Source organism: Manihot esculenta, chromosome 15 (assembly GCF_001659605.2).
Source record: "Manihot esculenta cultivar AM560-2 chromosome 15, M.esculenta_v8, whole genome shotgun sequence".
Taxonomy (NCBI): Eukaryota; Viridiplantae; Streptophyta; class Magnoliopsida; order Malpighiales; family Euphorbiaceae; genus Manihot; species Manihot esculenta.
Genome location: NC_035175.2, coordinates 15402823 through 15547001, shown reverse-complemented (window position 1 = coordinate 15547001; position 144179 = coordinate 15402823). Strand labels below are relative to the sequence as shown.

The window sequence follows — 144179 nt, the reverse complement described above, 5'->3', positions numbered from 1 at the left end:
TTTATCTCGTTTTCAGTTTTATCTCATTTCAGTTTTATCTTATTTCAGTTTTATCTCGTTTCAGTTTTATCTCGTTTCAGTTTATCTCGTTTTCAGTTTTCTTCTTTTGCAGTCTATTTTTATTTCAGTTTATTTTATTGGTCTTGATAAAGAAAATAGGTAAGTCTTCAATTCCCTGTGGATTCGATCCTTTCACCACTATCTGCAGTTGTAAATTGTTGATAACCAGAAAGGTTATTTTTGACCGGTTTCGACAACCGCGAGTCAGATGGATTATAACTAAATTATAAGTATTTTAATAAAAATTAATTCATAGTTCAATAATATAAAAATTGTATTTAATTTATAATTTTAAATGTTATAAATAAAATTTAATAAATATGTATAATTTAAAAAAGATTAATTGATATAAAATAAAAATATTATTATAACTTGTTTTGAACTAAATTAGAAAATTAAAATGTTAAGAACAGTTTACATTATATAAAGAAAAAAAGATGAGAGAGAAAAGAGGCGAGTCAGAAGAGGACGTTTTTCACCAGAAAAATATGTTAGCCTCAACATTCTCATTTGGCCGTGGTAGGTTTTTTTTAGCTATTCTTTTGCAAGTCCAATGTTTGTTTTATGAGGTGAAAATTTTAGATATTTTTTCTTGCATTCATTTGTTTTGATTTATTCCCACCATCAGCAATTTCTTTCGCTTCAACATTGTTGCTGTTTGTGGTTTTATATTTTTATTTGGTGTATATTTTTTATTTTTTTTATACAGCTCTATCAATCGATAGATTTCTAATTAAAGGAAGTTAATTTTGATCAATTTAGTTGTTGCACTTGAGTATACGAAAAAATTAATAATCGATTATATTTCGGAGGCTCTTGCATGTTATTGACAAATGTATCTCTAAGATTGAATCTCTTGCACCAATAATTCATTTCTTCTGACAGTGAGCTCCCCTCGTCTTCTTTCGATAGTAATCTGTGCATTTTGAATATATTTTTTTATTTACTGTTTGGTTAGATTTGATGACGCATCTCCAAATATTTATTGGTGGTGGCCTGATTTCAAAGGCGGCTATGATTATTGGCGTTTTCATGTCTAATATTTTTAGTTTAGAGTTGATTGGATTTATAATTTAATTTAATGATTATTTTTTTAAATTTAATTTAATTAATTTAATTTATATGATTTAATTAATTTTTAAGATTGATCCGAATAAATAGTATAAAATGAAGGAATAATACAGTTTTAAATTTACGTATTCAAATAAAATTGAAAAATTAAAAGAATAAACTCTTATCTTTATGCCTTATCCAAATGAGTATCACACAACTTGATAATATATAATTAAAAAGTGTCTTGTAATTGACATAAAAAAAAATCTTTATCTTAATCTTAAATAATAAGGAAATATACGTGAATATTACTAAAAAATAAATGATTGAAGAACTTAAAGCAACCATTTTGGAATTCAATTAAATCATGACATGTTGGCCCATTTGTCTATACTTGACATGGACATTGCATGATTGCAAAAAATTGACTAGACATTCTAAAACCTATCACATGGAATTCATCTCTCCCTTCCCACTAAAAAATTCTCTTTTTTTTAAAAAAAATTCTTCTCTCAATTCCTCATTTCCTTTCCTCTTAATTTCTTTTGTTTCAATTTTTTTTATCCAATATTCTTACATCCATTAAAATGAATTTTGGATATATGTACTTAGATTTATTTTTATTGATAGAAATTTGAGTTATTTAACCCCGTTTTAGTAATGATTTACTTTGTTAATTTTCTCTTTTTTTATAGGACTTATTCTGCAATTTTTTTAAAATATAAATTTATTTTATTAATAAAAATTAAAAAATAATTAACCGAATTAGGTTTAATTAATTCCGGTGAGCAGATATCCCATGGCATCAAATTAAAAATTTATTTTGTACCATTTTATGTTGCATGTAGGTTTATTATTTTATTATTCGGATATGATTGAGATATAATATATAAATCCTTTATTTAATAGGAGATTAAAGATTTGACTCGTATGATAAATCTGATTTTCCTCTTACTCCATGATAAATCTGGTTTTGTTCTCGCTCCATCATATGAATGTCTCGATACTGGATTTGATGAAAGGACCTGCAAAATAAGAAAAGATGGTCAGGGGTCTACTGGGGATGCCCCGGTGGAGACCCTCCGACGTTCAAGTCAGGTTCATGAACTAGTATAGTATGGATAGACAAGAGTTGTAGAGAAAAATAAAAAATATGGAGCTGAGGAAGAAGCAGACCCCCCCTCCAAAAGAAAATTCCCTCTCCTTTTTACCTGCTTGTGACATCTCCTGGCCTCCCTGCTATTGTGCTACCTGTCTATGTCACTCAGACCCGTATGTACGGACGTGTCAGACCCCCTCTCCATGCCAAACGGCTATTTAATTCCCCCGACGCGTGTGCGGGCAGGACTGCTAAGTGACTGGACCAGCTCCTCTCCCTCACGTCACATCACCGGGTTGGACTTCTTCTTGCTAGATCCGGACTCGCGGGTGATCCATCCGGCCCGGCGTGTCTGGATCGAGGCCTGAGATGCTGAGTTGGTTAGCCTAAGGGGTTTTGTGGGTTTTGGACCAGCTAATTCACTTGGGCCTGGCCTCACCCAGGGTGGATGAGGCCCAGCGGTCATCAATTGCCCGTTTACCTCCTCAGCAGCTATTCCATGAGTGAAGAGGGGGTAAATCTCTATTATGACCGCGCTGCCCTAGAACGGCTCTTGTTAAAACGTCCTTTCCTTGCCTTTTTATTTCCTTGCCTCTTTACTTTGATATTTGAATGTATGGCGATTTAGAAATGTGTATTCGATGATGAATGATATTTCACCTCGGCCTGTGCCTTATTATTATTATTTTTTACTCAGACTGCCTTTTGGCTTTGCCGATCTGCTCAAACCTTTTAAGACTTAATCCATTTTCTTCATCTGACTTGTGAATTTCTTCTAACCTAACTTGACTTAATCATAAAAGCCTTAAGCTAGATGCCCACTTAGCAAATTTCAACTCACTTAGCTTTACTTAATTGATGGACCAAGCTGTTTCTACTGAGACTTTGTCAATCGAACTGATCCAGGCTAAAAGCTTGCATCTGGCTGAACTTCTAACTTGCGAGTTTTTTTGTTTTCATAAGGATATTTCTATCTTTAGTTTATGACATCGTCAGTGCTGCGAGCTCGGATATATAATACTTAGAGAAATATCTTGTTTGCATGAGTGCCCCGCATTAGACGATTTTAAATCTTATTCTTATTATGAGCTCGGACACCTTGTCCTTCTTGATGTAAGCCTCTGACAGTTAGTACGATTTGAGCTGTGTGCTTCACTAGGATAGGGAGCTCGGCCTTTTGTCATTTTCCTCTTTCTGGGTCATCTTTGTTAAGTGTTTGTTTACTGTGAGTTAATCCGAACTGTGAGCACGGTCCTTCGCTTTCGTTTATCCTTTTGTGCATTCCGCATTTGCGGACCTTTTCATATAGGGAGCTCGGCTCTCTATTGTTTCTTCTACGCTTAGGTTTATTCAGCTTGATTGTTTACTTTGTAACGTCCTCTAGGCCCACACCAATGAATATTATCCGCTTCGGGCCAAGGGATTAGCACCCTTTCTTCCCTCACGATTTTATTTCCGGGTCAAGGGATTTGATACCCTTTTTTTCCAAAACGCGTCCACTGGGGTTTCCAGGGTATGCCCTTATAAGGCCTTGCCCCTACTAACCTCTTTCCGATATGGGATACCTTTGATCCACCTACATAGGGTTCCTTCCCCCTATACAGGCCTGAGCGTCCTCGCTCAACACACCGTACTCATGAGGCTCAGACTCTGATACCAATTGTAACGTTCTCTGGGCCCACACCAATGAATATTGTCCGCTTCGGGTTAAGGGATTGGCACCCTTTCTTTCCTCACGGATTTATTTTTGGGTCAAGGGACTGGTTACCCTTTCTTCCCAAAATGCGTCCACTGGGGTGTCCAGGGCATGCCCTTATAAGGCCTTGCCCCTACTAACCTCTTTCCGGTGTGGGATACCTTTGATCCACCTATATAGGATTCCTTCCTCCCATACAGGCCTGAGCGTCCTCGCTCAGCACGCCGTACTTATGAGGCCCAAGCTCTGATACCAATTATAACATCCTCTGGGCCCACACCAGTGAATATTGTCCGCTTCGGGTCAATGGATTGGCACCCTTTCTTCCCTCATGGTTTTGTTTCTGGATCAAGGGATTTGATACCCTTTCTTCCCAAAACGCGTCCACTGGGGTTCCAGGGCATGCCCTTATAAGGCCTTGCCCCTACTAACCTCTTTCCGATGTGGGATACGCTCAGGCCTGTATGGGGGGAAGGAACCCTATGTAGGTGGATCAAAGGTATCCCACATCGGAAAGAGATTAGTAGGGGCAAGGCCTTATAAGGGCATGCCCTGGACACCACAATGGACACGTTTTGGGAAGAAAGGGTATCCAATCCCTTGACCCGGAAACAAATCCTTGAGGGAAGAAAGGGTGCCAATCCCTTAACCCAAAGCGGACAATATTCACTGGTGTGGGCCTAGAGGATGTCACAATTGGTATCAGAGTCTGGGCCTTATGAGTACGGTGTGCTGAACGAGGACGCTCAAGCCTGTATGGGGGGAAGGAACCCTATGTAGGTGGATCAAAGGTATACCACATCGGAAAGAGGTTAATAGGGGCAAGGCCTTATAAGGGCATGCCCTGGACACCCCAGTGGACGCATTTTGGGAAGAAAGGGTATCAAATCTCTTGACCTAGAAACAAATCTATGAGGGAAGAAAGGGTGCCAATCCCTTGATCCGAAGCAGACAATATTCACTAGTATGGGCCCAGAGGATGTTACAATTGGTATCAGAGCCTGGGCCTCATGAGTACGGTATGCTGAGCGAGGACACTCAGGCCTGTATGGGGGGAAGGAACCCTATGTAGGTGGATCAAAAGTATCCCACATCGAAAAGAGGTTAGTAGGGGCAAGGCTTTATAAGGGCATGACCTGGACACCCCAGTGGACGCATTTTGAGAAGAAAGGGTATCAAATCCCTTGACTCGAAAATAAACCGTGAGGGAAGAAAGGGTGTCAATCCCTTGACCCAAAGGGGACAATATTCACTGGTGTGAGCCCAGATGATGTTACAATTGGTATCAGAGCCTGGGCCTCATGAGTACAGTGTGCTGAGCGAGGACGCTCAGGCCTGTATGGGGGGAATGAACCCTATGTAGGTGGATCAAAGGTATCCCACATTGGAAAGAGGTTAGTAGGGACAAGGCCTTATAGGGCATGCCCTGGACACCCCAGTGGACGCGTTTTGGGAAGAAAGGGTAACCAATCCCTTAACCCAGAAAAAAATCTGTGAGGGAAGATAGGGTGCCAATCCCTTGACCCAAAGCAGACAATATTCACTGGTGTGGGTCCAGAGGACGTTACATACTTGTTGTGATTCCGTCTGTACTACAAGCTCGGGAGCTCAGATTTTTGTTCTTTGCTTAGGCTTTTATGCTATAGCCCGTGATGCTGCTTGTGTTACGAGCTCGAGAGTTTGGAATTTCGCTTTCTTTACTTTAGTGCCCCGAGCTCTTTTGTGAAGTCGGACTTAATTTCTTGCTTTCTTGTCTAGCCTTATGTAATACCCGGCTAGAATCCGGCACTGGAGTTCCTGTTATCTGGTGGAATCCGGGGTGCTGGGATTCTATAACAGGGTAGGATTTTTGTTCTAAGTGTTATGATGTGTTTATAGGTTTTTAAGTTATATAGTTTTGAGTTTTGCAGAGAAAATAGTTCATGGAGACTTCAGCCAAGTTCGGCCGCCGAAGGTAAAGTTCGGCCGCCGAAAGTGCCCAATGTTCGGCTTCCGAAGCTTAAGTTCGGCCCCCGAATGTTGCATGGTCTTGCATGTGATTGGGCAGCCGAAGCTGAGTTGGCTAGTGAGTTGAGTCATGTTTGTTGACAAGTGTTGGCCTCAGATTCTTGCCATGGAATGGCCACGTCTCTTATGACTCATCTGTACATGTTTTTGGTTGTTCTTACAGCAGTTTGAGGTGCTTGCAAAGGTGTTGAGAGTTGAGAGAAACAAAAGTTACGCTTTTGAGATTTTGAGAGTTTGAAGAGAGGTTGATATGTTTTTCCTTTGTTCAGTGTGTGTATCTTCCTGTTTCCAGAGGTAAGGGCAGTTTTAGACCCTGTTTATATGTTTTCTGAAGGGTGAAAGGAAGGAGAAGCATGCTTAGGTTATTCATAGTGGTTTTTGATGATTTATGTATGTATACATGTTGATGTGTTATGTTTGTTTTGTTGTTTGGGGTTATTAGCTAGTGTTGGACCCCTGTGACCATATACTTGAGTATATGTGTGTTGAATACGTGAAGGATGCATGTTAGAAAGTGTTGAAGGGAAGGAGGAGATGGTTTGCCGTTGAAGCTGAGTTCTGGATGAACTCAGGTTCGGCAGCCGAAGGTTCATTCGGCCGCCGAACCTCCTGCATGGTGGCTTGGCTGCCACAGCTTGCCCCTGAGTGTTTTTGTATGTTCGGCTCTGTTTGGGGGATTCGACCGCCGAAGGTGCCGCCGAAGGTTAGAGACTTTCGTCTCTGGAGTATGTTTTGGCCCCCGAAGCTTGCCCCCGAAAGGGTTCGGCCGCCGAAGATTGAGTTTCGGCCGCCGAAGGTGCTTGAGTTTCGTCTCTGGAGAGGACATTCGGCCGCCGAACCTGCCGCCGAAAATGTTCTGTCCAGCTTTTCTTTTGCATGTTTTGCATGAGTTTTAGACTGAGATTAAGGGGTTTCTTGGGTAGTTTAAGAGAGGTCTTGTTACGGTAGTTTGGTCCCTCATTGAAGTCTTTATGTGTTTATACAGACCAGAGGAACCAGAGAGAGCAGCAGTGAGTACTGCTCCAGAGGTTACTGAACCTGCAGAGTCAGTCCAGAGCCAGAGGTGAGTGGAACTAAACTTAATATTTTTAAGGAGACAATAGAATGTTTTAGCATATCTCATGCATCATGATTATGCAAATAGGTTGACTGCATTACTATTCACGAATATGTTGCATTGCATTGTTAATTGTGGGTGTGAGTAAATGCTGAATGATCCAATAGTCTCTGAGTTAAGACCAGGAGCCTTTGACTACGCCCTGGCAGGTATATAGTAAAGACCAGGAGCCTTTGACTACGCCCTGGCAATGGTAAGTACAGAGGTGTTATACACTTATACATATATGACAGGAAGACCAGGTGCTCGATTCTACGCCCTGGCACGGAAGTTACTGAGGCTATGTGGTGACAGGTTTACTCTTGATGTGGCTTGTCTATGTTATGACGCATTCCATGAGATCATATTTTATGACTGATTTTATTATTCTACTCACTGGGCTATAGAGCTCATCCCACTCCCTTAATCCCAGTCTTGCAGGATCTCAGTGTACAGTGTACAAGGGAAGGTCAGAAGAGTTCAGAGATAAGAGAAGAAACTTGTAATAGCTTAGAGTGGACATGTAATATGAAAGAGATATGATAATTATGTTTACAGTTAGAATTGTGCTTGACATAGTTGTGTTGTAAATCTTTGGTTTTTGTACATGATCTGTTTATGTATAGATTTGCTGAGTATGTGAAAACCCAGGCTTAACAGGTATGAGATAACCCATCTAGAGCCAGCTCTAGTCAGGGGTACAGACAGAGATAGTGCATGCACAGGTTAAGCCTTGATTCAGAAAAGAGTTTTATTTTCACAGAAAATGTATGATCATGTATGAGGTTTACAAGTACACAGAGAGTATAGCAGGCTTGCTACGGGTTCTGGCGGCCTTAAGCCGACCTGAATCCTAGCGCCGGTGACGGTCCATTTTGGGGTCGTTACACCTTACACAGGCTATGTTTCAGTTTGACTGCTTGTTTGTTTAGCCTTAACTTTTCTTTTATAGGTTTATAGTATTGCCAGTACAGACATAAGGCTCAGCAGGGAGGTATGTCTGGCCCCTCTGGGCTTTTGGAAAGATCGACCCCAGGTCGAAGGGATTGGACTATTTGTTTTGGGTTTGACCATACTGGGGTTCGATTCTTTTGTATCCAATGAGTCAAGACTTTCCACTGCCCCGTTCGATCATTCAGAATGGTTCATTTGGCCTTTTACATTGCTCATGCCCCCTTGATTCTTTATCTGAGCATTTGTTTATTGAGTATGTTTCGGTTGTTTGGTTTTTTTTGCCTCCGAGTGCTTTCCGGGCTATCGACCTCAAGCATTTTGCAGGCTCTTTACTGCTTAGACCTTTCTCTAGGTTAGCCGAGCTGATTTAGTGCCAGCGGTCAATTCTCAAGGCCAGTGCCTCTCATGATTGCCCCTGGTCCTTTGTTTGGTTCTCTATCTTGGTATGCATTTTGCTTAGGATTTGCTTCGTCTTAATTTGGTCTACCTATTGGCTTTACCAGTACCGAGCTTATTTTCTTGAGATCGGCACGGCGCTTTGGCGTTTTGGCTCCGTGAGCCTTAAATTGACCTTTAGTAGGCCGTATTGTTATATGATACAGGCGTTGGGGTGCCTTAATTTAATTTCTTTATACGCTAGATTTTTTGCGAGATCGAGGTCTTACTAGCCTATAATCCGAGCTCTTTTGAGAGATCGAATTCAGATTTTTTATTTTTGTTCCAGCACCCTCTTGAGGTTAGCATGGCGCTTTGGCGCTTTTGGCTTGTTGTGTGAGATCGAAGTCTCTTTACCTTATGGCCCAAGCTCCTTTGGGAGGTCGGATTTCAACTTTTCATTTGTGGTCCAGTGCCTTAATTTTTTATGTGAGGGGAGGCTCATGGCCTTTATTTTGTTAGCTAACTTTCCGTTTTCCTTTAGCTTGGACTTTCTTTCATTTGGTTCTTCTTCGAGCTCAGTCTCGTGTAGCCTAGCTCGAGATTCAACCCTTTTTAGGATTGATTTATCATTTCGAGACTCCCTGGCTCTGCGCGGGATTTGGGCTCGTTGGCCTTACTGTCGTTTCGTCATCTCAGCTGGTTTTGTAGTGCCGGAGGTCATTTTCCGAGGCCGGACACCTACCTCCGTGAGGTCTTGCTCAAGATTCAGGCTCTTTGACCTTACTGTTTCTTCCAGGCTCTTTAGCCTTGCATGGATTCAAGCACTTTGGCCTTACTGTCACTTCGTCATCTCAGCCGATTTTGTGGTGCCGGAGCTATTTTTCGAGGCCGGACACCTACCTCATTGAGGTCTTGCGCAAGATTCGGGCTCTTTGCCCTTACTGTCACTTTCAGGCTCTTTAGCCTTGCATGGATTTAGGCACTTTGGCCTTACTGTCACTTCGTCATCTCAACCAGTTTTGTGGTGCCGGAGGTCATTTTCTGAGGCTGGACACCTACCTCACTGAGGTCTTGAACAAGATTCGGGCTCTTTGGCCTTACTGTAGCTTTCAGGCTCTTTAGCCTTGCATGGATTCAGGCACTTTGGCCTTACTGTCGCTTCATCATCTTAGCCGGTTTTGTGGTGCCGGGAGTCATTTTTCGAGGTCGGACACCTACCTCACTGAGGTCTTGTGCAAGATTCAGGCTCTTTGGTCTTACTGTCGCTTCCAGGCTCTTTAGCCTTGCATGGATTCAGGCACTTTGGTCTTACTGTCGCTTTGTCATCTTAGCCGATTTTATAGCGCCGGAGTCATTTTTCGAGGCCGAACACCTACCTCACTGAGGTCTTGCACAAGATTCAGGCTCTTTGGCATGACTCTTTCTTCTGAATTTTTTCTACAAAATAAGAGTTTGCACAGAGCGTATATAATGATAATGCTCATTGTTAATTCAATAATATTCATCAATAAATAATATTTTGCACATGGCACTTAGTTTCATATTTCAAATGAATGTAAATATTAGCTCTAACTAATAATATTAACTCATGCAATTTAGAGATTCAATAAATAATATTTTGCATGTGTAAATTTCTCCAAGATTTTTCAATCTATAAAATACATTATTTTTTTTCTTAGGAATGTCTGTGCTAACATTAATAATAAAATCTTCATGACAATACTTGAATTTTAATATTATATAAGCAATTATCAAGAATTCTAAACTCAGAAAAGTATACTTTAATTAAATTTAGCATTATTATTTACATACAAAGCATATCTTTCAATAATCTATGAAATACTTTTTATTTAATAATAATTAATCAAAAACAATTACCAATAACTAAAGGCTGTCTTGAAATTCTAAAGCAAAATAATAAGCATACACAGCAAGAGGCAATTTTGAACAGTTGGAGTCTTTTCACCTGAGTTCTTCCGCCGATCTATTTTTCATCATTTGTTGTGCAGTCCGACCTCGCCTATTTGTTGTCTAGTCAGAGAGTTGTCCAATCTTCTCAACCTGCTTCATTTTTTCTCGCAGATCCTTCTTTTTTTTATTTTATTTTTTATTTATTAATTTTCTCTATAATTTACTAACTTGGGACCCTATAGCCGACCTGCCCATCTAACCTTTACAACATATATACGGTCAATCTCACAATTTCAACAAATATATACATCACTTGTTCTTTTTTATTTTTATAGAAAATATTAAAATTTTATACTCATAGATAAGTGTAACGATCCGGAAATTGGACCACTACCGGAGCTAGGATCCAGATCGGCTTAAGGCCGACGGGACCCATAGCAAGCCTAACATACATCCTGTATACCTGTTTAATCCCATACATGATCATACATAAACATAAAAACTGTAAACTTTTTCTTTTCTTTTACCAAGCTTAACCTATGTATTCACAAACTCATAAACATAAAACCCCACACTGGAGCCCTCATCAAATGCTCCAATAGGGTAACGTATCATACATTAAGCTTGGTTTACATAAACATCAATAAATCATGTACTCAAAAGGGATTAACCAACATGCTAGGGTCAAGCACAACTCTAAACCTCAATAAACATCATTACATTACATTATTGCACTATACTTTACATTACATCATTTTCATGTCCACATCTAGCTATTACATAAAACATGACTTCTTATTCTTGCTGACCTCCTGATTCTATCCCGTACCTGCAACCTGGGGGATTAAGGGAATGGGGTGAGCTACTAGAGCCCAGTGACCAGAATAATAAAACAATATATTTAAAGTTCATGCTTTCATAAAATGCGTCACATCACAAATAAATCACCTTAAGGATGAACTTGTCACCAATAGTGTAACGACCCGAAAATCGGACCGCTACCGGCGCTAGAATCCAGATCGGCTTAAGGCCGCCGGGACCTGTAGCAAGCCTGACATACAACCTGTAAACCTGTGTAATCCCATACATGATCATACAAATACATAAACATGTAAACTTTTTCTTTCATAAATCAAGCTTAACCTGTGCATGCACACTAACATAACCATAAACCTCACACTGGAGCCCTCATCACATGCTCCAATGGGGTATCAATAACATACATTAAGCTTGATTACTCATCTCATCAATAATAATAGTGATCATGCATTAGAAGGGATACCATACACATAGGGTCAAGCACAACCTCTAATCCTCAATATCATTTTACATATCATGACTACATAAGACATTACATTACAATTACATCATGTCCACAACTTCTAACTATTTCATGAAAACAGACTTTACTCCTGCCGACCTCCTGGTCTACCCTGTACCTGCAAACCTGGGGAATAAGGGGAAAGGGGTGAGCTACAAGAGCCCAGTGAGCAGAATAATAAAACGTTTATATTAAAGGTTCATGCTTTCATGGAATGCATCACATCACAACTAATCATATCAAGGATGAACTTGTCACCATTTAGCCCTCTACATATTCCAATCATGCTAGGGGCGTAGTGTAGGCCACACCTGGTCTTTCTCTTACACATAACATATCATACATGACCAACTGTGCCGGGGGCATAGTGTAGGCCACACCCGGTCTTTCTCTTACATAGTGCCGGGGGCGTAGTGCAGGCCACACCTGGACTTCCATATCATATCATCATGTCATAGCATATGAGGGCTAATGGATCATTCAACATTCATCCACATCAACAACAAATTATGCAATGCAACATATTCGTGAATTCTAATGCAAACACCCTAATATATATATATCTCATGGCATTCATGATGCGTGAGTCATGCTGAACTTTCATTTAATTTCTTAATTTAAAATAATAAGTTTAGTTCCACTCACCTCTGGCTAAAGCTCTACTGACTCTGAAGCGACTGACTCACAGGTGGGGTCGTCGGTTCCTCGGGTTCGAACCTACACAGGTGGACGCAAATGAGGGACCAAACATACTAGAACATGACTCTAAAACATCCCCCAAAAACCCCCTTAAAATACCTCAAAACAATCATGCGAATCATGCAAAGGAAGGCTGAACAGGGCACTTTCGGCGGCAGGTTCGGCGCCCGAAAGTCCCTCCAGAGCCGAAAGTCAGGCAGGTTCGGCGGCCGAAACTCCCAGACAGAGACGAAACTCATACATGTTCGGCGGCACTTTCGGCGGCCGAAACTGCCCTCCAGAGACGAAAGTCCTCTTTCGGGGGCAGGTTTCGGCAGCCGAAGGCTGCTTCCACAAGCGGGTTCGGCGGCCGAAAGTTCCTTCAGCGGCCGAACCTGAGTTTCTCCAAAGTGGCAGAAACTCAGCTCCAACATGCACAAACGCCTCCCAAACCTTTCAAACATGCATAAACCTATTCTACAACACTCCCAATCATACACAATCAAGCATACAAGTTCATAGGGGTCTCAAACTAGCCTAAACCCCAACTACAACACATCAAACATACCCACATTGCTCAAAAACACATATTAAACCCATAAACTCAAAACAATCTAAACATGCATTTCTACTCCATAAACTTGCATAAAACTTATTTAAAACATATGGTGAGCTCAAGATCGGCCCTTACCTCTTGAAGATCGAGAGGAAAACGACCCTAGCTCGGAGATGGGAGACATTGAGCTTCTTGAACCTCAAAGCTTCAAAACTTGCTTTATACTTGAAAATCTTCAAAACAAAGTGAAAACTTGTGAAAATCGTGAAAGATTTGAAAGAAGAAACTCAAGATCGGTGAGGGACGGCGGAGAGCTCACCTTGGCCGAAAATGGGGAGAAAAGCTCGCCCGTTTTCGGCTAAGGGACCCCTTTATAGGTGGTTGGCCAGGCCACATTCGGGAGCTGAATGTGCCTCCGCATGCATGCCATGTTCGGCGGCCGAACATAAGGTTCGGCAGCCGAACATAAGGTTCGGCGGCCGAACCTGGACTTCCCTCACTTATGCTTTCGGGGGCCTAAAGCACTCCCGAAGCGCATGCATGTTCGGCGGCCGAACTTGAGGTTCGGTGGCCGAACCTGCATCTTCCTCCAAGGTTATTGTCATTAAAAACTCAATTTCCTTTTTACTTAAAATCATGAAACACATTAAAACATTTTATAAAAACATGGTTTTTACCCTTCTAGAGGTCTCCGACACCCGAGATTCCATTGGACGGTAGGAATTCCGATACCGGAGTCTAGCCGGGTATTACAAATAGCCCTCTACATTTCCATTAGTTCCAGAACGTAGAATGGGTCCTGGTCTTTCTCTTACATAACATATCATAACATTCCAAGGTGCCAGGGACGTAGAATGGGTCTTCCTGGACTTTCTCTTACATAGTGCCAGGGACGTAGAATGGGTCTTCCTGGACTTCCGTACCGTGTTATCATCATATCATATCATACCATACGAGGGCTAATGGATCATTCAATGCTCATCCACATCAACAACATAATATGCAATGCAACATATTCGTGAATTCTAATGCAAACAACCTAATATATCTCATGGTATTCATGATGCGTGAATCATGCTAAAACTTTCATTATTTGCTTTGAAACATAAAGAGTCATTCTACTCACCTCAGGCTAGCTCTGACAAGACACTGAAGCAGCTGTCTCACTGCTGGGGTCCTCGGTTCCTCGGGTCCGAACCTACACAGGTGGACTCAAATGAGGGACCAAACATACATGAACATGACTCTAAAATACTCCCCAAAAACCCCCTAAAACACCTTAAAACAATCATAGAAAACATGCAAAGGAAGGCTGAACAAGGCACTTTCGGCGGCAGGTTCGGCGGCCGAAAGTCCCTCCAGAGCCGAAAGTCATGCACCTTCGGCGGCACTTTCTGCGGCCGAAGGTTCCTTCCAGATCCGAAACTCATGCATGTTCGGTGGCACCTTCGGCGGCCGAAACTCCCTTCCAGAGCCGAAAGTCCACTTTCAGGGGCAGGTGTAACAGCCCGGACGTGATCCCCGGCACTGTTACCGTTCACGGCCCAGGGCTATCCCTCGCCTGGCCCTCTCGCCACCTCGGGCTTTTCACTGGCGTCGTGAACAGCTCTTAACATCCATTCACCCTCACGGGTTCCTGGCAGGATTTGTCCCCTTGGGTTCTTGCATCGAATGCATCCTTCCCCAAGTGGATTTGGCCCAAATTTCCCTTTGGAAATTAGGTCGCCTCCCCCACTACTCGAACCCTTGACCTCCCACTTTAAGGGAATGGAACAATTGGTACTCACTCTCACCAGCCTATTCCCTTAAAGTGGGAGGTCAAGGGTTCGAGTAGTGGGGGAGGCGACCTAATTTCCAAAGGGAAATTTGGGCCAAATCCACTTGGGGAAGGATGCATTCGATGCAAGAACCCAAGGGGACAAATCCTGCCAGGAACCCATGAGGGTGAATGGATGTTAAGAGCTGTTCACGACGCCAGTGGAAAGCCCGAGGTGGCGAGAGGGCCAGGCGAGGGATAGCCCTGGGCCGTGAACGGTAACAGTGCCGGGGATCACGTCCGGGCTGTTACACCACATCACATATATCACATTCATAGCATATCATTAATGCACGTGCATGAAATCATGGCATTTCACATCAATAATGTAACGCCCCGGAAATCCGGACCGCTACCGGCGCTAGGATTCAGGTCGGCTTAAGGCCGCCGGAACCCGTAGCAAGCCTACATACATCCTGTTTACCTGTTTAATCCCATACATGATCAACAAACATACATAAGAATTAAAAACTTTTCTTTTTCTTCATATACCAAACTCAACCTGTGCATGCACTATATTCATCATATACATAAACATTAATCCCTCTGTGGGATTTCATCAAAGCCTCAATGGGCAATATATATCCTGTGTTGAGTTGGTTCACATATACATCATAAAATAAGATCATGTACGTACCAAGGGATTAACATATACTATGGTCAAGCACAACTCTATCCTCAATAACATAGTTACATAAACATAACTGTTCAGACTTTACATTACATTCTTATCATTGTCATGTCCACATACTCTAGCTATTACATACATATGACTTTTCTCTTCTTTTCTTCTCTATCAAACCCGTACCTGCAAACCTGGGGGTTAGGGGAGAGGGGTGAGCTAGATGCCCAGTGAGTAGAACTATAAAAAGAATATTTAAAACATGCTATAATGGAATGCATCATTGCACAAACATCTCACATCATGGACGGACCGACTCAAAAATTCCCCAGCTCCATGCCCGGCCCTATTATGGGCACCACAGGACTTCGTATTGCCCGGCCCTATTATGGGCACCACAGGACTTCGTAACTCGGAGCTATTGCCCGGCCCTATTATGGACACCACAGGACTTCGTACACAGGGCTAGTGAGTCGTGCAATGTCCATCCTCATCAACCACAATATAATAATGCAATGTAGCATATTCGTGATTCTAATGCAAACATCCTATATTATAGTTATGATGCATGAAACATGATAAAACATTCACTTTCTTAATTTAGAAAAAGGTTAAGTATAGTTCCACTCACCTCTGGCTGACTCTGTCAAACTCTCAGCAGCTGGCTCACTGCTGGGGTCCCTTGTTCCTCGGGTCCGAACCTACACAGGTGGACTCCAATGAGGGACCAACATATATAAACATATCTCTAATATATACCCCAAAAACCCCCTAAAACATCATGAAAACATCACAGAAAATATGCATGAAATGGCTGAACAGGGCACCTTCGGCGGCACCTTCGGCGGCCGAAAGTCCTGGACAGAGACGAAACTCAGCTAGGTTCGGCGGCACCTTCGGCGGCCGAAAGTGCCAGACAGAGACGAAAGTCTCTTTTCGGGGGCAACTTCGGCAGCCGAAAGGCTGCCTTCCCAGCCATGTTCGGCGGCCGAAAGTACCTTCGGCTGCCGAACCTGGTTTCTGCCAAAGGGCAGAAACTTGGCTCCCTTTGCACATTTCGCCTCCAAATCTATAGATCATGCATATTTTTCAACCAAAGCATGCATACAAGTTCCTAGGGGCCTCAAACATGCATATACCCCATCTACAACACTTCATTCATACACAAACAAGCTACATTGTTCATCAAAGCATCAAAACCATAAACTCATCAACAAACCTAAACATGCATCTCTACCCCATAGATCTTGCATAAAACTTGTTTAAAACATAATGTAAGCTAGAGATCGACTCTTACCTCTTGAAGATCGAGAGTGGAGGCGATCTAACTTGGAGTTGGGAGAGATTGAGCTCCTTGGGTCTCCAAGTTCAAAACTTGCTCAAAACTCGTTTCAAAAGCTTAAAAACTTCAAAGCAAGATGAAGACTTGTTAAAACCATGAAAGATCTAAAGGAAACACTCAAGATCGAGGGAGGAGCGGCGGAGACTCACCTTGGCCGACAATGGGAGAGAAAAAGCTCGCCCGTGCGGACCAAGGGGACCCTTTTATAGTGGCTGGCCAGACCACGTTCGGGGGCCGAATGTGCCTCCGCATCCATGCAATGTTCGGCGGCCGAACATAAGGTTCGGCGGCCGAACCTGCACTTCCCTCACTTAGACTTTCGGGGGCCTAACGTGCCTCCCAAAGTCCATGCATGTTCGGCGGCCGAAAGTGAGTTTCGGCGGCCGAACCTGGGTTTTCCCTTAAAGAAAATTTCATGCAAAAACTCATTTAAAATCATACTTAAAACATTAAAAACATGAAAACATTTTATAAAAACATGCTTTTTACCCTTCTAGAGGTTTCCGACACCCAAATTCCACCGGACGGTAGGAATTCCGATACCGGAGTCTAGCCGGGTATTACATTCTCCCCCCCTTAAGAACATTCGTCCCCGAATGTTCCTCAACTAGTACATGCATAGCAAAACAACATAACATACATATAAAACACATAGAGACTAACCTTAAAAGAGATAGGGATATTGCTGGAGCATGGACTCCCGTGTCTCCCAAGTACATTCTTCCATATTGTGGTGGTTCCAAAGGACTTTCACCATCGGAATTTCCTTGTTCCTTAGCTTTTTGATCTGAGTGTCAAGAATCCGCACTGGTTGTTCAACATAAGTGAGATCCTCTTGGATCTCCACATCAGGCTCACTAAGAACCTTGCCCGGATCTGACACGAACTTCCTCAACATAGAAACATGGAAAACCGGATGGATTCTCTCCATAGAAGCAGGCAAGTCCAGCTTGTACGATACATTCCCAACTTTTTGCAAGACCTCAAAGGGCCCGATGTACCGTGGAGCTAACTTACCTTTCTTTCCGAACCGAACCACCCCTTTCATTGGAGACACCTTGAGCAATACTAGATCCCCCTCCTGAAACTCTACCTGTCTCCTGCGGATGTCTGTATAACTCTTCTGCCTGCTTGTGGCAGTCTTTATCCTTTCTCTGATCATGGGCACCACTCTGCTGGTGATCTCTACAAGCTCAGGCCCTGCTAAGGACCTCTCTCCAACCTCTTCCCAGCAAACAGGTGACCTGCACTTCCTTCCATACAAAGCTTCATATGGAGCCATCCCGATGCTAGCATGATAGCTGTTATTGTAGGCGAACTCCACCAAGGGTAGATGTTGCCTCCAAGAACCGCCAAAATCTAGCACACACATCCTGAGCATATCCTCTATTGTCTGGATGGTCCTCTCTGACTGTCCATCAGTCTGGGGGTGGAAGGCAGTACTGAAATCCAACCTGGTACCCATAGCATTCTGCAGACTCCGCCAAAACCTGGAGGTGAACTGGGGCCCTCTATCTGACACTATAGAAACTGGGACCCCATGCAGCCTGACAACTTCATCCACATAAACCTGCGCTAACTTATCCACAGAGTAGTTGCTCCTAACAGGGATGAAGTGAGCAGATTTGGTGAGTCTGTCCACAATCACCCATATGGAGTCTAGTCTGTTGGATGTTGCCGGTAACCCCACTACAAAATCCATAGCTATGTTCTCCCATTTCCACTCTGGAATCGGCAGTGGGTTAAGCATTCCAGCCGGCTTCTGATGTTCCAACTTCACCCTCTGACATATTTCGCAGGCTGACACGAACTGTGCCACTTCCCTCTTCATAGTTGGCCACCAATACACTCTCTTCAGATCCTGGTACATCTTGGTGGCTCCAGGGTGAACACTGTATCTTGCATTATGAGCCTCTCTCATAATGTCTCCTTTTAGCCCGATGTCATCTGGTACACATAGTCTGTTCCCATAGCGGAGGATCCCCTTACTGTCGAACCTGAACTCACTGTTTTTGCCTGACTGAACAGTCCTGGCAACCTTTACTAACTCTGGGTCCTCATGCTGTTTCTGAGCCACCTGCTCCAGAAACACGGGTATTACTTTCATCTGTGCAATCAAAGCACCTGTACCAGACAACTCCATCAGTAGACCCTCATTGATGAGTTTATAAAATTCCTTCACCACCGGTCTCCTCTCTGCCGTGATGTGGGATAGACTGCCAAGTGATTTCCGGCTTAAGGCATCAGCTACTACATTAGCCTTACCCGGATGGTACTGGATCTTGCAATCATAGTCACTCAACAGTTCTACCCATCTCCTCTGCCTCAAGTTCAGCTCTCTCTGGTTCAAGATGTGCTGCAGGCTCTTATGATCTGTGAAGATCTCACATTTTACCCCATAGAGGTAATGCCTCCACATCTTGAGGGCAAAGATAACTGCTGCCATTTCCAGGTCGTGTGTGGGGTAATTCAACTCATGCCTCTTCAGCTGTCTAGAAGCATAAGCGATCACCTTACCATTCTGCATCAACACACAACCCAGGCCTACTCTGGATGCATCACAGAACACTGTGAAATCCTCATTGCTGTTTGGCAGAGCTAACACTGGTGCTGAAGTCAACCTCTTCTTGAGCTCCTCAAAGCTTTCTTCACACTGATCGGTCCACTCGAATCTCTGATTCTTTCTGGTTAATCTGGTTAAAGGAGCTGCAATCTTAGAGAAGTCCTGAACGAACCTCCTGTAGTAGCCAGCCAAACCCAAGAAGCTTCTGATCTCTGTCACTGAGGTGGGTCTTGGCCAGTTAGTCACAGCTTCAACCTTCTTGGGGTCCACTTCTATCCCATTCTCTGACACTATATGCCCCAAGAATGATATGCTCCTTAACCAGAACTCACACTTGGAGAACTTGGCATATAAGCCATGTTCCCTCAAGGTCTGTAATACAATCCTCAGATGCTGGGCATGCTCCTCTGCATTCCTGGAATACACTAGGATATCATCTATAAAGACAATAACGAAGTGATCCAGGTATGGTCTGAATACTCTGTTCATGAGGTCCATGAATGCTGCAGGGGCGTTGGTCAACCCGAACGGCATTACAAGGAACTCATAGTGCCCATATCTGGTCCTGAAAGCTGTCTTCGGTATGTCCTCTTCCCTTATCCTCAGCTGATGGTACCCTGATCTCAGATCTATCTTGGAGAAACAACCCGCTCCTGCTAGCTGGTCGAATAGATCATCGATCCTTGGCAATGGGTACTTGTTCTTGGTAGTGACCTTGTTCAACTGCCTGTAGTCGATACAAAGTCTGAGGGATCCATCCTTCTTTCTCACAAAAAGCACTGGAGCACCCCAAGGTGAGGTACTCGGTCGGATGAAGCCCTTATCTACCAGATCTTGCAACTGTTCTTTCAGTTCCTTCAATTCTGCTGGTGCCATCCTGTAGGGAGGGATAGAGATCGGTCTAGTTCCAGGCATCAATTCAATCTCGAACTCTATCTCCCTAGCAGGTGGTAGTCCTGGAAGCTCTTCTGGAAAGACATCCAGAAATTCTCTGACAACTGGCACTGAGGCTGGCTCCCTGACCTGACTATCTAGCTCTCTCACGTGAGCTACATACCCCTGACATCCTTTCCTAAGCAGTCTACGAGCCTGTAGGGCCGATATCAGACCTCTAGGCGTACCCCTCTTGTCTCCTCTGAAGACAACCTCTGACCCGTTCTGATCTCTGAGCCTGACTACCTTGTCCCTGCAGTCCAAGGTAGCTCCATGGGTAGATAGCCAATCCATCCCTAGAATGACGTCAAAATCTGTCAAGTCTAGAACCACAAGGTCGGCGGAAAGGCATCTTCCCTCAACAAACACTGGACAAAACCGGCAGACTGACTCTGCCACTGTCGGGTCACACTTGGGTCCATTGACCCATAGGGGACACTCTAGTCCAGAGACCATCAACCCTAACCTCTCAACTGCCCTCGGAGCGATGAAAGAATGGGATGCACCCGGATCCATTAATGCATACACATCAAAACACCCAATGATGAGATTACCTGACACCACGGTGTTGGATGTGTTCGCCTCCTGCTGAGTCATTGTGAAGATCGACGAGTTCCTCTCATTCTGTTTCTGAAAAACAGCACATAACTCACAAGCATTAGCATCATATGGTTCATGTGGAGACACATGAACCTACATCACATACATGGCAAACATAGCATATCATTTATGCGCATGCACATAGTCATGGCATATCACATCATCATAGTAAGACAGGACTCTACATCCTATCCTAGTGGACATGACTTTTCCTATTGTGCTTGACCTTCTATAACATCTATGAGCCCGACACTCTAGGTCCGACCATATGAACCTAGGGCTCTGATACCACTCTGTAACGCCCCGGAAATCCGGACCGCTACCGGCGCTAGGATTCAGGTCGGCTTAAGGCCGCCGGAACCCGTAGCAAGCCTACATACATCCTGTTTACCTGTTTAATCCCATACATGATCAACAAACATACATAAGAATTAAAAACTTTTCTTTTTCTTCATATACCAAACTCAACCTGTGCATGCACTATATTCATCATATACATAAACATTAATCCCTCTGTGGGATTTCATCAAAGCCTCAATGGGCAATATATATCCTGTGTTGAGTTGGTTCACATATACATCATAAAATAAGATCATGTACGTACCAAGGGATTAACATATACTATGGTCAAGCACAACTCTATCCTCAATAACATAGTTACATAAACATAACTGTTCAGACTTTACATTACATTCTTATCATTGTCATGTCCACATACTCTAGCTATTACATACATATGACTTTTCTCTTCTTTTCTTCTCTATCAAACCCGTACCTGCAAACCTGGGGGTTAGGGGAGAGGGGTGAGCTAGATGCCCAGTGAGTAGAACTATAAAAAGAATATTTAAAACATGCTATAATGGAATGCATCATTGCACAAACATCTCACATCATGGACGGACCGACTCAAAAATTCCCCAGCTCCATGCCCGGCCCTATTATGGGCACCACAGGACTTCGTATTGCCCGGCCCTATTATGGGCACCACAGGACTTCGTAACTCGGAGCTATTGCCCGGCCCTATTATGGACACCACAGGACTTCGTACACAGGGCTAGTGAGTCGTGCAATGTCCATCCTCATCAACCACAATATAATAATGCAATGTAGCATATTCGTGATTCTAATGCAAACATCCTATATTATAGTTATGATGCATGAAACATGATAAAACATTCACTTTCTTAATTTAGAAAAAGGTTAAGTATAGTTCCACTCACCTCTGGCTGACTCTGTCAAACTCTCAGCAGCTGGCTCACTGCTGGGGTCCCTTGTTCCTCGGGTCCGAACCTACACAGGTGGACTCCAATGAGGGACCAACATATATAAACATATCTCTAATATATACCCCAAAAACCCCCTAAAACATCATGAAAACATCACAGAAAATATGCATGAAATGGCTGAACAGGGCACCTTCGGCGGCACCTTCGGCGGCCGAAAGTCCTGGACAGAGACGAAACTCAGCTAGGTTCGGCGGCACCTTCGGCGGCCGAAAGTGCCAGACAGAGACGAAAGTCTCTTTTCGGGGGCAACTTCGGCAGCCGAAAGGCTGCCTTCCCAGCCATGTTCGGCGGCCGAAAGTACCTTCGGCTGCCGAACCTGGTTTCTGCCAAAGGGCAGAAACTTGGCTCCCTTTGCACATTTCGCCTCCAAATCTATAGATCATGCATATTTTTCAACCAAAGCATGCATACAAGTTCCTAGGGGCCTCAAACATGCATATACCCCATCTACAACACTTCATTCATACACAAACAAGCTACATTGTTCATCAAAGCATCAAAACCATAAACTCATCAACAAACCTAAACATGCATCTCTACCCCATAGATCTTGCATAAAACTTGTTTAAAACATAATGTAAGCTAGAGATCGACTCTTACCTCTTGAAGATCGAGAGTGGAGGCGATCTAACTTGGAGTTGGGAGAGATTGAGCTCCTTGGGTCTCCAAGTTCAAAACTTGCTCAAAACTCGTTTCAAAAGCTTAAAAACTTCAAAGCAAGATGAAGACTTGTTAAAACCATGAAAGATCTAAAGGAAACACTCAAGATCGAGGGAGGAGCGGCGGAGACTCACCTTGGCCGACAATGGGAGAGAAAAAGCTCGCCCGTGCGGACCAAGGGGACCCTTTTATAGTGGCTGGCCAGACCACGTTCGGGGGCCGAATGTGCCTCCGCATCCATGCAATGTTCGGCGGCCGAACATAAGGTTCGGCGGCCGAACCTGCACTTCCCTCACTTAGACTTTCGGGGGCCTAACGTGCCTCCCAAAGTCCATGCATGTTCGGCGGCCGAAAGTGAGTTTCGGCGGCCGAACCTGGGTTTTCCCTTAAAGAAAATTTCATGCAAAAACTCATTTAAAATCATACTTAAAACATTAAAAACATGAAAACATTTTATAAAAACATGCTTTTTACCCTTCTAGAGGTTTCCGACACCCAAATTCCACCGGACGGTAGGAATTCCGATACCGGAGTCTAGCCGGGTATTACAAATAATCAAGATAGGACTCTACATCCTATCCTAGTGGACATGATTTTCCTATTGTGCTTGCCCTTCTATAACACCTATGAGCCCGACACACTATAAGTCCGACCATATGAACCTAGGGCTCTAATACCAATTTGTAAGGACCTGAAAATCGGACCTCTACCGGCGCTAGGATCCAGATCAGCTTAAGGCCGCCGGGACCCGTAGTAAGCCTAACATACATCCTATATACCTGTTTAATCCCATACATGATCATACATAAACATAAAAACTGTAAACTTTTTCTTTTCATTTACTAAGCTTAACCTGTGTATGCACAAACTCATAAACATAAAACCCCACACTGGAGCCCTCATCAAATGCTCCAATGGGGTAACGTATCATACATTAAGCTTGGTTTACATAAACATCAATAAATCATGTACTCAAAAGGGATTAACCAACATGCTAGGGTCAAGCACAACTCTAAACCTCAATAAACATCATTACATTACATTACTGTACTATACTTTACATTACATCATTTTCATGTCCACATCTAGCTATTACATAAAACATGACTTCTTATTCTTGCTGACCTCCTGATTCTATCCCGTACCTGCAACCTGGGGGATTAAGGGAATGGGGTGAGCTACTAGAGGCCACTGAGCAGAATAATAAAATATTATATTTAAAGTTCATGCTTTCATGAAATGCGTCACATCACAAACAAATCACCTTAAGGATGAACTTGTCACCAATAGCCCTCTACATTTCCATTAGTGCCAGAACGTAGAATGGGTCCTGGCCTTTCTCTTACATAACATATCATAACATTCCAAGGTGCCAGGGACGTAGAATGGGTCTTCCTAGACTTCCGTACCATGTCATCATCATATCATATCATACCATACGAGGGCTAATGGATCATTCAATGCTCATCCACATCAACAACATAATATGCAATGCAACATATTCGTGAATTCTAATGTAAACAACCTAATATATCTCATGGTATTCATGATGCGTGAATCATGCTAAAACTTTTATTATTTGCTTTGAAACATAAAGAGTCATTCTACTCACCTCAGGCTAGCTCTGACAAGACACTGAAGCAGCTGTCTCACTGCGAGGTCCTCGATTCCTCGGGTCCGAACCTACACAGGTGGACTCAAATGAGGGACCAAACATACATGAACATGACTCTAAAATACTCCCCAAAAGCCCCCTAAAACACCTTAAAACAATCATAGAAAACATGCAAAGGAAGGCTGAACAGGGCACTTTCGGCGGCAGGTTCGGTGGCCGAAAGTCCCTCCAGAGCCGAAAGTCATGCACCTTCGGCAGCACTTTCTGCGGCCGAAGGTTCCTTCCAGATCCGAAACTCATGCATGTTCGGCAGCACCTTCGGCGGCCGAAACTCCCTTTCAGAGCCGAAAGTCCACTTTCGGAGGCAGGGTTCGGCAGCCAAGGCTTGCCTCCACAGGCAGGTTCGGCGGCCGAAAGTCCCTTCGGCTGCTGAACCTGAGTTCTTCCAAATGGCAGAACTCAGCCTCTTTATGCACATTTTGCCTCCCAAACCATTCAAACATGCATTTAGTTATCTACAATATGCATACACAAGCAAATAAGCATTTAGGGGTCTCAAACTATCTTAAACCCCAACACAAACACATAAAGCAACTCAAACAGCATACATTACCCAAAAACTCAACATTTACCCTAACAACATTCAACTAACTTAAACATACATTTCTACCCCAAAAACTTTCATAAAACTTGTTTAAAACATGAAATGAGCTAAGGATCTACTCTTACCTCTTGAAGATCGAGAGGGGAGGCGATCTAAACTTGGAGATGGGAGAAATCTAGCTCATTGGGTCTCCAAGCTCCAAAACTTGATCTTAGCTCCAAAACTCTTCAAAACCAAGTTAGAACTCGTTAAAACTTGAAAGGTTTGAGGAAAATCATCAAAATCAACCATGGGAGAGCATGAACTCACTGTTGGCCGAAAATAGGGGAGAAAGCTCGCCCGTTTTTTGCCATGGGGCCTTTTATAGGGGCTGGCCAGACCACCTTCGGAAGCCTAAAGTGCCTCCAAAACTCATGCAAGTTCGGCGGCAGAACCTGGGCCACTTTCGGAAGCCTAACTTGCCCCCTAAACTATCCCATGTTCGGCGGCCGAACCGAACCTGGAAATGCCTCCATGGTCTTTTTCATTCAAAACTCAGTTTCTTTCTTACTTAAAACCATATAATACATGAAAATATTTTATAAAAACATGTTTTTACCCTTCTAGAGGTTTTCGACATTCGAGATTCCACCGGACGGTAGAAATTTCGATACCGGAGTCTAGCCGGGTATTACAATAAGTATTTCGATCTGAAGTAGTTTCAAAGAAAAAGTTAGTAGTAATAAAATTCAACATTAAAATAAACTATCTGAAAGACTATCAAAATATTACTGAACATAATGAATCTTTCTTTTCAGCTAGGTTATTGTAAACCTCCAGCTTCATTTTTTTATAAACTTTCATACCTTCATGTGGATCCCAATGGGTGAATTTAGAAACTTTAGAGATAGTAAAATCTCTTTCATTTTCCACAGACGGCGCTGTAATACCCGGCTAGACTCCGGTATCGGAATTCCTACCGTCCAGTGGAATCTTGGATGTTGGAAACCTCTAGAAGGGTAAAATCATGTTTTCATAAAATGTTTTAATATATTTGATGGTTTTAAGTAAGAAAGAATTTGAGTTTTGAATGAAAAAGACTATGGATGCATTTCCAGGTTCGGCCGCCGAACATTGGATAGTTTAGGGGGGCAAGTGAGGCTTCCGAAAGTTGCTCAGGTTTGGCTGCCGAACCCCATGTTCGGCCGCCGAACTTGCATGAGTTTTGAGGCACTTTAGGCTGCCGAAAGGTGGTCTGGCCAGCCCTATAAAAGGGCTCCATGGCCGAAATGGGCAAGCTTTCTCCCCATTTTCGGCCAACGGTGAGTCCATGCTCTCCCATGGTCGTTTTTGATGGTTTTTCCTTCAATCTTTCAAGTTTTAACAAGTGTTTGCTTGGTTTTTGAAGATTTGTGAACTTAGAGCAAGTTTTGGAGCTTGGAAACCAAAGAGTGGATTTCTCCCCATCTCCAAGTTAGGATCGTCTTCCCTCTCGATCTTCAAGAGGTAAGCTTAGATCCTACCTCTCTTGTATGTTTTAAACGAGTTTTATGAAGTTTTATGGGGTAGAAATACATGTTTAGGTTATATTTGTGTTTATGAGCAATGTGGGTTATTTATGTATGTTTGATGTGTGGTAGTTGGGGTTTAGGATAGTTTGAGACCCCTAGATGCTTGTTGGCTTGAGTTTGCTTGTTGTAGAATAGGTAAATGCATGATTGTTGTAGAAATACATGTTTAGGTTATATTTGTGTTTGGGAGGCGTTTGTGCATGAAAAAGGCTGAGTTCTGCCACTTTGGGAGGACCCAAGTTCGGCAGCCGAAGGCTCTTTTGGCCGCCGAACCTGCCTGTGGAGGCCAGCATTTGGTTGCCGAACCCTGCCCCCGAAAGTGGACTTTCGGCTCTGGAAGGGACTTTCAGCCGCCGAAGGTGCCGCCGAAGATGCATGAGTTTCGTCTCTGGAGGGAATCTTCGGTAGCCGAAAGTGCCGCCGAAGGTGCATGACTTTCGGCTCTGGAGGGACTTTCGGCCGCTGAACCTGCCTCCGAAAGTGCCCTGTTCAGCCTTCCTTTGCTTGATTTATGTGATTTTTTAAAGGTGTTTTAGGGGATTTTTGGGGAGTATTTTAGAGTCATGTTCTTGTATGTTTGGTCCCTGATTTGAGTCCACCTGTGTAGGTTCGGACCCGAGGAACCGAGGACCCCAGCAGTGAGTCCAGCTGCTTCAGTGTCTTGTCAGAGCTAGCCAGAGGTGAGTGGAATAACTCTCTATGTTTCAAAGCAAATAATGAAATTTTTAGCATGATTCACGCATCATGAATGCCATGAGATATATTAGGGTGCTTGCATTAGAATTCACGAATATGTTGCATTGCATATTATGTTGTTGATGTGGATGAATGTTGAATGATCTATTAGCCTTCATATGTTATGACATGATGATATGATATGGAAGTCCAGGCGTGCCTGCACTACACCCCTGGCACAATGTAAGAGAAAGACCGGGTGTGGCCTGCACTACGCCCCCGGCATTGTTGGATATGTATGATATGTTATGAGTAAGAGAAAGACCAGGTGTCGCCTGCACTACGCCCCTAGCACGATTGGATTATGTAGAGGGCTAAGTGGTGACAAGTTCATCCTTGATGTCATTTGTCTGTGCTGTGATGCATTCCACGATATCATATGTTTTAAATACCATGTTTTATTATTCTGCTCACTGGGCTCTAGTAGCTCACCCCACTCCCAAATTTTTTCCCCAGGTTTGCAGGTACGGGATAGACCAGGAGGTCAGCTAGAGTAAAAGTCATGTCTATGTAATAGATAGAAGTGGACATGAGAGTGATGTAATGTAAAGTATAGTATTGAACGGTTATGTAGTATAATGATGTTATTGAGGATTAGAGTTGTGCTTGACCCTAGTTTGTATGATAATCCCTTTTGTTACATGATCTTTCAAATGTAATGGTTTAATGATATTTTATGTAGACCAAACTCACTATATGCTATGTTACCCCATTGGAGTATTTGATGAGGACTCCAGTGTGGGGTTGATGTTTATGTTTATGAGTTGTGCATGTACAGGTTGAGTTTGGAGATTGAATGAGAAAGTTCAAAATTTTATGTATATGTTTGATCATGTATGGGATTTAACAGGTATAAAGGAAGTATGTTAGGCTTGCTACGGGTCCCGGCGGCCTTAAGCCGACCTGGATCCTAGCGCCGGTAGTGGTCCAGTTTCCGGGTCGTTACAGGCGCCAATTGATAAATTTGATTTTCCTCTTAGTCTATGATAGATCTGGTTTTGTTGTTGCTCAATCATATGGGTCCCTCAATGCTGGATCTGATGAAAGGACCTACAAAATAAGGAAAGATGGTCAGGGGTCTACCGGGGATGCCCCGGTGGAAACCCACCGACGTTCAAGTCAGGTTCATGAACTAGTGTAGTATGGATAGGCAAGAGTTGTAGAGAAAAATAAAAAATATGGAACCGAGGAAGAAGCAGACCCCCAAAAGAAGATCCCCTCTCCTTTTTACCTGCTCGTGACGTCTTCCGGCCTCCCTACTATTATGCTATCTGTCTATGTCACTCAAGCCTATACGTACGGACATGTCAGACCCTCTCTCTATGCCAGGCGGCCATTTAATTCCCTCGACGCGCGTGCAGGCAAGGCTGCGAAGTGACTGGACCAGCTCCTCTCCCTCACGTCACATCACCGGGTTGGGCTTCTTCTTGCTTGATCCGGGCTCGCGGGTGACCCATCCGGCCCGGCATGTTTGGATCGAGACCTGAGATGCTGAGTTGGTCAGCCTAAGAGGTTTTGTGGATTTTAGACAAGCTAATTCACTTGGGCCTGGTCTTGCCCAGGGTGAATGAGGCCCAGCGGTCATCATCGTAGAAATTAAATCATGTAACATTTATTGAAAATCAAACATCCTTAACCCTACATAAGTCAAAGATTAAATGATCTAAACTTAAACTGACATATATATTGGCAAGTGAAAAATCAACCCTCGGCACACAATTGTCAAAACCCATACCTCTAAATGCTAAACAACAACAATTCAAAACTTTAAGGTGAAGATTTCTATCAAAAACTCAATAATACTCTAATCATGCAACCTAAACTTGAACCTACTAAAAACTATATGCATAGTCATCTTTCAGAACTTCCAAACCCAAGAATCAATGATCAAAGAGAATTTAATTTATCTATTGAAGATCAAGATCAATCAGTAAAGGAAAGTTAAGGAGCTTCAAGTTTGGATGCTCTTAGGATTTTTTTTTTTTTTTTTTTGAAGAAAGTGCTCTTAGGATCTAAGGCTGCCTTTTATTCCTTTTCTGTATTAAAGATAGAAGTAGAGTGTTTTACCTTCTATCTCACCTAAGACTTCCTTTTATATCCTTTATTTTGAAAGCACTTTCAGCAATTTTGAAGGCACTTTTGATATATTTAGTATGTTTTATATTCTCATGTATTTTTTTCAAATAAGGGAAAAATAAAATTTTTCTATATTTTCCTCAAATTATTTTATTTTACTTTTTTTAATTTCCCCACATCCTAACAAAGGGTTCAACAACTAAGTAATGAATAATTAAAGACATTAAACTAATATGAATAGAAAGAGAAATTAAAAATAACAAAATAGAAAAAAAAAAAAGGAAAAGGATGAATATATACAATGAGAAAAGATATAATTGCTCTATAATATATTAATATTCTTTTTTGGATCTAATATCGGTTTGGAATAGGATAATGTGTCTTTTATAAGAGTTTTAGGTACTCCTTCCGCTTAACCTAGGTTTTAGGTACTCCTTCTGCTTGAGTTAATATTTTAGGTGAGTTAGGTTTAATCTAAATTTAATATAAGGGTTTCAAACACTTTTTACCTCTCGAATTAACTTTTAATGTGTAATTTTGAGTGTGATCCGTTTGAAATAAGAGTAATGTGGTCGTTATAATGACCTTAATTTTAGGGTTAGTTAAGCCCAAATTTAACATTCTTATCTTTAAAAAAAAAAATCAATCTTTTTTAAAATGAAATGAATTGTGATAAATTATATAAGTAGTCCTATCTCAATTTTTTTTTTTTTATAAAAAAATCTTCTTCAAAATGAAATTACTTTTTTTTTTAAAAAAAAATCTTCTTGAAAATGAAATTATCAAAAGAACGTTGTTTCAAAAATGTGTGTCAAAGAATTGATTCAATTTCCATCCCTTTCTTATGTTTCCAAATTTCCTTTCTTTCTTATCTCATTCTCCATCTTGAAAATATGTACTCATAAGGAAAACAGCATGAGACCTAGAGAGCAAAGTTTGATGTGTTCTTTTTTTTTTTTTTTTAATTCTTTGTTTGGAAGAAAAGTAAAAAGAGATGCATTTTAATATGTCTGTCTCTGCATTTTAGTAAAATTAATTATTTAGTTTTTATTTTTTAGTAATTTATTTATAAATTTTATATTTTATTAAATTAAATTTATCTATAATTAACTAAAAAAATAAAAAAAATGAAATTAATCAACCAAATTATAAAAAAAGTAATCATTAAAATAAATTATTGATCACTTAAAATATTCACAATAAAATTATGGATTATTTACTGATAAAAAATTATAATTATATTTTTATTTTTTATAATTTTGTTAAATAAAATATTATTTAATTTGTTTTAAATTTGAATATTTATATTATTTAACTTATATAATTTAATTTATGTAATTTTATTATACATGCTATTTATTTTCATCAAATAAATTTACTAACTTTTATTTGATAAAATTATTTAAATAGTTTGATTTTATAAAATATAAAAATATTTTATTTGAATGATAAAAAAAAAAAAAAGGAAAAAAGGAGAGGTAAAATTTGGATAAGGACAAAGTAAAGCCACCAATTGCATGGTCATATGGAAATGTGGAGGATTCAACATGTTGATTGTTGCCCATACAACCAATTCAACCAATCATCTTATTCATTGAATTTCTCTTTTTATATACTTTTATCCATTCAGACATGTACTTACTACCACACATCAGCAATGAGCCAGCGTTGCTTTTTTTATTATTTTTATTTTAAAAAAATTTACCATGAAATTCTTTTTAATGTCTTATGCATAAATGGAGAAAAAAAATTTCTATTTGAATTGAAAATTAAACTAAATTATAATTTTTATTTAATTATTTTCAATTTAATTTCATTTAAAATTTTTAAAATTTATTAGTATATATTAATGTTCATATGAAATTAATTGAAAATGAAGATCCTAATAAAATGAACCAAAACAATTTGATTTTTCATTTGATTCAACCATTAAATTAATTCAATTTGATTATTAATTTGATTCAAAGTTTTCCTAAAAAATATTTAATTAATTTTATTAAATTTCAAATTAAATATTCAAGGTAGAGGCACTAGAGGACGTGTGTGTATATAGAAATTTTGATATTACTATATTTTAAAATTTAGGTTAACAATTAAATTGTTACAAAAAGAGAATTTATTTATTATATAATAAAATATTTTAATAAAGTATTTATTTTAAATTTAATAAGTTTATAAATTTATCATTAATTTTTATTTTTGGCAGAAAAAAAAAAACTAAATCGTTGCTTTATGTGATGAAAACAGAGGCTAATGTAGTAATTTTTGAACCATTAACATTAACTTACAGATATAATTTTAAGGGCATTTAGATGTTACGAAAATTATTTTATGAGTGCTTAGTATTTATAAGTTATTTGAAACTTAGAAAATTTTATAATTTTAATTAATTATGTATTTAATTAAAATATTTATAATTAAGTGGCTAATAAATAGTTGATATATATATTTTATAATAAGTAGTTTATAAACATATTTATTATTAAAATTATTTGAAAAATCAAATAAAATATATGGTGAAATTTTAAAATTAAATAAGATTAATATAGTAATTTACTTAGTTAAATTAATATTTATAAATATCAAAAATGAAAAGTTAGTCTCTCAACTTTTTAAAATTCGTTAAGCTAAACTTATAAGTATAAAAATGATATAAACAAACAGATCAGCTTATTGTTAAAATTTTTAAACTGATTTGATTAGCTATGAACTAATATAAATGTATATGCCCACAATTTTGCAGTTATTGTATTAAATTCATTATATATTGGCTAATTGATTCAAAAAGACCTAATGCTCGTACATATTTTTATTTTAATTTTAATTTTTAAATTTTAATTTAATTGATTCAACGTTTATATTTTGATACAATTTTAGACAATTTATAAATTTCTAAATTTGATATTCTATGTGTCAATTTGATAATTTAACTTATATATCACGTGTATTACATAGTTGTGAAAGGTTCAAAACACTCTAAAATACAAAGGAAATTTAAAAGTTTAGGCGCGCAGGTTCAATAAAAGAAAATATCAAATCACTAAGGCGCAAAAAAATTTTTGAAAATTCAAGTAATATAAAACTAAATACAATAAAGTAAATTTACTAAAACATCAAATCTAAAACTAAATATGCTAAATTCATAAAGTGAAGTACCAAATATAAAATACTAATAGTTAAAACATTAATAAAAAGTTCACAAGTTAAAACTTAAAATTTAAAATAAAGGCAAGTTTTTTCATCACACAAGAAAATCCAATTAATTTTCAATATTCATCAAGATCATCACAAGCATCTTCCTTTCCTTCTTCTGAAACTTCATCCTCTTCAAACTCATCTTCTTCCACATTAAAATCTTCTTCATCTTCCTCATCTCCTATATCCAAATTTTCTTCCTCATCTTCAGATGATGCTTTCCTTTTTTTTTTTTTTTTTTTTTAATTTTGAACATGAACTAAGTGGTCTTAGTACAGATGCAATATTTTTTTCTTTTCTTGATCTGGTGTTATAGGCATCTTCTTCAACTCCCATAGCATCAACAACCACATTCCAAGTCAAACCTTCATCTTGAAAAACAAGTCCATAATTTTATATCTCTTCCTCCATCTCACCCATTAACCATTTATTGCTCTCATCAATATCTTTCAATGAGATGGGATCAATGCGGTCACATGTATCATATCGGTGCCTCAATTCCATATCATACTTATAAAAACCAAGTCATTTAATTTTTTTAGTAAGCCTATTTCTCTTTTTATTATGAATCTGTAAAATATGTTAATTATAATAAGTATGATTTATTAAAAATGTAATTAAAATACATAATTAAGGAATATGTTGTTCCATTTATATGCGCAAACATGTTCTAATTACGCTTTCAACCAGATGGACTGCAAGTGAGGCTAAGTACTTTCATAGTAATTAGTAAAGTTTCTTAAATTTGGTATTGAAGCTCCATAAGCCTTCCACTATGCAGCTATTTATAAAATAACACATTAATAAATATTTTTAAAAAAATTACAAGAAAAGGATGAAATGCTTAATTATTTATAAATAAACCTGGAAATATGAGTTTGCGGTTCATAATCGTCATTTTCATCCCAAATATGCCTTCACTACTCTGATATAAAAGTGATTGATTCTTTACTTTTTGTTGCTCATCACGAGTTAAAAGCAATTTTTGCATAATTTGGTATAGGTGTCTTATAACGTCTAAATCTTTAGAAAGATTTGAATTTGAGTAAAAAAACTTAGATTCAAATAATATCCAACTGTGTGCAAAGGATGATGGAGTTGATTTTCCCATCCCTTATCAATAATTTCAAAAGACTTCCTTATATTTATCATTATTTTCTTCAAATAACTTAATAATGGTTTCTTTGGCCCCATCCATGGCCTCATAAATATACCCCATTGCAAGCATTTTCTAGCCATTAACAAATCTAAGCAATCGTACTAATGAACCAAATAACTTAAGAATATAAACTGATTTAGTCCAAAAGTTAGGCATCAAGACAATACTACTTACTTTCTTAAAAGCTTGCTCCTTTAACCACTTACTTGAAGTTCATTATTCAAAAGTAAACATTTTACTTAAATTTGTCTACTGCTTATGTATGCGTTGGAGGGTGAGAAAAGTAATTGCAAATCTTGTGATAGTAGGCATAACCAATCCTCTATTACATGTGGATCTCTTTAACATATTCACAACACCTGAGCGTACATAGATGTACCAATTCAGAATAACTGCCCTCTTAATTGTGTTTTAAATTTGAGGCATTTTTTCAATATCCTTCAAGATTAAATCTATGTAATGCGTTGCACAAAAGTCTAATATAAATGATGTCGCTTGACTTGTAATAATTTTCCTACAAACATAACAAATTAATTTAAATTAACATTTATTTAGTACATGAACTAAAAAAAAAAGTAAACTTAATTAAAAATACCTTCAAACATACAATTGCTAGTATTATCTGTTACAACTTGTATCACATTCTTTTTACCAACACGTTGCATAATTTTATTAATAAGTTCACACATTTTTTACCAGTCTTTGTGTACTAAGAGGTATCCACATACTAAAAAAAATAGTTTTCTTTTATAAATTTATTAAGAAATTAATCAAATTTCTTTACCGCACTTGCATCTCATGAAATGATGGTGCCCTTCGAACTAATCCCTTATTGGCCAATAGATTCTATCATGACTTGAAAGGTTTGATAATTTACCATATTCAAAGGAATTGCCATACAGTAGATCCACCAAGCTATATCTTTGTAAGCTTTCTTTTGCAATTCTTTTTTACATGCATCATTGATAGTTGTTTGCTCAATTTTGAATTCTTCCTATCACGCACTGCTTTTTTAGTATCTTTGGTAAAATATACATCTAAAGGATCTTTTATCATTTGCTTCTTTATAGAATTTAAAAATTTACTACTTTCTTCTTTTGATTTTGAGCCTTCAATTCCTCCACTAGCACGAACTTCATCTTCATCTTCATCTTCATCATCACCAATCACTTCAACATCTTCAAAATCCGGTAAGTTATCCTGAGAAAAATGCTTTAATTCAACCTTCTTTTTGTATGAAATCTTGTATTTCTTCACATACATGTGCAGGACACTTTTTGCACATCATCGTATTTTGATGTCCCTCGACTATATGTTGTTTTGTTCGGTATATTCCTCCTTTATAATTTTGTTGCAAAAGTTACAAATAAGGTCATTTGTGTTAGGAGACTTTACTAAATTTACATACTTCTATGCCGGGTCTTTTCTAATGGTAGATTTGTCACTTTAAGTACTATTATATTCAACATTGGAGTTATTGATCTTCCTATAAAAATATGAAATTGAAAATTAGTGATTTTTTTCTAATTTTTCACAAACACAATTTATATATCAATTTCACAATCACTTTACAATTATAAATTACAACAATATAATCCACATTGGCACATTCACAATTCACAATATGATTTATAAATTATAATCACAATTCACAATCAAATACTATATTATTATAATTTTTACTTGCTAATGCTAGCTAAATCACAAACTGTCAAATTCATAATTGCACAATCAAATTCATAATACACTATACACATTCACACAATTTAATGATTATAATAAATCATAACAATTCACTACTTTTCTATAATTAACATGAAAAGCGATAACTTTGCTACCTAAATTTTCATAATTAACAATAATTTTGCTACTTTAACAATAAAAATTTATGGATAATTAACATAAAGTAAAAGAGAAAAATAGCGACATGAATTTGTAAATGGAATTATGGAGAGCAGCAATATGAATTTTTTAAAAAAAATGGGGCAGCATTCCAGAAAAAAAGGAGAAAGAGAAGGAAGAACGAGGAAAAAAAAAAAGAAAAGCAAGGAGAATGATAAACTTAATAGAAGAAAAGAAAAATTATTTACCCGGTGTTTATTAATCTTTGATTCTTTAAAATTTTGATCTTTTTTTTTCTCCTATTTCGATTTTTTTTTCTCTGTTCCTTTTCTTTTCAGCCCTTTTTCTTTCTCTTGTGACTATTCTTTCCTTTCCTTAAAGGTTGCTGCTGCTGTGTAATAAAATATTTTAAGTCAGGACAATATATCTTTACCCTAACTTATATACTGTGCTTAGCACATCTGTGCCTCAGGTATGGCACCCGCCTAGCACCACCTCAAGCGCTATGATTGAAGCCTGGTGCACCTCGCACCTTACGTGCGCCTTTCATAAGCATGGTATATTATTATTTTTTAATGTAAACTAATAACCAAATGACGGAAAAAGTTTCAACATTTACATTATTTTGTATTTTAATCCAAATGTTTAAATTTTAATTTAATTGGTCCAATATTTACATTTAATATAATTTTAATTATTTTTCAAATATTAAAATATAATATTTTATTTTTTTTAAATATAAACTATTTTTATATATAAAAATAATATTAACTCATATTTAACTATAGTTAAATTATATATTTAATTTTAAAGATAATAATAATCTAACAGTTAAATATGGGGCAGATAGTTTCAACATTAGATAAATTTTATTTTACATCAACAATTATGAAAATTTTATAATAAATATATTATTTTTAATTATTTTGTATATGTGCTATTTTAGATTAAATAATATATTTATTATAAAATATTCATAATTATTACTGTAAAATAAAATTTATCACTATTGAAAATATGAATTACATATTTAATAATTATATTATTTATTTTTAATTTTAATTTTAATTTTAAAAATTAGCTAAAATTACGGTAAAACACAAACGTTGAGCCAATTTATTTAAAATTTAAATGTTTAGATTTAAATCTAAAATTATACAAACTTTAAACTTTTTTCGATCAATTGACTAATTAAAAAATAATTATAATAACACATGTGGTATATCATTAGATTATCTGAAATAGAACTGTTTAGAATCCAATAATATTTAGTTAAGATGAATTTAAGAAAAGGACATGTTGTAAGCCGAAATTTTTTATTGAATTATCAAAAATTGAAAAGTATCTCAAACGGTCAATGGAAATTTTTCACTTCGAACATTGTGATAGACCTATAGCTCTGGTCATACTTTTAAAAGTCGTGATGTCTCGAAATTTCATTTTCGAAAAGTTACCGTAAATCACCAACGGATGTTGGCAATTAAATCCAGTTCAAATCTATCATAAAATTTAAAACTAATTGTTCCGCATTATTATCAAATTAACAGACTATCAAATTTAAAATTTATAAATTAGTTAAAATTACATCAAAATATAAAAATTAAGTTAATTAAATTAAAATTAAAATATTTAGATTAAAATATAAATATATAAAAATATTCAGCTTTGAATATTAATATTATCTAAAGGGTCTTATTATGTTGAGAAAGTATTTAACTTTGACTAAGCATACTTAATTCAATGGCAACCTAGGAATCAAAATCTGAAGATAATCAAAAGGTCATTAATTAAATGATTAAGTCAACTAATGATGTTTAATCTACATCTTATCTTAGCATTGAGATAGAACTAACTTCATGGATTGGATTTGTGTTGTATTGGAGTTTATATCTTCTAATGAAATCTAAATCTCTTTCTTTTTCTATTTTAAGCAATTAATAAGTTTATGATTTGACATGTGGAGAGATAAGATTGTCTTTATCTACAGAAATAAAATATATTTACACTATTGCATTATTTTATATTAATTTAACAAAAATTTGAATTAAAATTACGACATATAAAATATTTAAATTAATACTTCAGTAATCAGCCAAACACCTCAAGGTGGAGGAGGCTTCAAAAAAACTTGGAAAGAGAGATGATGATGGTGAAGATATGCTCCGAGGCAATCCATTCGCGCCTTCACATGAGCCATTTCCGAACTGATTTTCTCCAAACAATAATTCAGATATAGTGCAAAGCTTATTCAGCCTCAACGAATGAGAAAAACCCACAACTCGAACGAAGCAAATAAAAGTCTTATCTGCCTCAAGAACTTGCAAGGCATGAGTTATCATCAACTGGGCATGTGTAGATTGTGCTCCATCAACCCTAATACTTGAACCATAGGATTTTGATGTTGTCTTACTCTTTGCTGCATGAACTCTTCTCTTTTTCTGTAACAATTAAAATTGTTTTGAATTAAACAACATTTAATACACATGAGATCTTAACTCTTCTTTTTTTCTATAACAATTAAAATTGTTTTGAATTAAATAACATTTAATACATTACTAAATTTCTGTAATATAAAAAAATTCATTAATTAGTCTTTTAATTTTAAAAAATATATTAAAATAAAAAATTTTATTTTCTAAACATATTTCCTAGCATATCTTCTGTTAATCAAATTCTAAGTAGATGATTATTTATTCCTTAAGCTATTATTAACATTTTTTATCCTACTTTAAAAAAAAAAACATTTTTTATCCATTTATTTTTAAAATATATATTAAAATATTCATATACTAGGCCATTTTTTTATATTTTAATTAATTAATTAAATGATAAAAGGGAGAAAAATATTTAATGCCTTAAAATATTTAAATTTTGATTAATAAAATATTTTTTTTAAATGAAAATTAAGAATTGGAGAATTAGAATGTGAAATTTTTTAGATTTATTTAAATATATTTATTATCAAATTAAATTTATGAGTGTGATTAATAAAATATGTTAAAAAACATGAGGAATTAAAGTGGGCAATAAAACTAAAATTCAGGAATGCTTTAATAATTTTTTTTAAATACTGAGGTTAATAGTGATAATTTCTGTGGGTATTTTTATAACCCAGAATTACTATCTGCACTTGAATTTTAGAAAGTTTGTTAATTTATTTTTATTTTAAAATTATTCAATTAAAATCTTTATATATTTTATAAAATTTTAATTATTTAATTATTTTATTAAAAAAATTATTAATAAATTCATTTTAATCTTCAAGAAATTAAATAATATAAATATTTAATCTTCTTTTGTATAACTTTTTTTTTTTGCAGTCTTAAAATGCACGTACAGATGAAAAAAAAAAACTAAAAAATTAAATTTTACGATTAATTGGATTCAACTTTTATAAACTATGCTTTTTTTTTTCTTCGAGACAAAGAAAAGAGTGAGTGGCATAGATGAAAAAGAACAAGAGAAACAAGGGTGTATTGGGGAAAAAAGGAGTGCCATCCAAAAATCCAAGTAGATAGTTTGCTGGCAATGCGTTCCCTCCGTAGCACAAAAACCACAAACAGAACCTCTTTTCTTTCCTTCTTTCACTCTCCTATTCCATTATATTCATCAAGCCCAACACCCAAATCCAAATCCCTCCTCTTTTCCAATCTCACACACCAAATTACAGAAGAATCAAACAGAAGAGCGGTTGCTCAAATGTAAATGCATCAGAAAATTTCAGAAACGCAGATCAGAAAAGAAACTGGAACAAGCAGAAGCAGAAGCAGAAGCAGAGGCAGAGGCAGAGGCATCTCTTCTGGTTCCAGTAATCAACAAATCCAATCTCAATCATACCCACAAAGCCAATCGAAAATCCCACTCCTACCCATTTCACCAAATCCACCACCACCTACGCTGCTAACCCAACACCCACCTCACTTTCACTTTCACCATGACCTTCACCATCCCATCTCCAGTCATCCTTCGACAACACAATCAACACAACCCCTTCTCTCCTCGCCTCACAAAAGACCTACAATTATGAATCTTTCACCTTCTCCTCTCTCTCTTTCTTCTACACTGTCCTCTGTCCGCACTCACCAGCAATCCAATTTTAGTCCAACACCCTCTTTTGCCACTCAATTTTCCATCAAAACTATAGCGTATAAACTATTTTTCCATCTAAGCCGTGCCCGTTTGCTGTGTGTGCATTTGCGGGTCTTAGTTCTTATTTCTTTGCCTTCTCTTTACTTCTTTTTATCCAATCCTAATCGCTTTGTTATCCTAAATTTCGTTTCAATTCTTGCTTTCTCAGTTACCCTTTTGGTATCTCTCAATCTCGCTTTCCCTCGCTTGCCTTCTTTTCGATTACTTCTCTCCCGTTCATTACCTAATAAGCTCAACCCAACAAATTTAGCAACAAAGGCTTCAAAACCTGTATTATGGACTATTGGGTCCAAATCAAAAGTAGAGAAGAGGCTAAATTCGGGGTCTTGGGTTCAAGTTTACAGCAATGGTGATGTTTATGAGGGTGAATTTCACAAGGGAAAGTGTTCAGGAAGTGGGGTTTATTACTATAACATGAGTGGGAGATATGAGGGTGATTGGGTTGATGAGAAGTATGATGGCCATGGAGTTGAAACCTGGGCAAAAGGGAGTCGGTATAGAGGGCAATATAGGCAGGGTTTAAGGCATGGAATTGGAGTTTATAGGTTTTATTCGGGTGATGTTTACGCTGGAGAGTGGTCTAATGGGCAATGTCATGGGTGTGGGATCTATACCTGTGAGGATGGCAGTAGATATGTAGGGGAGTTCAAGTGGGGTGTCAAGCATGGCCTTGGTCGTTACCATTTCAGGTAAACTTTTGGTCTTTGTTTCTTCCCATTTTTTTAATGACAGTTAGTAGTTGAATTTTTTTTTTGCCCGGCTGGGATGATGCTACACTGGAATTTTTCTAATTTAAATTGCAAGTTTTTCATCGCACTTGAGATTGCAATTCAACCCAGCTTAACGAGGCCTTAATTTCAGATTAGTTGATACCAGCTATATGGATCCATTACTTGCATTGAGTTTCTAGGCAAAATGGAAGTTTTTTTAACTGATAAAATAAAGTTTTAGGATTATAATTTAGATGTTAGCGGTAAATGGCTTTTCTCCTGCTCAACCTCACATTTCACTTCACATAGTTAAGTGAAATATCGTTCAGGCTTTTATGCCTTGATCAATAGTAAGCATTTATGCTTGAGCACGCAGCTTATTTCTAATAACAGTTCTGAAATAAGGTTTCACTTCAGCAGACGGAGCTATGATGCACTAGCATTTTTTATAGAATTCTTAAAGAGAGTGTTTATTTAGCTAAAGAAACTCAGTACTAAAGTTCTGGTTGTGTTTCCTATTTAAAGAGAAACTATTTCTCAAAAAATACTAGTTTCTACTTGTTCTAATTGGATAGGCTTATATAATCCTAAGACAACTAGAATAAAGAAAATAACCTTAACATTGGAGCATCCTTACATTATTTATCAAGAACTATTAACAAGCTTATATTTTCTGTTTCTTATTAACTGCTTTGATATGTCATATATGAATATCTAAATGCTGCAACTGCAAGTAATGTGCTCTAAGAGACAATAAACCTTATTACATCAATCAATTTTGTACAATCTAATAAATCTTGGAGTTTATGCTTATACATTTGATTAGAAGTTTTCTATTTTAGAATTAGAACTCACTGAAATACAACATTCTATATGATGGAAATACTCCTCATAAAAGGGGTTTTAACGTTAAATGGGATGTAGGCAGGTGACTGATGTAGCAACTTGATGTTTAAATAAATTCCAGGTTTATTGTGTGAGACGGAATTGCCAAACAATTATTGTATCGTTTAGACATCAAGTTATTACATCAGATAATGATGTAATAATTTCCATTGCTAACTTGTCATCTGACAATGTCCCATTTTAAATTTAAATACATTCCTAATTTGCATCTAAAGTTTAATGACCCTGCTTCTGTACTGTCCATTGTGTAGAAATGGGGACACATATGCCGGGGAATATTTTGCAGACAGGATGCATGGTTTTGGAGTTTATCAATTTGGGAATGGACATCAATATGAAGGAGCTTGGCATGAGGGAATGAGGCAAGGGCTCGGCATGTACACTTTCAGAAATGGTGAAGTACAATCTGGTTATTGGCAAAATGGTTTTCTTGATGTCCCCAACTCAGAAACTAGTCTTAACGGATCTCCTTATGCTGTTAATCATGCCAAAGTTCGCTATGCTGTCCAGGTAACTTTATATTCAGACTTCTGAAGCTGTGTTGTTGGTAGGATTTTATAAATTAAGGAAAAAGTAGAACAAATGAAACCATATGATTTTATACAACACACACACACACAATTATGCTCAACTCCAAAGAATTCTGTGCCAAACTGCCAGTTAAGATAGAGTTATAACTAAGGGCTGCTAGTTTCTTAAGCTTGGAGTTTAGAAACCATATAATAAGACAAGCTTATATGCCAGATCAATTTTTTGGAAAGCTTCAATGGGCTCCTTTTGCAGCTGTTGGGACTGGCTCATAGTGCTTGACTAGCCGTTGTACAGCAGCATTTTTATATATTTTGCATTTTTTTAACGTTTCAACTTTCAAATGTTCCTGCTGTTTACTTGATGAGTAACAAGCTATATTCATATTTGGGTGCAGATGCCCTGTGGCATTGACCTTGTTCTAGCTGATTGTATTCTTAGGTGTTGGAATTTACCTACCAAGTCTGCATGTGTTTATCTTAACTTATAACCTAGTTAAACTAACTTGTAAGCTCTAAACATAAACTGACCTATTTGTTTATAGGGTAATTTACGATTTAGTCCCTGGGTATTGCCATTATTAACAAGTCAGTCCCTGTATTTTTAGAAACCTATTAAAACGTCCTTATGTTTTATTTCCGTCAACGAAATAGTCCTTCCGTCCTATTTTCCATTAAAATTAGATAAAGGAGGAGAGAGAAAATTTTTAAAATCCAATTTTACCCTCAAATAAAATCATTTATTTAGTCCTTGTATATTGTAATTATTAACAAGTTAGTCCTTACATTTTCAAAAATCTATTAAAATATTTTTATCTTTTTTCATATCTATTAAAACGTCCTTATTATTTTTTTCCATCAATGAAATAGTCCCTATCTTTTCTCACATCTATTAAAACATCCTTATCGTTTATTTAAGTCAACGAAATAGTCCCTCCTCATCGTTTCTTTCTGTCAACGAAATCGTCTCTCCCTATATTTTTAGAAATATATTAAAACGTCCTTATTGTTTCTTTTTGTCAACGAAATAGTCCCTATCTTTTCTCAGATCTATTAAAACATCCTTATTGTTTCTTTTTATCAACAAAATAGTCCCTATCTTTTCTTTCCTCCTCCTCCTCCTCCTCCTCCTCCGAAAAAGAAGAAGGAGAAGAAGAAGAAGAAGGAGAGAAAGAAGAAAAAGAAGAAGAAGAAGGAGAAGAATGAGAGGAGAAGAAGCAGAAGAAGAAGGAGAAAAAACAGAAGAAGAAGAAGAAAAAGGAGAAGAAGCAGAAGAAGAAGAAGCAAAAGGAAGAAGAATTGATGAAGAAGAAAAGGAAGGAGGAGGAGGAGAAAAATAATTGGGGGTAATTTAGACTTTTACTATATTTTTAACGGCAAAAATAGACAGAAGGACTATTTCGTTGACGGAGAGAAAACATAAGGACGTTTTAATAGGTTTCTGAAAATACAGGGACTGACTTGTTAATAATGGCAATATCCAGGGACTAAATCGTAAATTACCCTTGTTTATAACATTTTTTAAGTATATAGATTCAGCTTATTAGCTAGAAAAACTAAGCTGAAGGAAACCAGCTTTTCATTTTGATGCTTATAAATTTATAAGTTGGTTGACCAAACAAGTTACTGCATTACCTCGTTTAATTTTAAAATTTCACCACATAACTTATTTGATAATTTTTTTAGTAATCTTAATAATAAATGTACTTATAAACCACTTATTAACAAACATAGTAACTGCTTATCAATCATTTATAAGCATTTTAACTAAACACATAATAGTTTAGAATTTTAAATGCTTATAATAGCGTGATTATAAGCTAATTTTCATAAACTTAGCCAAACGCCCTCTAAAATTGTTCAGTTGTATCATTATGACATGATCTGATTCATCCATTACCAATTTATGAGCAGGAAGCGCAGCACGCTGCTAGGAAAGCTTATGAAGTGGCAAGAATAGACGAAAGGGTGAATAGAACCGTTGCAGCAGCAAACAAGGCAGCCAATGCAGCAAGAGTTGCTGCAGTAAAAGCTGTCCAAAGACAAATGCCTAATAACGACAGTGATGATGCACCTAATCCCTGTGTTTGATCTTGCAATCATCAGGGCTTTTTTTTGGAGATCATATAGTTTTTAGCATTTCAATTCTGCTGTTATAAGGAATGATAGAATCAGTAGGTACATGAGGTACCTACTCGGACCCACATTCAGCCATCAAAAGGGATGACTGATTGAGGAACGAGAATGGCTACGACATTTTTTTTCTTTCGGCTTTCTGTAAATATATTAGTTACTACTTGCAGCTAATATTGCAAGTATTCTTAGAATATGCAAGAAAATTTGAATATGGAGTGTGTAGTTTTACCTTTGTATGTAAACTGCTCATATGCCCATGTGAAATTGAGTGTACTCAGTTTACCTCTGTTCGCCAGTGCCCCTTCTAGCAAATAGCAATTCCCTGTATTTCCATGACTGGAACTGCTTTTCCCAACTGGGAGAGTCTATTTATCTTAAATTTTATAGATTTTATTCGCAGATCAAGTGAACTTATACACAAATGAAACACTAAAAAAATTTATGTCATTAATATATTGAAGTTATTACTTAAATTTTAGTAATTCACAAACAAATTCTAAGTTTGCCGGCCTTAGAGTCTCGATTTTAAATTATATCCTTAATAAAGATGAGCAGCCTTTAGTGGCAGCTGCAAACATAGCATAGAGGTAGCAGTATGTTATTACTTTCCTTCTACAATAACCGTTTGTCACTTTGAAAATTTTAAAATAGTATTAATTGTTATTTTTATTTTTTTTTATTAATTTTTAAATTATTTAGTACTAACTTGTGGAAAAATTTGACTATTTAAAATGTATTTTAAATAAATTATTATAATTTTTAAAAAAATTAAAGTTACTAATTAGTTTTATTAATTTGAATAAATAAATTTTAAATAATAAAAATATTACGAGGACAGAAATAGTATTATGGGTTATTGAAATTGATATTACAAATGATGCCTAAAATGAATTAAAGAAAATAGTATTAAAAAAAAATTATAAATTTTAAATATTGAATTGGACATTGTATTGTATAGCCGATTCTGCTAATTTAGAATATTATTATGAAGAAGAGTGAACTCAAATACATCTCAAAGCTGAGGATTGCCTTTCCAAACAATCGGGAACAATATTCTACAAAGCATTAAGGCTCGTTAAATTTTTATTTTTCATAAAGAACAAAAAAAAAAGGATCATGTATCAATAATAATAAAAAAATACATCCTTCATAGTTTAAAAATTATAATAAAATTTTTTTAAAAAATATTTTACTTTTGTAGATTAATATGAAAAAATATATTATGATTATAGTTGTAAATAAGTCAATGCTTTTCATTTAGACAACAGATTTTTTAGAGTAAAATAGTAAAAAATATAAAGCATGAAAATTTATTCTTCAATTTCTTTTTATATAAAAATCCAAAAAAATTACTTAATATTCTAAAAAATTATTAAAAATTAATTTATATATAAAAATTCGCTCATTAATCTATTAATTTTAAAAAAATTATATTAAAACATTTTAAAAATTTTACTTTAACAAAAAAATTTAAAACATATCCAACACCAAAAAAATCAAATTAATAATCATTTTTATAAAACTAAATAACCAATTCATAAATTTTCTTATACCATAAAAATAAATTCTCTGCTACCATAAAGACTGAATAATAAAACACTTAATATAAGAATTAATTAATAAACTTTTTAATTCCTTAATAAATCTCCCTACACCACAACAGACTAAATAGCAAATTTCCCTTAAAATTTTCAATTCTTTCATAGAATGGTAAAATAGAAAGCTGCTGCCAACTAAAAAGTTGAAATTTTCCCACAGATGGCAGTTTCCATTTAGACACATTGATGTCTCATAAGCAAGAGAGGAGGGATTAATGATGAACTAAATAGCAAATGGTTAAAATGCCATCAAATATGACCAAAATCACAGTACACTAAAATGAATATCACTCATCCAGAATATAGATCAACTTCAGAACATTCCAAGTAGTCTATTGCTAAGACAATGGTGCGGATGTATCCTAAAGACAGAATTTGTAGGCCAGGTGATGGCAGCTTAACTCTCGGTTTGTTCCCTCAGCCTTCTAATTGTGCTCCTCACAGTTACAGCACTGGCAGTGCTGTCACATAAAAAAAAAAGTAGTTAAATCTCATGAATGGGAACGTCTTTTTAAAATATATATTAAAAAATAACAATGGATAGCCAGTGTAGAAGTGGGAAAAAATGAGGGTAACGAAAAGGGTAGTTACTTCAAAGTGTAGGCACCGCCTGCCTTGACTTTTCCACAGTCCTTGCAGCCCCAAATTCCCACAGCCTTCCTCTTCACAGCATACTGCATCAGAAAAACAACACAGGATTTAGGCCAAGTGATGATATTGACATTTACTGGAGCCAGGTATAAACATACAAGATCAAAGGTAACATTCAAATGACTTACCTTCCCACAGAATTCGCAGAAAAATTTGCTGTGCTGACTAACCTCCATCTTCTTAATCTGCTTACGCAGACTAGCACCATACCGGGTGCCTGCATTAAAAAGCAATTAAAGTTAAGAAAATATTCATTGCCAAGAACCATAAATATCAAGAATCATTCAACAAAATTCCATGCTATATTCATTCACTAGCAGCTTCAATTAACTCATCTTAAATAATAATAATATAACAAACAATATCAATAGGATCAATCGACAATACAGATATAGAGTAGCATTCAACTTAAGATTATTAACTTGGTCTCATGCAAGCTCAGGTAAATATAACTAAAGAGGACATAATGTCAGGTTATGAAGTGCACTAAAAATTACTATCTAGAATTCTAAATACATTAGACTATCAGACAATCAGCAACTCAACCAAATAAATTTTGAGAAAATTGCAAGACTACATTAATTAATTTGCACCTACCATACTTCCCAACAATACCAGCCTTCTTTGTCCTCTTGGTCTGCATCAATTCAAACAAGAAAAAAAGTATTATCACATTGAAAACCAACAGTTTCCCAGAGCAAAGCATGAAGTGTATAATGCATAAACAGCACAAACTTGCTATCTTAAAATCCAAAATTTCTGTGGATTTACAAAAAAATTGCAACTGTTACAATTGCTAGAGCAATTGACTACATGCTACGACAAAGGAATCATTGCCTGGAAAAAACTAACCCACTTGTGTGACAAAAATCTTCACCAATTCCATCAGACAAAATGTCCAATGGCATAATGAATATTTGATATCAATATTTGCTCCAGATAACCAAATGGTCACAAAAGAAATCAACTCTTTCAACTCGCCTTCAAAATCAAAACTTCATTTTTCAATCAGGCATAAATCATTTGCAGAATATAACAAGAACAGACCATGCATCCAATATGACCTCAGAGCTCAGCTGAATGTTTAAACAACTTCCAAAGAATGCAAACCATAAAGCAAATATGTAACATGAGATCATGGCTGAATGTTTTCCCAAAGCTGCAAATCATAACCCATGCTACAACACAAGATTTCACTTCCACAACCATTCACCACCCTGCATCAAATATGGTTAGTAATTGATGAACAAATTATATTTGGAAATTACAAAAGACGATTCCTCAACAAGAATATTTTCGAACGAGACAAACAGAAAACCAGCACCGCAAATATAGACGTATCAAGATCAAACATGAACATCACAAAACAATTAGGAGGCTAGAAGAGGAGGAAGAAGAAGTACCATTATTGTTAATTTGAAGGACTTCTGGTTGTGGAAAGGGAAGCAGCTGCAACTAAAGAGTAGGCTGATGAGAAACCCTAGGGTTTCTTATCTACGCTTTTATAGAAACTTCGAAACGGCGACACGGACCAGTGGTTTAAAACGGGTCAATGCAATAGGGTCGGAGCCCAAATGGGCCGCATCCATAACCACCTTTCTTTGGACTCCCCGTCCCCGAATCCTACGTTAACCAGCATTGTAATGTTTTTTTATTTTAGGAAAGCGTTTTATTAGTTTTTTCTTTTATCGATGCTGTAAAATGTAAATTGTATTTAACATGGCCCATAATTAGGATAAAACAGGATACAATGATCAGTTAAAATTCTAAAACTAACTTAAACGGAGTAAATCAACTAAATTAAACTAAAGCATTCAAACCAAATCAAAATAAAACATTTAAATTCAAATTAAACTTCATACGTTCTCTGATAAAAATAAACAAAAATGAATAGTCTAAGAACCAGAGTAAATATAAAATAAATAAAATAAAATAATCGAAAAAACAAAAAAGAAATTAATATGCAAAATCAAATAGAGGCTCTAAGAACAATTAAACAAAAATCCTATCAAAGAATCAACCAATGAGAATCTCAGCAAAGCTTAGCTAAAAATAGCTAACTGAGGCCATCTCCAACGCTGTGCCATTCTTCATTTTGGCGTTGGAGATGGCCCTCCAACGCTGTGCCAATATTCAACGCCATTTTAGCAATCGCTACAGTGTCACGCCATATTTGGCGTGACACTGTAGCAGCGCTATTTCTGTTTGTTTTTTTTTTTTTTTTTTAATTTATAATATAATTTAAAATTTGTTTTTTTTAATTATAATATAATTCAAAATTTATATATATTTTTAATTAAATTTATTTTTTTTCACTCTTATAATTTATTATATTTTTAATTTATTTTATATTTTTATAATTATTAAAATTTAATTTAAATTAATATATTCACAATTATAAATAATATTTATAATAAATTAATTTATTTATAATATATTACATAGAATAATATAAATAAATTAGTAAAGTAACACATATATTATAATTGAACCATATATATTAATTCAAAATATAATTATTCACTGTACATTACATATTTAATTTTATTTTTAATTTGCTAATTAATGTTTAATTAATGTATGTTTATAATTAATGTTTAAGTAATGTTTTTTTATAATTATTATTTAATTAATAATTTTTATAATTAATATGTTTTTTTTATTTATTTATAAAATAATTAAATATTTGAATATTGAATGGAAATATAAAATATATAAATATTTAGAATGAATATATAAAATTATATGAATTTTTTAAGTGATATATATAAATAAAATTAAAGTAAAATAAATAATATAGTATTAAAAAGAGAGAAGAATATAAATAGAATATTTTTTTTGGTGTTAAAATTGGTGCAGAAGGTTGGAGTAAATATTGCACCATTTTAGTGCAAAGCACCAAAATGGTGCAAAAAATAGTGCATAGGGTTGGAGATGGCCTGAAGTGATACCACCAGATGTATCCGTGCAGTCCCAAATTACCAATAAGATGCAATTGAAAGCCCTCCTTCAAGTTGCCAATCAATAGACCAAAGCCCCTCTAAGTCAAGGAACTCTCCCACATATCAGAACATCCAAAGAAAAAACAAAAATAAAATCATTCCTTCGTCGACAAAAGAGAGTTCATGGAAATAAAAGGAGAAACTAACAAAATAAAAGAAATATCCCTCTCCTGCTTGAAAGGAAAAAAATATAAAAAAAATCAACCGCTTAGGAAAAAAAAATAAACAAACAAAAAAGTATTTCCTCTTAACTTCTCTATTTTTCGATGATTTATTCTCCCCTTCTAGCTTCTTCCCTTTCCTAATTCTAACTAAAGAGTATTATTCTCAATCGAATTAAATGTGAACGTATTAGTCAGGTCTAAATTTATGTAAAATTAACTAATATATAAATAAGATTTAGAAAAAATCATACATAATAATTGAATAAATGTTGTTGTAAATATTTATTTTAAATATTATTAAATTATTTTATATAAACTTGAAATTATGGTAGTTATATCCAATCCGTTTTATAGATGACTTCAATTGATAATAATACTTGACTTTTAAGTTACTAGTTCCTATAATAATAGATAAGATAGAAAATGATAGAACAATCAATATGAAATCTGATGAAAGTAAATTGTATTGATATCAGTGGTAGAATATGTTAGTTTGAGTTTAAACTAATAAAATAAAATAAAATAAAATAAATTCAATTCAATTAGTTTGATTTTAAATTTAAATAGTTTGTTTCGATTTATTATTTTAATATTTTTTCTTTTCAAATTTGATTTATTTTTTGAAAACATCAAAATAATTGAACCGAACCAATTTTATACTATTGTTGTTTCTCCTAATAACAACCCCAATCCCTTTCTTGCTCACCCTAATTTTTGTTCTTTCTCACTTTTGTTCCTTCTCATACAAAATCTCTCTACCTCTCACTCTCTAAATTGCCTTCTTTTTTTTTTCTCTCCTCCATCAACCCTCTTTTTCAAATCACATTAGTCATAGTGTTGTCCCCTTACAAGTGGAACCATATTAGTCATAACTCCTTCATAAAATCATCCCCTCAATGTATCTGCATGCGATCAATGTCTAAAGATTGATATTGTTCCAATATTTATTCTATATATGTCTATCAAACACTAAAGGTGATTTGATTTGGTTCTTAACCGCACTAAATGTTATATAGAATTGATTTAATAGAGTTGAGAGGTTTTTCTCAATTGGATCCACTCAATTAATACGCTTTCAACTTGTCGGTATCAATATAGATTATTTAATTTAATTCCTTATTATTAAAATTTTTTCGAGAGATAGAGATAAAAAATTTTTGAGAGATAGAGCTATTAAGAGTTTTTCGCGTTTTGTTTGTTACATGTATCTATCTAGTGGAAATAGAGTCTTAATTATCTTGGAGACATTAACCATCCTTCTAGTTCCCTATGGTCTTTAGCTCTCTTCTTGTCAAGTGAGACCTTGATTGCAATGCATTTGCTTGAATATTCTCTTTGAAATGCATGGACTGGTTGAACGGAGATATTCTATATTTTTTGTGCTCCATGTGTTTTGTTTCCTCTCCTCACTTCCAATTGGTGTATTTTCAGCTCTTTGGCAGCATTTGAGTGATGCCTCAGATGATGGAGAGGCTTCGCCATTTTTTATGGGATAGAAAAGCAGGTCAACTCAATAAGCTAGATTTTTTTTTTTATTACTGGGTTTAAGGCCTTTGTAAATAGACTAGGCTACTTTTAGCTCTTGTTTTAGTCTTTGGTTCTTTTCCAATAATAAAATATTTTCAGAAAAAAAAATCTTTAACTGTTAAAAAATTTAATTTAATTTGTCAATTCCTACCTATCATCTTTGATATTCATTTAATTTAACTTTTATTGATAAGGATATTGAGAATTTTGTTTGATTTTCTAATATTTTCATTTACTAGAATTTCTTGATTTGAGAAAGCCGAATTTAAAATGATAAAATTTAACTTTTTGAGGACTAGGAAAAGGATAAGAGTGAGAAGGAAGAAGAGAGAAGGAAAGCAAAACAAAGAGCAATATTTCAACGTATGGGATTCGAAAAGTCTCTTGTTGGAGTTTTTTTTCTTGTTAGTATTTTATTTTCTTGAGGGTTTGTGGATGACTCTCCTTTGCCTTCAAGCAGGGGAATTTTCTATTTTTGCTTTTTTTTTTGTGCCTCCGCCTTTTAGTTGTTCTCTTGTCGAGATGGATGTGGAGTGATATTTTTTTGTTATTTGTTATTTTCTTTTAGTTTTTTTTTTAAGTTCTGATACTTCTCTAATGAGGGATATTTTATAGTGAATTGGATCTTAGAGGGTGTTTCGGTGGTTGGCTTACAGGGAGGACTATTGATTGATAACATTACATTTCGAGACTACATTGTTATGGCCAATGACTTTCGCTTCTATTGACCGTTGATTGTCGATTGAGTCTGTTATATTTTCTCATTTTTTAATATGTGATTGAAGTTGTTTTTCTATAAGCGTGTGTGTTTTACTTTCATCTTTTTCATAGTAATGAGAATGTTTTGCATTAATAAATTAAGTATAGTGCGAATTGTTTTTAATATATTAATTTTAGCTTAGATCAGATTAAGTGATTTAATTTACTTTATTCTCTAAGTTAGATTTTATTTTGATTTGCGGTAATTGATTTTATTTATTTCTGAGTATATTTATTGTAGTTTGAGCCTTTTAGTTTTTTCTAGTGTCCCTCTTCTTTTTTATAAACCTTATAAATACAAAGTATTTGTATGGTTAAAAAAAATTGAATCTCACAAATTTTTTTGATTGGCCGGAGATGATAAGCTCACTCTTGTCTTAGAGCATATTTCTCCCTTTCATAATGTCAACTTTATGTCTCACTCTCGTTGATTTGTCGCATAACTTTGTTACTGAATTTAAAATTTTCAATTTATTTAATTTTTTTTTAACAATTCTCAATTTTTTTATTTAAAATATTTTTATTCTAAAAATTTAAAATTTTACATAATTTTATAAAATTTAATTTGATTTTTTTTACAAAATAAATTATGCCTTTCGTGTGGGTCCCTTATATGTGGAAAATAAAAAAAAAAACATATATTTTAGATAAAATAATTTATTTTTATTATTTAATTGCAATGTTAAAAGACTAAAGGTATTAAAATATATGTATAAAAAGTTTAGTAAGATTAATAAAATTCTAAAGAACTTATTTTTTAGAAAAATAAAATTTCTTTAATAATAGTTTAACTTTCTATTTAATTAGAAAAATATTTTTTAATAACTAATTCACTACTATTCAAAACATCAGAAGATACAAAAATATATTTTTGTAAAAAATGTTTCCATAAAACAAACCAACTGAACTCTAAATCTTCAGTTTTAAGCTGGTTTTTTTTTATTATTATTTTGAAACTTGATTCTTCTTTGAAATTTCAAGTTGCATGGAAATTATTTCAATTCCTCAATATCCAACTGGTTATATGATTCCATCATCTTGAACTTAGGTAATATTTAAAGAGTGTTTCGCTACTATAAACTCAACCTCATATTATAAATAATTTTAAAAATTATTATATTAAATATTGACTGAATATATAATTTATCTTTTAAATTTTATTTAAAAAGTCAGTTAATATTTAATTTTTTTATTGTTAATTTACTATTTAATATTTATGCGCATATGCCCAATTTTGAGAGTTAAATAATTATATTTTATAAAATTTAAGAATTGAATAGTTATATTTTAAAAAATTTATATGTTAAATAACTATACTTTTGTAAAATTTAAGTGTTAAAATTAACGATAAAAACAATTAAAATGCTAACTGATTTTTGTATAAAAGGTAAGAGTTAAATTATATATTTGACTATTAAAACTTTATGTCTACATTCATACAACCTAAACTTAAAGCTCCATTAGCTAAAAAGACCGAAGACGAATAGAATTTAAGTTTTTAAAATGATTTATTTTCTAAATTGAAAACATTATATACATATCATATTTATTCATGTTCTATAAGGATTTTTAAATATAGAATTTATTATACAAAGAGAAAATATATATAAACAATTTAAATTTAGTACATGCCGTTATTTATCCTTATCGATGGCAATATATCTTCTATTCAAATCTCGACTTTTCATACAACATGACTTTGGATGAATATGGAACATTTAGAGATGAGAAAATTAGGCAAAACATATAGAGATTTTAATAAAATTCTCGATGTGCATAAAAATAAATTTATTTTCGTGAAAAGTTGATTAATTTTTTGAGTACATAAAGATCAGAAAATGTGTATATATACAAACTCCCGGGAATTATAAGCTTCAAAGCATGATCATTTCCATTTTGTATTCTTTGAATGCAATGCCCAGCAAGAGTGCAGTTGCAGGCAATGTTTATGTGGTAAATAATGGTAATGGGTCTGGGTTATTTTCTGAGAGCTCTTTAATAATGGTGAAAATGGAACTTGTATACAAGCATTATTCTTAGATTCGTAAGAAGTACAGGCCTTTCTATAACTTACCAAAGGGAGATTACTACAGAAGTAACAAGCCTCTCAGGATTATTACAGTGGCACACCTGCATTGCCTGCTATTAGAAATGAAAAGGATAGAACTCAAGTTGTCCAAGGCAAAGCCACGAACCCCGGAATGATTACACTGAAGAACGTCAAGTTCATAAGCTATGCAAGTTTCACAAGTTGGTTACAAGAAAATATCATTTGGAATTTCTTCCAATCTCTGCATTTTGCAACAAATTCTTCCAGTCCAGATCTGCATTTTCTCATAGTTACTAATCCATCAAGGTTCATCAACATTAGACAGTCAACTGCTTCCTCACAGCAAGAATTCCACTGTAAAAGGCAAATTTTCTGCAATCAAATGGAATATGACAAGAGGGGAAATGGCCCAAAAGTAGATTGGATTTATGCAAGTATTTCACGTGACTTTTGCTAAGATTATGCAGTGATTTAACGGTCAACAGAGATGTCTATTTTCATTTCCTACACGATTTGGGATACAAGTTGAGGAGTTAAGGGATGAGTGTAAAAAATAAATAAAAAGGGAGAAGATGAAGATAATAGAGCACAAAGCAACAAATAGTTAATAACAGATATCAACAGTTAAATTTATTGAGAAGTTCACTGTTGCACAGGCCAAGAACTCAGCAATTTCATAAATAAGAATTAAGGGAACTTACCATATTGCAGTATATTCATCCTTTACTAATCTGCATTTACATGAATATTGGCCATTCCAGAAGCCACTATACTTTTCTTTTTCAACCAAAAATGAAAATGGTTTCAGCTTCTAAGATGTCCAAATATTGTGACAAAAATTTTTCACCAGAATGTTTGCTACAGATTGACCAAGCCAAAAGAATCAACCAAATTAGAATCCTTCGGTTGGTAAATTATCCTCTTGAACATTTCTGTGAGTTTGTTTCGGTGAATCATTTCTTCCAAAATTGTATCCTTTTCATCTTCTGACACATTGGATGAAATTTTTTCCCGAGTATGAGCTCGTTCTGAAGAATAAAATACCAATTCTGATAACCTCTCCTTCTCAGCTTGCCGACAATATTTCTCTTCTTCCTTTGTTCCTGAAGTAATGAGATGATAGATATACACAACTTTCTCCTGCCCAAGCCTGTATGCACGGCTTATTGCTTGCCTTTCGACTGAAGGATTCCAAACGACATCAAGCAAGACAACCCTTGATGCGCCGACTAGATTTATCCCTTCACAACAAGCCCTTGTTGATGCAAGCATCACTTTTGCTTGACTGTTTCTATTGTTGAAATCCTTGATAAGAGATTGGCGCTGAACTGTATCCACCTGTCCATTCATGCGTAAGATCTCTTTCCCTTGAATCCAGTTGAATCTAGATTCAAGAAGCTTGCATATGAATGTCAATGGATGAAGATATTGACTAAAGATCAACACTTTCTCATCTGTGGCTATACTAAGCCGAATAAGTTCAGTAAGAAATTTTGTTTTGACCCCCATATCTGGATTCAACCTAAGCTTTTCTAACATGGCTCGTCCACCAAAGTCATCCAAATCGAAGGATTGATTCAGCAAAAGAGAAGGATGCACAGAAACCAAAGTCACCAAATATTCCAAATCAAAAGCAGTCCGGTTTGCTGTAAGTTCAACTTTATCAAGGAGGCTCTTCTGAAAATGAGGTGGCTCTAAAATGATCATAGCATCTCTCAAACCCGGAAGACTTTGTTGTAGAATATTACCCCTATGTACATGCACAAAAGGCCTTATCATGGCTCTAACCTCTTCCAACCTTTCAGCTCTCACTCTATCATCAGCAACTCTGCCAAGTGAATTTGTGAGAGAAGCCCAATTCCTTCTTGCCCCATTTACCTTCCGACTACGTTTTGTATCAAAGAAGGCATTGAATTTGCATGAGATCCTATCTGCAAATTTAGGTCTCGCTAAGCATAGTGTATTATAAAGCTCATCAAAGTTATTCTGGAAAGGGGTTCCTGAAAGAATAATGCGCTTTTCTGTTCGGATTTTTGATAGAGCCTTCCATATTTGGCTCTGGTCATTGCGAGGTGTGTGTCCTTCATCAAGGACTAAAAGACCGGGAAGCTCAAGAAGAATTTGCCGCACCATGCCTTCTTCATTCTTCTGTCGAACTGCACTCCTCTTCTTGTCTTCTCCAACAAGCTCTTCAAATAGTTTATAACTGATGCCAAGGATACTCGTATCATTTTTCCAGGAATATAACTTCAACATCCGAACAGAGTTTAGACTATGCTGTCTGGATTTAAATAGCTTCATAGCAGCTACATTTTCCTTGCCAGAGAACTTTGGCTTGTTCAAATTGTGAAAAGGAATGTTAACTTTCCACTTCTTGAATTCTGCTTCCCAGGAAAGCAGCATGCTCGAGGGGGCAATAATCACCGGTCTACATGTAGGGTACAACTTCAAGTGTGTCTGAAGAAAAACTATTGCCAGGCGGGTTTTTCCAGTTCCAGGAGCATGTGATATGATACATCCACCAGTCTCACTATCAGAACTGGTTGGCTTTTTCAACTTGTCAAGGTAAATCCCTCCAGCTATGTTTTTCCACAGAAATTTAAAACCTTCCCGTTGATGTTCATGCAGGTCCTTTTCAATACCAGGAATGATGTTCCACACGGTGCCTCGTGCATGAAAGGAGAAGGGATCACAGCCAGGCTGTGAGTCATGACCACAGTTCTGATCACGAAGCTCCTCAAAGACATTAAGGTGCACAGCATATGATACTCTCCTTTCTGAATACTGTGAGGTACGCCTACCCTGCAACAGATAAAGCCAGTTTTTGAAAAATCAGATCCCTAATGCTTACTTGATGCCTAAAGTTGAGCACTGTAATATTAATATAGATTTATACTCTATATTAATATAGATTTATACTCTATATTAATATAGATTTATACTGGGAGCATCCAATAAGCTTTTAGCTAGACACTAAGGGCCTACTTAATTTAGTTGTTGAATACAACTGAGAGTTATTATTGATGGTTGATTGCTAGTAGCTTATATATCCCAAGTGTTTAAAACTATATCTAAGTATTACCGTTGACATGTTAAATGACTAAAAATATATATTTATATTAATTATTATTAAAATAGACATAAAATTATTAGTTTTTTTTTATACATATACAAGAAGTAAAAATATAATTATTTTTTATGCACATGCATCTTATAATTTTAAATAATTTATTGATATAAAAATTTATTCAATAAAAAATTATAGTTAATAAATTTTAAAAGATAATATACTCTAAATAAAAAATAAAATGAACAACTAGCTTATGAGAAACAACAAAATTATAGAGCTGTTATCAAATGCAGCTAATAGGTATGTCAATTATCAGCTATTTCTTTAGAGGGTTTATCAAGCACCTTGACTCAGCTTTTTGGATGCCTATAAACCAAAATCCTCCTAACTATGTGATTAATAGAAATCCCCACTAAGCAAATTTAATGCATGTCCAAAGCTGAGAAACAGCGAATGCAAATAATTAATTTTCAGTGGGATATCAGATTGCTAATCACATTTCTTATTTGCTTTTGCCATGTAAAAGACCAACCAACATGAAATTGATATAAAATTCCAAATAAACATTTGGCCAAGTTACAAAATCAGTGATTAATATAAAATTCCACAAAACAGATTTACTAAACATCCAAAGTCCTCTCTAGCCAAGACAAGATAAAATTATAATAACAAGAAGCCATAAACTTTCCACTCTCAAATTATGATATTTGACTGTGAAACTAGCTTATGCAATATGATTGAACTTCAAGCATGTCATCAGATTGCTAGCTGATTCCTAATCACATTTCTTATTTGCTTTTGCTAGGTAGCAGAGCGACCAACATGTGATGTGGTTCATATTGCTTTATATTAGGCGATTCTATTGTTATTAGACCTCCTAACGTACTAATTTTAAAGCAACTGATAGCAGAAGGGAAAAAAAAATATTTCTTGGTGCACATGAGTAACAGAAGATTATGAAACTTACAAAAGGTGCTGTACAATATTTGATCTCCACATTTACAAAAGAGCAAAACTTGCATTTGATTCCAATCTCTTCATCAAGAACATATTGATGTTTCCCTTGTTGGCAAAGGGCGTCGGTATCAAGTTCATTCTCAGGAGTAACATCAGCTGCATTTTCAGCCTCCTGTCAACATAGATCGAGATGACTGGATGAAAAGAATATATAATGCCTCTAATATGAGGCTACTTGACTTATCAACACAAACTGTGAAAGCAACAGTGAAAAAATAAAATGAAGATGATGCAAATGAGTAAAAGTGAAAACCATATACAAAAAAAAAAAACACAATTGAGCAGCACAAATAGAAGACTTGATAAAAATGATAATTCTGATATAAATGGAGCGTCAAAAATTATACCACTAGATGATTTGGTAAGATCCAATCGAATGTTGAAAACAACAAACTTATAGAAAAAAAAAAGCATTGAAAACAAAATAACCATAGAGAACACTGATTAAAAGAAATACCATAAAATAAATCTCAACAGCAGTTTTTTTGCACAAAAAAATTTAAACTTTTTGGAATCTCAATATAGGTCAACAAAAAACAGAGGACCAAAGACTTGATTAAATAGAATACCAGAAATGGATTAAACATGCTATTGATATAAAAAATGTTGCAAAATTCAAAATTCCCATGTTTATCCACAGGCTGACAACCATTGGAAATTTAGTTAGTACAGAAAAAATATCTATTCAATTAAAAAATTAATAAATTAAGAAAAGCATACCTCTTTCCCATCAGTAGCATCATCTGCACAAAGAGCCAGGTTCATTTCAGCCCAAAGTTTCTCCAATTCTTTCTCCTCTTCTGATTTCTCCACTGCAACTTGTTCTTCAGTTCCAAATGTGAATTTCAGTGGAAGACTTGGCTCAATGACTGGCTCATCAATTTCTTCACCAGGTATTTCCGTCTTGTCCAATATAGAATTTGCAAGAATTTGTACTACTTCATGATCTTCATAGGCTCGGATTCTTTTTCTACTGGGCTGCCCACCACATAAATCCTGCACATGCTCCTCCTCATCTTCCACTTCCTCAATCCCAAAGTCATTAAGGTCCTCATTATCTACACAAATAGGATGGCTAACTGTTCCAACCCCAACTATCTTCTCGCTAGATTCTGAACTACATCGTGATCTAGTTCGTTTTGAAACACAAATTTTCTTTTGAACTTCATCAACAGCATCATCCTTGCCATTACCACTAATATCATTTTTGCAATCATCAGACAGCTTTTTCCTTTTCAATCTAATCTCAACCTCGTCCCCAATTCCCCTGCTCGCAGTTTCTTTCACCGAAATCGGAGATTCTTCCTCCTTGTTGCTTCGGTCTTCCCCTTTTTCCCTGTTCCCAGATTCTTTCACCGACACCGGAGATTCTTCCTCCTTGTTGCTTCCGTCTTCCCCTTTTCCCCTGTTCCCAGGTTCTTTCACCGAAACTGGAGATTCTTCCTCCTTATTGCTTTCATCTTCCCCTTCACTCTCGCCACTCAATTCCTCGAAACCAGGAGAACCATCAGGTATTTCTGGCACATAACCATCATAATCATCATCAGAATCCTCATCACTCTCACCACTAGAAGAGGTCTCAATTTCATCCTCATCATCACTATCCTCTACACTCTCTTCAGAAGAAATGTCATCTTCCTCAGAATCACTATCGGAAATCGACACCACAACCACATCATCCTCACCATTAGATTTAGACCTACTACAACTTTCTTCCACATCCACACGCCCACTTTCCCTCCAACCCATCTCTTCAGAATCATCATTCTCCGCACACTCAAATCCCAAATTTTCAAAATTAGATGCACCCATATCACACTTATCTACACAATCATATGGACCCAAATCACAGAACTCCACAACATCATCACCAAGCCCCAAATTATCACTGCCATTGTCCATTTGACACGACCCACTAGAGCTCTTCCCCTTTACAACACCATAATCAACAAGCCCTAAATTTTCACTCCCATTATCTTTTTGACACGACCCACTAGAGCTCCTCCCCTTAACATCACTGAAACCACTAAAACTCGTAGACTCAGCAGCATTACGTTTCTTTTCATAGCATTTTCCGTTCAACTCTTCATGCAATTTCCTATACATTAGGGCTTCTCTACTCCGAGTCCTTCTAGCTATTGGTAACGTGTAATCCATCATCTTCTCACACAAAAAGACTCGATCTTCCAAAGCGAGAATCGAGAAAGAACACCGAGAGTTAACACACGAGAACATCACATGCAAGTGATCGTCAAACAATGAGAAGAAATCTTATACATTGATGGAAAATAAACAGAGAAATAGAGAGAGAAAGAGAGAGGTACCTGTAGAGGGATGCACAGAGAGACAAGGAATGCAAAAGGGCGCGAATTGCGTGAGCAGGGAAGAGAAGAGCTTGTCGTTTGGTGTGTTTTGACTTGCTAAGAGTTTCTGTTTACTTTAAACTGTAAGTGTAGCAGGAAGACTGTACTAGGTCTTGTCCCCTTTTAGTATTACTTAGGTGGGGCCATCGTAAAATATTCATATTCCCAATTTTACCCTTCCTTACTTGAACAAATTACGAAAATATTGATGATATATTGTTTTTTAGGAAATTGATGAGATATAGTATTTTTTTATTTAAATATGTTAATAAATAGTAAATATTACAAAATAATTTATTTGGCCATTAAAGTCGGAGGTTACTGTGTACGAAACTCCTTTTAAGATAATCACTAGAAATTTTCAATAAACGATTTGAATTTATTTTTGAAAAAACGTTGATAAAGATAATTTTTTTTTATTTATCATAAATAATATAATTGATAAATATTTTCCTCCTCCTGGTCCATGATAGATCTGGTTTTCTTCTGGATCCTTTCTTGTTGGGCTCCCTGATGGGTCTCTCCATGTTCTACCTGGTGAAATGATCTGTAAAATAAGAAAGAATGGTCAGGGGTCTACCGGGGGTGCCCCGGCAGAGGCCCTCCGACGCTCAAGTCAGATTTTATGGCTCAGAGTAGTATATTTAGGCAAGGGTTACAGAAAGAATAAAAATGGTGTCCAGGAAGGAGAAAGAAGAAGAAGAGAGCCCCCTCTGAGTGACCTCTACCGTGATATATATATCTGTCTCTCTGCCACAATGCTAGTTGTCTTCTGCCGCCTAGCTCCGTATGTACGGATGTGTCAGGCGCCTGCTCCATGCGTAACGGCCATTAATTCTCCTCTGATACGCATGATTCTCCTCTGATACGCATGCGGAAGGACCTACCAGCGGGGCATCTTGGTCATTTTCCCCTTTCCGGGCTGGGTTGAATGGTAGGGCTGAAGTTGAGCCTGGTGAGGGCCTGATTACTGGGCCGAGAGGTTTGCGCCGGCTTGATTGAGGAGTCTAGGCGGAGTCCGGCCCTGTGACTGAGCGGGCTGGACCTGGCTCTCGAGGGGAATATTGAAGCATTCGGATCATGGACCGTTTTCATGGGCCTGGCCTTTAGACCGGGGTGAAGAAATCCAGCGATCATCAATTGCCCCTTTATCTCCTCAGCAGTTATTCCATGACTGGTGAGGGGATAAATCTTTAAACTCTATTCATGACCGTGTGGTCTGAGAACTGCTCCTGTCGAAAGTATCCCTTTCTTGCCTTTTTATTATTTTTGCCTGAGCGTTGGACTCTTGTGTATGTTTTTTGCCCCTGAGTATTTATGGGTTGTCTTCTCTCGAGCGTTTTGCGGGCTCTTTGTTGCCTGGACCTTTCTCTAGGCCAGCTGAGTTGGTTTAGTGTGAGCGGTCAATTCCCGAGGTCGATGCCTCTTATGATTGCCCCTGATTCTCTGTTTGGCTTTGTATTTTGGTATGCAGTTTGCTTAGGAATCGCCTTGCCTCAATTCAGTCTGCCTATTGGGTTTACCAGTACTGCGCTCGTTTTCTTGAGATCGGCATGATGCTTTGGTACTTTTGGCTGTTGTGTGAGATCCAAGTCTCTCTACCTGAAGACTCTAGTTCCTTTGGGAGATCGGAGTTTAACTTTTCATTTATGGTCCCGTGCCCCAATCTTTTATGTGAGATCGGAACTACGTTCTTATGAGTTGTTTTTGCTTGTAGCACCGGATGATCTTGGGGATTCCGGCCATTTTCGCTTCCGGAGATCTTTGAGATCTTCGCCGGTATTCTACCTCAGTGAGGTCTTCTACCTCTCAATGAGGTCTTCTGCATCAGTGAGGTCTTCTGCCTCATTGAGGTCTTCTACCTCTCAGTGAGGTCTTCTGCCTCATTGAGGTCTTCTGCCTCATTGAGGTCTTCTGCCTCATTGAGGTCTTCTGCCTCATTGAGGTCTTCTGCCTCAGTGAAGTCTTCTTTTGCTAGGACCTCAGTGAGGTCTTCTTTTGCTAGGACCTCAGTGAGGTCTTCTTTTGTCAAGACCTTATTGAGGTCTTCCTTTGTCAAGACTTTATTGAGGTCTTCTCTTGTCAAGACCTCATTGAGGTCTTCTCTTGTCAAGACCTTATTGAGGTCTTCCTTTGCTAGGACCTCAGTGAGGTCTTCTTTTGTCAAGACCTTATTGAGGTCTTCCTTTGTCAAGACCTCATTGAGGTCTTCTCTTGTCAAGACCTTATTGAGGTCTTCCTTTGCTAAGACCTCAGTGAGGTCTTCTTTTGTCAAGACCTTATTGAGGTCTTCCTTTGTCAAGACCTCATTGAGGTCTTCTCTTGTCAAGACCTTATTGAGGTCTTCCTTTGCTAGGACCTCAGTGAGGTCTTCTTTTGTCAAGACCTTATTGAGGTCTTCTCTTGTCAAGACCTCATTGAGGTCTTCTCTTGTCAAGACCTTATTGAGGTCTTCCTTTGCTAGGACCTCAGTGAGGTCTTCTTTTATTGAGGTCTTCTTTTGTCAAGACCTCATTGATGTCTTCTCTTGTCAAGACCTTATTGAGGTCTTCCTTTGCTAGGACCTCAGTGAGGTCTTCTTTTGTCAAGACCTTATTGAGGTCTTCTTTTGCTAGGACCTCAGTGAGGTCTTCTTTTGTCAAGACCTTATTGAGGTCTTCTCTTGTCAAGACCTTATTGAGGTCTTCCTTTGCTAGGACCTCAGTGAGGTCTTCTTTTGTCAAGACCTTATTGAGGTCTTCTTTTGCCAGGAGATCTTGGGGACCCTGGTCTTCATGCTCCGGGAGGTCTTTTAAGATCCTCACCGGCCGTTTTTATTTTATTTTCCCGGGAGTTCTAGGGGATCCCGGTCTTCTTTGTTTTCCCGGGAGTTCTAGGGGATCCCGGTCTTCATGCTCCGGGAGGTCTTTTAAGATCCTCACCGGCCGTTCCGGGGTGACCTCGGGGCCCCGCCGGCTGTTTTTTGTTTTGTTTTCCCGGGAGTTCTAAGGGATCCCGGTCTTCTTTGTTTTCCCGGGAGTTCTAGGGGATCCCGGTCTTCATGCTCGGGAGGTCTTTTAAGATCCTCACCGGCCGTTCCGGGGTGACCTCAGGGCCCCGCCGGCTGTTTTTTGTTTTGTTTTCCCGGGAGTTCTAGGGGATCCCGGTCTTCATGCTCCGGGAGGTTTTTAAGATCCTCACCGGCCGTTCCGGGGTGACTTCGGGGCCCCGCCGGCTGTTTTTTGTTTTGTTTTCCCGGGAGTTCTAGGGGATCCCGGTCTTCATGCTCCGGGAGGTCTTTTAAGATCCTCACCGGCTGTTCCGGGGTGACCTCGGGGCCCCGCCGGCTGTTTTTTATTTTGTTTTCCCGGGAGTTCTAGGGGATCCCGGTCTTCATGCTCCGGGAGGTCTTTTAAGATCCTCACCGGCCGTTCCGGGGTGACCTCGGGGCCCCGCCGACTGTTTTTTGTTCCTTCTTGAGGTTTTGCACAAGATTCGAGCTCAGTGGCCTTACTGTCGCTTCGTCATCTCAACTGGCTTTGTGCCTAATTGAGGTCTTGTTTTTTTCAAGGGGTCTTTCTGAAAGATTCAGGATTTTTCTGCAAAATAAGAACTTACACAGAGCACATATAACGAGGATGCTCGTTGTTAATTCAATAATATTCATCAATAAATAATATGCCGCACGTGTCACTTAGTTTCATACTTCAGATGAACAAATGCAAGTATTAACTCTTGCAACGTTAACCCATGCAGTTTTAGAGATGCAATAAACAATATTTTGCCTGTGTAAATTTCTCCAGGATTTTTCAATATATATGAAATATAAGCAATTATCAGGATATCTAAACTCATAGAGGTATGTTAAACTTAGTCTTACTATTTACATGCAAAGCCTGTCTCTTAATAGTCTACGAAATCATTTGTATTCAATAATATTTACTTAAAATAACTGCCAATAACTAAAGGCATTCTTGAAATTCTGAAGCAAGATAATAAATATACACAGCAAAGTACGATTTTAGTAACTGTAGCATAAATTTTTCAACAATAATTATGCTAATGACACGTGACAAGTTATGTGTACCTTATTTCAATAGTCAATTGGCGTGATTATCCCTCATTCTTCAGTGAAGGATGTAATACAAAATTCTGAGAGCCTCCGCTGAACTATGGGCTTACCCATGAACGGAAGAAATTTCATAATGTGCAGTTGACACTGTACATTGTTGATCTGCAACTTGAGATTTTTTCCACCAGCCATCAACTTCTTGAGTACTAAATCTTCCTTTACCACGATGATTAGCTCTACTGTGCAGGCCCTGAGTGGGCCTTCTGGGGGTTGTTGTTCCACTTACTATTGTTGATTCAAGATTCCTATCTCCAACAAAAAAAAGCAGTCTTCCTGTGGGGCAGAGTTGATAATTCCACCAACACAAGTCTTTTCATGAGATGAAGTCTCAGTGCTTGCCTCATTTGTAGAATGACCAGCAAAGTCATTATCAGCTTGCAATTTATTATTTTGTTCCTCCCCACTAGAGACAGGTTTCACTTTTGTGGGCCCCCACTTTAAGGTGACTTCACTTTTGGGGGGACAACTTTTTGATTGTCAACAGCCCCAGAAAAAGCTTCTTCAACAGGTGCGATTCTCCTTCCTCATCTCCTTTTCCTTTCTCTGTTTAGTTCCCGAGAGCATTAAACTGCCTCCCAAATACTTGCTGGTGTTGTTTCTTGCAGTGGTGTTACTCACTACTCACTCTCTTACCCAATACAAGCCACCAATTAACAAGCCTCCTCCTGCAGAGAGATACGCCCCATTTGACCCAACAGACAAACACCACGGACTCCCAAAGAAGTGGCCACCCAGTTCGATTGATGGATCGATAGGAGTTGGTGATCATCAAGAGAAGGCATTCCCTGACAAAGACAAGCCATGAAAACGCAAGGGAGTGACGTCACCATACAAGCCTGGAAATCTGAGGTGAAACAGAGCCACACAGATTCGATTTTGTCAATTCCAATGAAACAATACGCCCTTGGGAGCAACGGACTCCAACCCATGAACAAATTGATCTTGGATTTGAGGAATTCCACGTTGTCGACTTGGCTGACCTGCTCAGTCAGGCCATCGTACTCCGCTAAATTCAAGTTTGAAAATTGCATGTCTTCAAACTGGCCAACATCAACAACATCATTCCCTCCGATCTGAATCGCGAGTCCGAGCTCAAGCATGCTCCGACCTCGAACACAAATCTAACTCCGAGCTCGGGTCCGACCTCGACTTATAATAATACTGTAATTACTTGATTTCTTGAGTTCCTTTCAGTCCTGCTCTTGAGCTTGGACTCAAAGATAACTCCGAGCTCGGGTCTGACCTCCACTTATCTTGAGGACAGTCTGGCCATCCGACTCAAAATGCGAGACCGACTTCTTCTTACGACCTGTTGAATTTGATCTGCTGGAGCCTTCCCACTTAAAAGTTGATCATCTGGTGGTGGTGTCTGCTTTAATTCTTGAAGGTTGTGGTTTCTTCCTTTGCATACGTGGTGTCAGCTCCATCATGCCTTCATATCTGGTCCAGTTCGGTGTCGCGACGACCTCACTTGTTGGAGCTTGACCAGACCAGCGACTTCTTCATCAGGTCGGCGCGCCTTTAGCACCATCATGTCTGTCTATCTGGTCAATTTCCACGTTGCTCCGGCCTCATTTGTCGGGTCTTGACCAGACCAGCAACTTCCTCCTCAGGTCGGTGCGTCTTTGGCAGCTCGAGATCTTTCCACTCCTGCTATTTCTACATATATATATATATATTATTTTTATTTATTTATTTATTTATTATTATTTTTTTTTATTATTATTATTATTTTTTAATAACTTGGAATCTTACAGCCAACCTGCCCATCTAACCCTTACAATATATATACGGCCGATCTCACAATCTCAACAAATATGTATATTATGCATTCTTTCTTCTTTTTACAGAAAAAATTAAAATTTATACTTACAGGCAAGCACTTCGATCTGAAGTTGCACCTCGTCAGATCTCAAAGAAAAAGTTAGTAGTAATAATATTTAATAAATGTTAAAATAAACAACGAGGGTAGGAAAATGAAGATTAAGAGACTGTCAAGATATTCTTACACCAGCTGGGTCTTTCTTTTCAGCTGAGTTACTGTAAATCTCCAGCTTTCTTTTTCGTGTAAGCTTTCTTTTTTGTATTGTCTCCCTGTCGCCCCGATGCTTTCCATCTGTCCTGAAATGCGACTCCAACCTCGACCACGAATCTAGTTTCGAACATGAATCCGACCTCAACGAGCAATCTATCACCGTGGTCGTCGGATTTGCTGAGTTCCTTTCTGTCTTGCTAAACACGGTTCCGACCTCCTTTTTTCTCACGGACTCCTCTTCTCTTTCTCTCACCTTCTTCTTCTCTTTTTTTTTTATTTTTTTTTTATATATACAGCGGACCTCAGACGACGCCATTTGATAAATATTTTCCTCTTCCTGGTCCATGATAGATCTGGTTTTCTTCTGGATCCTTTCTTGTTGGGCTCCCTGATGGGTCTCTCCATGTTCTACCTGGTGAAAGGATCTGTAAAATAAGAAAGAATGGTCAGGGGTCTACCGGGGGTGCCCTGGCAGAGGCCCTCCGACGCTCAAGTCAGATTTTATGGCTCAGAGTAGTATATTTAGGCAAGGGTTACATAAAGAATAAAAATGGTGTCCAGGAAGGAGAAAGAAGAAGAAGAGAGCCCCCTCTAAGTGGCCTCTACCGTGATATATATATCTGTCTCTCTGCCACAATGCTAGCTGTCTTCTGCCGCCTAGCTCTGTATGTACGGATGTGTCAGGCGCCTGCTCCATGCATAACGACCATTAATTCTCCTCTGATACGCATGATTCTCCTCTGATACGCATGCGGAAGGACCTACCAGCGGGGCATCTTGGTCATTTTCCCCTTTCCGGGCTGGGTTGAATGGTAGGGCTAAAGTTGAGCCTGGTGAGGGCCTGATTACTGGGCCGAGAGGTTTGGGCCGGCTTGATTGAGGAGTCTAGGCGGAGTCCGGCCCTGTGACTGAGCGGGCTGGACCTGGCTCTCGAGGGGAATATTGAAGCCTTCGGATCATGGACCGTTTTCATGGGCCTGGCCTTTAGACCGAGGTGAAGAAATCCAGCGATCATCAATAATAAATAAAATTTCACTCATTAATCTCCTAATACTTCTCTAATATTATTTAATATGTATAAAAAATAAAATTTATTAATTGAAAGAACAATTTCATTATTTATTAATATGAGTAGAGGATATATTAAAAATATTGATTGTATTTTATTAATTTCTATAAAAATAATCAAAAATTTATTTTTAGGAAAGGAGAAATTATATTCAAAATTTTTTATAATATCAGTTAAAAATTTTAAAAAATATATATATTAGAAATAAAAATTTAATGAAATTTAATTTTAATTTTAAAACATTAGCACTAAATAGTTTTTTTTAATAATAACAATTTAAAAATAAAATCAATATTAAAATCTCAGAATCTATATATATATATAATTAATTACTTATTAAAGGTATTTTTAATAATTTTTCTAGCTAAGAGAAGTTTTTTAAAACATATATGTATTAAATGCTAATTATAAATGGTTGAGGGGTTATTACCGAATTGATGAATATTTATTAGTATTTAATAATTAATTTAATTTTGAGCCTATCAAATCTTAATGACTATTTGGAGAAGGAAATTCCACCGAGTCGGATGGCGCAAAATAGGATCGTTCAATTAGGAGAATATCATGGCAATAATGTAATTAAAATCAACGATTAATGGTTGAAAAACTTGAAGATTACACAGAAAAAGACTAGCTGATTATTATGCAGTCATAGTTAACCAAGAATTAAGGAATAGGTTCAATGAAATCATTTTTTAAATAATTCATATAAAAAAATATCTAAGTATATATTTTTTTTCACATTTTAATTTTTATGAATGTGTTTTCCTTACTACAGCTTATAAAAATTATTGTTTGGATGATGCATATTTAAAAACTCTATTTCTAATATTTTTTTTAAAAAAAATTATGACACTGTAGATCTAATGGGATCACCAGCATCGAAAAATGAATAAATAGATAGAAAGTATCCAATGGGAAGAGAGAGATAAATAAGAAGGTTAGTCTAACTTTTTTTTTTTTTACTAATGATATTTTTTAATAGAACTGAATTTTTAATTTATGATTATAAAATTTAGGTATTAAACTGTTTAATTTTAAAAATATTGATATAATTTTATTAATTATGTCAAATTTAGGGATTATTTAGTAATTTTTCTTTTAATGATAAACCAATCCACAATGCACACTACCTTCGTTATTTTAGTAGGAGTCTGGCGCTCGTACTGGCAAGGCGGAAAATTAGGGAAGCAGAAATGGAAAAGGCATTCACTCTCATTCAAACAGTTGCCACCGCAGGATTATTCTCTGCTGTTTCTTTCTGGTCAATCAATTACAATTCTCAATGCTTTCTCTGCTCTTTTCTGTCACTTTCTCTAGAATTGGCTTTCTTCTTATTTTTTTTTTTTGCCTTTTTGATTTCTCAGGTATGGTTTTATGTTCGGAAGAGAATCAGCTCGCAAGGAGCTCAGTGACTTGATTGAAGATCTTCGCCGTGGAAATTCCTCTTCAACTTCTCCGCATTCCTAGTTGGTACTTATTCCATCGTATTTTGATAAATCATTTATTTTCCTAGCTCAAGATAAAACGTCTGATAGTTTTAAGTATTGCTTAGATCATGCCAGAGAGATTTTTTTTGGTTTAATGTTGAGGATAACTAAATTTTTATCATTCAGTTGTACGTGGCTGCATTTTGATTTCAATATATTTTTAGAAAAATTATATTTATCGACTGAAGTTTATGATTTTCTGTTGATTATCTAGAATTTCTTTTTCTTTTTTCAGGTTTTTCATTTAATTAAAAACTGCTATGATGAAATGTACATCCTGTAACCTAGAATTACACGTTTTCTTAACCAGGAATTAGGGTTAGGAAAAACCCATTGCTCTACCTGAAACACGTTTCTTAGTTAACTTCCTACATAAAAAGAAAAACCACTGAGTGAACAGAAGACATCTTATGAGTCTAATATTGCACTCACTGTTGTGCTATTATATGGTTCAAGACTTCAAGTATGAATATGACAGGATGTTCTAATTTTTTTAATCCTATAATTAAGGAGTGAAAACACGTAGTGTTTGTCTTTGAGAAGGGAATATAGTTATTATTTTCAGCTTTTTAATCTAAAGCTATTAAGCAATTATAAGCACACTTCTCTTGGGTGTGACCGTGAATGTCAACCTTGATAAGAAGGGAATATAGTTCTTTCTCAATCTTTACCATTTAGCATACCATTTAGCATACTTATTTGAGTTCCCAACATGCTTTTTCTATGGGAATATAAGAAGGGTTGTGACTTAGTAGAGTAGGAGGATGTACTCCCTTTTTGTCAAAAGATCCATTCTCTCTCTTATCCTGCATAGGTTTTCTAGGAAGCTTGCAACTACATTTGATTTTGCCTTTTGTTGTGGATATGCATTATTCTTTTATTCGATAGATTTTGATTAAAGTAGTTCCAACAGATAAGATTAGTATCTTAGCTTGTTATCTTTTGTTTGATTTTTAATTGCTATTATTAGAATTGATGAGATTCCATACTATAATTAAGAGAAAATATTATAGAAAGTTATTCTTATCTAATATAGGATTTGTATTCCTAAATAGATAGAATAATTTATGTCTATATCTTTCTAAATTAGGAAATTTGATATATTCCTATTATAGGTGAAGAATCCCTTAGTTTATGGTACCATACCATATATATTGGATCTTCCATTATAAATAGGGGAATCTTTGTATTATGAGCGATATAATCCAATTGGCAAAATACATAATTTACCCCCTCACCTTCATATGAAAAGTTATTTTACCTCCTCAGTTTTAATTTTGTTCTATTTACTCCTTCAACCTTCAAACGATGGAATAACTTGATCCATACAACTGGCATGTGATATTCACGCATTGTTATATCATAAGGATTAAGTTATTCAATAATTAAAGATTGAAGGGGATGATATGTGTATTCTCTCACTTTGTAGAGATTAAATTATTCAAAATTTAAAAGTTAAGGGGGTAAATAGGATAAAAATAAAGTTTAGTGGTAAAATGACTTTTCATGAAAAAGGTGAGGAGGCAAATTATACATTTGGCCTAATCCAATTCAATGAAGATGTAGGCTTTTGAGGTTGTGTCCGTAAATGTAGGCTCTCGTAGTCAAACCACGCAAATCTTTTTATGTTATTTTCTTCTCTCTTCTAGTATTCTAACTTTAACATGGTATCAAAACTTTTAATTCTTTGGGGTTGGGTATTTTCATGGATTCATGGGCATTATTTATTGGTACTGTTTATGGGCACTGTGCGCGTCTATTTTTTCATTTAATTGGTGTGGTTTGTGCTTCTTATAAGTTATTTTGTGTTAATATTTTCTTACCGCCATTGCCTTTGGAGAAAGATTTTGTGTTGATATTTACTTGCTAACATTTTCTGTAGAGAGGAAAGTGCAATTCTAGAGATTGTTTTTTATTTTGGTACTTTTGCGAGTGCCTTTCTGCAAGTATTTTTGACTATGCTCTTGAGTTGTTGGTTGTAAATTCTTACGAGGAAGTTTTTCGCTTCTACGTAGAATCTTATCAAGAGGAAGTGTTAGAATTGATGAGTTTGCATGCGATAATCAAGGGGAAATGTTATGGAAAGTTATTCCTATTTAATATAGGATTTGTATTTCTAAACAGATAGAATAATTTATGTCTATATATTTCTAAATTAGGAGATTTGATATATTTCTATTATAGACCGTGAATCCTTTAATTTATGGTATCATGTCATATATATCTTGAATCTTCCATTATAAATAAGAAAGTCTTCGTATTATGAGTGATATAATCCAATTCAATAAAGATGTAGCCCTTGGAGGTTTTGCGATGTAAATTTTTTATTTTTGGTTATTTTTTTCTCTTCTATTATTCTAACTTTAACATCTACTTTTAATTTAATTTTTAAATTTTAATAGAAGATAGAAGTATTTCAAATTCAAGTTTTGATGTAATTTGAATGTAGTCTTCACTATAAGAAGGCATTGAGATCATTAAATAAAACATTCATAAAATTGTTCATCGGTTTACGAGATCAACGAATTCTCAATTTATTCACAGTAGGTTTACTCAACGAAAAGCAGAAATTTTAACAAGGAAAAAATCAGTCGAGGTTAAGGATTTTCCCGTTAATCGACTTGTAACAAGATTCTATTCAAGGGCACTTAACGCCTTCCGTTTTTGTTTAATCTAATTAGGAGTGCTGGTAATTGCCTCTAGCAAGATTAAGATTGTTTCACACAATGGCAGCATCGCAGATCAAGATGCATGCTAAGGACCCAGCAATCAATTAACTTGATCTTTGAATGTTTTGATAACGAGTTAATGGCATTTCTTCAGATAAGAAGTCTCCCATTTTTATTCATGTGATAAATTAGTTTTTCAGTCATTTACTTTCATTTCCTTCTTGCAATCATTTAAAAGCAATTAATTTGTTTAGATCTGACAGATCTGCTGCTTAATTATTTTTCTGTCAGCTAAATTAGAGTCTTTTGGATTAATGATGCTTTTATTCAAGGAAACCATGATTTCATAGTCCTTAACCATCTTTCATTTTTCATGGTTTGACTTGGGTTTATTTCTCTCCTGAACAAGGTTTAAAGTGAAGTGAAATTTTATTCATCCAAAAGACACTATATTTTATTTTTCTGACTCAAATATTGTTAATTTTGGTGCAAATTTGAGTTATGGGTTTTAGTCTGGTCAGTTACTGATTCAGTTGTTTGTGTGAAGGTTGAAAGCATCAAGCGAGCAGGAAGAAAGAACTGTAATTCATGTCTGTGACTAGGAATGATTCTCAAGAAGGATCTTGAAATTGTTCAGAGCTTGCTTAAAAAAGGTGCTTGAATGCCATCTGCAGCATTTTATGTTTAACATTTTGTTACATTTCCTTGTCTGAGGAATGTATTTTTGTATGATGACAATGAATGAAGACTGGATTTTAAATGTTATAAGAAGAAACAGACAATAGAATGGAGGAAGAGTTTGATTATTCCCTCAAGACTTTTGGTGTATTTGTACTATTATACATGAACTAAGAATGGTATGTATACATTTACAGTACGCAGCGCTGCAGGCACATTTACAGGCATAAACACAGCATCACTTAATCACAACTAGCAATCCAACAATATTAATATTACCAAGTTATGTAGAAATGAGTCTACATATGAATTTTTAATTCTGTAGAGACAAACAAATGGATTGACCGAATAGTGTGAACCTCAAGGGAACAACTCTAATCTCTTGAGGTTCCATGAAGAGGCCCTAAAATAATGGCCAGTTGTCAAATGTCCTTAATTTGGACTAGAAAACATTAGATATAAACACAGTATTTTATTCTTGTTCTAACCATCTCAGAGTATGGCATATCTATCAAGCCAAAAGTATGGTGTTTTGTGTGATATTTCTTTACTTTTTTCTGCTAGTTGTTCCCCTCCTTGGCCTATGCTGTACTGATCTTTTCACCATTATTGATTATACATTAATATGTGCATATGTTTATGCAAGAGCAGCTTCCTTGGTCCTTTTGACATTCTTGTCTTTGATAAAGCCAACATAAAGGTCTGTTCCTCTGGAGTCGCACTCAGCTAGTCTTTTGTTTTGGCCCTGTTCTGACATGCTTTTTACAAACTCCACAAGGTGTCGCCAATTACTCCTTTCGAACAGCTTCTTATTCATTCTTAGATACGTAAATGCTGCCAATTGGTTGCCAGATTCTGATCTACTTGTTGCTAAAACTTGTGCGTATGCACCTGCATCATACCTCTCCAATGCATTTTCTCCAGCCAGTTCAATTCCAGCAGTTCTTGTGACCATCTTCACCTGCCGCACTAATCCTTCTGGTGAGCAGTTTGCGCTTTCAGGTTGTTCTTGATCTCGCATTTCCATGCAGGTGAAATTGAATACAACTCCTTGTTTGCTAAACATTCGTGCTACTGGTAGGTAGCCATCGTGGTGTCTGGTGTTGTAGTAACCTGCTGTGAGTTCAGCTGCATGAGATCTTGTTCTGTAATGCCAATGAATTCCAGCTACTTTTCCAGATAGCTTTGCTCCAGATCCTTGAAATATTCCTTTCGCAGCTGCTAGGATTCTGTCACCATGATCCAGTAGCTTGCCTGAGTACCATTCTAAGAAAAACTGTCCATAATCAGTGTTCCATGTTCCACCTCTTTGGAAAAATCCAGTTTCTTCAGGAAATTGATTGTAATGGCCAGCATCATGGGGTCCACCTCGTCCCCAGTCCCTCTTTCCAATTGCTTCAGCTGCTGCTTCCAGTGAAGCTTTCATGTACTATTCAACATAGAAATTTTTTTAGGATTTTATCCTTTCAAAAGTGAATAAGTACCTCTTTGGTTTTATTTTAATAATGTGATTCCACATGGCTGTTTGTCTAAGATGCATCAATCACGACTCTATATGTGTTATATGCCATTCATTCTGTGGATAGTTCAAACTGGCAGACCACTATACTAAGGATAGGAAGTACTGCACTTTCGGGGTGCAAATTGCAGAATTTACCTTGTCATAGCATTGGAATTCACCAATTCCAGGAAACCTCCATGTTCCATTGCTTTCTGGATAAGCTGGGTATCTTAGCTCTCCGCAGGGTCCCATCCCCACTTGAATTTCCTGCAATAGAGATCAATTCAGTTTCTTAAGCTTTAAGAAGCAGCATATTCACTCATGTTATTTGTGAGGAAGGCAATATGTGGAATTATGCTTTAGGGATTTCTGTTTTTAATATACTTGCTTTCTTAATGATATTTCTTTTCTTACAAAGAAAATGTAGACAGGCTTACCTATTGGTTTTGACATGTGTAGTTTGAATTGAACTGGTGTTGACAGTCGAGAAATTCCCCAACAATATGGAGTACGTTATGCTTAGTTATTTGTTTTCTTTTTTCTTTTTCTTCCATACATCTTAGTTCATCCCTCCTGTGATCTTTGGGGGAAGGAGGAAACAAGGACGAGGGTGTCACATTTATCCAACTCAAAAGGCTGTTGCTGAGTTTTAAAGAAGTAATGACAACTTATACACGCTATAAACAGACTAATTTTTGTCAATATGACCTGTCTGTATGATGTGTTCTAATTGGTAGAATGATTAGAACTAGGAGCATCTTTTCACTTTAAAGTAAAAAAGAAAAATCAATCATGTAATAAAACGACTCTCTGAAATGATTTTTCCCCATATAGATGATGAATTCAATTCTCAACAAAAAGCATTGAATTTGTCATTTGACCTTTTTTTTTCTTCTTCCAGCATGCTGGATTTCTTGTCTTATATATAGGAGTCAGTTTTTTTAATTAATTAATTATTTATTTTTATTTTTCATCTACTTCCGTAAATTGGAACAGCATCTTTTTCTTATTTTTTAGTATGCTATTATTCCCATAGATTTCAAACTATGTTCACACTTGTGATTTATCAGCTGTACTATCAGATGTCAAGGACAATTTGGAGGGTGCAATAGTTGTTTTTCTTTAATTCTATTATGTGCATTCTTTCGTGTAAAAGGCAGCTGTAGAATGTATCTGTGAAACATCCTCTCTTATCTTCCTGTTCTTTTCTTCCCCTTCTTATGTTTATTTGTCTCATAAAGCAGTATCTTTTGTCTCCTTGATGCATTGCACATTTAATTAATTGCACTCTTTTCCCATTAAAATGTCCATAGATTATAAAATAGCTCTATTCTCTGATGCATTTACATGAATAAGACTTCTTCTAACTAAGATTGAAGACACTAGTTTCAGTCTTATTATTCTGTTTCTTCTTGTGAAATGATTTGCTGAATGTGTACTCTAGCCATTTTTACATGAACCCTATCCTCACTTACAAAGTAACATCAAAATATATGATGGATTGGATAGTGTAGTGATGAGGAGAATAAAGGGTGTTGAAAATAAATAGAGGGTCTTTGGGGCTGCAATTGTAATAAAGGAAGAGTATGGAAGTTAATAGAGTCAGCTGGGAATTAGTTAGTAAGTAGCGGGAACAATGATTTCTTTATAGGAATACCTATATGTGGAATAGCTTGTACTAAGGATGATTCATTCAAGAATCAAATGCCAGAATTATCTTCTCTATTTTCTCTCTAAATCTTCTCCTCTTTTTGTTTTTTTTTCTCCAATCCAGTCTATTTCTTTCTATTTTTCTCCCTATTTCTCTGTTTCAAGGGCTATTGCAGGCCTGATACATAACAATTAGTATCAGAACTGGTTCTGAGCAGCATAGCTTTAAATTAGGTTAGTGTTTTCAAAGTTCCAGGCTTGTTGTTGTTTAAATTAGGTTAGTGTTTTCAAAGTCCCAGGCTTGTTGTTGTTCTTCTTCCTTCTTTCCTGAGATCTCTATCCTCTTTCCCGCCATTCTTTTTCTTCCTTCTTTCCTGAAATTTCTTCCCTTTTTATTTCTTCTGTATTAATCTCCTCTTCCTGTGCAGGACATATTCTTCTTCTTACTTTCTTTCTTTCTTTCTTTCTCTAAATCCAGATGTCTTTTTCTCTACATTCTTCCTTCTCCTTTTGCAGAAATGCTGAAATTGGTTTCTTTCTTCAATTCTGGAAATCCCTTTTCCTTCCTCAAATCTGCTTCCTTTCTTGAAATTCTTCCATTATACTTTTGAATTTTCAATTGGTGGGACTGAATAATTTTCAGTCTTGGGGGTCAGAATTATGGCTGGAACAATGATGGTAAGGATAGCAAAACTGGAGGAACAGATAAAGATACTCTCCAAGAAAAGGTGCAGAAGAATGTCCAGGAATTCAGAGAAGACATGGAAAGACAGTCCACCAGAAATCTCAACGCATTCAGAGGGGAATGGCTAATATTTATGAATGTTATGATGGAAGATAAGGACAAGGGAGTTTCCAGCAGTAAAGATGAACTGGCCAGACCCAAGAGCAGAGAACTATTACCCACTTCTGGGATTTCTGTAATTCTTAATCAAGGGATCAAGGTAGTTCCAAACATTTTGTTTGGATACTAAAGGAATAAGCTCAATTTTAGGCCAGATTAAATCTAAAAGGCTAAGCGAGCAACAAGATGCCTTAGGTGAAGTTTTCAATAGGAATGACAAAGCCTTTGGGAGGACGCAAGATTTCACTATTGATATAGTTAGTGCAAGTGAAGATTTTGAGGAGGAAATTGATGAAAAGGGAATTAAGGGGCAATTAGAGTCGGCAATGGGGAAAACAAAAGCTACATATGAAGTGAGAATCCCTTCTTCAATGGAGCAATGGATGATTTTGCTTCAGATGGTAATGGAAGTAAGTGTTGTATTCATAACATATATGGATAATGGATAGACTAAATTCATAACAAATAAATATATTTATCTGTTATCTTATTTCAGGATAGTTTGCATTAGATTTCTACTCTAATTAGAAGTACTGTGTGATTGTAGGAGCCTCCACTATATAAGAGGATTATTTTTATTCAATGAAATAAGAAGAAAAATTACAAATAATTTGAGATCTAAGACTCTCTCATTAACGAGTCTGAGGTGTTAAAGCCCCCTCTAATGAGTTTCTTTCCCATCTATCATCCTGTGACACCATCCACTACTGGAACCGTAACAACTATCCATAACAATAAAGGAGTCAATTCAAGCTAAAGCTCAAGTTCATAAACCTAGAATCTGTTGGAGCAAAGGGAATGAATTGAGCTTAGTACTTAAAGAGTACCATGATTGTAAGTTCTATTCCAGTGTGTCTCAATTTCCAAGGATGATAAATGGGATAAATTCAAGAAGGCTGAAAAGGAAATTAATTTTCAAAGGAGCTGCATTTGTAATTCTTAAAGAAGATGAATGTGAAACATGGAGACGGCAGACAAAGAAAGGAAACTATGGAGAAAGGAAGTCCAGTTTCAGTATATTACTTTTGCACATTGAATTCCGTTGCAGTTCCTAATAGTAGCATGTATTGTGTTTAATAATTGCAACTTTGTTTTGCTGATTTTTTTTTCCTTTCTAGTGTCTTTGAGGCTGAAATAGAGCGGCGGGAACAATTATTTCTTTACAGTAATTCCTATATATGTAGAGCAGCTTGTACTAAGGAAGATTCAGCCAAGAGTTAAATACAAGAATGATATCTTCTTCTCTTTTTTCTCTCAAATTCTTCTCCCCTTTCTGATCCTTTTCTTAACTCAGTCTATTTCTCCTTCTTTTCTTCCTATTTTTGTGTTTCAAAATGCCTGATACATAGCAGATAGAAAAGCTTACCACAATAGTTTCACCTAGGTAATCTTTGAATCTGTTCTGAAAGCTCCTCATGTAATCAGTGTACACCTGTATGGGTGTTCTTCCTCTGAGCACTGGTATTGAGTCACAACCCAAGGATATATACTCGGGATTCCTCCGACCTGATCTGTCTGTGTAGACAAGATCAGGATTCTTACTAATCTCTTCAAGCACCCATGGAGGCAGGGGAATGCTAAAATTGCAGGAGAAAATATGAATTAGTTATTGCCAAACCATTTTTAAGATCTGTGGGAGTGGTTTATGTTATGGTAACATGCCATAGCATGTGAAGAATACAAGTCTTTTTCTAACAGAAGATTCAAAATGAAACCAAGGATAGAAAGAAAATGAGAACTGAAATAGATATCACTTGGAGAAATAAAATAAAAAGAATTATAGCTTCGCTCTTGGGCTGTGCACAATATTCCTAGGTGATGATTTCTTTTTGTAATCTTGAAAAAAGAAAAAAAATGATCGAAATTAAAAACTTTTGCATGTTTATGCCTCAATTTAAATGCATTGTTTAGCTGTAAAACATGGACCCTTTTAGTTACCTGCATGAGTCTCCAACATTCCCTCCACACTGATGGAAGGACATAACAACTTGAAGCTTCAGGCCATGCTTTTGCACCATCTGCACAAGCTCAGCATATCCTTCCCATTTGTACTTGAGAGGTGCATCTTTCTCCACTAGACCCCACCAGGCATCAACCATCACTCCTTCTACACCTGCACTCTTCAAGGCCATCAAGCTAGCATTCATTGCTCGTGGCTTATTCAAATTTCCCCCTAGTGTCATTGTGTCAAGCGGCAGCATCACAAACACAGGCACCTTAGCAACATTGCTACTATGAGGACCTGATATTGCATGTAGCTTCTCCCACTTGTCACTTCTGCTCTTCATCATGAAGTTATTATCATGTGAAAGCTGTACTTCTTGGATTGCATGCTTTGCTCTAAGGCGGCATGATAGCTTGATTTGCGTGAAGCAAACTGTGCCGGAGAAATCATCAGGGGTTTTGATGCTTTTGGTGTCATTCAGATTGATAAAAGAAGTTGATGAATGCAGTGTTAAGGTCATATTACCGTTTGGGTTTTTGGGAATTGAAGAGGGAGAGAAAGATGTGCAGGAATGAATGAAGATTGTAGTAATTTATAAAAGCAAGTCTGGTTCACAGTTTGAAGGAGACAATTTTGGTGGGCTCTAGTTCAAAAGAGAAAAAGTGCAAAATATCAAAATTAGTCAGCTCGCCTTTTCAATGTCCTTTTCAAGAAACGTGGTAATAGCTTCTCCATATTTATTAAAGCTGAAAAATAAAATGCTTCAATATTTAATAGTCATCCATTGTATAGATAAATGTTTGCTTTCTGGAATATTGACTCAGATATCTTTTACATCTTAGAGTTCCAAATTTTTGTGGTTGTGTATTTTTCCCTTTGTTCATGTTAATGGGCAGGTAATGTCTTTTGCGCTGCCATGCTGCCCAATGGATACTGAAAAATCTTGAATGATAAAATTACTTTGATATTTTGAACTGCTGCTGTATTTGCAAGGGTCCTAGTTAAAGGTTTTTATTTGTTTCTTTCATCACTTTGAGCCATGTGGCTATCTGTAGTAGCTATAACTTGCTGAAAGCTACTGAAAAATATAAATGTTTGTTGTGAACTAGTTATATTGGATTAGTTATCTTTCTCTCCATTTCTTTTGTCAATGCTTTCTGTCAAACATTTAGTTGATGGTTTAATATTTTAGTACAGTCACTAAACATATGGCTAATTTGCATTGGAAGTCATTCGCTGCAATTTGTGTAACCTTTGCTTTGTCATGGTAAAATCAGTAAAACCAAATTCTGTTGGTAGGGTAATAAAATTTTTTGATGTGGCTACCATATTTAACTTTTTAGCATATGTTTCTTAAAAAGAGTGAAAATTAAAGAAAGAGAGATAATTGTTCTTTCTTGCTTCCATATTTGCATGCAATGTCACAAGGAGAGACAAAGAGTTTGAGGATAAGGGGGAGAGAAATGTCTTGGATGGTCCATTAAATGTAAAAGTATATGTTAAATTTTCACATTGGTTTGGGAGGTAGGGGTAATGTGCCCTTATAAAATTGAGTGCTCCTCCCACCTTGCACAGAGTGAGTTAGGCTTCACCCATTTTTTAAGATGGTATTAGAGTCTCCATACAACGTTGGACTTCCCATCATAAGTGTTTCATGCTACAGCCTTTAGTCTTGAGCACGAGGGGAGTGTATTAAATTCCTATATGATTTAGGATAGCAATAATGTGCTCCTTATAAGGTCTTGGGTATTCCATCCTCCCTCCTTGAGCTAGCTAGCTTTTGGGAGTGAGATAGGCTTTAAGAATAATTTAAAAGTTAATATGGTTGTAGCGTCATATTTTCTTGCGTGAATTTGATTAAGTTTTGATTCCAATGATTTTATTGTTACAAAAATTTAAATGTTGTGATTTTAAAGTGAGAAAAAAGTGGCCACGTTCACTGATGAAGTGAAATTTACTCTTGATGCATATGCTATTAAGTTACTAAAGTGTCAAATTTGCTTAGGATATAGACTTACTACTGAAGATTGAATCTAGACGAGCAGTATTAGACTGCTATTAGTATTTTATTTTCCTGTAATTTGGCTGTCTTCAAACTTGGAAATCAAGTTCTTGTTATGGTAAGGGTGATTTTCATCACAACGGCAAAGGTAGCTTCTGATCAAGTTTATGTTCTCTCCAATTTTTGTGGCTGGTAACTTATTCAGAAATTCCAAACTTTTTCTTGGTTTGTTTTGCTTTGGATATGAAGGCTGGGGTTCCTTTTTATTGAGAAAACATGTGGCTGCAATAAGGTCTCTGCATTCATTATCCTTGGAATTTTGTTTTTTGTATCTTGTGACCATATGAAGGCTAGCTGATCCACTGATTTACTATTTGGTGTTTGCTAAAATTTGCTGACCGTGCTCCATTGGAATTGTGAATTTGACCAATCCCATGTTGATAAGACCAGAAGTTACAGTGTCGCATTAAGCATGGAATGATCACTAAGGTATTCTACAATCTCATCTTTAGTTGAAATTTAGATGTGTAATAATTATTAGGTAGAGTTGATATTTCACCAATTTACAGATACAAATTTCACTTCAAAGAAGAATAGTTGTTCTATGACCATAAAATAGCTGCTAGATTGTACTCTATGCTATGATCCAAACAGAACTTTTGTTTTTTGTGCATGGTGGAAGATCAGAGCTGGCTTTAACAGGACCGAAAATAGCGATTCCACCATTTTTGTACAAGTATTTTGATAGCAATTATAGATCTTTGTTCTTTAATTTTTGCTACTAAATCTCATTCTGATGCTGTTGGGGCAGGAGGTTTTGATCTTTATGAAATTCTCATGTGTAAGAAAAACTAATTTCCTGCAATTAAAATAATTCTCGTTCTGTTCTTGACGAAGATAAAATTACAGGGATTTCTATATGTGTTTTATGTTGTTGTCTAGGTATGGATGCTATTGCTGTGTAAGAAACGTATGAATGAAGTTGCAGATGGCTGTTTTAATGAATTGAAATTACGTGAGAAAGCTTCTAATATCTTTAGTCCTTTTCTCCCCCTTCCTCTCTTGTCTTCAGTATTTTACCTCTGATTATGGCAATACACATATATGCACAATAAGAACCTCTACATTATTGGTCTTGTAGTGTATACATGATATTAACTTGGAAAGATTGCCTTTGTCTTGGCTCTTTTAAAGTCTGCATGAAGAATTGAGGGGTACCAAATATGTGGTGTTGGTGAATTGCGTTGCTGGCTTACAGAAAGTATACAAGTTTGATTGAGAGTTTAGCAAGTGGGTCCTCATTGATTGAAAGAAAATTACGAATCTCCCACCTCTTGACATGGATGGCTTGGTATTTAGCCTATTTGTTAGCTGCCCAAGTTGTTAACATTTGCTGCAATTTTCATGCATTCTTTCTCGTGGATACGAGACCTTATCCTCTAAATGCACCACACGCATCACACACACGCGCACCGGATAGTGAGAATATCTCGTGCGCGCACGCTCTCTCTCCTTAAGTTTGTTCCTTCACATACTTGCTCACATGCGTGACAAATAGTTGAGAATATCATGTTCATATGCGAAGATATGGATTTTTTTTTTTCGCCAATGATGATTTTTAACAATTCATTCTCATATTACCTATAGCTAACTGGTTGCTGTGTGTTGGCTACTGATAGAGCACTACACTGCTCTAAGAAAAATTAAAAATGCTGGGGTTAATTTTTGCTCCTAGGAGTACAGCCACCATCTGTTTTCCAGCATCTGGGTAAATATTGGACAACTTCATGTGGCGTCAACTGTAAAAGGTAAAGATCTCTATACTCAAGTGTAGTCTTTAAATTTAAACGCAGGTGAAAATAGTTAAGATCAGCTTGCTTCACACTCTTTATATATCAAACATAATTGAATTTGAAAGGGGATATGTGGGGTCAACTTTTATTGGTAGATATTAGTCGTCTCTCTTTTCTTCTCTCCTGGAGAATCTGGTGATATTCCTAGACATTCCATGGGAAAGAAATAACTCATTAATGCAAACTGTTTTATGCTTTTATATATTCAAGCTGTTGTTGTTTTGTTGCATGGCAAGTAGGGGCGCGCAGTATTCAGTTCAAACTGAAAAAATTGGTCGAATCAAATTGATTTGAAAATTTGGTTCGATTTTTTATATATTTCGGTTCGGTTTTTAATTTTAGAAATTTCAGTTATTTCAGTTCGGTTCGATTTTGATTAGAAAAAATCAAAAAAATCAAATCGAACCGAACCGATTAGTGATAATAATATGTTTTTTTAATAATATAGAGAAATTAAATCATATTAAGATTAAAATTTAAAATATTAAAAATAAAGTGTAAAAAATAAAAAAATTATTAAAAATTGAAACCGATCAAACCGAATCGAATCGAACCAAATCAGATCGGTTTGGTTCGATTCGGTTTCTGATCAAAATCTGTTCGGTTCGGTTTTTATAAACACTAAAATTTTGATTTTCGGTTTATTCGGTTCGGTTTTGAACCGAACCGACCGAATGCTCACCCCTAATTTGCAACTGAGGCAAGGGTCCCCCACCAAATTCCAACTTCACTTTTGGGTTTTGCCATTTTCTGTGGTTCTCCATTGCTTGGACATATCCCCTTTACAAATCTGCACACCATCTCTCATTCTTTCCTTCAACTGGCTTCAGGGCAGTGAGATGAAAAGAGATTCACCTCTTAATTGTGATTTTTTTTTTTATTTTATTTTTCTTAGCCTGTCTATGCTCATCAGCGTGGACAAGTATTTCGAAGTAATGAAATTATAACATATATTTTTCTCTTTTTAATATGAATGATTTTTAATATGAATGACTGCGAGAAAAGAATTCAAATAAATTATTATAAAATCATCAAATGTATTATTATAAAATTATATATATAATTTTATTTTTATATATAATAAAAATTTTATAAATAAAAAATATGAATTCATTTATTTCAACTAAGAAAATGATAAGAAAATAAATAAATAAAATTGAATTTTCGTAAATTTTTTTTATTTAAAATGGTGGGATTATATTCAAACTCAAATGGGAATCTATTTCTTATTTTAATAACTTATCTTAAGCAAAAGACTTTTTGTTCATAACTTTTACTTTTATGTTTGTTTGGGTTCATGAATTTGAATTTGAATTAAATTTCTTACTTGGAAATCTTAATAAAGATATGAATTTAGATATCAATCAAATCTGAGATATTTAAACACTTCAAAAACTAAGCATTAGAACGTATGAATAAACACTTCTTCTATTTTTGGAAAAAATTTAAGATTCTTTTTATTAGCCAAACAAGATATTTTAATTTCAATTTCTAAATTTTAAATTTAATATTCGAACTTTTGAATTTAAAATTAAAATTTCAAATCCATATACCCAACACTTGTCACTAAATTTTTATAGAGAGAGAGAGAGAGTAGGAATTTTAGATAGAGATAACAATGCGAGAGGGAGAGAGATGGTTCCGAGATGGAGAAAATAGAGGGCAATTCAGGTATTTAAAATTTTTTTCTCTCATTTGAGTCTTAAGATTAGTGAGACAGGCCTACCACCGCAGCTGTTGTGCGCGTAGACCCGTGCAGCATCTGTGTCCAACATAGGCCAATTTTTTTTGAAAAATGAATTTTTGGTAATTTTTTTATATTTTTGGCAGATTTCAATATGGGAAATTTTTAAAGAATTAACTGTATTAAGTTTAAGGTATTTTTCATGAATTTTTTACCATTGTAATTATGAAAATATTATTGGCTTCATGTGTTGAATAAAGATATTTTTAATTTAAATATAAGTATTTATTGGGAGATTAAATAGTTGAATTTTTAAAATGCGAGGATGGTAATGATAAAAATTCAGAAATTAAATAGTAATTTTTTAAAATTTTATTATATTGATTTTTATTATTTAATTTAAAATTAAATATTTCATAATATGATTGGAATATATTGATTGAAATATATTTTGGATAATGTTATAGTAAAAAAAATAGGTAACTTAATATACTTTCCCCGAAATATATTTATAAGTTCAAATTTGTTGAATGGGTCGGTCGTTTATTAATTATTTATAAATATTTTAATTAAATACATATTATTTAAAATTTCAAATGGTTATGAATTCAAATTTGTAAGTTAAGGTAAATCAAAGAATATTCAGTAAAATAGTGCTCTTATCTTTGGATTTCGAAAATTGATTGTTTATAAAAATTAATACTCAATATCACTATATTTATTGAGTACTCTAATTTTTCTCCTTTTAACTTTTCGGTTTAAATTGACCGAAAAGTTTTAATTCAATTTTAATTTAATTTAAAGATTAAGAAAATTAAGAAATTGAGTTTTCTTTTGGCTAAATTAAGAAATTTAATCTAAAATAAATAAATTAAGTCTATTAGTTTTCTTTTACCTAAATTAATATATCAAGAAATTTAGCTAAATTTAATTTAACTTATAACTTTTAAATTTATTGGGATAAAAAGTGAAAAATTGGGATTTTTTTTTTTTTTTATCAAGTAAAATGGTACTCTCGAACATCCACTAAAATCCAAGGAAATACGCGTTCACGGCAAAGGTGGGATGCGCTTTGAATCGAAATCTATTATCTTTTATATTTTTTTATATTTGAAAAATTTTATTAATTAATTTAATTATTAATTTTATTCGTTAAACATATTATTATATAATTTATATATTTAAAAAAATTTATTAATTAATTTTAATTTTATAAAAAATTTATTAATTAATTTCTTATTTATAATACTTAATAAATAAAATTAACAAATAAATTAAATTTATCCTTTATCCATTAATTTAAAATAAAAAAATTTATAAAAATTTATTTTATTTTATATTTTTCTATTAAACTTTTTATTTTAAAGGATAAAATTTATTTATTTTTTAATTTATAAAACTTTTATTTAAAAAAAAATAAAATCATACATAATTTTATTAAAATTTATTTATTTATTTTACAAAATAGACTATGCGAAACGAATGTTATAATAAATTCTACTGATTTAGTATAATTATTCCCAACAAAACAACGGGATTTGATGCTAAGTGCCTTTTATGGACTTGCATGCAATTTAGATTTGACCCCTAACCAGGTCTTAACGTTGAACTGAAATTTGTTCAAAATTTTATATTTTCAATGTGGAAAATGGATAGAGTATATTCTATAATTTTACATAATCATAATAATAATAATAATAATATTGTTAGATTGAACTGAGGGAAAATTTTCAAGCTTTTTAAAAGAAAAAAACCTACAAGTTGAGTGTACAGATATGACCAATGGACTCTGCTCCCTATCGCTCTGATTTTTTGGTGGGACACAAGTCACAAGTTTTTTTAAGTCTCATATAAATTTAGTAGTTTTACCCACGTGGCACAGATTATTTTTTTAATAATTTAATTTAAATTTTTATACTTTATTTTTTAAAATTCAGACTAAAATATTTTATTAATAATTAAACTTTATTATCATTTATAATAAATCCACGTTTACATGATTTTGCATTTAATTTAATTGTTTAAAATTTTAATTAATTAATTTAATTTATATTTAAATATAATTTTGATTAATTTTTTTAAAAAATATAAAATTAGTCCGGGCAGTATTTTATATATAATATTTTTTTTCTGAAATATAAACATAAGAGAAAAAAAAAATCTAACTCTTACTTAACATTGGTGACTCTCTCCTTTTCTTAATCGATCAAACTCAATTTTTCTTTACATTGCCTGAATGACTATTAGCATCTGTCATAATTAGAAAATAAACTCTCTTCTATAGATTTATATTCCTTAGATTTATTCACGATGGAGAATAGAGTTAATTACGGTTAATCAAGAATTTTTTTTTTTTTAAAAATAATGATTAAGTGAGAATTAGTATTATATTCATGTATAAAATTAAGTTATATTTAAAAATTAATAAAATTAATTTATATTTATAATATCTTGAATTGAACCACTATCAATTTATCCTTAAAGCTAAGAACCGTTACTTGGACATTGATTTGGTTACTAGATTAGCAGTGAAAATATAAGAAACTTAACGATTTCTTTTATGAATTTGATATCGGATAAAATAATAATTAAGTTCAAGCTGTTTTAAGCATGCATGGAACACAGGGTTGGTTGCCAAAATATATGGCTGAGACATTATCATGCAAGATGCGAGGTATAGCATGTAGAGATTGATGAAGCTCTCATAGAAGACATTAAAGCCAATTATACTTCAGATGCTGCAAGGCTAAGGCACGGTACTCATAGTGATGGATTGAGCTATTGTGTTTTGTTTTTATGAAGACTATGAAATAACATTGGATCCCATTGAACTAGGTAAGTATTATAACTCTCCTTATCCGTCTGTAAGATAATTGGGTAAAGAATGCTATATATTATACTATGTCCAATTACATACGTGAATTTATATTATAAAAATTTTAAAAAATACCAACGGAAATTTTCGTTAATAAACATTGATGTTCCGTTAGTGAACAATTTCACTAACGGATTTGTGACGGATTCATTCCGTTGGGAAAAACCTCGTTAGTAAATTATTCACTAACGGAATTTGTATTCGTTAGTATCACTAATGGAATTTATATCCGTTAGTGTCACTAACGGATCACTAACAGATTTATCCCTTGGTGTTACTAATGGATTCCATATCCGTTAGTATGTGAATCGCTTTCTTTACATATGCTTCACTGACGGAATGCAATTCCATTAGTAATACTAACGGAATTTCCGTTAGTAAATACAAAATGGCGTTGTTTTCTTTTGCGATGGACATGGATCCGTTAGTGACACTAATGGAAATTCCGTTGGTAAATCATAAAATTACAAAATCATCCTTATATTTTCAAACATTATCAAATACGCCCTGCACCTGTACCATGTATATTCATATACATCCATCATCATCATCCTGGACATTATTAAACTATATACGTAAAAAATCAAATTAATCATTAAAATATATTTAAAACTTAAAGATTTTGTACAACAATTATAATTTGAAATAAAAATTACCAACTGGTCATAACAAAAGATATATACTAAACTAAACTAGCAAGCTCATCATCTGTATCATCATCACTGTCTGTATGATGATCACCAATGACAGGGGCATCATTATGCCGCTGCTGTGGAGACGGAGCTGGAGGTGCCCTAGTAGCAGATGTCTGAGTGGATGTCCCAATACTCTGTTGTGCTATCATCCTATGCATAAACGCTTGTAACTCCTCCACCACAGTGGTAATTCGGCCATTCTCTGTCTCTAGCCGATCAATTTTATTCTGCATCTTGTTCATTGCTTCAATTGTAGAAAGATCCACTGAGGGTGCAGACATATATGAAGTGGAACAATGAGATGGCTCATGAAAATATGCAGAAACCTGGGACCCTAATCCATAAACTCGACTCTTTTTCTACCCGCCAACCGCTTCGTAGTAAAGCTGAGCCTCATTTATGGGTGTCGGCTCATTGCTTCCCTCCTGCTGCTGTGTTGCTGCCTCCTTTAGTTATACGTATTTATCCTGCATTATAAATTTCAAATAACGTATTAGTAAAACGATTTAAGTACATCAAAATTGTTTATAACTACATTTATTATCAACTTACATGAATAGCTTTTGACCTAGTATCAACAAACTCCTCCGTCCCCTTTCTCTTATGTGTGGTCTCGAAAAACTCATGAGGATGTGGTTCTCTTCCTAATCTTTCTCTCTATTACCAATTATAAGAAGGATAACAATTAGCATCGCAAAAAAATATTTATAACAAAATAAATATTAAAGGGATTACTAATATTATCATCTGGTGGTGGGTATACTGTGAAACTGATCTGCAAGCGTGCCTGAAAATGCCAGATCCTGACCCTCCAGCCTCAATGCGCCTATTGGCAGAAAACTTGTCACACTTCTCTTTATATTCAGAAGTGTTTCAAGTTTCTTGCCACTGGATAATGCACCTGCTGGTGCACTTGGCAAGTGCACCAACAGGTGCAGTGGATAATGCACCTGCAGGTGCACTGGATATGGCAAGACTGGAGAACATGGCAAGAAATCAAAATTTTTACAAAAATCAAAAGTTGGGAGATGAGGAACGTTATGGCCCCAACCCAATCAAAAGTTGTACAAATTATGGCAAGACTGGAGAACATGGCAAGAAAACAAAAATTTTACAAAAATCAAAAGTTGGGAGATGAGGAACGTTCTGGCCCCAACCCAACCAAAAGTTGAACAGATTATGGTAAGACTGGAGAACATGGCAAGAAATCACAAATTTCATAAAAATCAAAAGTTGGGAGATGAGGAACGTTATGGCCCCAACCCAACCAAAAGTTGCACAAATTATGGCAAGAAAACAAAAATTTCACAAAAATCAAAAGTTGAGAGATGAGGAACGTTCTGACCCCAACCCAACCAAAAGTTGCACAGATTATGGTAAGACTAGAGAACATGGCAAGAAATCACAAATTTCATAAAAATCAAAAGTTGGGAGATGAGGAACGTTATGGCCCCAACCCAACCAAAATACTACAAAAAAATTATGAAATTGCGACCAAAATTTTTGGTTGCTATATAGCAACCAATCAGCGACCATTCTGCTACTACATGAATGAAATATTTTTATTTAACAAAAAGCTCAACGACCAAAAATTGGTCGTTATTTGGTCTCTATTTAGCGACCAAATCTTAAATCATCACTAAATTTAGCGGGAATTAGTGGCGCGAGATATTTGCGACGAAATTGCGACTACTTTTTGGGCGGGAATATTTTGCGACCATATTTAGCGACTAATTAGTTTAGTCGCTAAATAGTGACCAATCATCAACCATTTCATTTTTAAAATTTTAATTTAATTTTTAATTAAATTTTATTTTATTTAAAATTTTAAATTTTAAATTAAGTGGTTTCAATTCGGTATACAAAATGACGTCGTTTTGACAATTTAAGGATACTCTAACCTAATCCCTAATCCTAATTCCTAATCTCTAATCCCTAATTAATCCCTAATCCCTAATAAAATTAACTCTAATCCCTAATCTCTAATCTCTAACCCTAATTCCTAATTAATCTCTAATTCCTAACAAAACTAATCCTAATCTCTAATCCCTAATCCTTAATCCCTAATCCCTAATCCTAATCCCTAATCCCTAATTCCTAATCATTAATCCCTAATCCCTAACAAAATTAACCCTAATCCCTAGAGGTGAGCAGAAATCGGTTCAAACCGAAAGAACCGACCGTACCGAATCGATTTGAAAATTTGATTCAGTTTTTTATACATTTCGGTTCGGTTTTTAATTTTAAAATTTTCGATTCGGTGCAGTTTTGATCAGAAAAAACCGAAAAAACCGAACCGAACCGATTAATGATAATAATATGTTTTTTCAATAATATAGAGAAATTAAATCATATTAAGATTAAAATATTTTAATTAAATTTTAAAATACTAAAAATAAAGTTTAAAAAATAAAAAAATTATTAAAAATCGAAACCGATCAAACCGAACCGAATCGAACCGAATCAGACCAGTTCGATTCGATTCAGTTTCTGACCAAAATCGATTCGGTTCGGTTTTCATAAAGGTAAAGAAGATGCACGTAATGCTGATCGTGGTGTTTTAACGGGTACAGGTAGAGGCCGAGGCCGAGGTGATCCAGAAATTGTTCGTGGTCGAGACATTATAGCCACTGCACCTTCTTCAGCTGACTTTAGAGCCCCAGCACTTACTCCAACAACCCCTGTATCATACTTAGCCCTTGCAGCCCCTCCACTTGCTCCAGTTGCCCCCATTGCCCCAACTTCTTCAAGTTCTGTTCCTGGATCGAGTGCTAGTCGATCTGCATCCTCATTCTCATCACATGCTACTAGGACCTACTGTTATGTGCATGCAAGCGGAAAGTAAGTATAATGTATAACATTACTTATCATTGTATTACATATCTTTGTTATTAGTTTTTATTTTGGTTAATTATTTAAAAATAATTATATTGAATATTTATAAATTATGCTCGCATTATTAAACTATTATAGTCTTATGCCTTTTGAGAAGACATTTTTCAAAAGTACAATGTTAAGGAGGGTTCTTCCTGGAAGAATATCCCACAATCCACAAAAACTTTTTATTTCAGAGAGTTTGAGGTACGCAATATATTATGCATTCTAACAAAGATAAAATGTCTTATAATCTATGTTGTATTGTACATGTGTTTTTTAAATTAATTTACAGAAAGAATTTTACTGGGATGAGGGAAGTGCTGCAATAGTGAGGGAAGTGCTGCAATAGTGAGGAAGGCATGGAATAAAAAAGCAGCTACCCGATACAAAGACTTTCTAACAAATGAAAAGAAGAAAAAAAAAAGAGGAGTGTTTATATATCAAATGAAGTTTGGGATAAATGGAATTTAGATTGGAGTACTCCAGAGTATGTAGCAAAGTCAATAAAGTACTCAAAAAACCGCCTAACAGAGAAGGGAGGTGAAGGAGCTGGTCCTTCTAAACATACAGGTGGGTCCATAACACATGAGGAGCATGCTAGACGCATACAAAATGCTAAGACAGACAAAGTTCCTCCAACAGCAGCTGAGTTGTTTCTCCACACCCATACAAAGAAGAGTGATCGCAACAAATTTGTTGATAAACGAGCTAAAATTGTTTATGTAAGTTTCTATATAAACAAGTTGTCTTTCTAAGTAATATCTTGCAAGTATGATTTTGATGTCTATGTGATTGATTTTTAGTTGTGTCATTGATTTTGAGTTGTTGATTGATTTTGAATTGTGTGATTGATTTTCAGTTGCAAGTACAATTCTGATATCTCAGTTGTGTGATTGATTTTGAGTTGTGGGATTGATTTTCAGTTGCAAGTATGATTCTGATATCTAGGTGATTCTCACAAGGAAATTGTTTATGATTCCCAGTTGTGAGATTGATTTTGAGTCGTTGATTGATTTTGAGTTGTGTGATTGATTTTCAGTTGCAAGTATGATTCTGATATCTAGGTGATTCTCACAAGAAAATTGTTTATGATTCCCAGTTGTGTGATTGATTTTGAGTTGTGTGATTGATTTTCAGTTGCAAATATGATTCTGATATCTAGGTGATTCTCACAAGGAAATTGTTTATGATTCTCAGTTGTGTGATTGATTTTGAGTTGTTTGATTGATTTTCAGTTGCAAGTATGATTCTGATATCTAGGTGATTCTCACAAGGAAATTGTTGATGATTCTCAGTTGTGTGATTGATTTTGAGTTGTGTGATTGATTTTCAGTTGCAAGTATGATTCTGATATCTAGGTGATTCTCACAAGGAAATTATTTATGATTCTCAGTTGTGTGATTGATTTTGAGTTGTGTGATTGATTTTCAGTTGCAAGTATGATTCTGATATCTAGGTGATTCTCACAAGGAAATTGTTTATGATTCTCAGTTGTGTGATTGATTTTGAGTTGTTGATTGATTTTGAGTTGTGTGATTGATTTTCAGTTGCAAGTATGATTTTGATATTTAGGTGATTCTCACAAGGAAATTGTTTATGATTATCAGTTGTGTGATTGATTTTTCTATTATGATATCTTGCAAATATTGTAAATGTGATATCTTGCAGGTATTATAATTGTCCTATCTTGTAGGTATTAGCATTTTTCCTTACTTTAGTATTCAAATTGAACTGTTATTCTATAATTTTCTAGGAAAATTATCTGAAGCTAAAAGAACAACATTCAAGCCAGTATGTGGGATCAGATCATGTGGAAGGAGATGGAGGAACTATTAATGAGGATCAATTGTTCATTACTGCAGTAGGAGGATGGCAAGGAAGTCGAGTTTATGGTTTAGGTAGTGCTGCCTCTTCTGCCTTCTCTCAAACAGGAACTGGGGGAACATCAACAAATGTTCCATCATCCCAATCACCAGAATGGAAGAAGGAAATTGAAGCAAAGTTTGAAGAGAAGTATAATAGTTTGCAGAAACTTGTAGAAGACCAAAATCAGATGATAGCTCAAATGCGTGATGAACTACAGGCAACGAAGATGGGACAACAGTCTTCCTCATTGATGCCATCATCATCTGATAGTCCTCCAGCTCATAGATCCCTTGGTGATTCACATATGGATTAGCATGATGTCATTACTCACCGACTTACATAATATATTTTATGATATGAATTTGATACTATTTGGATCCATTATGTATTTTGAGATATTTTAAGTTTCTTAGTGTTGAACTATAGTAATGTTTTGGACTTTTAGATTGCAGAATTATGAAATGAAGTTGATGTGTATATATTGTCTTTGATGTTTTATGTATTGGAATGTATGTGTACATATTGATATTATAGCAGGTTTATGAATTTATTGAAAAAATGATATGAATTAGATTTAAATGTATTTATTAGTGACTAATCAGCCACAAAAACAAATTAAATAATAAATATTTTTTTAATTTTACTATTAATTTGCGACGAAATAGCGACTAAATGCTCTTCCCTGGTGCGATCAAATAACAACGAAACAGCGATCAAATTAGCGACTAAAACAGCGACCATTTCGCGACCAAAATGTAACAACCAATTTACTTCCACACAGCGACTAAATGCTCTTCCCTGAGGCGATCAAGTAACAACGAAACAGCGACCAAATTAGTGACCATAACAGCGACCATTTTGCGACCAAAATGTAACGACCAATTTACTTCCACACAGCGACTAAATGCTCTTCTCTGAGGCGATCAAATAACAACGAAATAGCGACCAAATTAGTGACCAATTCGCAACCAAAATTTAACGACCAATTTATTTCCACCCAGCGACTAAATGCTCTTCCCTGAGGCGATCAAATAACAACAAATAGCGACCAAATTAGCAACTATTTTGCGACTTAAATTTAACGACCAATTTACTTCCACCCAGCGACTAATATTTCTAATACTTAATTTGCCATGACACCAAATTAGCGATCAAAAAATGGTCGCTGATTGGTCGCTAATTTAGCAACTAATTTTCAGATTGTCGCCAAAACTTTAGCGACTGGCCAAACACCGACCATTTCGTTTTGGTCGCTAAATGGTTACGAAATCTTTCTTTTTAGCGACCAAAATTTTGGTCGCTAAATCACTGTTTTTTGTAGTGAAAGTTGCACAGATTATGGCAAGATTGGAGAACATGGCAAAAAAATAAAAATTTCACAAAAATCAAAAGTTGGGAGATGAGGAACATTCTGGCCCCAACCCAACCAAAAGTTGCATAGATTATGGCAAGATTGGAGAACATGGCAAGAAATCACAAATTTCACAAAAATCAAAAGTTGGAATATAAGAAACGTTCTAGCCCCAACCCAACCAAAAGTTGCACAAATTATGGCAAGACTGGAGAACATGGCAAGAAATCACAAATTTCACAAAAATCAAAAATTTCACAAATATCAAACATTTCACAAAAATTTCACAAGACTGGAGTACATGATTAAGGCAGAACACGAATCAGGTAAAACGTGAATAAAAAATGAAGCAGAACGTGAATAAAAAATGAAGCAGAACATGAATCAGGAAGAAAATAGCGCACCTGTAGACACTGTCTGTCGAGAATGGCAAGACTGGAGAGAGAGAAGGGCTCACTCGTGGATCGTGATGCCGAAAAGGGCGCACCTATTGACGGTGGATGGCGGCGGACGGTGGATGGAGGCGGCGGTGAAAGACCCAGAGGTTCGATGCAAATTCGAATTTCATAGAGATTTTGATTTTTCAAGAACACGATCTAGGGAGTTCAGATAGGATATTCTGTATTTCGGTTTATAATTCACTAACGGATGATTGGTCCGTTAGTGAAAAAAATATTAGATAAAAATCTAATAAAATCACCTACGGATTTTTAACAGAAAATATGTCTGTTAGTATTTCACTAATGGACCTGTGACAGATGATTACGAGCGTATTCTTCACTAACGGAAATACTAACGGTTATGTATATCCGTTAGTGGATAATATGTTTTCCATGTTCCGTTAGAAATATCTGTTAGTATCACTAACGGACTTCAATCCGTTAGTGAAATCCGTTACTGATTAATTGAATTCTTGTAGTGTTAAATTAATTTTTTTTATTATTAATTGTTATTTAATTTATTTAAATATATATTAATTCTCAATATAAATTTTATAAAGAAAAACTGCAAGAGCTTTCTTTGTTTATTAGTAATTATCTATGTGGAAAATAATAATAATTTTTCAATGTTTACTCAATTCATATTATTAAATTCATAAACATAATATATTAACAGAAAGTAGTAAATATATTAATTTATAATTTTTACTATTTTCAAATCTCATTTATAGACTCATAATGAACTGCTTATGTATATATCAAACATAAATAATCTCTATATAAAACTTGAAATCAACTGGTTATGATAATATTTTTTGTTGATGCAAAACCAAACTTCTCATTTGTCATTTTGTTTGTCTATTACCTGCATGGAAAGATTCAATGCGCTGAATTTACGTCTAGTGGGTAAATAATAATATATTCATAGAAAGTATAAATAAGAATATACACCACAATTACAACAAAATCAATCCATAAAAACATATAGAAAATTTGTATATATGGGTGAAAAGTGAGTAAATTACGTCGTGCAAATATATACATATAAGGTTCATTCCTATTATAGTAACCACTCTGTATGCATTTTTTTTAAAATATTAACAAGTTATATAATTAAATCTTGACTCTTATAAACTATTAACAGGATCGTCCTGCTAGATAAGGGAAAAACTGTATATGCATGGTATAAAGTGTCAAACTATATGGTTTAGGGGCCGAATATTGTGTCTGTATGACTCAGAAGTGGAGAAATTATATGACATATGATGTGCCAAAAATATCATAACATGTAGCTCATTAGGGCATAGTACTATTAAACTGTATATGGCATATCACACCCTTATTTTGTTTACGATTCTTACCGGGGTGTACTAGGGCTAAGAGTGTATATATATATATGTTAAATGTTCATTTGTACTAAAATTATCTATTTAGATACTTAACATATTCAAACAAGTAAGCATGTTGAATTAGATGTCATAAGTAAGCATGACGATAAAAATGAGTTTTTAAAAGCATACATCTTTATGTAATATACTATATTCAATCATGAGTATATTACTTATTCATTAAGAAAACATGTATGAATTTTAAGTTTATTAAGCTAGCATGTGCGCAATTTTATCGCAAAACTAGCATGTCAATTCCTTTTAAGTCAATTTTCACATTCAAGTTATTTATGCCCGATTTTGTATTCATTTTCAAGTAAATTAGGGACAAAAGTTGATTAAACTTTCTCATGAAAATTGTGAATTTGTTTTTACAAGCTGCCCAATCAGGTATTAATCAATCCAGCATTAGTACTTGTTTTTAGTCTAATAAAATACAACAAATGCATACATTTGCCTATAGATTCAAGTTGAGGTTCCTTCTATAGACTTTTAGGTATGTTTCTCAAGGTTCATTTTACATTGTTCTTAACTCATTTCATTTAGTATAAAATTAATTGTAGTGTAGGTAATACAGGTTGTTTTGGATTCACTATCTCTATGATAAATTTAGATTCACTTATAATTTATATAAACTTAAGTATAGATTCAAAATTTCGTCACCTAATGAAAATTTCGTTTAAGCTTGATTTTAGTATATATTAGACTTAATTTGGATAATTACACAATAAATTATGAAGCTCAAATTACAGACTACCCTGTTAAAATATATTTTCCCAAGTTTGCACAGTTAATTTCCATGTTTTTTTTTTTTTTGCTTTAGACCTTCCAAAAACTATTACAACATTCATAATTACATATTTATAAAATCAAAGCAATATTTTCAGTACTTAAATTCAATACCTAATTTTACATATTCATGAGAAAATTAAAGGAAAACTGAAAATTATACAAATATTAAACTTTTTGCACAATTCCTTGCAAAAGTTTTAGATACACCTTATTTACTCTTTTTCTTGTCTTTTTTCCTTTGACGTAGCTTCCTCCTTTTCAATTTGTTATTTATAATGTACAAGAAAAATAAGATTCTTAATTCATTTAGCAATATAAAATTGATTGAAAGTATGAAAGAACATATTTTTCTAATCTAATTTTCCATTTTCGTCACATGCCGCTTAAACACTTAAATTTTTCTCTTTCTTTTCACCTTTTTTAATGTCTTATTTGCTGGATATTTAACTTAAAAAGAGGTTTGTATAGGTAGAGTTCTTAATTTCATGGAGAAAATAAATGGAAAAAGGGAAGAATAAAGAAAGAAAAATTAGGTTTTTAAGAAGTGAAATTCGGCTGTGACTAAAAGAAGAAGGAGAAAGCATGTTTTTCTTTTCATTTTTGATTTAATATGTCTTATCTCTTTGCCATATGTATAGCTAAGATGAAGGAGTGAAAAAATTGGAGAGTTAGAATCAAATTTGCCTTTTAAACGTTAGTTATTTATGTCTCAACTTACTTAACCTTTTAATATGTTTCAATTTAGTTTTTAAATATCAAATTATTTATAAATTGATCTACTAAAATTATACTTTTATTATTTAGAAGTCTATTTCTTTTAAGTAAGCACGTCAAATTTAACAAATACCTCAAGTTAGTACGTCGGAAAACTTCTAAGACTTAATTTTGACTTACTTATCACACTGCCTATTTTATTTTTCGGTATGTTTATTTTTTTATTTGAGTTTTCTGTGATTCAATTATTAGGACTAAAAAATATTAAAACATTATTACATGTCATTTTTATTTTAATTCTATCTCAATATTTTTAACTCTATATGCAATGCAAAAAATAATTTTTAAACACAATATTTAACGCTCTATTAAGTAAATTATATGTCAAGTAATTAAGGATATTAGCTCAGGATTAAGCAAGCACTCCTCGTCTGAAGCCATTTACTGTAACTCTAGAATAGTACAACTTAAATTTAATAATTTTTATGTTTTTATTCAGAGTTCTGAAATCTAACAAGTGAAGTTATAAACACAGAGCTTACAATAAAATAGTTATTAAGTTACAAAAATCAAATTCCAGCAATTATGGGATTAACATAATAGCAGATATGGATAATACATTTGAGTGAGTTTGTACAAGTAAAAATTTTATAAAGTTGTCAATTATTTTTCCGATAATAATCATCCCGTCAACATCAAGAATATATTGAATACCTTTCTTTCTTTCTTACTTGCAATTGGTTACCTTCCTTCCTTACACTAACTAATTTAGTAGTTACATTGTCCCAACTTCCATTAATTATTAGTTCTCTCACTTTAGGACAACAACACCCATTATGAGAAAATAGAGCTTAACACCAAAAACCAACTGAAAAATTATGTATGATTCCTCAAGTAGATTCAACTACTTTTTAGTTGGAACAAAGTGCCCTTTCAACATCATAAAGCATTGAATTCTTGATGGTTTTAATTAGATGGAGCTTAAATTTGAACATTTTGAGCAATGTATGATGTAGAATTAGAAGTTTCTTATTAAAACCTATTGGTAAGGATCTTTCAACGGCATATATATGCATACATCACTATACTTTTATTTAACATCTATTACAATAATAAACGGTTCGTCTCGCCATAACTTTTTTTAAATTCTCAAAACTTTTATCACTTTATCTCGTAAGAGTATACAATCCATCACTATTTCAGTCGTACTATCGAAAGTATTTTAATTTGAGTACTAAACATAAAGATAAAGATAATCAATGAATTTAACTCAATAATATTGAAATCTTCTCTAAATTGATAGTCATAAAATTTATGTTCTAATAATAGTCTATTATTAATCAAAATAAGGCCAGTTAAGAGAGAAGTCATGTTTCAAATCTAACTAATGTAATCTTCATCTTTTTTCATAATATTTTTTTGAACACGATATTAAAAGAAATAGTAATTATTTATTAATTGAGAATTACTATAATTAAATAAAAAAAATTTATAGGCTATAATAGACAAATTTTAAAAATTTGGTAAAACACTCTGTTTGGTATTGACTTTTTTTTTTAACTATTTGAAAAAGTATTGTATCATCTAATTAACTATAAATATAAATTTACATGTAAAAACAATTTATTATGCAAAACAAAGACGAGAAGTGAGATGTACAACTAAGACAGAGACCTAACATGTCACCAACAATGACATCATAACATCAAAATCGTACTTCATCCTATTTACATTAGAGATGCTCAATTTTGTCCATTTTCAATTTTTTTTATATATTTATAATTTAATGTTTTAAATATTAAATACTTTAATTTTAATAGCGATATAATAAATATTTAATTTTTTTAAAAATATTATTTTTAAATACAATTTTTACTTTTAAATTTATGATTAAATTCATGATTTTAAGTTGTATTTAAAAATAAATTTTAAAATTCATGATTTTAAGACTATGTTTAAGAATATTTTTTTAAATTTAGGCGTATAAAATAATAATTTTTTTAAATTTAAGTGTGTAAAAGTAATATTTTTTTAAAATTTAAATATTTATTATATTACGATTAAAATTAAAATATTTAATAAATAAAAATATTAATATATAAATATGCATTTTGCTATTTTTATTTAATATTAATTTAGCCCAAAAATCAAGTGATGTGTTCCATATTGGTTTTAGGATCTTGAATACTATATGAACAAGTTTGCAAACCTGAAACTTACCATGCCAGCTAGTTTTTAAAATTATAATTTGAGTATAATTGTTGAAAGAAAAATTATAAAAAATAGTAAAATTTGAATTTCTTTTTTTTTTCTTTTTTCTATTTCGCCCTGAAAATTATGTAGAACTGAATTAGCACCAGCATCGAAGTTTAGTTATAAGTCTGATACCTGAAAATCAACTGACCAAAAATTTACTTCAAATTTCGATTTTGATTCTAAACTAGAACCATTTCAGAACCTGACCGTCCCGGCAACTCTCGGAATTTTTTTCTCATCATTTCTTCTTTGACACAATTAACAAAAAAAAAAAAAAAAACCAAAATCGAGAGGCCGCCAGATCATGGGAGCACATCCATCAATCCCCGCACATACTGCTCATTCATATTTTTAACATTTACAGAAACCTATACAGGCCCAAAAGGAGTTGGCAAAAGAGCCAATTCCCGTTCTTTTCTCTGATAATTTCTTTTTCCTCCTTTTTCCGGGAAAATTCACATTATACTTTATATGTATATATGTTTTTGTGTACTTAAGCTGCAGCTACAGCGCCTGTACGAGAAGGGTAGTCTTGGGTTTTAGTAGGAGAGAGAGTTTTCTTCTGATCTTTTTTCCTCAAAGCTTTCATGGAAGAAGAAAGGTCTTTAGCTTCATCTATCTCTATTTGCTCTTGCCTGCACTCTTCGCTGCAGAATGGAGTGTCCCCTCTGTATTAATTAAATCCACAATTCAACAATTACCCATCAAAATCCATCCTTCTCAATATTCAAAAATCAAATTTTCCAATTAAATAAAAATTTACCTATACATGAAGATGTCTTTGTTATTCCCCAGTGGTTTCTTGCAAAGAAAACAAGCTTCCAAGAAATGAGGCTGATAATTTTCAAATCTCGCGTCATAAAATCTAGTAGATCTTGGAGAATCAACAAAGGATGGCAGGTTACTGAAGCACCCTGTTCTTCCATAACAAAGCGACTGAGAAAAGAATGGGTGGTGGTGGTGGCAACGGTGGTTTCCTGAAAACCCAGCTTTCATATCAGAAAGAGAAGCAAAATCACATTCCTCAACGAAACGAGGCCGTCTAGACCAAGAAGATGAGTCCATGATATAAACCCTGCTTTAGGTTTGTGTTTTTTGTTGGATTCTTGAGAGAGGAGAAGAAGAGAAGAGAAAGGACAAAGGAGAGTTTCAGTTGAAAGATGACTTGGTGAAGGAAATGAGCAAAGATTTTATAGGAAAAAAGATTAAAATTTTCTTGGAATTTCTTTCTGTTGAGAGAAAGAAAAAAGAGTGAGAAACAAGGGGCGGCAGGCATCAAGAACAGAGCGAGCGACTGAAATCTGTTGGCTAAGCAATACCTGCATCTCAAGTCCAAACAATTTTAGTTAAAAACTATAATCCATCTGCCCTTACTTTATTTCTAAATTACAAATTATGCCATTGGCAGGACTATGACTCTATGACTTGTCTCTTTAATGGCAATTTTGTTATAAAAAAATTATTATTTAGTTTATGTTGTATAAAGAAATTTATTAATTAATTTTTTAATTTTAAAAATTATATTAAAGTATTTATTAATTAGTTTATTTATTAATTTTAATGTTTTATACTGTAGAAAATTTTAAAATATTATTAAGATGGAAGAATACTTTTATAAAATTGAGAAATTAACAATTAAATTTTTTATATTATAGAAATTAAATAATAAAATATTTAATTAATAAAATAATTAATTTTTAATTTTTAATATTTTAAAAATATTTTAATATATTTTTTAAAATTAAATTATTAATTAATAATTTTTTTAATTCTACGTGGATCAAATAGTAAAATTCTCATTATTATTTCGTTTTGTTTTAATGACAAACGCAGAGATATTCTTGGTTTTCCGCCTAAAGCCGGTTCACTGTTGGAATGAAAATCAAATTTGTCCCTCGGCTTGTTAAATAAGTTTAAATATAGTAAATTTAAATTAATTTTATTAATTGTTTAAATAACGCCTATTCTTTCTGATAAAATATTAAAACATTTAATTTTTTAATGCTTAAATTTATTATTCTTAGAAAAAATAAAATATGAAGGAATAAAAATAATATTATTTTTTAAAATGAGATTTTTTAAGTGTTTAAAATATGAAATTAATAATTATATTACTAAAAGGTGAAAAAAATTAATATTTCAATTTTTTTACTAAAAACTGATTATATGAACATAATTTAAAAGATATAAATTATTCTAAATAAAAATCTCATTTGATTTAAATATATTACTTTAATAAAAATAATTTTTCAAAAAATAACTAAATTAGATTGAAGTAGATAAATTATTTTTTTATTAATGAAAAAATATTAATTTATAAAAAGTTAAAAAAAATCAACAAAACAGAAATAATGTTTAAATTTTTAAATTTTATTATGCCCAATGCCAAAATTTTTAAACTTTTCCCTTCTTCTATCAATAACACCGTTATTATTTATAATAAAATTCATTTATAGTATATATATATCATATATTTTTATAAATAATAAAATCCAGATTTTTAAGCCAATATACTCTTTTCTTTTGCTTACCGGGTCCCGCTAACTATACTAATATATATAGACCTAAGTTATAACGTTAATTCTTGGAATACAGTATCACAATGAATTTAGGTAGGCAATTTTATGGGAAATAACGAGTTAATAAAAATTTAATAAATAAAAAATATACATACAGTAAAAAAAATAATCGTAAAAAATGGTAAAATTTTTTATAAATTTATTATTTGACTTGCACTTCAAATTTTTTAAAAATATTTACTACTTAATTTTTTGATATTATTATTATTAATAAATTAATTTTTATATTATTAAAAATATATTAAAATAATTTTTTTCATCAATAAAATGATTTTTTCATTTTAATTTTCATTAAAAATAAATAAAAAAATTTTAAATTTAATTTTACTCTCAAATAAATCTTTTTATTTAATTAATACATATAACTATTATTAATAAATTAATTTTTATATTTTTAAAAATATATTAAAATATTTTTATCTTTTCTCAAATTTATTAAAATATTTTTATCTTTTTTCTCCTTCCCTCCTCTTTTTTAAATAAAAAAATAGAACTACCATCACCTTTTCCTCCTCTTCCTCTTCTTCTTAAAAAAATAAGGAGAAATAGAGGAAAAAAAAATGGTGTTGACCGTTTTTACTTAAAAAAAAAAGAATAAAAATAAAAAATAAATAATTTTTTCTATATTTTAAATGGTAAATAATTATTTTATTAATAGAAAAAAATAAAAATATTTTAATAAATTTTTAAAATTAAAAAATTAATTTATTAATAATAATAATATTTAAAACCTAAATAATAAATCTTCTATTTTTCTAATTTACATTGTAATTTTTCTAAGTGTAGACCTTGAGGGAGGCCCCATGATCGCATATTGCATGTTGTGCTAAGGTTCAAGCTGCCATAGTCAAGTTGTTTTTTGTCTTTTTAATTTTCTTTAATAATTTTCTAAATTTTATATATTTTTTAAAATTTTCATCTATTAATTAAAATCATGTGGGTTTCAGTAAGAAAAAAAAATTATAAATATTAATATAAAAAAAATGTATCAATCAATCCAGGAGTAAAGAGACTTTAGAAAAGCAAGTTGTCAAAACCACAAAACATCAATTATAATAGTGGTATCTTGCAAAAGAAACCAGTTGAGTCGAGTTTCAATTGTTTTGGATTTTAAATCAGACCAGATTTGAAAACCGTAACCCCATCATATTATTATCCTGTTTGATAAGATTGTTTTTAATATTTTAATTTAATTAAAATATTAATATTTAAAAATTAAAAGAATAAATTATAAAAAAATTATTATTTTAGTTTTCCATTAATACTACTGTGATCATTAATGAATATTTAAAAATTACACGCCATTAAAATAGCCGGTAGTGATAAATATGACGTGTATTCGTTTTTAGGTGCAGACAAACAGAGCTAAATCCATTTTTAAGAAGTTTAAACCTTTTGAATTTGAATTGAATATTAAAAATTTTAAATTTGATTTATCTAATAAAAAAGCTTAAAGAAATTGAGTTTTTATTAAATTTATTATTGAATAATTTATAAATAGTTTAATTTATTTAAATGTATAATAAATTTTAATTTAAATTAAATAATTTTAATTAAATAAATATATTTATAAATTAATTCATAAATTTATGTAAATGAGTTTTTAAATTTTAATAATTTAAATATATATAAATTTTAAGATTGTAGAACTGAATTTTAAAAATTTTAAATTAAAGTATATGTAAAGTTTAAATTTATTTCTCTAATAATAATAATTTTAAGTTTATTTAAGCAGATTATTCACAAATTTATTCACAAATTTGCTCATGAATTTATAAACAAACTGAACTTATGAGTTTTGAAAAGTTAAATATTATAGAGTTTAAATAAATGAGTCTAAAAATTAAGTTTAAACTTAATTTATAACGAGTTGAACTTACGAGTCTTGATAAGCTAAATATTATAAAATTTAAATTTAACTCATTTACTAAATAAGTCTAAAAATTAAATTTAAATTTAATTTATTTAAAAATTAAATTAAATTCAATCAAATTTTTATCAAATTAAATATTAAATAACTCGTAAATAGCTTTTGTCATTTACGCCATATTTTCTATATCTCTCTTTTTACCTTTATTTAAAATAAAAAATTTATAATAATTTAATTTAATTAATTTTTTGAATAAAAGTCTGTAAATATTATTAGAAAAAGTATTATTTAATATTTCTGTCAGAAATATTCAGTTGTTGAATTATCTTTATTTTAGATATAATTATAAATTTTATTTGTATTTTATTTAAAATTTTTAATTTAATTAAATAATTCTATGGGTTCTATTTAAACTAAACTTATTTTAATTAAAAAAACTAAACATATATATATATATATATATATATATATATAAACGTTTAACCAAACTTGTTGAGAACTTATATTAATATTTAATTCTATTAATGAAATTTTATTTTAATTTAAAATAAAATTAAAATAATGAACTGAAATAAAAAAATTATATTTAAAAAATTATAAAAGTAATATTTTTTATATAAGTCTTTTTTTTTTAAATTTATTAATTCCACCAATTCAAATTTACACTCCACGAGATTTGTAATTTATGGTGAAAGAATCTACACTATTTCATTTCTGAAAATTATAAAAGTAATATTTTTGTGATATATATTTAAAATTTTCACTGATAATAAAGTTAACGATAAATTGTCACCAAATAAATTAATTCAGTTATGTTAGTTATATACCTTAAACGTTTAACCATGAAGCATTAAAACATATAAAAAACTAAAAATTAAATAATAAATACAAGAAATAAAAACGATGTATAATGCACGTTAAAAATAATAATATTAATATTACTTATATAAAATTAATAAATTTCATATTATATAAAATAATATCAAGAGTCGGTGTTATATGTTTTAAGAGATTGCAACTTTATTAAGAGTTGCTGGCTTAATTTATTACCTGCTAGTGAAGTCCAAACTTTTTTTTGCTTCGTTGATATCCGGGAATGGTTGTCTTGGTGTCTTAAAAGCTCTTTTTGTATTGGTGAGCTTCCCTGGCCTGTGGTTTTTATGGTTACAGTTTGGTGGGCATGGAAATTTCGCAATGAACGGTTCTTCAATCTTGGAGTCCAAAGATCAGTTCCTCGCCCACTAATCTTGGGCAAGGCTAAGGAAATATATCAAGCATGAAATTGTTATTTTGCTTCTTCTATTCAACGTCAATGTCGAGTGATTAGAGTGGCCTGGACACCAGCAGCTATGGGGTGGATTACAATCAACACAGATGGTAGTGTGCGTCAAAATTCAGGAGCTGCAACCTGTGTGGGTTCTTTCGAGACAGTTTTGGTAAATAGCTACTTGATTTTCGTTGTGTGTTGGGAGTTTGTGGTGTGGTTGAGGCAGAATTATGGGTCCTATATCATGCTTTGAATGTGGCTTGGAGTAGGGGATGTCGAAAAATTGTTATTCAAACTGATTCTCAAGTTGCTGTTCAGCTTCTTCAAGGTCAAGATAGTGATATTTATAGACTGCAGTATTTAGTTATTAATTGCAGAGCTCTTATCCGACGGGAATGAGAGGTTAAGGTCGTGCAAATATATAGGGAAGCTAATATGGTAGCGGATTATCTTGCGAATAGTGCGCATGGTGGAGTTTTTGGTATGAGTCTTATTGATTTACCTTCATCTAGTATTAAACTTTTCTTGGATGCTGACTGTATGAATATTTTTCATGATCGTAAAATAAATTAAAGGGCTCTATCCCTCCTTTTCAAAAAAAAAAAAATTCATAATATCAAATAATTTAATATCATAATATTTTATATATATATATATATATATACACAATATTTAAATATACTAAATTATAAATAATCAATTAAATTAGTTAAATTATAATGGTAAAAAAATTAGTTAAATTATATAATTTGAAATTTTTAATACTTAATTAGAATATATGATTTTTTATCAATAAAATATATGGTTATTAACAATAGTCTATAGTTTTTTTCATATTATTAATAAGTATCACATACACATAAAATAGTAATAATGACAATTGTAAGTATATATATATATATATAATTAATTAATTAACATTGATTTTATTAATTTATATTTTATTAATATAGGTTTTGTTAATGTGAAAATAGTCTACAGATATAATTTAGTTAAATAAAATAAATTACAATTAACTAATGCAATTAGTTAAATTGTATGATTAGAAATATTAAATTATCAACTACTTTATATGAATATATTATATTATTAATAATTATTTTATAAATATAATATAATCTTATTATATAGAAATATATAAAATTCTATTAAAAATATATATTAGAAATATAATATTACTAAAAATCATTAAAGATATTTATACGTAAATGTGATTTTACGCTATTTTTTTTAAGTTGTTGATTTTTCTCTCATCAATCTGTCTTTTTTCAAGTTGCTATTTTAACGCTATCATTTTCTTAATCATGCAAACGTCTCATCAAGTTAACAGGCAATAAGGTAAAACGAAGGATAAAGACAAAACCTAAAAATATATAGTATCCAACCCACTGCTACAATGAACAAAAGCTGGATCCCAAAATTCAACTCAATCCCATCGGAATTCAACACATTTCGAGTAATAACGTATGCATGAAGCCACCGATAATGTCGTCTTTGCAAACCAAGAATACAAACAATAAGCACAGACAATAACCGACTGCAATCACACACAAAATGGCAATCGATAATCATAATCTATAAATCGCAAAAGCTATCACTCAAAAATAAAAAAAGTTATAAGAGCGAGTTATAGAAAAAAAATAACAGAAATAACAAAAAACAACAAGCAAGCACGGCATAAATAAATCTAAAAATGTGACGTTATAAAATGATTCTGAAAGCACCAATCAAAACTCTAAATTCACCGTCGAATATCACTATCAAAGTAAGAATAGTTGATGGTGTTTTTAATTTTTAATAACTATGGAGTTATTTTAAAAAGACAAATCGTATTTTGATGTTGATACGATAAAATAAAACGAGAATCAAAATTCAAAGATAATCAAATATCAAAACTACTCTCAAACAAAATAAATATTTTTAAAATCTTAGAAAGCAAATGAAACTCAAAGAAACAGAATAAAACAGTATGAGATTTTGGCTCTTAAAAGAAGCAGATTCATCGACAAACATGGCTAAGCTCTCTCTTTCACTTTCAAACAAAAACCAAACTAAAGCTCTCTCTATTTTGACGCTATCTGGATGACTAGTGAAGTGGATTATTTTATTTTATTTGCAAGAATATAAGTTAAAATTCATTTATCTAAATGTAATTTTTCTATGTTATAACAATTGATTATTTAAAGTACAAAGTTTATTGTGATTAGTAAACACAACATTCTCAAACTGAAACAGTTTAATTTGAGAACACTATCCATCTTAGCCTTTAGTCAAATTACTCTATGCTAGTGCTAGATAATACTTGTGTGAAGACATGTGAGAAGAAAACATTTGAAGTTTTATTCATTCTTGCAAAAGAATGAAAAGATGTATGTATTTAGTGTGCACTCATATAGTCGTAAGCACACGTGGAAAGACAAATTACCGATATTTATAATAGTCCCTATATTTCTAATATAGTACTATTTGAATAAATTAATTAATATCACATTAAACAATATTCTCTACACTTTTTCTTCAAGTTGAAACTGAGATGAACATCGGATGCAACTTGGAAGAGATGTATTACTGATGCCCAGCAGACAAAAGTTTGGTGAAAATGTTTGCAAGTTGTTCCTTGTTGGGCAGATGGGAGGTGCTTATGAATCCTTGTTATAGTTGTTTTTTAATGATATGGCAGTCAATAGCAATGTGTTTTGTTCGTTCGTGAAAAACAGAATTGGCTACTATATGCAAGGCAGCTTTGTTGTCATAATATAGTGAAATGAACAGTTGAATTGGTACCTGAAAGTCCTGAAGAATGTAAGCAACCTAAAGCAATTCACATATAGTATTGGCTATGGCCTTGTACTCTACCTTAGCTGAGGATTTAGATATAGTAAGTTGTTTCTTTATCTTCCATGAGATTAAGGAGGAGTCCAAAAAAAAATTACATAAACCTATGAGAGACTTCCTAGAGAAGGGACAAAAGGCTCACTCTGAGTCACAATAAGCTGTAAGATGCAAGTTACCAACAACAGGAAAGCATAAAGCCTGATGTAAAGTGTCTTTCAAATACCTCAAAACATGCATAGCTGCCTCCCACTAAGGCTTTCTAGATGAATCTATAAACTGATTAGGTGTTGGACATCATGGCTAATATCTGGCTTAGTTAGATTGACATAGAGTAATATGCCAGTCAACCTTCTATAAGCATAAGGCTCAAAAATAACATCCCCAGTGTCTGGAGACAGATGCAAGTCCTTAGGCAAAGAAAAGAAAGCTGACTTGCAGAACATCATGTCAACATACTTTAGGATATCAAAAATGAATTTAGTTTGGCTATGCATAATAGCAGTAGAGGACTTGGCTACCTCAAGGCCTAAGAAGTATTTGAGAAAGACCAAGTCTTTAATAGTGAACTTGGAATATAAAATATGTTTGACTTCAGCCATAACATCAACTGAGCTACCAGTTAGGATAACATCATCCACATAAATCAAAAGAGTCAGAAAATGAACATCTGTATGTTTCATAAAGAGGCAGTAGTCATGAGTAGATTGATTGAAACCCAAGGACTTGAGGAACCCTGAGAACTCAATTTTCTACTATCTAGAGGTCTATTTAAGACCATAAAGAGATCTTTTTAGCAGGTAGACTTATCTTGGCAAGGTTTTGTCATACCCTTATGGAGGTATCATATAAATCTCCTCATCTAGAAAGCCATGTAAGAATGCATTGTAAATATCAAGCTGGAACACAACCCACAGTTTTCAGGTGGCTGAAGCAATTAGGATTCTAATAATGGACAAATTTGCAACAGGTGAAAACTTGTCCTTATGTATAGTCCTTCTATTTGATTGTAGTCTTTGGCTATTAAACGAGCCTTAAATATATCAACCTCACCATTAGATTTACGTTTGAATTTATAAATCCATTTACAACCTATAGCTTTCTTCCATTTGGATAGATTAATGAGAGCACCTAAGTGTTATTTTGCTCTAAGGCTAATAATAAAAAGGTGCATAGCCTTAATCTAATTGGCATTCTTGGATGCCTGGATATAGGTTGTAGGTTCTTATATCTTGGAGACATTAGAAACAAAGAAATGATAGGATGGTCTGAGGTAAACAGAAGGGGAGCTAAGATGTGTAGCAGTGTTTACATTGTTCACAAAGTCCTAAAGCCATGAAGGTGGCTTGGTGACTCTAGTGGATCTTCTAAGAGCAGAAGGATCATTTGGTTAGCAACTCGAGGAAGGAAGGACAATAGAAAGTAAAAGGGAAGTGGAGTCTAAGTTTGGGATTGGAACAGGTAGAACAACATCTTGCACAACCTGAGATGTTATGGTTCATGGAAGACCACATCTCTACTAACAATGAAAGTGTGATTAACCAAGTCATGGAGCTTATAAGCCTTATGATTGTATGCATATCTAATTAATACAGCTTTAATATATTTAACATCAAAGTTGTCTTTATGACTAATCACTTTGGTGGCAAAGCAGAAGCAGCCAAAATTTCTAAGATGCGAGTAGTAAGGAACTCTACCCAAGAGTCTCTCATAAGGGCTCTGCCACTCAAACTGAGCCATGGGTAGTCTGTTAATCAAATATGTAGCAGTAAGGATACATCAAACTAATTTTTTTTATTGGAACATTTGATTGAATTCTGAGGGCTCTTGCTCTATCTAGAATATGTCTATGCTTTCTCTCCACCACTTCATTTTGCTGGTGTGTGGACTTGACCTTTGATGTAGTATGCCTTTACTTCTAAAGATTTTAGAATAGTCATGACTAAGGAATTCACAACTATTATTTGTTCTTACAATTTTGACATTCACAATAAATTGGTTCTTAACCATGTTCAAGAAATTAGACAAAACATTCACATCTTAACTTTTAAGGTTCACTAAGAAAGTACACGTTGCTCTTGTATAATCATCTACTATAGTGAGGAAATATCGAGCTCCAATGATGCTCTCTTCTCTATAAGGCTCCTATATGTCCATATGGACCAAGTGAAAGGCTTTGTTTAGCAATAGTATTGCTAGTATTAAAGGCAATCTGGCCTATTTGGCCTGAGGGCAGATCTGGCACTGAAAGTCAGTATTGCCAGTGTATTTGATCCCTTCAATGTGTTTCAATTTGCCAATGGATGTATGGCCTAATCTATCATACAGATCAATGATATCAATGGCATGTATACAGGTACTAGCATTTGAATTAAGACTTTTTTATTTATGAATGCTTTAGAAAGCATGATATTTATGAAGCATTGCATAGTAGGTATAACATTTACAACTTCAAGTAAGTATTTGTTAACCTCAGTAGACAAGAAACTCATCTGGTTGAGTTTGTATAGGCCTGCTTCCTCCCTACCCTCAATAACCACTTTCTTAATCAGAGAATCATGGATTATACAATAATTAGGGAAGAAGATAAGACCGATGAAAGACGTTTTGATCGAAAGAAGGTTGTAATTAAAATATTAGAACATACATAATGTTTTCAAGTGGTATATAATCAGAGAGCATAATAGAACCCACATGAGAAACTTTGATAATAGTGCCATTAGGTAAATAAATAGAAACATGCTTGCTAAGCAATTATAAAGATTTAAACAAGGATTTGTTCGAGGATATGTGATCAGTTGCACTAGTATCCAATATCCAATTAATAGGTTCACAAGATTGAGCATAATAAGCATTTCTAGAAATAGGTTTACCAATAAAGGCCATGAGGCTGGAGTCAGAAAACACATCTAGTGTAGTGTTAATTGTAAGAGTTGTTTTCCCTTTCACCAGCATTGTAACTTCATGTTGGAAAGAGCTTAGCATGACACTAAGCTCATCAATTTTAGTAACTGTGTCAGGGATGTCAAGAGGAGTATCCTCTTTAGAAAAGGATCCTTCAACAGCAACCACCATTTTGTTCCTTTATCCTATGGTTCTATGTTGTTTAGAAAACTGTCTACCAATCTTAAGTTTGGTTTTATATCAATCAGGGTATCCTATAAGCTTAAAACATCCCTCTCTAATATGGCCATCCTGTTGCAATAAGAGCAATGCCCCTTTTTAGGATTAGATCTCTTCTTTCTCCCTTGAGACTATTCTTGTGCCTTATTAAGCAACACAAGGGATTCCACATTCTCATTCATGCTCCCTAACACTTCCTTTTGGGACTCAAACTTGAGTACCATAGAATAGACCTTATTAATAGAAGATAGAGGATCTATTCCAACGACTTGATCCCTTATAGACCCATAGACATCATTTAAACCCATAAAAAATTGCATGAGTTTCTTTCTGATATTCATTTCATTAATAACTTTTGATACTCCACAAGTACATGGATGAAGGATTTCTGTTGAACCTAACTCATCCCACAACCTCTTCAGTTTAGTAAAATAGACTGACATAAAGATATTATCCTGAGTAATCAAAGATAATTTCCTATATAATTGATAGATCATTGGCCCATTGCATTCACCGAATCTTTCAGTGATTTCAAGGCAAAAATTCGTAGTTGAGGCTGTGTAGACGAAGCTATCAACTAAACCTTTAGATATTGAGTTTAATATCCAAAATGTGACTATGAATTCACACCTTCTCTATTGTTAGTACAACTTAGAGCCCCTGTTAAGCACATAGATTGTACCTTCTGCAAATCTCAACTTCTACTTAGATTCTAGGCTTATCCTTATAGCTCTATACTAAAATTTAAAGTTAATGTTCATTAAGGGAGCGGAAACTAGAATTATACTCGAATAATATAAGAGGATCTCTGATTGTTTGAATCTAGCCTTTACCAGTTGCTTCCATAATTGTTCCTTCCTTACTGGTATTACCACATTTCGGCATTATCAACAAGACTCCGTCGATATACAACTCAAATCTGAGGAGAAGAAATCAAAGGATTCAGGAGAGAGTTGTAACCCTAACCTGCTCTAATATCATACGAAGACATTGAGAAGAAAACATAAAAGTTTATTAATTTTTACAAGAAAATGAAAAGATATATGTCCAACTTTCAATGTGCACTTATATAGTCCTAAATACACGTGGAAAGACAGATTGCAGATCTATAATAGTCCCTGTATTTCTCATGTAGCACTATTTAAATAAAATAATTAATATCACGTTAAACAATATTCTCTCCAACTTGTCTACATTTGATACATATGAATTTTATTTTATATTTTGTTCTAACTAACATAACTATTACTTGGAATAATAGAAAAAACTTAACCGCTTTTCAAAATAAAAAATTCTACAATAATCTAATTTAATTAATTTTTTTATTTAGAATGAAATAATTTATTTTTTAATTTATAAAATTTTTATTTAAAAAATAAATTATAAAAATTCATTTAATTTTTTAATTCAAATATAAACTTTTAGTTATAAATAATTAATTTTTATATTATTAATATTTTCAAAAAATTTTAACTAAAAAATAATTTTTATATTGTTGAAAATTTCAAGATATCTATTATTAATTAATTATAATAACGTTTTCAATTTTAAAAATAAATTCATTATTTCAAATATAAAATAGATATTTGTAATCTCTCTTTTCTTTAGTGGGTCCCGCTAAATAAAAAAATTTAATCAGTCTATTCGGTATGCAAAAAATTTTTTCCTTTATTTATTTTCTTTACTTTAATTTAAATTAAAATATAAAAAGGATAGTAAATTTGTTTCGTTGTGAAAATATTGAAACAGAGAAAGAAAGAAAGAAATTATAATAAATTTGCATTAAAATAAATTACAGTTAACTTTTTTATCATTGTCTTGTATTATATTTTAAATTTATATAAATTAATCTATATTGTACAGTAAAACGTGATTATGAAAAGCTTGAATTTATATAAAAAAGTAATATTATACATAAAGTATCTATTAAAAAAATAAATTTTAATTTTAATATTTAATTTAATAATTATAAATTATATAAAATTAAATTTATATTTGATAAAGGCTTTATTTTCAATTACGGTCCCTTTTTTTTTTTCAAAAAACTTACGCTCCTTTTCACTTTCTCTTCCGGCGGTCTGCATTTGGCACTCCCATGGGACCCATTCTGGACCCCACCTCCCAAATCGCGTAGACTTTGGACCCCACTCTCCCCCATGCTTTTTCGATCGTGATGATATATTGATATTTTTCCTTTTTCCTTTTTGGGTTCACGACGAAGTGGATTTGATGTACGATGGTGATCTCATGTTTCTCCTTTTTCTTATGAATTTTTCTTAATTTATTTATTTATTATGATTATTATTATTATTTAAAAAAATTAATATTTATTATGATTATGATTTTAAGTGCATGGGCTCAATTAGTTGATAGATTGAAATAGCATTTGGGCACAAATATGAAAGATGCTTAAGCAAAATGACATCAGTAGATTGTCTAACTAATCTTTCAAACATAACTCTAAAGAGCCAAAAACAATATATTTATAATTCATTGTAATAGAGAGGGAAAAAATCAACTCCCTTCATTTGATTTTTTTTTTTTAATAATGATTCAAAATAAATTTTGATAAAAAGATGAATTTTTTGTATATTTTGAAAGCAAAATTAGTGTTTTAACCATTTATGTAATTCTACTCAAAGCTGATTCATATATAAACATGATGAATTGACATTTACTAAAGCATAAATCCACAACTTCGTAATTTCCAATCTGAATTTTTCCAATTCAATCCATTTCATATCTCTACTTGTAATAATAAAAATTAAATAAGGCTAACTGAAATTTAAATCATTATAAATTTTTAATTTCCTTTTTAAAGAAAAATCCTATCAATTTATTGAAACATTATAAGATTTTTATTTTATTTTTTCCACTCTATTTTTCTTTATTTCATAACCACATCAATTTTGCTGCTATATGTAGTAGTAGTAAACAATATAATATAATTAATATTTTTTTTTGATTAATTCGTTATTAATATATGTTAAAATAATTAATATTACTAAATAAAGTATAAATTTTCTAATGAAAATCAAAAGAAAAAATTGATTGTACTGAGTTAATATTTTAATTATTTTCATCTTTTAATATTTTTAATTATTTCAATAATAGAGGCAGAAATTGCAAAAATGATACCCAAGGAGGCATAATTTAACTTGTTGATGAATCCAATTACAAAACTCTTAATTTAGGAACCAAATTACTAAAATATGAGTCAATTTCTTGTTAGAACTTAGCACTACTGCATGTGTCATCTTTATCTTCATTTTTTCCTTTTTCTTTTTTAAATTTATTTATTTATTATTTTAATTTTTTTTTACAGTATACTAGAAATATTATATTTTCTTCAAATTCCATCGAATTAAGAGTACAAGTCTAAACAACAAACGCAAAAAAATAAGACCGCAACCCATTCACTAGTTAGCCCCAAAAACACATACAGATAAAAGAAATTTTAGAGAACTTAATACATCTCCGGCCACCCAATACAGCCGACCGTAAAATCAATGACAAGATCAATATGACAAAACCCCAAAATTAGAAAGTTCAATTTACACAAGTAAAGAAATTTAAGAAAAAAAGTCAATTAATGAGCTAAAAGAAAAATTCACAGAATATTATAAGCTCAAACCTATAAAATCCGGAGATAAGAACAGATGCCAAGGCGGTTTTAGCCTGTCATAGCCATGAAACCACCACAAAGAGATAATTCATCTTCTAGGTGTCAGTATACTATCAACTCACTATATTTCGAGTAAAGAAAAAATTAAACGTTCTGTCACCACTTTATTCACAAAGTAAAATAACTCTTCAAAAATAAATACTAACATTTATAGAGATAACAAAAAACAAAAAATATAAATTCAGCTAAACGAGAGAAGAATACAATCGTCGATGGAATAATAAAATTCCAACCAACCACCAAAACTATTATCTAGTAAGAAAAACTATACATGGACAAAACAGAGACTCTTTCTCTACTCAAGTAAAAGAAAAAAATATTTGGTGTTTTTCGCTTTCTTTCTCCTCTCGTTTTCTCTTAATTATAAAAATTTAAAAAATAAATTATTATTTTAATTCAATTTTCAAATTAGAATAACTCTCGTATTTTAAGAGTTTGTTTTATTTAACGGACTCAAGACAAGCTTTACTCTTGTATAAAATAAACATAAAAATCATTAATATATGTATACACTCCAAAACAGCCACAAAAAATTGAAAAATATGTATTAGTTGTGAGATGGTTCAGAATGAATTTAGGCAGAGTGGTCCATAGAAATGGGTTTAAAGACCTAAGACCTATATCATGGAAACAACGCCCAACTTGCTGCATTATAATTGTATTTTTATTTCTTATAAAGAAGGAGGTACTAAAAAATTAAAAAGTTATGATTTATATGTTATCTTTGGTTGAATAAAAGAAAAAACATGGCAATGAAGATTAGCATTGTTTGCAATTTGTTGAGAAACTTCTCACCTAACATTTTACAAGAAAGAAAAAAAGCCAAAGCCAAATTTATACTGAAAAAGCATGGCTTACTCTCTTTGTCAAACTCCCATCCTTCATGCATTATGTCAAGGGCCCCCTTCCATACTCTCCCTCCCTCTTTAAGTTTTAAAAAAGTAGAAAAATTTTATTATTATTATAACAACAATTTGTCCTTCACTTCAATTGATTGAAAAGCACAAAGGAAGGAAGCAGTGCACAAGGCAAAATGCTTGAATTGTTGGGGTCTTTTGCTACCTCTTCTGGCTATTCTAGTGAGATCAAATAATATGATAGGTGAAACTTACCCATCACTCTCCATCCTTATCTTAATTATCTAATTTTTTCACTATCTTTTTTTTTCATAAGTTTAATTTCTGAGGGTCAAAAATATATCACTCAATTATATACTTTTTCAATTTTCATTTTTAAAAAATCACTTAAATTTTTTTATATCTCATATTTTCACAAATTTACTCCAGTATATAATATTTATCACTCTGTTTTCTTCAATGGTTGAAGATATATGACTCTATTAGATTTAAATTTTATTTCTTTAATTCTTTTTTCACATATCTTATATATCTTTCTTTCCAGCATTGGTAATGGCATCCCTAACCTGGGGATATTGGTGGATTTGTGATGATGGTGTATATTAGGGTTAGGTTGATCATATGTGGTTATGTGCTTCAAAATGATGAGAAACTATAAAAAGAAAAAGCAATTACTCTTACTTGGTTGTCCAAAGAGAAATGAGAGTTGGAAATGGGACAGCTCATATATATAAAGGCTGCAACTTTATGAGACAAAAGTGTTGTAGACATGCCATGGGTACCTCTAATATACATATGATGATGATGATCACTCTTCCCTATCTCTCTTCCCACTTAAATACTAAAGTTGCTAAATAAAAACTTATATATGCTTAGGATCCAATCTCTCTTCCAACCCACTTTATATATCAACTACCCTCTAAAGATTATATGTAACCATTCATATTAAATAAAAAAATATAATTAAAATTATAATTTAATTGAATATAAAACAAACCATTTATAAAAATATATATGTTATTATATACATTACAAAGTTATAACTTTCATGCAATAATCGTAAATTGCTGTAAACTTATTATTTAATAATATTAAGATAATAATTTTATAATGACTGTTATGAAATTATTATATTTTATTAATTTATGTTTACATACAAAATTTTAAATAATAAATTAATATCTTTTAAATTTGCTACAATAATAACTAAAAAAATAAATTAAATTTCAAAAGTTAATTACAAAACATTGAAAAATTAACGGTGCATTATAATAGAGCCTTAAAAAAAATTTTATTAATAAAACACATAATTTCTTAATTTAATTTTTGTATTGAAAGTAAAATATTTTATATTTATATTATATATATTAAATATTTATTATAAATGAATTTTTATTATATAAAATATCATATATAAAAATTTTATATTAAAGTATTTTTTAAAATATTTATATTTAACATTATTATAAATTATAAATTATATGTCTATAATTCATATATATGAAAAACTCTGTTTTATATTAATAATATTAAATAAAATAAAATATTATATCTTTTAATTATAAAATTTTTATTTTATATTTTAAATTTCATTAATTTATACTTAATTTAAGAGGCGGAGAGTATACAATCTTTATAAAGTTTCACCTGTGTCTCAAATCAATATAAAATTCAACATATTCTTCACATTCAAAATTATAGTACGGAAAGTCCAACATCCATAAAAGACTTTGATATTCTATTAAATTTAGATAATTCAAAAGTTAGTTTAAGAAAAAAATTAGTGTTTAAAACTCTTATATTGTAATAATAAGATTAAAAAAATAATATTATTAAAATAAAAATATTTATTATAAATACTACTGAATATCAGGACTATAATATAATTTATTGTAAATTTTACCATTCAATTTAATCATTATTTATAAAATATTTGATTTTATTATCAAAATTTAAAAATTTAAAATAAATATAAATATAAGTATGTGAATTTTTTATTTTTTTTAGTTTGTTTGCTTCATCTATTATTTCAATGAGTGCTTAATTTTAAAAATTTTGACAGTGAAAAAAATGACGTTTAATAATATATTAATATGGTATTAAAAAAAACCTTATTATCAATTAGAATGGGAGCAACCAATAAGTTTTAATTTATTAATATTAAATATCTTCCAAATTTGGAAATTTTTTAATAACATTACTGTGTAAACAATTATTAATATTTATTTAGAACTACTCAAGCTTAGAAGCTTTTAGCAAATCCTTCTATATTATTGATGTTTTCTTTATATAAAAACAATTAAAAAACCGACTTTAGAAATCATACAAATTTTAAATTTCGGTTTGATATAATTTTTTTAAAAAAAATAAATTATTACAAAATTATGTATTTGTTTAATTTTTTAAAAATATTTTTTAATTAAAAATAATTATATACCTATCTTAATTGTTAAATAAACTATATAATATATACGAGAAATAGTTTAATTGATAATTGGACATATACTCTCTACCATATGAATGATTTGCATTTAACCTACTCAGAAACACAATTTCCATTTACATTATAAAACAAGGAAAATAAAAACAAAATAAATAATTTATAAAATAAAAGAATTTATATATGAATTAAATTTTGAAAAAAAAATTGCCAATACCCATATGGCCATGTACATTACCTCTAGGTATTTTACTCTAAGAGGGGGAACCAAAAAGGATTTAAAAAATAAAAAATAAAAAAGCCTTTCAGTATTATTTTTATTTAATTTTCCTTGTTTTTTTTTCTTTACTTCTAAAATCTTTCAATCCCATATGGGCTGGGCTTCTTAATGGGCCCGGGTCTACCGAATTCAGATTGGGCTCTAATACAGAAAAACCTCAACACTGGAATTTCTTACTTGGAGGCAAAGTGGACAAGCTTGCGCCACTTGGTCACATTCTGTACAGAGACACAGATGCCGACACGGCAGCACCACCACCGTCGCCGCCCGTCTCCGGCACCCTTTGCAACTTGGACCCGCTGTTACCATCACTCTGTCCGGATCAACGTAAGCGGACTCCGCATCCTCAGCTTGCCCTTCTGCTCCCCCGGAGCATCCTAGCCCGCCGTCTTCTCCTCTCCTGTTATCATACGCCGGCACTCCTCCGGTCATTATTGCGTGTTGCAGCTGCGCCTGCAGAGACGCGGCCGTAGCCTCTTGTGCTCTAGCTTTTGCCTGCCAAACCTGTGCTTCCACATTGAGTTGGGTGGCGCGTGCCTCTAATTCGGCGTTTCGTCGAGTGGCCTTTTCGACTTCGGCTTCTTTCTCCTTCAGTCGCTTGGCTATTGATTCTTCCACTGTGCTCAGCAGCGCATGATAGTGCCTCTGCCTCTTATCGGCTAATGTGCGCCTCAATTGCTCTCCCTGTAACGGCAAAGAACCATTTCGTTTTATCTACCAATAATAATCAAACCCAGAAAAAAAAAAAAAAGATTCCCAAAAGAGAAGAAGAGAAGATTGATACCTGGGCTTGAAGGAATTGATCAATCTCGTCTCTCTGGCGTTTAATTTCGGTGGCAAAATCTTCTGATAATAAGGATAAGAAAGGAGAAGATTGGGATACAAAACTCTGTTGTTGCTGATTCTGGTAGTGGTGATTTTGTTGAATTTGTTGTTGCTGGTCATCGAAGGATAACCGGAGGCCGGTGGAGACAACATTTGGTTGAGATGGGTGGTGGTGGTTGTGGAGTTGAGAGAGGTCTATTAACTGAGGAGGTTGAGATTGGATAGAGAAGGGATGGATTGTTGTTGGTGTTGTTGTGATGGCACCAATAGTGGTGGTTGTAATTGTCGCCGCCGTTGCAGCTGCTGCCGCTTCTCTTCCTCTCTTTCGTGGATTATTAGTCCCTGCAACCACATATTTTACAATCTTGATTATGATTACAATCCAAGTTTACATCTTTTTCACAATTTCAACGTTCACAACAAGAAGAAGAAGAAAAAATTGAAGAGTTGGGCTAACCTCCATTGGAGAATAGCATATGGGATTGATCAAGAAATCGTCCTGGTTGCGGTTGCAATGAATAATCATGACCCTCTTGGCCGTTTCTGCAAATAAGAAAGCAAAGCACAAAGAAGAGCATAAGCGAAAGATTGAAAGAATAGATAGAGAGAGAGAGAGGGATAAAGAAGGGAAACAAACCTGTTTAGAAGGAGGACATTTGAAGGGTATTGAGCTTGAACAGCCATGGAAAGATATAAAGAAAGATATAATAGAGAGCAAGGAAGAGAGGGATGAAAGAGTAAGTGACTGAGAATTAATAGAGAGAAATTAAGAAGAAGAAGATAAAAAAGGGGAAGATAAAGAGAGAGGAGAGTATGGGTAAAACAGGAGTTATGGAGCAATGTGAAAGGCAGCAATAACCAAACACATAAGAAGCATGAAAAGATGATGAGATGATGCCCCAAGCCAAGGCGGACTCTTCAATGACACCCTCTCCCCACCCAACCCCTCAACCCAACCAAAAAAAAAAAAAAAGAAAGAAAGAGACAGAGAGACAGGTACTAGTACAAAACTATTCTTCTCCTCCTCTCCTCATTATTCTTAGGAATATAAAGAGAAAGAGAGAGAATCAAATGAATGGGAATTATAATTGTTGAAAGGGGAGGCCACCACAAAACAAATCCACCATAGCCCTTTGTTTTTTAACCTACTTTCCTTTTCTTTTTGGTGTTGTGGGTGCTATATATGCTTTGCTTTTGTTTGCTATTGGGCTGTTGTTTGTGTGTTATATATATATGTGGTGAAAGGAAAGGGAAGGAAAGGGAATAGGTGCAGTAGAAGAAGAGAGATGCTATTAAAACGAATCACTTCAAGACAGGCACAGATAGATAGTCTTCTTCTTCGCGTGGGATTGGGTTGGCTTTTCTTAAGGAGTCGTCTTGTGTTTGTTATCATCAAATACCAAATACTCAGAACTACATATTTGTTATTAGTTTGCTCTCTAACAACAATAATAAATATATATAATTTAAAAAAAAAATAAATACAGAAATTTAAAAAAGAAAATCAATGGATGTCTGATGTGCAGTAGTTGTACACCCTGCGGCAGTCCTCGCCCTCTGCCACAGGGTTTCTTGGTATTATGGGCCCATTTGAAACTCTCGCCAGACTTTTTTTTTTAATTATAATTTATTATTTTCTAAATTATAATTTATTTTATGCGAATGAAATATTTTTTTGACTTTGAAATTATAATTACCATTAATAAAATCATGATATTATTATTGTGGATTCTGTTTCATATGAGTATTAATTATGTATTTATATTTAATTTGTATAGTGATTATATATATGTATATATATTAATTAATTTTCCAAAGAGAAAAATAAAATATAAGATCACAATTAGCTTAGTAATTAACAAATATACATTAAAAGCATTTTTATTATTTGTTAAATTAATGTTTTAGTAGGAATAATGGTGTTAACATAGTTAAAATTGAGAGAGTGTAAATAATAAAATTTACACTTTATTTTTAAATAATTTTAAAATATATTTTTTAAATGATGTGGGAATTTTTGGGTTTTGGTTTTTCAACATTTGGGAAACCTATTTTCAAAAATTAAAATTGAACTACTCCTTCAATTATCCTCCCATTGCTCAGTTGTCAATCTCATCATTTTTTTTTCCCTTTTTGGATGACAAATCTTAATTGGAAGAAAAATTAGACTATTCTAATGATGGAAAAATTGAATTTTAACTCTAATTACTTTTTTTTTATTTTAAAAAAAATGCTATCCACATAAATGAAGCAAAATTCTCTATACCAAACTAGATTCAATTTTTTTAAATTAGTGAATGAATCATATTAAACCAGACTTGGTTCAAAAGTTTGAATTATGGATTTCTTTGTTTTTTTATTGTGAATTTGTGACATAGCTTATCTTAGAAAAAAGGTGGCCAAAAGAAAAAAGAGAATACTTCAAATCTAATTGATTGCAAAGATTGTTGTTTATTTCTTATTGCTTCCCAATTTAAAAATGTGTAGTTTGATGAAGATTTTGTTAAGTATGTAAAAAAAATATGCCTCTTTTGTTGAATGTTGCAGTATTTATTTCTAAATCAATTGGTAATTTCCCCAATACTATTTCAAATGACTGATGTGTAGCCTATTTTATCCTTAATTTAAGGATTTGCAAATATCATAACAAAAGACACCTTCAAAATGTTGACAAGATTTTGATTTGATTTCATCCATTGTTTTTTTATTCTATTAAAAGTAAAAATTTAAAATTTTACGATTTTTAATAATTATGATCTGACTTTTTAATTTTGGACTATAAAATTTATATTTTTAATAATATTATAATTATAACCAAACTAAAAACTATTCTACATAATGTAATTTGCATCTCTAATGTTATATGGCTTTTAATCAAAATAAATTTAAGTATTTAGCTATAATTATAATAAATTTAAAAAAAATTGAAATATGATTGTGAAAAAACATAAAAGGGTTAAATTTATTTTTTTGTTTTTATAGAAAATAATGATAATAACCTCTTTTAATGCATAATTATAATTTCAATAATGCTCTCTTAATTCCCCTTAATGTCTATAAAATTCACTATTTTAATCACTGTCTAGGATTATATTTTGTTTTTCATCTAGGTAGAATATATATTTTTTCAAAACAATAATAATAATAAATGAGAAAAAAAAAAGGTTAAATTGATATTAGTGATATTAATGAAGGTGTTAAAAGAAAGAGAGGAAACCACAACAAAAACAAAAGAGAGAATGAAATGTGAAAGAGAGTGGTTGGAATGGGTATCATATAAATTTTGTCTTTGCTTAGGTCCCACTCCCACCCCATAAGGCAGGCTGCCTTATATTCACCTTTTCTATTATTCAAATTCACATTTCATAGTAATTCATCCCCACAATACCAAACTTTTCTCTTTCCCTCTTTGTTTTCTTCTCCCCTCTAATTTCTCACGTCTCAACTCCCCTCTCTCCCTTTTCCTGCTTGTTTGTCTCCATATGAGAAAAGTATAAAAATAAAATACTATAACATACTATTTTAATATAAACTAAATTATAGGTCTTAAAATGAAAAATTATAAAATCATATGATATTTTTATATTTTACTCTTTAAAAATAAAATTTATTATAACAATATTTAAAAAAAAAAAAAAGAAATTAAGAACAATGGGGTTTGGTAAAAAATTGTTGGATATGACTAGAATATGATGGGTATGTGAAGTAATATCCTAATGTACTGACCTCACACCTAGTTTTTATTATAAAAATAAAAACAATTAATTTCTTAACCTATGTACAGCTATATTTTTATATTAATTAACCTTAATAATATAAATTATGATTAATTAACCTTGATTAGAACAGTGTGTGAACAATGAGATTTTGGAGGAGACCAAGTCAATGCTACTTTAGAAATGTGAGCTTTTCTCTTCTCTCTGTGTCATCTCAACTTTGTTTTGGTTTGTGTGTCTCTTATATGCATTAGGCTGGCCAATTTTATTAAAATTTGGAATTTTTTTAATTTGTGATTTAAAATTTATATATATAAATTAAAAAATAATAAATATATTAAATTTTAATAAAAGTAAAAAAAAATTATATTACCTTTCAATTATATATGTTGGAGCAAATGAAATATTTACCTAAATAATTAAAAGTATTATAATAATAAGGTTGAACTATTTAAAGGTAGTCATGATAGCTTTGAAAGCTAACAAGTAAACTATAATTAAACTCATCTAAGCCATTGGAACAACTTAAAATCACTTTGAAGAGTTTTCAAGTAATCATAGTGCTTTTCTTCTTTCAAATAAATATATATTGTCATTATTATTTTATGTAATTAGCTTATTCTTTTAATGAAATTAAAAATAAAAAATTAATTAAATAATTTTGAACCAATAGTGAATCATCATTTCCAATGGGTGTCATGAAATCAGGCGCATTCCTAGGGTTAAAGATTCACCAACTTTGCTTAATACATTTCTTTAATCCTAATCCAACCATTTCCTATGTTTCTTTCTTAAAAAAAAAATAACTTTTAATTATTTTTCCTTTCTGTTTTTTTTTTTTTCTTTTCTCATATGTTTTTAACTGTAGGAGTGAGTATTCGGTCGGTTTAGTTTTGAACCAAATAAATTGAAAATTGAAATTTTAGCATTTATAAAAATCAAACCAAATCGATTTTAATTAGAAATCAAATTGAATCAAACCGATCTGATTCAATTTGATTCAATCAGTTTCAATTTTTAATAAATTTTTTAGATTTTACATTTTATTTTTAGTATTTTAAAATTTAATTAAAATATTTTAATTTTAATATGATCTAATGGCTTTATATTATTGAAAATAATATATTATTATTATTAATCAGATCGATTCGATTTTTTTATTTTTTCTGATCAAAATTAAATCGAATTGAAATAATTAAAATTTTTAAAATTAAAAATCAAATCAAAATCAATAAAAGATGGAATTAAAATTTTAAATTAATTCACTTCTGTGAATTTTTTAGATTTTAACCCAATACTCTAACCCCACACTATCATCTTTCCACACCTCCACTACTAAATACTAATCCTCCATGCTTAACCCACCACTTATGCTTTTCCTCAAACACAACAAAAGCACTCCATTATTCTTAATTACAACCCACAAAGTGAAGCAAGCAATTAGTTTCAATATCAATTTTAATTTACATTTGAATTATTGAATAATTCTTGTTCAAGCAATAGCCTTTTCAATTACCCCTTTATTAGATTAATTAATCAAGGAAATTGACTTCAACATTTGTTTTTTCTTTTTTTTTTTCTTCATGAATATGTGTGGCTACGTATGAAGAATATATAGATAGGTGGAATTAGTGATATGGCCCAAATGGACATGATGAAATGATTTTTCTAATATACTATATTATCATGGACAAAATGTGAGCTAACAAACTAAAGGAGAGATGGTGGAGAATTATTGATGTGCAATTGCATTTTGCTTGTGCACAACGTGTTGTGTTATTAGCACCTAAACCAAAACAAAAGCATATCCTCCAATCCAATTAGCCTTCCTCTCTCTCTCCCCCGCATGTAAGCTCTATTTGATAATAATTTAAAATTAAACTGATCAAATGCTAATTTCAGATATAGCTACCAAATGCATATTGTTTTCATGTGGTCCTCTAGAAATTGACTCTAAATTATTTTGAGCTTCATCAATAGTAGGTAAACTTAAGGTTCTGATCATGAACAGCTATTAAACTCAAGAATTACTGGAAAGCACAAAAAGAGAAAAAAAAAAAAAATTTAGAGACCCAAGAAGAATAGTAAAATGACATTTTGGAATCAAGCAAAAAAGAAAAGAAAGAAGAAAGAAAATGATGAATAAGCAAGAAAAGTGTAGACATTTATATTTATGATAGTGTCAGTGGAGGAAAGAGAGAGAGGATGTGGGTCTGGGTGGCATAATTTATGGGTGTAATTGTAAGAAAGAGTACATTGACATCTGTGTGTGTTCAAGCTGATAATGGGAGTCACAAGAAGAGGCAGAGGTAGAGGCAGCTACCTAAACAAAAGGTAATTGAGGGGTGGTGACGGATGACCGCGATGGCGATGGCGGTGGCGGTGGGTCTTGTGGTGTTGAGAGTCTTCCTTTATTTGTCAGATGAGTAAACTTCTCATATATGTTGTTAATAAATATTATTTTAAATAAAAAATGGTATGAAATAATTTTCCTCCAACTGAGTTGAGTTCAATTAAAAAAAAAAAAAAAAAAACTCCAATCCAAAGTTATCACATTCTTTAATTTGTATTTTCAAAAAGGATAAAAACAGGCTTAAATGGTACACTACCAATCCACCATAAATGAAACATAGCAACTTTAGTTAACTACAAAAAAAATAAAAAAATAAAAAAAGGTACAAATTCCCAAAATTAGTGGTCCCTTAATCCAAAGGTGTTATTTAAAGCTATCACTATTCACTATAACAAATTGAAACACAACCCATCACATCAAAACCCTAATTCAATACTCCCTCTTTATTTTTTAAATTTTTTTCCCCACAATTTTCCATAAACGTGTAGTCTATCGCTACAGCCTCCAGCTCCTCCTTTGTGCTCTAACCAATCTGACAACACCCTTTAATTACATGATTTTTTAAATTTATTTCTCAGTTGATCAGGCATATACTCTATTTTTAAAAGGGAAATGAACCATTTTGTATTTTATATTTATTAAAAAAAATTATTAATTAAGGATTTAATTTAAAAAAATATATTATTATATTTTTAAATTTCTAAAAAATTTATTAATTAATTTCTATATTAATTTCAAACTTTTAAATACTATTAAAAAAATTTAAAATTCTCTTAATATAAAAAAATAATTAATAAATATTTTTATAAAATTAAATCATCGACTAATAAATTTTTTATAATATAAAAATTTATTTTTAAAACTTAATACTATAATCGAATTAAAATTCAAAAATACTTTATCAAAATAAAATATTTTTTAATTTGATAAAATTAAAATTATTTATTTTTAAGAAATTAAGAGACAAATGGTAATTTTAACATAATTTAATAATTAAACAATATAATATATTTAAGTATATTTTGATAATTTTAAATATAATTAACCGAAAATTATACAAGGGACGTTGAATTTAATAAAATTAAAATTGAAGGATTAAATTATTAAATTTGAAAATATAGGGCCATAAATATTAATTTTGCAGATGTTAGTTTTTTATTACTTTTGAGGAATAATGTCTTTTTTTACCGCTCCAAAAATTAGATTCTTTTTTTGCCCTATTTGGATTTCCAAATTACTATATATTCCTTAGTCTAATCACTAAAGTCATCTTATTTTAGACTTCTTTTACAAATAAAAATATTTCTTTCGTCTTATAATTTTTATTTATTTTATTTTTTATATATATTAAAAAATATAATTATTTTAATTATATTTTTTTAAATACATAAAATTTTATTAAATATCAAAAAATATTTTAAATATATATTATTATAGTTTAAAAATAAAAGTAAATAATAGTTTAAATAATCAAAAAATAAAAAATGAATAAAAATTATAAAATAAACAAAATAATTTGTTTTCCTACAAAATTCCAAGCAAAATTTAACAAGCATCAATCACCGAGTTTTTCAGATATCGGTGCATGTAAGCACTATATATTAAAATATTACTCCATTGGTTTTATAATTTTTATTCACTTTTATTTTTTAAATATATTAAAAAGTATTTTTTTATTCATTTTTAATTATATTTATTTTAAAAATATTAAATTTTATTAAATATTAATATATAAAAATAAAATAAAATAATATTATAATAGTATATTTATATATTAATATAATATAAAAAAAGAAAATAGATAAAAATTTTAAAATAATAAAAAAATGAAAAAATTATGAAATAAAAAATAGTTATTTATAATATTTATTGATTGGAAATATTATTATACTCATATTGATAAAAAAGAAAATAAACTTTTAATTCCTTGTTTAATATGAATGATTTTTTAAGTTAAAAAATTTTAAATTTTTTATTATAAAATTCAATTAAATTCTATATGGAGAGCACAAGAATATATATGAGATTTTTCCAAGGTAACTTTGATTGCTAAAGAACAAAAAATAGCATTTAATTTCCAACAGAGACTGAAAAAGAAAAAGTAGTAATAAATAATATGGGCAGTGATAGAAAGATTGCATAGAGCATAGGGAACAATGAGAGACTTATTTAAATGGTGGGAGTAACGTGACACCTCTTAATCATTTCTTCATCAATACCATAGCAGCCCTCAATTCTTTCTTTCCTTTAAAAATTTGATTCAAATAAATTTTTATTTAAAATTAATTTTTAAAATAATATATATATATATATATATTAATTTTAATAAATTTTAAGAATATAAAATAATTTCTTTAAAAATAATATCGAGGAATAAAGTTAAAAGTAAGACTTTTGAAAATTCAAGCTGATGAGAACAATTTTAAATAATTAACTATTAAAGTAAACATTTTATATTTAAATTAATGTACTTATTTTTTAATAAATATTTTATGAATTATCTTCAGAGAAAAAAAAATATATAATTTATATTAATGGGTTGTTGGTATGATATAGAAGCGTAAGCAGTATATGGAAGTGAGGTGGAGGCGAGGCATGACCCATGACCAATTCAATTGGCCTTTTTCACACTTAGAAGCCAAAATTAGAATTTCTCAATCATGGGGACCAATCTCCATATAAACTAATTGGGATTGATGGCTACATGGAATCAAATCATGGCTTGCTTTTCTTTTTTCTTTTTTTTTTTTTTTTTGATTTATTAGTTTATTCCTTCTTATATTCAAAATTGAATTTTGAAAGATCAAATATTCAATTATCCAATTCTTATTCCCTTATAAAAAAAAATAAAATGCTTTCATGTTTATTCTTATCACGTGTCGATTGAATGATTTTTTTTTAAAATATCGATCAGAATAATATATTATATGAATTGCTATTAATTTTAAATGGTATAATTAGTTCTTATTAGGTCATGCCTTTCGTTATAAATTCTTAGGAGTAAAGCCAATTCAATAATAATAATAATATATTTTAATAAATAATTTATTTTATATTTAATAAAAAATTTTAATACATTATAAAAAATAAATAAATTATAAATTTATTTTATAATAACCGAGACAGATGTAACCATTTCAAAATTATTACTATTAATATATAAAAATTTATATATCGTATGCATTTTTTAAATTTTTTTACCTTAAAATTGATGACAATGTTACCATATTAGAATAAAAATTAGTTTTCATAAAAGAAAATTATTCTAATTAGAGCAATAACAGATTAATTAAATTTTTTTAAAAAATTAAAATAAAATCTATAAAGATAAAAATAATAATTTTGAAATTTGAACATTAACATACTTGTTTGTTACTGTGAATTTATTATCCAAAGAAATGATACCTTGAATAAAACAATAAAAATAAAATAGTGATGTGTTCGAAAAAAAAATAGACTACAATTAGTAAATTTATAAGAAAGAGAACGTGAGGTGAATTGCGTCAATAGCAGTTACTCCGGCACTCAAGTTAGTAAACTGAAGAAAATGACGAATATAAGAAATTATTTAGAATTCAAGAGTAGTTGTGTAAAAATGTATATCTTTGTCTCTGTGATCATTAGTTTTATACTGTAAGAAGATAGAGTTAATTATAACATTATCTGAAAATTCGGCGGGTGCCGACTAATTGATAAGGGATTCTACTGGCTATTTGATAGGGGATCTCGCAATTATAGGCGTAATGGGGATCTCGGGATTGTGCCTGCTAACGGTAGTTCTATGTGAAAACTTGACCTATTCAGAAAGTGGAAAGTATTGATGAAGAACTGGGTACCACGGTGTTCAGGTCTTTCCTTCCACGAGTAGGACTATGTATCGACTTATTAAACTCTTATCATGTAACTCTATTTCATGGTGACAGCTTATGACTTACTTTGAACAATTGTTGTGTTACATAAGAGGTCCCCTGCTGGTCTTGGATTCTTCAGATTCGAAGCTGGAGCACATAGCTTATTTAGATTGGTCTTCTATGTTCGCGTCGCTTTGTCTGCTTCTGCCCATAAATGACAATTGCCCTATCTTTCTTTCTATACTTTTTGTCATTATTTTTGCTAAGTATTTATATGCTCGATACTCAACCAGAACTCTCATCCAACTATCGTCAATAAGATTTAAATAATCTTTTTAAAACATTGCTAAGGGGTTAACACCCAACTATAACACCCGGTTGCATGGCCTGGGTCATAAAATGAATAACTTGAAAAATTTTGCAAAACAAGATCAACACCCGGACATGTGGCTTGGCAAATACCCGCCTTGTGGTCTGTGTATAAAATACCTTAGGTTTTTTGTGAAACAGGACTAATATCCGGTCATGTGGCTTGACATATACCCGTCGCATTGCGCTTTTTGACAAAAACATGTCTTTATCTTTTGGAACTAACGCCCAAAGACTCGCCTAGCTGTTATCCACCTTGTGGCACTTTTACGTAGAAATTTGCCTTTATCTTTTGGGATTAACACTCGAAATCTCGTCCGCCATGGTGCTTTTGGCAGAAATTTGTCTTTGTCTCTTAGGGCTAACACCTGAAAACTCATCTGGTGGTTACCCGCCTTGTGGCGCTTTTGACAAAAACTTACCTTAGAATTTTTTTGTGAAACATGACTAACATCTGGCCGCGTGGTCTGACTCATACCCGCATCGTGGCCTGCGCATAATGTAATACCCGGCTAGACTCCGGTATCGGAATTCCTACCGTCCGGTGGAATCTCGGATGTCGGAAACCTCTAGAAGGGTAAAATGATGTATTTATAAAATGTTTTGATGTATTTTATGATTTTAAGTAAAAAGGAAGTTAAGTTTTGAATGAAAATGGTCTTGAGAGGAAGACTTAGGTTCGGCCGCCGAATCCTAAGTTCGGCCACCGAACGTGCATGCATTTCGGGAGTGCTTTAGGCCCCTGAAAGCATAAGTGAGGGAAGTCTAGGTTCGGCCGCCGAACCTTAAGTTCGGCCACCGAACATGGCATGCATGCGGAGGCACGTTAGGCCCCCGAAAGTGGCCTGGCCAGCCACCTATAAAGGGGTCCCCATGTCCGAACGGGAGAGCTTTTCTCTCCGTTTTCGGCCAAGATGAGCTATTCGCTGTCCCTCATCGATTTTGAGCTTCTTCCTTCGAATCTTCATGTTTTTCTTACGAGTTTTCACTTGGTTTGAAGATCTTTGAGCAAAAGAGCAAGTTTGGAAGCTTGGAGAACAAAGAGTGGATTTCTCCCTATCTCCAAGCTAGGATCGTCTTTCCTCTCGATCTTCAAGAGGTAAGCTTAGATCCAACCTTTCTTGCATGTTTTAAACAAGTTTTATGAAGATCTATGGGGTAGAAATGCATGTTAGGTTATTGTTATGTTTATGGGTTTATGTATGTTTATGAGCAATGTGGGTTGTTTGATGTGTTGTAGTTGGGGTTGTTGATGGTTTAAAGCCCCTAGGAGCTTGTATGCTTGAGTATGCATGTTGTAGAATAGGAAAATACATGTTTGAATGAGTTGGGAGGCGTTTGTGCATGTTGGAACTAAGTTTCTGCCCTTTGGGAGAAACCAGGTTCAGCAGCCGAAGGCTCTTTCGGCCGCCGAACCTGCCTGTGGTAGCATGTATTGACTGCCGAACCCTGCCCCCGAAAGTGGACTTTCGGCTCTGGAAGGGAGTTTCGGCCGCCGAAGGTGCCGCCGAACATGCATGAGTTTTGTCTCTGGAGGGAACCTTCGGCCGTCGAAAGTGCCGCCGAAGGTGCATGACTTTCGGCTCTGGAGGGCCTTTCGGCAGCCGAACCTGCCGCCGAAAGTGCCCTGTTCAACCCTCCTTTGCATGTTTTCTATGATTGTTTTAAGGTGTTTTGGGGGGTTTTTTGGGGAGTATTTTAGAGTCATGTTTATGTATGTTGGGTCCCTCATTTGTGTCCACCTGTGTAGGTTCGGACCAGAGGAACCAGAGAGTTCAGCAGTGAGCACTGCTTCAGAGTTTGCAGAGTCAGCCAGAGGTGAGTGGAACTAAACTTAATCTTTTGAAATGAGAAATTAAATGTTTTTATCATGTTTCATGCATCATGATTATGCAATAGGATGATTGCATTAGATTTCACGAATATGTTGCATCGCATTCTTTGTTGTTGATGTGGGTGAATGTTGGATGACCCAAGTAGTCCCTGAGGAAAGACCAGGACCCTATTCTACGGCCTGGCACGGATATGGGACTCGAAGACTAGGCGCCCAGAGGAGGCCCTGGGGAAATGGTAAGTAATGTATGATATGACAGGAAGACTAGGACCCCATGCTACGGCCTGGCACGAAATGATGCTGGGACTATTTGGTGACAAGTTCACCCAACCCTTGATGTGAATTGTCTGAGTTATGATGCATTTCATATGAGCATGTTTGTTAACATGTTTTTATGGTTCTACTCACTGGGCTTGTTAGCTCACCCCTCTCCCTTAACCCCCAGGTTTGCAGGTACAGGATAGAGCAGGAGGTCGGATAGAGTAAAGTCTTGGTCATGAAATAGCTAGTAGTGGACATGATGGATATTGTAATGTAATGTTGAGTTATGTAATGTAATGATGATATTGAGGTTTAGAAGTGTGCTTGACCATAGTATGTTGTAAATCCCTTTTTAGATACATGATCTTAAATGTTTATGGATGATTACGTTTAACCAAACTTAATGCATGATTATGTCACCCCATTGGAGCATTGATGAGGACTCCAAGGTGGGGTTAATGTTAATGTCTATGTTAATGCATGCACAGGTTGAGTTTGGTTCATGAATGAAAAAGAAAAGTTCAAATTTTTATGTTTGATGTTGATCATGTATGGGATTAAACAGGTTCACAGGATGTATGTTAAGGTTGCTACGGGTCCGGCGGCCTTAAGCCGATCTGGATTCTAGCGCCGGTAGCGGTCTGGATTTTCGGATCGTTACAGAGTGGTATCAGAGCCCTAGGTTCATATGGTCGGACCTAGAGTGTCAGGCTCATAGATGTTATAGAAGGTCAAGCACAATAGGAAGATCATGTCCACTAGGATAGGATATAGAGTCATATCTTGAATGATGATGTGAAATGCCATGATTATATGCATGTGCATTAATGTTATGCTATGATATGTGATGTATGTGATGCGGGTTCATGTGTTTGCACATAAACCATTTGATGCTAATGTTCTATGTGTTGTGTACTGTTTTTAGAAAACAGGATGAGAGGAACTCGTCGATCTGCACGATTGACTGGAGTACCATCCCAGGACGAGGGCACTGATGCCCGTCCTCCTGCATTGCCTAGGGCAATGTCAAGCAGGTCCAGCAGAGAAAGAGTAGTAAGAGACCCTAGAAGGTCTTTGGATCTGGGTAGAAGCAGATTAGTGAGGGGAACAGTGCAAGGGGATATGTCAGAGGATGTGGGGGATCAAATGGATGTGGATCAGAGGAGGGATGGCAGTCTCGGAGTAAGTATGTTGGAAGAGGGAATGGGAGAGTCCCAAGGAGGCACTCAGGCCTCGGGATTTGTTCAGCCACCTTACTACCCACCCTTTTCACATAATCCCGGGTATTCGATGGGAGGTACATCGGATTACCCCAGTTTTAACCCTTATCACTCTCAGATGCCATACCCACCTTTCTACCCACCGTACCACAGTACCCCATGTATCCACCCCCACCCTACCATCCAGGTACAGCAAACCCTACCCTAGGGGATGCTGCACCTCCTCCACCACCAGCAGCACCTACTGTCCCAGAAACCCAAATGCCTAAACCTATCTCATCTGGGGGGAGCAAGGTCAAGATGACCGATTACATGAAGCTGGGTGCTCCCCAGTTCGAAACCGGTGATGACCCGTTTGTGTACCTTGAGAGGGTCAAGACAATTACAGATGAGATAGGAGCTGATGACAGTAGAGCCATTCAGATGGCTGGGTTCACACTGAAATGCAAGAAGGCCCGAGAGTGGTTTAAGAACTATGTGAACCCGAGGTTGGACAGCCTATCATGGGAGGAGTTTGCAAATGAGTTTGCAGGATGGGCTTTTCCTGACAGTTCAAGAGAATTGAAGATGATTGAGTTCGAGCAGCTGAGGCAGACGGATGAGATGAGTGTGGATGAGTATACAGACAGATTCTTGGAGCTGCTGCCGTTTGCTGGGCAGAATCTGGATACAGATCAGAAGAAGTCAAGGAGGTATATCATGAAACTCCATTCCAGGTATTCCTCCTTGATTCAGTCAGCAGATGTGATTGGTCAACCTGCGAAAAAGAGAATGTGAGGTGGATGACGCCTATGACAGCCACTCCGACGCTCAAGTCATTAAATTAAAGAAAAGGGTGAGTGTAAGGAATTGCTTAGAATTTAAAAGTAGTCGTGTAAGAATGCATACCTTTATCTCTGTAATCATTAGTTTTTATATTATAAAAAGATGTAAGAAGATGTAAGAAGATGTAAGAAGATGGAGTTAATCATAATATTTTCTGAAAATTCAACAGGTGCCGACTAATTGATAAGAGATCCCACCGGTTAATTGATTAAAAATTCCGTAATTATGAGTGTAATGGGATATGTGACATTATGCCGGTCAACGATAACTTTATGTAAAGACTCTACCTATTCAGGAGAGAACGAGTCTTGATGAAGAAGCAAATACCACGGTGTTCGTATTTTTCTTTTTACGGGTAAGACCGCGTATTGACTTATCAGACTCTTATCTATATAATTATATGTTACGATGATAACTTAAAACTCATTTTGAGCGATTGTTGTATTATATTATATATATTTTTTAGAAATAAAAAAATAAAATTTAAATTATCGAATTTGGCTAAGCGTCTCATATATTTTGGACTTTTTAAAAATATATATTAATATTAAATAATAATTTAATAATTGAATTTTTATTTTATTTAAATAAAAATTAGATGGCCATCTAAATTCGAATATTTTTTAAAAAATTTATTTATTAAAAATAAAATTAAGCCACACAACAATAAATTAATAAATCAAGAATCTTTATGAACATGTGAAGCATTTTCATGAAGTGATGATACTCCCAAAGTCTCTTAACTTGGTCATGTATTTTGATAGGCAGATTGCACTAGATTTTTACAACCAAATTTTGTCGAGCATAAATTCTAAATCCTAAATTATTCAATGAAAGGTAAATAATTATTTTTTTAAAAAAAGTTTTCCATGCTAAACATGTAGGATTAAAGCAAGAATTAACAAAACAAAAAAAAAATTACTCACGAAAAAAATATTTTTTAAGTTATTTTATTTAAAAATTATTAATCAATTTATTTTAATTTCAATAAAAAAATTAAATAATATAAATATTTAAGATTATATAAATTAAATAATATATATAATTAAAATTATAAATACTAAATAGTATAAATAATTTAAAATTATATTAAATTTTATAAATTATAAAAAAATTTTAATTAAATAATCATGAAATAGAAATATACTAATTAATTTAATAAAAATTTCAGAAAGTTAATAGTAATTTATCCTCATTAAAAGTGGAGGCTACATGGCCCAAGGGACAAGGAGTGATAGAAAACCCTAATCACAATGTTACTTCACACTTTGTAAGATTCCTGAAGATATGCTTATGATGAAAGGAAGTGTTCGAGATTCTGAAAATCACTTTGTTCAGAAGCCTTAATTAGAAATATAAAGTTTTCCCATCAAATTAATTTTTTTTTTTAAAAAAAATCTGAATATATACATGGTAAAGTGAAAGCAATAAGTTTCGTAATTTATTCGATCTTTCTTTCTGAGAGTTTTAATTCAGGAATAGGACATATAGATTTAGATTCCCATAATTGCTTTTTCTTTTTTACAGATAATGTTAAAAAAATTCTCAATTTCGATAAACGTTTTAATATATTTTTTAAAATTAAAAATTAATTAATTAATTTTTTTATATTACAAAAATTAAATAATAATTTTTATTAAAAAGTATGATTTTTTTCAACAAGTTTTGCATGTGAATGAAAAAGTGGAAATTGAAAAAATAGGGTAGTTTTGCATAAAAAGTGAAACAATCTCTCTCACACTTTGTCTACATTTCTTGGTGTTGGTGGATGAATTTGCATTCATCAATTCTTTTTTTTTTTTTTGGCAATCCATGAGGTAAATTTGGCTTAACTTGGGGAGATCTATTATCTTATAGAGAGAGAGGGTTAGGTCAAATTTGTGATAAGAGTGAAATGTTTGGTTTAGGTCATTTTCTATAATAACCCAATTGTTTTTTTGGCATTTAGATGTGATGGCACCACCTTGAATTGCTGAATTTTACATGAGAAGAGCTAAAAGGCTAAAGCAATGTGGGAGCTAATTTTCCCTTTGCCTTTTCAACTTTTTCTTTAATTTGTGATTCAAATGAAAAGAGAATAGACCCAACTTCTACATATATTGGGTTTTGAGAAAAGGGCTCAAAACCACCATTGTTGATATTTCATTTTCATTCAAAATGTTTTCATCATCCAAATTTGACTAATCAAACTATCCCATTTTCATTAATTAATATTTGGTTTGCATAAAATATTGGAAAGTGAAGCCTGCACATTTCATCAATTCATAAGGAAAAATAATAATTCTCTTAATAGAATCCAAATACAACTAAAACACCAAGATTTTTTTTTAAAAAAAAATTAAACTATTTGTATTTTAATAGATATATTCTAAATTATAAAAATTTAATTATTATATTTTAAATTAACTGGTTAAATTTAAAGATAGGATATAAATAAATTTAAATAATTAATTAAAGATATATTAATTAATTTTTATATTTTAAAATTTATATATTAAAACCATGAAGTACTAGCTAACTAAAGTAAAACTGTGTTACAGTGATGAAAAAAAATAATTGGTTAAAAAATAATCATTGAATCAATAAATATGACTATAAAAATATATTTAAGGTAACAGTTATAAATTATTGCACTATATATTTAAACTGTATCCATATAATAGTAACAATTTGAGAATTATTGCATCTATCTTTACTTCCGTAACATAAAGTAATTATTTACTTATTTTTTCATAACGGATAAAAAAATACAATCGGTATTACAATCTTATTAGATAGGGTAAATTACACTTTAATTTTTGAATTTTAACATAATTAATGATTCGATCTTTATATTTTTAAAATTTTTTTAAAATATAATTTCATTCTAAAATACTCTTTATATAAGTTTATAACCTATTTAAAAGTTATTTATTTAAAAGTTATTTAGTATCACTTAAAAATAGTTGAAATTGTAAGTATTTTCTGAAAGTTTTGAAATTATAAGTATTGAAATATTTTAATGAATAAAAATTAAAGAATAAAAAATATTAAAAATTAATTAAATAAAATATTATAAATAAAAATTAATGGAGATTTAATTTTTTTTTAAATAAAAAATAAATATCAAAATATTTAAATTATAATAGACCACAACAAATTGATTATATAAAAATTTAAGTGCATAATTTTAAAAATATAAAGATCAATCCATTAATTATACATAGTTAAAGGGTAATAAAGATATTTCTATATTTTTAACCGAAAAAATATATGAAAAAATCTCTAATTTAAATGTACTGATTATAAAGGTGTTTAAATATTTGATTTTAAAAATATAAAAATCGATGTGTCAATTATATTAAAATTTAAAAATTAAAGTATAATTTATTTTATTAAATATAAAATAATCTATTTATTAAAATGTGTTATTATATATAATAAAAAAATTAAATTATATGTATAATAGTTTTAAATTGTTATTTATAATTTTTATTTAATAATTAATGTCAATATTTTTTTTAGGTGAAATGCTTCAAACAAAAAGTCGTAAAAGTTGTTGAAATTATTATTTTTTGGTTACATTGAAAGAACATGTCTGGTTATGATAGAAAAGTGAAAAAAAGAATAATTGAAATAAAGAAAATTCATAAAATTTTGTTAAACAATTATTAATTAATTGGGGTTAAATATATAAGTAAAGAAATATAATATTTAAGGGGAAAAAGAATAAAGAAATGCTGAACGTTTGTTTTCTTAGTGAGTTGTCATTGATACATACTTGTGGGAAAGATTCTAGTTGTGCTATTTATACTGTGACAAGGAAAATATTTCAACTTTAGCTTTTATCTTACACCTACAACTCCAGAAACTTCAAGGCAAAGACCGATTCATTGTGATGAAATAATAATAATAATAATAATATCTGAGTGTAATTTTTTTACCTTTTAAATGTTGGGTATTGGAAGATAGCAAGCCAACAGATTATGATGTGAGAAGACATGGGTGTACTGTGTTGGGTCAAATTGCACATATCCTTAAGACACAAAACACATTACACAAATCTCAACCTCAACTCAACTAACATTATTAACTAAGAAACTACTGATCAAACAAAACAAAAGAAAAGGAAAGTCTTTCACTTTATACAAAAGTCATCCATCACACCACCACCTCACCCTTCAACTATATATATTTTAGCTTGCCGGTGTTTCTTTCCTTTGCATACACGTTGCATTGTTCACCCTCTCTTTCTTTCATGATCTTCTCCATTATTCATGCCTATCTATCCATTTCACACTTGTTTTGGCTCATATCCCCATTTCATCAAACACCTTATGGCTATCACATCATCTTTCCTTCACCTGTCTTTGTAAAATAATTAATTAATAGCAAAAAAAGAAAAGAAAAGGGTATTGGTGGAGATGACAAAATAATTAATATTTTGATTTTCTTGTTTATTGGTTACTAATTTGAATGGGTTCTCTTGTTTCAACTTTCTTAGGCTTTCCAAAGCAAGTTTTTCTCCAGCTTTGAATTATCACCCTTTCATATGTGTGTATATATATAAAAATATAATTATAATTCTTTTTAATTATTATTCCATAAAGAAGAAAAAATTAGAATATATATAGTAATATATATGATGCGGTTCAAATGAATTTGTTTTGCGATTGATAATTTATAAAAAAAAATTATGAAGTGATTGATGTATATGACCATTGTTCCGTCGCTTAAATCAATAAACTGAAGAAAAAATAAGTGTAGTGTAATATTTTAAATTTAATAATAATTATGTAAAAATATTTATATTGATCTCCATATTTATCTATTTTTATATTATAAAAAAATAAAATTAATTATATTTTTTAAAAATTTAACTAACATAAACCAGTGGATATAGGATTCTATGATTATACAAGTAATAGAAATATGTTAAATTACCTTTTCTAATTTCTCATGGAATCTGATTCTGTAATTAAATTAAGAGAGTGAGTTTTGACGAATAACTAATATCTATGATATTTGAAATTTTTTTCGTCAATAGAATTAAATATCATCTGATCATACTCTTGTCACATGTGACTTTATTTTTGAGTCTCGGCTAATTACCTTATTTTGGATGGATTGTTGTGTTATATTAATATAATAAAAAATATTTATTTTTTTATATATTTTTTATTATATCACTGCAATAGGTTGAACAACTTTTTTTTTAACATTATTTTTTACATAATAGTAATGTAATAAAAACATCAAATTTATTGAGACGTTAAAATAATATACAATATTCCAATTTTTAAAGATATTATTCTAATTATTTTGTCTTAACTTGTACTGTTTAATCAACCTATTCATGATTCATATATATATATATATATATATATATATATATATATATATATATCAAATGTAAAATATGTAGTTAATATTTTTAATTTGGAAAACTCTAAATTAATTCTTGATCTTTTTATTAAAATTTAAATGAGTCTAATTTTATTTTTTATCAAATAAAATTCTTAATTTTTTTCCAAGTCATAATCAAATCAAATATTATTTTCCATAATTTTAAATGTTAAAAAATAATTAAATTTTAACAATGAAAGTTATAAAAATAATGTTTTATTATTAAAAAAAATACTAAAATCTTAACAATAATTATCTAAAATTTCTTCTACTAAAAAATATATCTAATTATATAAATTACTATTTTATTTATTAGCATTTGAAATAAAATTATAATTAATTATAATTGTAATTAATCATTAATAAAATTATGATTATTTATTTTTTATTAATATTATTGATTTTTATCTTTAAATTTTTAAATAATAAGTTATAATTTACATATTTATAAATACTATTTTTCAAGTTGCCCTTATATGAATGTAAAAGAAACTATAATAAATAATAAGAATGATATTGATATGTTTTTTAAAATTAATTAATTTATAAATAAACAATAATTTTATTATTTATTATAGAAAAGATAATATTAGATAAGCTTTCACATTTCGATAAATAATGGATAAAAATAGAGATTTGGTAAGTCTTCTCTATTGTCAAAACACTTGCCTTGAGATACACGAGAATCTCACCGCCTATGTGGGAAAAGTTCAATTTCAAAAATGGCCCACTATTTCTCTATTTGGAATCATGTTTGATTTTCATACACATGGAAAATCAAAAGTTAATCCGGATTAAAAAAAAGTTATTTTTCTTTTTTTTTGCCTAATAAAGATAAATTGAAATAAATTTAGATAAAATTATTAATTAGTTGTGATACTCTGAAATTTAGAAAATAGAATGAATTTACGGTGGTTATATAAGTTTAAATAGAAAAGAAGACGTTTTTCTCCTTCTATTCTTTTTCTTTTTGTCTACTAATGATGTTTAATCGCTTCTCTGCTACAGTGTCTCTATCAATCAAGTCCGTACATACGGATGTATCAGAATCTCTTTTCACATCAGACAACTATTTAATTGCTTTTAGAGCTCATGCGGATAGACCTGCAGGGTGACTTGATCTGCTCTTCTTCTGTACTAGGCTAGACTTTCTTCAGATGGGCCTGCGTGTGAGATCTGTCCGGCTTGATGTCCTTGATCGAATTAAGGCGCACAATTTGAACTGATTCACCTTGAAAAATGTCTGATCGATTATGAGTCTGCAATTTTTTTTAAAGTTTGTGTACATGGATCTTTTATATGTTTTATGATGAGATGTAATGAACCAGGCTTAACAGATGATATGTTAATCCAACTGGAGCATTTAATGAGGGCTCCAGTAAGAGATTTTATGTTTACAGTTACAGAGTGGTACCAGAGCAGGTATCGATTTTAGAGAGATTTCAGAGCATGCTCAAGTTAAGCATGGTATACAGAGAAAAAATTTAAAGTTTTATGTTTATGTTTGATCATGTATGAGATTATACCAGCTGTACAGGATGCATAATAGGCTTGCTACGGATTTCGGCTGTTTTAAACCGATCTGGATCCTAACGCCGGTAGCGGTCCGATTTTCAGACTATTACAGTTTGACCTTGCTCCGACATAGGAGGCAAACAATAGTCAAGTTGTTAGATTATAATGAATGAATAGGAGTTTCTAACTTCTTTCTCATGGGCTCATCTCTTAATCACACATCTGAACATTGCTTGAGTCAAAAGGATAAGCTAAAAACTTGAATTCAAAAAAATGTTGGGTTGATGTGTCTTAGTTCAAAAAGGACAAATTGCAGCAATTTGGGGGAGTTTTAAGGCTCTAGTAGGGCCCATGGGAGGGTGCTAATCTTCAACATAATAATTTTCTTTCATTTGGATCATGTCCTCATGTTTTCCTAATCTGTCACTGTTAGGTCATTTTCACCCACCCTAAATTGGGAGGTCTGCCTTAGAAGTAATATTTCAAAAACATGTAAAAATATAAGGAAGAAATTTAAAAAAAGGTCATCATTATGCAACTCTGACCCAATTATCAATGTGCCCATATAGAGATCGGCATGATTTAAAAAATTAAATAAAAAAATATTACTTGGTATTTATTGTATTAATTTTTTGAATTTAAAAAATATATTAAAATATTTTTAAAATTTTATAAATTTATTAATTATTTTTTTTATTTTAATTGTTAATTATTTTAAAAAATTTAAAATATAAAAATTAATTAATAAATATTTTTATAAAATTAAAAAAATCAATTAATAAGTTTTAAATAATTAATTAGTAAATTTTTTTAAATTTTAATATATTTTTCATAATTTAGATATTAACTAATTATTTTTTTTGGACTGATTAATATTTAAAAAAAAAAAACTTTTATAAAATTTCATGTAGTGCAGATGGGTGGACTTGATTCTCTTCCAAGATATTATAATGTAAATATATTGAGGATAAGATGGCAAAGGATTTCATGTCAAAATGAGTTGTTGTTTTCTACCTTATAATCTGGGTCAAGACTCCTAAATTAATAAATTAAAAATGAAAATTACAATTCTAACCCTCAACTAACATTTTTTTTTATTGCAGTTATAAATAATCTCCATCTCTTAATTTGAAATTAGAATTTCATAAGAATTCAGCTTAATTGATTTTTTTATATAAGTTTTTTATTTATAATGAAAGAATTCAAATTTAATCAACATAAAAAATTTTATTTTAAAAAATATTAATAAATTTTTACATAATTTTATAAAAATTTATTTAATTTTTTTTATAAAATAAATTATATGTGATAAAGAGAGTATTAAAATTAACAATATATTTGGATGGAGTGAAGAATTTTTTTTATAACGTAATAAAAGAGAAAATATCAAAATTTTCCTAACCTCAAATCCTCTAAAATGTTATTATTATTATATTTTTAAACTGATATGATTGAAATGGAGCTGAGTTTCTATTAGTCGATTTACGGGAAAGAAAAAAGATGTGAGGTGATCCGCATCTAGGAACAGTTTTCTGATACCAAGTAAAATTAGAGAGAGGCGAATACAATAAAATATTTAAAACTCAAAAATCGTTGTGTAAAAATGTATATTTTGATTTTTTGTATTCATAAAAGGGTAAAATTGATTATCAAATCTTTTAAAAATTCAATTAATGCCAACTAGTAAATTAAAAGATCATAGTATTATAAGTGTAATGAAAATTTACTATACTATATCCGCTAATGATAACTTTTCACAAAAATTTATCATTTTAAAAAGAGAGCGAATCTTAATAAAAAAATAGAAGCTATGAATGTTCAAATCTTACGTTTCATATGTAAAACTGCATATTAACTTATATGACTTTTTTCTATAGCCCTATTTTTGCTTTTATCGATTGGTATGTAGCATTATAAATTTTTATTTTATTTTAAAAATGCATATCTTACCTTAAGAAAAGGCCTCCAAATATTTTGTGAATTTCTAAGAAAAATTTTCTATTTTTCTTTTCCTTTTTACATTAGAAAATCTTTATGTTTTTTACCATTAAACTTTTTATTGAATGAGACAAACACTTAATTCTCTTGAATTTTATTTTATTTTTAAAAATTTCATTAATATCCAATGTTGATTGAGATCAAAACCTTATCTCTTTGAAATAATATATTAATGGGATATTTGTCCAATGAAAGAAGAAACAAACTTAACCAGAATTAATCATAGCCATTAAGCTGCACAAAGGATTTGACAAGTAAAGCATATGGCTAAGGAAGAGAGAATATATAGAATAGCGTGGGAGAAAGCTATGCAGTGTGGTCCTGTTGGAGTTGAGAAGCAAACAACACTCTTTTCAAAGGCTTTTATTTAGTGGCGCAGTAAATTCCTACAACAAAACCAATTAAATTTACATATTTGCGAGAGATTCAATATCGATAAAAGAATGATAATACGTTAAATTTAAGTTAAATCTAATTTATTTAAATAAAATTAATCAGAAGAGGAGACCTTATTGGTAACTAAATATTAAAAGATATGATACTTCCTTATTATTTAGAGTTTCTTGAGAGAAAGCCATCAGATTGGAATCTAGGTTTTATTTATTATTATTATTATTATTATTATTATTATAGATATAGATTTTTTTTCCTTAATTAATTATCAATAAACGATAATTATGGTGCGTGTTAGTGTGGGGCTTATTTAAATTAATGAGATAGATTTGAATGATGAAAGGTCCAGATGGAAAGCATTTGAGAATGAAAGTCCAAGTAAGGGGATAGTTCTTCAAATTGATTTTGCTTCTTCTATGAATCCATGTGTTAATTAAGAATATTATTTTTGAAAAAGACATCCCCAACTTGGATTTTGATCATTCAAGGCCCTAATTTTCTTTAAAAAACAATCAATTTTTTTAGGAAAAAAATAAAAATTAAATATAAATAATTGTCCCCAAATTTGGATTTTCATCATGCAAGAGGCTAATTTAAAAAAAAAAGAAATATTATATTAAACAAAAAGAATTTAATATAAATACTTGTCCCTTAATTTGGATTTTGATCATTCAAGGGCTATTTAAAAAAATTTTTTTTTAAAAAAAATTAAGAATTTAATATAAATGCTTGTCCATAAAATTTGGATTTTGATCATTCAAGGGGCTTTTTTTTTTTTAAAAAAAAAAAAGAGAGAAAGGAAGAAATAAATATAATTACTTTGTCCCAAAAGTTGGATAGCTTTGATCATCCAATGAAAATTCCCCACTTAGAAGAGGCGTTTATATCAGAAAAGAAAAGACGCACTTCTCTTTTTTCAGCTTGGAAATGGATTTCTCTAATTGCATTATCAAACATAAATTGGCAAAAAGTCTATACACCATTTTGATTTTCCTTTTATTGGTGGGCTAATAATGTTTAAATAAAATAATTAAATGAAAAAAGAAATCAACAAGGAAGAATCATGATCTAGATTAACTGGTTGAGAAGGAAATGGGGGTTGATGATAAAATACAAAAGTTTCTTAGAAAAAAGAAAGGTGATGTTGAGATGACTATAGCCATAGAAATTGAATAGCAAATGACACCCTTGTTTCATGGGAAATGATCTTGGAAATTTTTTTTATAAAAAAAAAAAAAAGAAATTGATATCCACTAAGAAAGGTTGTTGTGGGTGGAAAAAAGGATATTTATTTATTTTACTATTATTATTTTTAATAATGGAGCAATGCAAAATTATATTGACTCATTTGACTTTGATTCAAAGATAAATAATGCATAAGGGCATGTTTGGTAGTCCCATAATTGAGAATCAACTTGAATTAGGCCGTTTTCTTGGGTTTGTTTTGTGGGTTCCACGGCAATGTTTTTCAATTCAAAAGCAGAAGTTGAGCCGTCAAATTCCGTGGAAACCAAAACATACATGCTTCCAATTCAATGGAGCATCCAAACAAACCGTAAATTATGACCTCTAAGAAAGCAATTTATTATTATTATTTTAGGTGGAAGTTTACAGAAAGATAAGGGATATGACATCACTTGAAAATCAAATTCCAAATTGGGATTCCTTGAGAGGCAGGGAATATTTTGAAATCAGAAATTGGAAATCTATCTGTTCCTGGCAGCAAGGCTATTCAGCATTGATCTCTTTGGTTAGCCCAAAGAGGCTGCTCTTTTGAAAGCTTTATTTTTGCCTAAGCCAATTTGCTTGCTTAGCTAAGGAGCATACCGCGATGCTCGATTTCAGTGTCTCAAATTCGAGTCAGTCCTCATTGTGTATTG

The 144179-nt window shown here is 32.8% G+C and overlaps 7 protein-coding genes and 1 long non-coding RNA gene across 12 annotated transcripts; 3 read left to right on the top strand and 5 right to left on the bottom strand.

The window, feature by feature from the left end:
• Positions 1-38958: 38958 nt before the first annotated feature.
• Positions 38959-44121, top strand: LOC110602410. Its single transcript, XM_021739915.2, has 3 exons — positions 38959-40245; positions 41424-41682; positions 43614-44121. The coding sequence occupies exons 1-3, from the start codon at positions 39113-39115 to the stop codon at positions 43788-43790; spliced, it is 1569 nt and encodes a 522-aa protein (XP_021595607.1). The 5' UTR covers positions 38959-39112; the 3' UTR covers positions 43791-44121.
• Positions 44122-45511: 1390 nt separating this feature from the next.
• LOC110600962 (60S ribosomal protein L37a) lies at positions 45512-47608 on the bottom strand. The gene is made up of 5 exons (XM_021737918.2): positions 47488-47608; positions 46682-46721; positions 46213-46301; positions 46025-46107; positions 45512-45894 (listed from the first exon to the last, which is right to left on the bottom strand). The coding sequence occupies exons 1-5, from the start codon at positions 47488-47490 to the stop codon at positions 45831-45833; spliced, it is 279 nt and encodes a 92-aa protein (XP_021593610.1). The 5' UTR covers positions 47491-47608; the 3' UTR covers positions 45512-45830.
• A 6626-nt stretch (positions 47609-54234) lies between these two features.
• LOC110601249 (SNF2 domain-containing protein CLASSY 4) lies at positions 54235-60112 on the bottom strand. 2 transcript variants are annotated; one of them, XM_021738316.2, is made up of 4 exons: positions 59998-60112; positions 58394-59856; positions 57624-57785; positions 54235-56388 (listed from the first exon to the last, which is right to left on the bottom strand). In XM_021738316.2, exons 2-4 carry the CDS (start codon positions 59831-59833, stop codon positions 54445-54447), a joined length of 3546 nt encoding a protein of 1181 aa, XP_021594008.1. In that variant the 5' UTR covers positions 59834-59856; positions 59998-60112; the 3' UTR covers positions 54235-54444. The 2 variants fall into 2 exon arrangements, with proteins under 2 accessions (XP_021594008.1, XP_021594007.1); XM_021738315.2 differs by lacking the exon at positions 59998-60112 and having other exon boundaries at positions 58394-59967.
• An 8267-nt stretch (positions 60113-68379) lies between these two features.
• On the top strand, positions 68380-72225 carry LOC122721931. Its single transcript, XM_043951155.1, has 3 exons — positions 68380-68515; positions 68619-68724; positions 71958-72225. Exons 1-2 carry the CDS (start codon positions 68448-68450, stop codon positions 68719-68721), a joined length of 171 nt encoding a protein of 56 aa, XP_043807090.1. The 5' UTR covers positions 68380-68447; the 3' UTR covers positions 68722-68724; positions 71958-72225.
• Positions 72226-72394: 169 nt separating this feature from the next.
• On the bottom strand, positions 72395-78635 carry LOC110601569 (beta-amylase 3, chloroplastic). The gene is made up of 4 exons (XM_021738742.2): positions 78022-78635; positions 77450-77660; positions 73746-73856; positions 72395-73517 (listed from the first exon to the last, which is right to left on the bottom strand). Exons 1-4 carry the CDS (start codon positions 78546-78548, stop codon positions 72726-72728), a joined length of 1641 nt encoding a protein of 546 aa, XP_021594434.1. The 5' UTR covers positions 78549-78635; the 3' UTR covers positions 72395-72725.
• A 101-nt stretch (positions 78636-78736) lies between these two features.
• On the top strand, positions 78737-90218 carry LOC110601570. Of its 3 annotated transcripts, XR_006348744.1 has the most exons (5): positions 78737-80871; positions 80973-81838; positions 86193-86402; positions 89711-89978; positions 90111-90218. It is a non-coding gene; the product is annotated as an uncharacterized LOC110601570 (long non-coding RNA). The 3 variants fall into 3 exon arrangements; XR_006348743.1 differs by having other exon boundaries at positions 78737-81838; XR_002485844.2 differs by lacking the exon at positions 86193-86402 and having other exon boundaries at positions 78737-81838.
• An 8736-nt stretch (positions 90219-98954) lies between these two features.
• LOC110601235 (FCS-Like Zinc finger 1) lies at positions 98955-100140 on the bottom strand. Of its 2 annotated transcripts, none has more exons than XM_021738297.2 (2): positions 99585-100140; positions 98955-99468 (listed from the first exon to the last, which is right to left on the bottom strand). In XM_021738297.2, the coding sequence occupies exons 1-2, from the start codon at positions 99884-99886 to the stop codon at positions 99315-99317; spliced, it is 456 nt and encodes a 151-aa protein (XP_021593989.1). In that variant the 5' UTR covers positions 99887-100140; the 3' UTR covers positions 98955-99314. The 2 variants fall into 2 exon arrangements, with proteins under 2 accessions (XP_021593989.1, XP_021593988.1); XM_021738296.2 differs by having other exon boundaries at positions 98955-99489; positions 99585-100135.
• Positions 100141-117615: 17475 nt separating this feature from the next.
• Positions 117616-119930, bottom strand: LOC110602574 (BOI-related E3 ubiquitin-protein ligase 1). Its single transcript, XM_021740124.2, has 4 exons — positions 119217-119930; positions 119037-119122; positions 118539-118921; positions 117616-118438 (listed from the first exon to the last, which is right to left on the bottom strand). The coding sequence occupies exons 1-4, from the start codon at positions 119261-119263 to the stop codon at positions 117896-117898; spliced, it is 1059 nt and encodes a 352-aa protein (XP_021595816.1). The 5' UTR covers positions 119264-119930; the 3' UTR covers positions 117616-117895.
• Between the last annotated feature and the right edge of the window lie 24249 nt (positions 119931-144179).

Bases quoted from the DNA above. Each gene is read 5' to 3' on its own strand.
- LOC110601235 (XM_021738296.2), bottom strand. From the start codon at position 99,886: ATGGACTCATCTTCTTGGTCTAGACGGCCTCGTTTCGTTGAGGAATGT. The intron at 99,490-99,584 runs GTAAATTTTTAT...TAATTAATACAG, and splicing joins AAAGACATCTTCATGTATAG to AGGGGACACTCCATTCTGCA.
- LOC110601249 (XM_021738315.2), bottom strand. From the start codon at position 59,908: ATGTTCTCGTGTGTTAACTCTCGGTGTTCTTTCTCGATTCTCGCTTTG. The intron at 57,786-58,393 runs GTATGCTTTTCT...CTATGTTGACAG, and splicing joins ATGCTACTGATGGGAAAGAG to GAGGCTGAAAATGCAGCTGA. The intron at 56,389-57,623 runs GTAAGTTTCATA...TATCTGTTGCAG, and splicing joins AATATTGTACAGCACCTTTT to GGTAGGCGTACCTCACAGTA.
- LOC110601569 (XM_021738742.2), bottom strand. From the start codon at position 78,548: ATGACCTTAACACTGCATTCATCAACTTCTTTTATCAATCTGAATGAC. The intron at 77,661-78,021 runs GTAACTAAAAGG...CTGCAATTTTAG, and splicing joins AATGTTGGAGACTCATGCAG to CATTCCCCTGCCTCCATGGG. The intron at 73,518-73,745 runs GTAAATTCTGCA...TATGTTGAATAG, and splicing joins AATTCCAATGCTATGACAAG to TACATGAAAGCTTCACTGGA.
- LOC122721931 (XM_043951155.1), top strand. From the start codon at position 68,448: ATGGAAAAGGCATTCACTCTCATTCAAACAGTTGCCACCGCAGGATTA. The intron at 68,516-68,618 runs GTCAATCAATTA...TTGATTTCTCAG, and splicing joins TTCTCTGCTGTTTCTTTCTG to GTATGGTTTTATGTTCGGAA.
- LOC110600962 (XM_021737918.2), bottom strand. The intron at 46,302-46,681 runs GTAGGTGCAAAT...TTTTTAATGCAG, and splicing joins TGGTATTGTTGGGAAGTATG to GCACCCGGTATGGTGCTAGT. The intron at 45,895-46,024 runs GTAACTACCCTT...TTTATGTGACAG, and splicing joins GGCGGTGCCTACACTTTGAA to CACTGCCAGTGCTGTAACTG.
- LOC110602574 (XM_021740124.2), bottom strand. From the start codon at position 119,263: ATGGCTGTTCAAGCTCAATACCCTTCAAATGTCCTCCTTCTAAACAG. The intron at 118,922-119,036 runs GTTAGCCCAACT...ATGTGGTTGCAG, and splicing joins TATGCTATTCTCCAATGGAG to GGACTAATAATCCACGAAAG. The intron at 118,439-118,538 runs GTATCAATCTTC...TTGCCGTTACAG, and splicing joins ATCAATTCCTTCAAGCCCAG to GGAGAGCAATTGAGGCGCAC.
- LOC110602410 (XM_021739915.2), top strand. From the start codon at position 39,113: ATGCATCAGAAAATTTCAGAAACGCAGATCAGAAAAGAAACTGGAACA. The intron at 40,246-41,423 runs GTAAACTTTTGG...TCCATTGTGTAG, and splicing joins CTTGGTCGTTACCATTTCAG to AAATGGGGACACATATGCCG. The intron at 41,683-43,613 runs GTAACTTTATAT...ATTTATGAGCAG, and splicing joins AAGTTCGCTATGCTGTCCAG to GAAGCGCAGCACGCTGCTAG.